This window comes from Engystomops pustulosus, chromosome 1 (genome assembly GCF_040894005.1).
Source record: "Engystomops pustulosus chromosome 1, aEngPut4.maternal, whole genome shotgun sequence".
In the NCBI taxonomy this organism is placed as follows: domain Eukaryota; kingdom Metazoa; phylum Chordata; class Amphibia; order Anura; family Leptodactylidae; genus Engystomops; species Engystomops pustulosus.
In genome coordinates this window covers 21807457-21941984 of record NC_092411.1, presented here as the reverse complement: position 1 = coordinate 21941984, position 134528 = coordinate 21807457, and the positions used below count along the sequence as shown (strand labels likewise).

At 47.2% G+C, this 134528-nt stretch overlaps 3 protein-coding genes across 7 annotated transcripts; 1 reads left to right on the top strand and 2 right to left on the bottom strand.

Moving 5' to 3' along the window:
* The first annotated feature begins 19596 nt into the window (after positions 1-19596).
* RICTOR (RPTOR independent companion of MTOR complex 2) lies at positions 19597-81606 on the top strand. Of its 2 annotated transcripts, XM_072135328.1 has the most exons (38): positions 19597-19715; positions 26634-26681; positions 39638-39735; positions 48341-48405; positions 48866-48997; positions 49556-49619; positions 49765-49891; positions 50272-50441; positions 51327-51394; positions 51766-51833; positions 54427-54509; positions 54859-54946; positions 55767-55857; positions 56656-56722; positions 56801-56881; positions 57100-57200; positions 57313-57478; positions 57798-57899; positions 59466-59512; positions 59714-59849; positions 61271-61470; positions 65917-66043; positions 66472-66636; positions 67642-67718; positions 67795-67873; positions 68269-68378; positions 68742-68829; positions 68982-69074; positions 69273-69379; positions 69843-70072; positions 71190-72201; positions 74489-74666; positions 75917-75998; positions 76440-76658; positions 77054-77212; positions 77500-77623; positions 78527-78665; positions 79711-81606. In XM_072135328.1, exons 1-38 carry the CDS (start codon positions 19667-19669, stop codon positions 79783-79785), a joined length of 5115 nt encoding a protein of 1704 aa, XP_071991429.1. In that variant the 5' UTR covers positions 19597-19666; the 3' UTR covers positions 79786-81606. The 2 variants fall into 2 exon arrangements, with proteins under 2 accessions (XP_071991429.1, XP_071991437.1); XM_072135336.1 differs by lacking the exon at positions 77054-77212.
* A 3208-nt stretch (positions 81607-84814) lies between these two features.
* LOC140118003 (oncostatin-M-specific receptor subunit beta-like) lies at positions 84815-116373 on the bottom strand. Its single transcript, XM_072135314.1, has 18 exons — positions 116154-116373; positions 107074-107165; positions 105425-105591; positions 104744-104918; positions 100303-100584; positions 99904-100033; positions 96508-96653; positions 95528-95658; positions 95108-95273; positions 91729-91811; positions 91248-91467; positions 89947-90132; positions 89693-89794; positions 89440-89619; positions 88237-88398; positions 87326-87419; positions 86730-86802; positions 84815-86117 (listed from the first exon to the last, which is right to left on the bottom strand). Exons 2-18 carry the CDS (start codon positions 107150-107152, stop codon positions 85644-85646), a joined length of 2850 nt encoding a protein of 949 aa, XP_071991415.1. The 5' UTR covers positions 107153-107165; positions 116154-116373; the 3' UTR covers positions 84815-85643.
* Positions 116374-118839: 2466 nt separating this feature from the next.
* Positions 118840-122269, bottom strand: LOC140065748 (uncharacterized). 4 transcript variants are annotated; one of them, XM_072113517.1, is made up of 10 exons: positions 122177-122269; positions 122039-122077; positions 120852-121535; positions 120705-120743; positions 120466-120510; positions 120254-120325; positions 120076-120132; positions 119798-119836; positions 119334-119662; positions 118840-119252 (listed from the first exon to the last, which is right to left on the bottom strand). In XM_072113517.1, the coding sequence occupies exons 3-9, from the start codon at positions 121532-121534 to the stop codon at positions 119617-119619; spliced, it is 981 nt and encodes a 326-aa protein (XP_071969618.1). In that variant the 5' UTR covers position 121535; positions 122039-122077; positions 122177-122269; the 3' UTR covers positions 118840-119252; positions 119334-119616. The 4 variants fall into 4 exon arrangements, with proteins under 4 accessions (XP_071969618.1, XP_071969567.1, XP_071969456.1 ...); XM_072113466.1 differs by lacking the exons at positions 122039-122077; positions 122177-122269 and having other exon boundaries at positions 120852-121297; positions 121334-122028; XM_072113355.1 differs by lacking the exons at positions 122039-122077; positions 122177-122269 and having other exon boundaries at positions 120852-122028.
* Positions 122270-134528: the final 12259 nt, after the last annotated feature.

Sequence of the window (134528 nt, the reverse complement as noted above, 5' to 3'; positions counted from 1 at the left end):
ATACAGCCCCCTCATGGTTATTTTATATACAGCCCCTCATGGTTATTTTATATACAGCCCCCTCATGGTTATTTTATGTACAGCCCCCTCATGGTTATTTTATATACAGCTCCCTCATGGGTATTTATATACATCCCCCTCATGGTTATTTTATATACAGCCCCCTCATGGTTATTTTATATACAGCCCCCTCATGGTTATTTTATATACAGCCCCCTCATGGGTGTTTTATATACAGCCTCCTCATGGTTATTTATATACAGCCCCCTCATGGTTATTTTATATACAGCCCCCTCATGGTTATTTATATACAGCCCTTCATGGTTATTTATATACATCCCCCTCATGGGTATTTTATATACATCCCCCTCATGGTTATTTTATATACCTCCCCCTCATGATTATTTTATATACAGCCTCCTCATGGTTATTTATATACAGCCCCCTCATGGGTATTTTATATACAGCCCCCTCATGGTTATATTATATACAGCCCCCTCATGGTTATATTATATACAGCCCCCTCATGGTTATATTATATACAGCCCCTCATGGTTATTTTATATACAGCCCCGTCATGGTTATTTTATATACAGCCCCCTCATGGTTATTTTATATACAGCCCTCTCATGGGTGTTTTATATACAGCCCCCTCATGGTTATTTTAAATACATCCCCCTCATGGTTATTGTATATACAGCCCCTCATGGTTAGTTTATATACAGCCCCCTCATGGTTAGTTTATATACAGCCCCTCATGGTTATTTTATATACAGCCCCCTCATGGTTAGTTTATATACAGCCCCTCATGCTTATTTTATATACAGCCCCCTCATGGTTATTTTATATACAGCCCCCTCATGGTTATTTTATATACAGCCCCCCTCATGGTTATTTTATATACAGCCCCCTCATGGTTATTTTATATACATCCCCCTCATGGGTATTTTATATACAGCCCCCTCATGGTTATTTTATATACATCCCCCTCATGGGTATTTTATATACAGCCTCCTCATGGGTATTTTATATACAGCCCCTCATGGTTATTTTATATACATCCCCCTCATGGGTATTTTATATACAGCCTCCTCATGGTTATTTTATATACATTCCCCTCATGGGTATTTTATATACAGCCTCCTCATGGTTATTTATATACAGCCCCCTCATGGGTATTTTATATACAGCCCTCTCATGGTTATATTATATACAGCCCTCTCATGGTTATATTATATACAGCCCTCTCATGGTTAAATTATATACAGCCCCCTCATGGTTATTGTATATACAGCCCCCTCATGGTTATTTTATATACAGCCCCCTCATGGTTATATTATATACAGCCCCCTCATGGGTATTTATATAAAGCCTCCTCATGGTTATTTTATATACATCCCCCTCATGGTTATTTTATATACAGCCCCTCATGGTTATTTTATATAAAGCCTCCTCATGGTTATTTTATATACAGCCCCCTCATGGTTATTTTATATACAGCCTCTTCCTGGTTATTTTATATACAGCCCCCTCATGGGTATTTTATATACAGCCTCCTCATGGTTATATTATATACAGCCTCCTCATGGTTATATTATATACAGCCCCCTCATGGTTAGTTTATATACATCCCCCTCATGGTTATTTTATATACAGCCCCCCTCATGGTTATTTTATATACAGCCCCCTCATGGTTATTTTATATACATCCCCCTCATGGGTATTTTATATACAGCCCCCTCATGGTTATTTTATATACATCCCCCTCATGGGTATTTTATATACAGCCTCCTCATGGGTATTTTATATACAGCCCCTCATGGTTATTTTATATACATCCCCCTCATGGGTATTTTATATACAGCCTCCTCATGGTTATTTTATATACATTCCCCTCATGGGTATTTTATATACAGCCTCCTCATGGTTATTTATATACAGCCCCCTCATGGGTATTTTATATACAGCCCTCTCATGGTTATATTATATACAGCCCTCTCATGGTTATATTATATACAGCCCTCTCATGGTTAAATTATATACAGCCCCCTCATGGTTATTGTATATACAGCCCCCTCATGGTTATTTTATATACAGCCCCCTCATGGTTATATTATATACAGCCCCCTCATGGTTATTTTATATAAAGCCTCCTCATGGTTATTTTATATACATCCCCCTCATGGTTATTTTATATACAGCCCCTCATGGTTATTTTATATACAGCCTCTTCCTGGTTATTTTATATACAGCCCCCTCATGGTTATCTTATATACAGCCCCCCTCATTGTTATATTATATACAGCCTCCTCATGGTTATTTTATATACAGCCTCCTCATGGTTATATTATATACAGCCTCCTCATGGTTATTTTATATACAGCCCCTCATGGTTATTTTATATACAGCCCCTCATGGTTATTTTATATACAGCCCCCTCATGGCTATTTTATATACAGCCCCTCATGGTTATTTTATATACATCCCCCTCATAGTTATTTTATATACAGCCCCTCATGCTTATTTTATATACAGCCCCCTCATGGTTATTTTATGTACAGCCCCCTCAAGGTTATTTTATATACATCCCCCTCATGGGTATTTTATATACAGCCTCCTCATGGTTATTTATATACAGCCCCCTCATGGGTATTTTATATACAGCCCTCTCATGATTATATTATATACAGCCCCCTCATGGTTATAGTATATACAGCCCCCTCATGGTTATATTATATACAGCCCCCTCATGGTTATTGTATATACAGCCCCCTCATGGTTATATTATATACAGCCTCCTCATGGTTATTTTATATACAGCCCCCTCATGGTTATTTTATATACAGCCCCCTCATGGTTATTTTATATACAGCCCCCTCATGGTTATTTTATATACATCCCCCTCATGGGTATTTTATATACAGCCCCCTCATGGGTATTTTATAAACAGCCCTCTCATGGTTACATTATATACAGCCTCCTCATGGTTATTTTATTTACAGCCCCGTCATGGTTATTTTATATACATCCCCCTCATGGGTATTTTATATACATCCCCCTCATGGTTATTTTATATACAGCCCCTCATGGTTATTTTATATACAGACGCCCTCATGGTTATTTGATATACAGCCCCCTCATGGGTATTTTATATACAGCCTCCTCATGGTTATTTATATACAGCCCCTCATGGTTATTTTATATACAGCCCTCTCATGGGTGTTTTATATACAGCCCCTCATGGTTATTTATATACAGCCCCTCATGGTTATTTTATATACAGCCCCCTCATGGCTATTTTATATACAGCCCCCTCATGGTTATTTTATATACAGCCCCTCATGGTTATTTTATATACAGCCCCCTCATGGTTATTTTATGTACAGCCCCCTCATGGTTATTTTATATACAGCTCCCTCATAGGTATTTATATACATCCCCCTCATGGTTATTTTATATACAGCCCCTCATGGTTATTTTATATACAGCCCCGTCATGGTTATTTTATATACAGCCCCCTCATGGTTATTTTATATACAGCCCCCTCATGGGTGTTTTATATACAGCCTCCTCATGGTTATTTATATACAGCCCCCTCATGGTTATTTTATATACAGCCCCCTCATGGTTATTTATATACAGCCCCTCATGGTTATTTATATACATCCCCCTCATGGGTATTTTATATACATCCCCCTCATGGTTATTTTATATACCTCCCCCTCATGATTATTTTATATACAGCCTCCTCATGGTTATTTATATACAGCCCCCTCATGGGTATTTTATATACAGCCCCCTCATGGTTATTGTATATACAGCCCCCTCATGGTTATATTATATACAGCCCCCTCATGGTTATATTATATACAGCCCCCTCATGGTTATATTATATACAGCCCCTCATGGTTATTTTATATACAGCCCCGTCATGGTTATTTTATATACAGCCCCCTCATGGTTATTTTATATACAGCCCTCTCATGGGTGTTTTATATACAGCCTCCTCATGGTTATATTATATACAGCCCCCTCATGGTTATTTTATATACAGCCCCTCATGGTTATTTTATATACAGCCCCTCATGGTTATTTTATATACAGCCCCCTCATGGCTACTTTATATACAGCCCCCTCATGGTTATTTTATATACAGCCCCCTCATGGGTGTTTTATATACAGTTCCCTCATGGGTATTTATATACATCCCCCTCATGGTTATTTTATATACAGCCCCTCATGGTTATTTTATATACAGCCCCGTCATGGTTATTTTATATACAGCCCCCTCATGGGTGTTTTATATACAGCCTCCTCATGGTTATTTTATATACAGCCCCCTCATGGGTGTTTTATATACAGCCTCCTCATGGTTATTTTATATACAGCCCCCTCATGGGTATTTTATATACAGCCCTCTCATGGTTATATTATATACAGCCCTCTCATGGTTATATTATATACAGCCCTCTCATGGTTATTTATATACAGCCCCCTCATGGTTATTTTATATACAGCCCCCTCATGGTTAATTATATACAGCCCCCTCATGGTTATTTTATATACAGCCCCCTCATGGTTATTTTATATACAGCCCCCTCATGGTTATTTTATATACAGCCCCCTCATGGTTATTTTATATACAGCCCCCTCATGGTTATTTATATACATCCCCCTCATGGGTATTTTATATACATCCCCCTCATGGTTATTTTATATACACCCCCCCTCATGGTTATTTTATATACAGCCCCCTCATGGTTATTTATATACATCCCCCTCATGATTATTTTATATACAGCCTCCTCATGGTTATTTATATACAGCCCCCTCATGGTTATTTTATATACAGCCCCCTCATGGGTATTATATATACAGCCCCCTCATGGGTATTTTATATACAGCCCCCTCATGGGTATTTTATATACAGCCCCCTCATGGGTATTTTATATACAGCCCCCTCATGGTTATTTATATATAGCCCCCTCATGGTTATTTTATATACAGCCCCTCATGGTTATGTTATATACAGCCCCCTCATGGGTATTTTATATACAGCCCCCTCATGGTTATTTATATACAGCCCCCTCATGGGTATTTTATATACAGCCCCTCATGGTTATGTTATATACATCCCCCTCATGGTTATTTTATATACAGCCTCCTCATGGTTATTTATATACAGCCCCCTCATGGTTAGTTTATATACAGCCCCTCATGGTTATTTTATATACAGCCTCCTCATGGTTATTTTATATACAGCCCCTCATGGTTATTTTATATACAGCCTCCTCATGGTTATTTTATATACAGCCCCCTCATGGTTATTTTATATACAGCCCCTCATGGTTATTTTATATACAGCCCCCTCATGGTTATTTTATGTACAGCCCCCTCATGGTTATTTTATATACAGCTCCCTCATAGGTATTTATATACATCCCCCTCATGGTTATTTTATATACAGCCCCTCATGGTTATTTTATATACAGCCCCGTCATGGTTATTTTATATACAGCCCCCTCATGGTTATTTTATATACAGCCCCCTCATGGGTGTTTTATATACAGCCTCCTCATGGTTATTTATATACAGCCCCCTCATGGTTATTTTATATACAGCCCCCTCATGGTTATTTATATACAGCCCCTCATGGTTATTTATATACATCCCCCTCATGGGTATTTTATATACATCCCCCTCATGGTTATTTTATATACCTCCCCCTCATGATTATTTTATATACAGCCTCCTCATGGTTATTTATATACAGCCCCCTCATGGGTATTTTATATACAGCCCCCTCATGGTTATTGTATATACAGCCCCCTCATGGTTATATTATATACAGCCCCCTCATGGTTATATTATATACAGCCCCCTCATGGTTATATTATATACAGCCCCTCATGGTTATTTTATATACAGCCCCGTCATGGTTATTTTATATACAGCCCCCTCATGGTTATTTTATATACAGCCCTCTCATGGGTGTTTTATATACAGCCTCCTCATGGTTATATTATATACAGCCCCCTCATGGTTATTTTATATACAGCCCCTCATGGTTATTTTATATACAGCCCCTCATGGTTATTTTATATACAGCCCCCTCATGGCTACTTTATATACAGCCCCCTCATGGTTATTTTATATACAGCCCCCTCATGGGTGTTTTATATACAGTTCCCTCATGGGTATTTATATACATCCCCCTCATGGTTATTTTATAAACAGCCCCTCATGGTTATTTTATATACAGCCCCGTCATGGTTATTTTATATACAGCCCCCTCATGGGTGTTTTATATACAGCCTCCTCATGGTTATTTTATATACAGCCCCCTCATGGGTGTTTTATATACAGCCTCCTCATGGTTATTTTATATACAGCCCCCTCATGGGTATTTTATATACAGCCCTCTCATGGTTATATTATATACAGCCCTCTCATGGTTATATTATATACAGCCCTCTCATGGTTATTTATATACAGCCCCCTCATGGTTATTTTATATACAGCCCCCTCATGGTTAATTATATACAGCCCCCTCATGGTTATTTTATATACAGCCCCCTCATGGTTATTTTATATACAGCCCCCTCATGGTTATTTTATATACAGCCCCCTCATGGTTATTTTATATACAGCCCCCTCATGGTTATTTATATACATCCCCCTCATGGGTATTTTATATACATCCCCCTCATGGTTATTTTATATACACCCCCCCTCATGGTTATTTTATATACAGCCCCCTCATGGTTATTTATATACATCCCCCTCATGATTATTTTATATACAGCCTCCTCATGGTTATTTATATACAGCCCCCTCATGGTTATTTTATATACAGCCCCCTCATGGGTATTATATATACAGCCCCCTCATGGGTATTTTATATACAGCCCCCTCATGGGTATTTTATATACAGCCCCCTCATGGGTATTTTATATACAGCCCCCTCATGGTTATTTATATATAGCCCCCTCATGGTTATTTTATATACAGCCCCTCATGGTTATGTTATATACAGCCCCCTCATGGGTATTTTATATACAGCCCCCTCATGGTTATTTATATACAGCCCCCTCATGGGTATTTTATATACAGCCCCTCATGGTTATGTTATATACATCCCCCTCATGGTTATTTTATATACAGCCTCCTCATGGTTATTTATATACAGCCCCCTCATGGTTAGTTTATATACAGCCCCTCATGGTTATTTTATATACAGCCTCCTCATGGTTATTTTATATACAGCCCCTCATGGTTATTTTATATACAGCCTCCTCATGGTTATTTTATATACAGCCCCCTCATGGTTATTTTATATACAGCCCCCTCATGGTTATTTTATGTACAGCCCCCTCATGGTTATTTTATATACAGCCCCTCATGGGTATTTTATATACAGCCCCCTCATGGTTATATTATATACAGCCCCCTCATGGTTACATTATATACAGCCCCCTCATGGTTATTTTATATACAGCCCTCTCATGGTTATTTTATATACAGCCTCCTCATGGTTATTTTATATACATCCCCCTCATGGGTATTTTATATACAGCCCCCTCATGGTTACATTATATACAGCCCCCTCATGGTTATTTTATATAGAGCCCCCTCATGGTTATATTATATACAGCCCCCTCATGGTTACATTATATACAGCCCCCTCATGGTTATTTTATATACATCCCCCTCATGGTTATTTTGTATACATCCCCCTCATGGTTATTTTATGTACAGCCCCCTCATGGTTATTTTATATACAGCCTCCTCATGGTTATTTTATATACAGCCTCCTCATGGTTATTTATATACAGCCCCCTCATGGTCATTTTATATACAGCCCCCTCATGGTTATATTATATACAGCCCCCTCATGGTTACATTATATACAGCCCCCTCATGGTTATTTTATATACAGCCCCCTCATGGTTATTTTATATACAGCTTCCTCATGGTTATTTTATATACAGCCTCCTCATGGGTATTTTATATACAGCCTCCTCATGATTATTTTATATACAGCCCCCTCATGGTTATTTTATATACATCCCCCTCATGGGTATTTTATATACAGCCCCCTCATGGGTATTTTATATACAGCCCCCTCATGGTTATTTTATATACTGCCCCCTTATGGTTATTTTATATACATCCCTCTCATGGGTATTTTATATACAGCCCCCTCATGGTTATTTTATATACATCCCCCTCATGGTTATTGTATATACAGCCCCTCATGGTCATTTTATATACAGCCCCCTCATGGTTATTTTATATACAGCCCCCTCATGGTTATTTTATATACAGCCCCCTCATGGGTGTTTTATATACAGCCCCCTCATGGGTGTTTTATATACAGCCCCCTCATGGGTGTTTTATATACATCCCCCTCATGGGTATTTTATATACAGCCTCCTCATGGTTATTTTATATACAGCCCCCTCATGGTTATTTTATATACAGCCCCCTCATGGGTGTTTTATATACAGCCCCCTCATGGGTGTTTTATATACAGCCCCCTCATGGGTGTTTTATATACAGCCCCCTCATGGGTGTTTTATATACAGCCCCCTCATGGGTGTTTTATATACATCACCCTCATGGGTATTTTATATACAGCCCCTCATGGGTATTTTATATACATCCCCCTCATGGTTATTTTATATACATCCCCCTCATGGGTGTTTTATATACAGCCCCCTCATGGGTGTTTTATATACATCACCCTCATGGGTATTTTATATACAGCCCCTCATGGGTATTTTATATACATCCCCCTCATGGTTATTTTATATACATCCCCTCATGGTTATTTTATATACAGCCCCCTCATGGTTATTTTATATACAGCCCCCTCATGGGTATTTTATATACAGCCCCCTCATGGTTATTTATATACAGCCCCCTCATGGGTATTTTATATACAGCCCCCTCATGGGTATTTTATATACAGCCCCCTCATGGGTATTTTATATACATCCCCCTCATGGTTATATTATATACAGCCCCTCATGGTTATATTATATACAGCCCCCTCATGGTTATTTTATATACAGCCCCCTTATGATTATTTTTTATACAGCCCCCTCATGGTTATTTTATATACAGCCCCCTCATGGTTATTTTATATACAGCCCCTCATGGTTATTTTATATACAGCCCCCTCATGGGTATTTTATATACAGCCCCCTCATGGGTATTTTATATACATCCCCCTCATGGTTATATTATATACAGCCCCCTCATGGTTATTTATATACAGCCCCCTCATGGGTATTTTATATACAGCCCCCTCATGGTTATATTATATACAGCCCCCTCATGGGTATTTTATATGGGGGATGTGTAGATGACACTGTTATGGGGGGATGTGTAGGTGACACTGTTATGGGGGGAGGTGTAGGTGACACTGTTATGGGGGATGTGTAGGTGACACGGTTATGGGGGGATGTGTAGATGACACTGTTATGGGGGGGATGTGTAGGTGACACTGTTATGGGGGGGATGTGTAGGTGACACTGTTATGGGGGATGTGTAGATGACACTGTTATGGGGGGATGTGTAGGTGACACTGTTATGGGGGATGTGTAGATGACACTGTTATGGGGGGATGTGTAGGTGACACTGTTATGGGGGAGGTGTAGGTGACACTGTTATGGGGGGATGTGTAGGTGACGCTGTTATGGGGGGATGTGTAGGTGACACTGTTATGGGGGGATATGTAGATGACACTGTTATGGGGGATGTGTAGATGACACTGTTATGGGGGGATGTGTAGATGACACTGTTATGGGGGATGTGTAGGTGACACTGTTATGGGGGGATGTGTAGGTGACACTGTTATGGAGGGATGTATAGATGACACTGTTATGGGGGATGTGTAGATGACACTGTTATGGGGGGATGTGTAGGTGACACTGTTATGGGGGATGTGTAGATGACACTGTTATGGGGGGATGTGTAGATGACACTGTTATGGGGGGATGTGTAGGTGACACTGTTATGGGGGATGTGTAGGTGACACTGTTATGGGGGGATGTGTAGGTGACACTGTTATGGGGGATGTGTAGATGACACTGTTATGGGGGATGTGTAGGTGACACTGTTATGGGGGGATGTGTAGGTGACACTGTTATGGGGGGATATGTAGATGACACTGTTATGGGGGGATGTGTAGATGACACTGTTATGAGGGATGTGTAGGTGACACTGTTATGGGGGGATGTGTAGGTGACACTGTTATGGGGGGATGTGTAGATGACACTGTTATGGAGAATGTGTAGGTGACATTGTTATGGGGGGATGTGTAGATGACACTGTTATGGAGAATGTGTAGGTGACATTGTTATGGGGGGATGTGTAGATGACACTGTTATGGGGGGATGTGTAGATGACACTGTTATGGGGGGATGTGTAGATGACACTGTTATGGGGGGATGTGTAGATGACACTGTTATGGGGGGATGTGTAGATGACACTGTTATGGGGTGATGTGTAGGTGACACTGTTATGGGGGGATGTGTAGATGACACTGTTATGGGGGATGTGTAGGTGACACTGTTATGGGGGGATGTGTAGATGACACTGTTATGGGGGGATGTGATGGTGACACTGTTATGGGGGGATGTGTAGGTGACACTGTTATGAGGGGATGTGTAGGTGACACTGTTATGGGGGATGTGTAGATGACACTGTTATGGGGGGATGTGTAGGTGACACTGTTATGGGGTGATGTGTAGGTGACGCTGTTATGGGGGGATGTGTAGATGACACTGTTATGGGGGATGTGTAGATGACACTGTTATGGGGGATGTGTAGGTGACACTGTTATGGGGAATGTGTAGATGACACTGTTATGGGGGATGTGTAGGTGACACTGTTATGGGGGGATGTGTAGATGACACTGTTATGGGGGGGATGTGTAGATGACACTGTTATGGGGGATGTGTAGATGACACTGTTATGGGGGATGTGTAGATGACAATGTTATGGGGGGATGTGTAGGTGACAATGTTATGGAGGGATGTATAGGTGACACTGTTATGGAGGGATGTATAGGTGACACTGTTATGGGGGGATGTGTAGGTGACACTGTTATGGGGGGATGTGTAGATGACACTGTTATGGGGGGATGTGTAGGTGACACTGTTATGGAGGGATGTATAGATGACACTGTTATGGGGGATGTGTAGGTGACACTGTTATGGGGGGGATGTGTAGGTGACACTGTTATGGAGGGATGTATAGATGACACTGTTATGGGGGGATGTGTAGATGACACTGTTATGGGGGAATGTGTAGGTGACACTGTTATGGGGATGTGTAGATGACACTGTTATGGGGGGATGTGTAGATGACACTGTTATGGGGGGATGTGTAGATGACACTGTTATGGGGGGATGTGTAGGTGACACTGTTATGGGGGATGTGTAGATGACACTGTTATGGGGGGATGTGTAGATGACACTGTTATGGGGGGATGTGTAGATGACACTGTTATGGGGGATGTGTAGATGACACTGTTATGGGGGGATGTGTAGATGACACTGTTATGGGGGATGTGTAGGTGACACTGTTATGGGGGATGTGTAGGTGACACTGTTATGGGGGGATGTGTAGGTGACACTGTTATGGGGGGATGTGTAGGTGACACTGTTATGGGGGGATATGTAGATGACACTGTTATGGGGGGATGTGTAGATGACACTGTTATGAGGGATGTGTAGGTGACACTGTTATGGGGGGATGTGTAGATGACAATGTTATGGGGGGATGTGTAGATGACACTGTTATGGAGAATGTGTAGGTGACATTGTTATGGGGGGATGTGTAGATGACACTGTTATGGGGGGATGTGTAGATGACACTGTTATGGGGGGATGTGTAGATGACACTGTTATGAGGGATGTGTAGGTAACACTGTTATGGGGGATATGTAGATGACACTGTTATGGGGGGTTGTGTAGGTGACACTGTTATGGGGGGATGTGTAGGTGACACTGTTATGGGGGGGATGTGTAGGTGACACTGTTATGGGGGGATGTGTAGATGACACTGTTATGGGGGATGTGTAGGTGACACTGTTATGGGGGATGTGTAGATGACACTGTTATGGGGGGATGTGTAGGTGACACTGTTATGGGGGGATGTGTAGGTGACACTGTTATGGGGGATGTGTAGGTGACACTGTTATGGGGGGATGTGTAGGTGACACTGTTATAGGGGATGTGTAGATGACACTGTTATGGGGGGATGTGTAGATGACACTGTTATGGGGGATGTGTAGGTGACACTGTTATGGGGGATGTGTAGATGACACTGTTATGGGGGGATGTGTTGGTGACACTGTTATGGGGGGATGTGTAGGTGACACTGTTATGAGGGGATGTGTAGGTGACACTGTTATGGGGGATGTGTAGATGACACTGTTATGGGGGGATGTGTAGGTGACACTGTTATGGGGTGATGTGTAGGTGACACTGTTATGGGGGGATGTGTTGGTGACACTGTTATGGGGGGATGTGTAGGTGACACTGTTATGAGGGGATGTGTAGGTGACACTGTTATGGGGGATGTGTAGATGACACTGTTATGGGGGGATGTGTAGGTGACACTGTTATGGGGTGATGTGTAGGTGACGCTGTTATGGGGGGATGTGTAGATGACACTGTTATGGGGGATGTGTAGATGACACTGTTATGGGGGGATGTGTAGGTGACACTGTTATGGGGGATTTGTAGATGACACTGTTATGGGGGATGTGTAGGTGACACTGTTATGGGGGGGATGTGTAGATGACACTGTTATGGGGGGGATGTGTAGATGACACTGTTATGGGGGATGTGTAGATGATACTGTTATGGGGGATGTGTAGATGACACTGTTATGGGGGGATGTGTAGGTGACACTGTTATGGGGGGATGTGTAGGTGACGCTGTTATGGGGGGATGTGTAGGTGACACTGTTATGGGGGATGTGTAGGTGACACTGTTATGGAGGGATGTATAGGTGACACTGTTATGGGGGATGTGTAGGTGACACTGTTATGGAGGGATGTATAGGTGACACTGTTATGGGGGGATGTGTAGGTGACACTGTTATGGGGGGATGTGTAGGTGACGCTGTTATGGGGGGATGTGTAGGTGACACTGTTATGGGGGATTTGTAGATGACACTGTTATGGGGGATGTGTAGGTGACACTGTTATGGGGGGATGTGTAGATGACACTGTTATGGGGGGGATGTGTAGATGACACTGTTATGGGGGATGTGTAGATGACACTGTTATGGGGGATGTGTAGGTGACACTGTTATGGGGGATGTGTAGGTGACACTCTTATGGGGGATGTGTAGATGACACTGTTATGGGGGGATGTGTAGGTGACACTGTTATGGAGGGATGTGTAGATGACACTGTTATGGAGGGATGTATAGGTGACACTGTTATGGAGGGATGTATAGGTGACACTGTTATGGGGGGATGTGTAGGTGACACTGTTATGGGGGATGTGTAGATGACACTGTTATGGAGGGATGTATAGATGACACTGTTATGGGGGGATGTGTAGATGACACTGTTATGGGGGATGTGTAGGTGACACTGTTATGGGGGATGTGTAGATGACACTGTTATGGGGGGATGTGTAGATGACATTGTTATGGGGGGATATGTAGATGACACTGTTATGGGGGGATGTGTAGATGACACTGTTATGGGGGGATGTGTAGGTGACACTGTTATGGGGGGATGTGTAGATGACACTGTTATGGGGGATGTGTAGGTGACACTGTTATGGGGGATGTGTAGGTGACACTGTTATGGGGGGATGTGTAGATGACACTGTTATGGGGGATGTGTAGATGACACTGTTATGGGGGATGTGTAGGTGACACTGTTATGGGGGGATGTGTAGATGACACTGTTATGGGGGATGTGTAGATGACACTGTTATGGGGGAGGTGTAGGTGACACTGTTATGGGGGATGTGTAGGTAACACTGTTATGGGGAGATATGTAGATGACACTGTTATGAGGGGATGTGTAGATGACACTGTTATGGGGGATGTGTAGGTGACACTGTTATGGGGGATGTGTAGATGACGCTGTTATGGGGGGATGTGTAGATGACACTGTTATGGGGGATGTGTAGATGACACTGTTATAGGGGATGTATAGATGACATTGTTATGGGGGATGTGTAGGTAACACTGTTATGGGGGATGTGTAGATGACACTGTTATGGGGGGATGTGTAGATGACACTGTTATGGGGGGATGTGTAGATGACAATGTTATGGGGGGATGTGTAGATGACACTGTTATGGGGGGATGTGTAGATGACACTGTTATGGGGGGATGTGTAGGTGACACTGTTATGGGGGGGATGTGTAGATGACACTGTTATGGGGGGATGTGTAGGTGACGCTGTTATGGGGGGATGTGTAGGTGACACTGTTATGGGGGATGTGTAGATGACAATGTTATGGGGGGATATGTAGATGACACTGTTATGGGGGGATGTGTAGGTGACACTGTTATGGGGGGATGTGTAGGTGACGCTGTTATGGGGGGATGTGTAGGTGACACTGTTATGGGGGATGTGTAGATGACAATGTTATGGGGGGATGTGTAGATGACACTGTTATGGGGGGATGTGTAGGTGACACTGTTATGGGGGGATGTGTAGGTGACACTGTTATGGGGGGGATGTGTAGATGACACTGTTATGGGGGGATGTGTAGGTGACGCTGTTATGGGGGGATGTGATGGTGACACTGTTATGGGGGGATGTGTAGGTGACACTGTTATGGGGGGATGTGTAGGTGACACTGTTATGGGGGGATGTGTAGATGATACTGTTATGGGGGGATGTGTAGATGATACTGTTATGGGGGATGTGTAGATGACACTGTTATGGGGGGGAGGTGTAGGTGACACTGTTATGGGGGATGTGTAGATGACACTGTTATGGGGGGGATGTGTAGGTGACACTGTTATGGGGGATGTGTAGATGACACTGTTATGGGGGGATGTGTAAATGGCACTGTTATGGGGGGATGTGTAGGTGACACTGTTATGGGGGGATGTGTAGATGACACTGTTATGGGGGATGTGTAGATGACACTGTTATGGGGGATGTGTAGGTAACACTGTTATGGGGGATATGTAGATGACACTGTTATGGGGGGATGTGTAAATGGCACTGTTATGGGGGGATGTGTAGGTGACACTGTTATAGGGGGGATGTGTAGATGACACTGTTATGGGGGATGTGTAGATGACACTGTTATGGGGGGATGTATAGGTGACACTGTTATGGGGGATGTGTAGGTGACACTGTTATGGAGGGATGTATAGGTGACACTGTTATGGGGGGATGTGTAGGTGACACTGTTATGGGGGGATGTGTAGGTGACGCTGTTATGGGGGGATGTGTAGGTGACACTGTTATGGGGGATTTGTAGATGACACTGTTATGGGGGATGTGTAGGTGACACTGTTATGGGGGGATGTGTAGATGACACTGTTATGGGGGGGATGTGTAGATGACACTGTTATGGGGGATGTGTAGATGACACTGTTATGGGGGATGTGTAGGTGACACTGTTATGGGGGATGTGTAGGTGACACTCTTATGGGGGATGTGTAGATGACACTGTTATGGGGGGATGTGTAGGTGACATTGTTATGGAGGGATGTGTAGATGACACTGTTATGGAGGGATGTATAGGTGACACTGTTATGGAGGGATGTATAGGTGACACTGTTATGGGGGGATGTGTAGGTGACACTGTTATGGGGGATGTGTAGATGACACTGTTATGGAGGGATGTATAGATGACACTGTTATGGGGGGATGTGTAGATGACACTGTTATGGGGGATGTGTAGGTGACACTGTTATGGGGGATGTGTAGATGACACTGTTATGGGGGGATGTGTAGATGACATTGTTATGGGGGGATATGTAGATGACACTGTTATGGGGGGATGTGTAGATGACACTGTTATGGGGGGATGTGTAGGTGACACTGTTATGGGGGGATGTGTAGATGACACTGTTATGGGGGATGTGTAGATGACACTGTTATGGGGGATGTGTAGGTGACACTGTTATGGGGGGATGTGTAGATGACACTGTTATGGGGGATGTGTAGATGACACTGTTATGGGGGATGTGTAGGTGACACTGTTATGGGGGGATGTGTAGATGACACTGTTATGGGGGATGTGTAGATGACACTGTTATGGGGGAGGTGTAGGTGACACTGTTATGGGGGATGTGTAGGTAACACTGTTATGGGGAGATATGTAGATGACACTGTTATGAGGGGATGTGTAGATGACACTGTTATGGGGGATGTGTAGGTGACACTGTTATGGGGGATGTGTAGATGACGCTGTTATGGGGGGATGTGTAGATGACACTGTTATGGGGGATGTGTAGATGACACTGTTATAGGGGATGTATAGATGTCATTGTTATGGGGGATGTGTAGGTAACACTGTTATGGGGGATGTGTAGATGACACTGTTATGGGGGGATGTGTAGATGACACTGTTATGGGGGGATGTGTAGATGACAATGTTATGGGGGGATGTGTAGATGACACTGTTATGGGGGGATGTGTAGATGACACTGTTATGGGGGGATGTGTAGGTGACACTGTTATGGGGGGGATGTGTAGATGACACTGTTATGGGGGGATGTGTAGGTGACGCTGTTATGGGGGGATGTGTAGGTGACACTGTTATGGGGGATGTGTAGATGACAATGTTATGGGGGGATGTGTAGATGACACTGTTATGGGGGGATGTGTAGGTGACACTGTTATGGGGGGATGTGTAGATGTTATGGGGGGGATGTGTAGATGACACTGTTATGGGGGGATGTGTAGGTGACACTGTTATGGGGGGATGTGTAGGTGACGCTGTTATGGGGGGATGTGTAGGTGACGCTGTTATGGGGGATGTGTAGATGACAATGTTATGGGGGGATGTGTAGATGACACTGTTATGGGGGGATGTGTAGGTGACACTGTTATGGGGGGATGTGTAGGTGACACTGTTATGGGGGGGATGTGTAGATGACACTGTTATGGGGGGATGTGTAGGTGACGCTGTTATGGGGGGATGTGATGGTGACACTGTTATGGGGGGATGTGTAGGTGACACTGTTATGGGGGGATGTGTAGGTGACACTGTTATGGGGGGATGTGTAGATGATACTGTTATGGGGGGATGTGTAGATGATACTGTTATGGGGGATGTGTAGATGACACTGTTATGGGGGGGAGGTGTAGGTGACACTGTTATGGGGGATGTGTAGATGACACTGTTATGGGGGGATGTGTAGGTGACACTGTTATGGGGGATGTGTAGATGACACTGTTATGGGGGGATGTGTAAATGGCACTGTTATGGGGGGATGTGTAGGTGACACTGTTATGGGGGGATGTGTAGATGACACTGTTATGGGGGATGTGTAGATGACACTGTTATGGGGGATGTGTAGGTAACACTGTTATGGGGGATATGTAGATGACACTGTTATGGGGGGATGTGTAGATGACACTGTTATGGGGGGATGTGTAGGTGACACTGTTATGGGGGATATGTAGATGACATTGTTATGGGGGGATGTGTAGATGACACTGTTATGGGGGGATGTGTAGATGACACTGTTATGGGGGATGTGTAGGTGACACTGTTATGGGGGATATGTAGATGACATTGTTATGGGGGGATGTGTAGATGACACTGTTATGGGGGATGTGTAGGTGACACTGTTATGGGGGATATGTAGATGACATTGTTATGGGGGGATGTGTAGATGACACTGTTATGGGGGATATGTAGATGACACTGTTATGGGGGGATGTGTAGATGACACTGTTATGGGGGAGGTGTAGGTGACACTGTTATGGGGGATGTGTAGATGACACTGTTATGGAGAATGTGTAGATGACACTGTTATGGGGGGATGTGTAGATGATACTGTTATGGGGGATGTGTAGATGACACTGTTATGGGGGATGTGTAGGTAACACTGTTATGGGGGGTATGTAGGTGACACTGTTATGGGGGGATGTGTAGATGACACTGTTATGGGGGGATGTGTAGATGACACTGTTATGGGGGGGATGTGTAGGTGACACTGTTATGGGGGATTTGTAGATGACACCATACTAGGGAGAATGAGTAGAAGATACTGTTGTAGGGAATCTGTAAGGGGTTCCCAGTGTTGGAACACAATGCAATAATGATTATAATGATGATAATTATGACCTAATATATAATACCTCGGGGTGAGTGTGCACAGGAATTACACTATGCAGAGTACATGCGGCCCCCTACTTAAGAACACCCGACTTACAGACGACCTCTAGTTACAAACGGACCTCTGGATATTGGTAATTTATTGTACTTTAGTCCCAGGATAAAATAAACAGCTATAACAGTTATCACAGGTGTCTGCAATTAAGCTTTATTGTTAATCCTGGTTCTTATGGCAACCCAACATTTTTACAACCCAATAGTCATAGCGGCAAAAAAAATTTGCCTGGGGTTACAATTATAAAGTATATAGTTCCGACTTACATACACATTCAACTTAAGAACAAACCTGCAGTACCTATCTTGTACGTAACCCGGGGACTTCCTGTATTTTACATTGTGTGGATCATTATACTGTGTGGGGTTATGTGCAGGGTGTGTATTAAACTAAATTTCCCAGAACTTTTGTTGCTATTTTAGGAGATATTAAAGTTGCACGAGATAGCAACCAATCACAGGACAGCTTTTATATTTTATGAAAAGGATATGGAATAAAAGCTGTGATTCCATTGGTTACTATGGGCAAAAGAGAAAAGCGTCCCATTTTCTGTTTATAAAGAGGAGTCGATGTTTCAGCCAATCAGAGATGAATTTGTTCAACCAGTTTCCAGTGTAATCTCTTCTCGTTGGTCGGGGACGTCAGGTCAGCATCCAGGTTGTGGAAAATTCAGTCTCTTCCTATTGGTTGTGGTAAACGATCCTTCAACCAATCAGAAGGAAGTTCATTCATTCTGCCTCGATTCTAGTTTGAAGCCTCACCATTGGGTAATACGGTTATTTTGGCAGCCAATTACAGTAAGCGAGCTCTGCTTTCATTAGCTTCTGTGTATTCACCTGTCTGGTTTTAGGGGGACTGGCCTTGAGGTGAGGAGTTGACAGTGGGGTGAGGCTTACAAAACACGTCATGGAATCGCCTTCCAGAATGTTATCGCAGGAAATGTCGGGACTTGTAGTTCCTGCCGCTTTTATTTGTCACTGTGGTAAAACTTTATCTATATACAATAAATGTATCAATGGAAAAAAATCCACAATTTCTACACGCAGGCTTGAACTTGCCCATAGTAAAGATGGCGGCCGAGGTCTCACCGAACAAAACATTTCTAATCTTTATATTCAAATTATAATTTTTGGACCCGATGTCGTTTTCTTGTATCAACACCGAGAAGTCGCGGTCATTACACAGTGGAAATAAACTGTCTTTACCCGCCGCCCTTAGACGGCTGCAAGGCACAGGCCCCGCCCTCAGGGCCCCGCTTCTCGCGAGAGGGCGCGATGTTTCCGGTGTTGTGAATGTCTCCCCACCGAGGAACATGGCGGCCAGCATCCGCGCCCGCTCCCTCCGGCACCTCAGGATAAGAGGTAACCGGGATGGGTTGGGTCTGGGAGTCCGGGCCTTGGCTGGAGAGGGAGCTCTGGGGGTGCGGGCCGCTGTATGACCGGGGTGAGGCAGCTCGACCCTCCCTCTGGCCTCAGCGCAGTGGTATGTCCCGGGTGGGGGTTGTATAGGTGTGTGCCCCCTCTGTGCCATGTCCTGACAGCCACCTGTGCCCTTTACCCCCTGATGCCCGGACGGGTTCCCTCCAGGTGCCACATATTGTCTGACAGGGTCATATCCATGATGACCATAGCACCGCCGCACCGTACACACCCTGCCACAATGTATCCAGCCTGCGCCTGCTGCCACTTTTACCTGACGCTATAAAAATCTCAAGATTTTGTGACAATAAGCAGTGACCGTGGCCGTCTGGAACAGAGGGCGGTGGTCAGCATTGTAAGCAAAAGATTTCTCGCGCTAAAGTCGCAGTGCGACGCCAGGAAACCAATTGGTATTTATACCGTGCCGGTGTGCAGCAGCTCAACCTGTAGTGAAGGAGCTGGATATGGATACAACACAATGTCTATTGGTGTGTATATACTGGCGCCGTCCTGCGATTTGGACATTAACTGATCCAGTATCTGGGTGCCCTTAGTTGTTTTGTCTTAGCCGGAGACATAACTCTCACCATAAATGGTCGGACTGTGAGTATTCAGGGTTGGATCCTGCTAAAGTCGCAGAATGGTGCAAGGAGAAAGACTCTGAGGATGCATAAAGGGAATTTATATGATATCACTAGCACTGTGGCTTATGCTGAGCAACTCTGGCTAGTCCCAGCACACACTGATGCTACTGGATCGCAATAAAGTCGCAGTATGGTGCCAGGAGAAAGATCCTGATATAACATAAAGGGAATTTATATCTCTAACACTGTGGCTTCTGCTGAGCATCTCTGGCTAGTCTCAGCACACCCTGATCATATTGGATCGCAATAAAGTAGCAGGAAGGTGCCAGGAAAAATAGTCCAAGTGAGGTGTAAAGGGCATTTACATTACATTACCTGATCTATAGCCTGATCATCTCTGGCTAGTGCAAATAACCAGCTCCCAGCATACCCTGACAGCCTGTAAATACACAGCAAGGGATTATGATAAACTCGCAGTACGGTGTCAGCAGAAGAATATTGACATTTAATGATGTTTAAATTTGTCATAAATTTCTGTTATCTATAGAAATGTGACTGAAGCTCTGCTAAGCTTCAACTCTTAGCATACTTGATGGCCAGGGTTCGTGCTAAAGTCGCAGAATGGCGCAATGTGAAACGTGTTTATTTTCCATGGTTGACACGTGCGCAGGAACCATGTAAAGTGTAGAAGTTTGGTTACCCTGTGCAGGTGGATATGCCATAAACACAATCATTCTCATGCATGAGTCAACCCTGCAGCCTCCCAGGTTGGAAGTATATGTTGGGAGTTGTAGTTATACACATCTCCTGCTTATCTGATATTGATCACTTATAGAGGGTTTGATATGGTAAAATTGCAGTGTGGTGCCATTTGTGAATATCGATTCATGGCTTGTATAGTCTATCCATAGTAGAATTATCTGACATATGGCTGTCCTGGGAGTAGCCATTAGGGCTCATTTACTTACCCGGTTGATGGAGTTTACCAAAAGTGCATTGTCCGACCAGGATGCACATCTGGCGCCTGATATCCTGCATGTGTCTCTTCCCCGCTCAGGTCCCCGGAGTTCACCATCTTCTTCCTGGTGCATGTAAGTGCTTGTAAGGGGTTTTATATCCCTAAAATGTGAAACTTTTACGGTAGACCAGCCTACAGTAACCCTGAACTGCTGGCTCCAATGTCATCTGCTGATCTACAGGGGTCTCGGGAGTTACACCCCCCTATCACATATCAGTTATTCTATGGAGAAGACATTAATATGCTGGAAAAACACTTTGTACCTTAGGCCAACGTGACCCACTTTCTATTCCCCTCTCTGTCAGAGTGGGTCAGTGGGACCCCCGTAAACCTAATAAGCAGAGAATATCAGAAGTGGGACCCCATGAAGTATTATCCTGTAGGAACATCCCATAGATGTCATGTGTAAGTCCTGCAACTTTCCACGGAATATAAGCGTGAACAAGGTTCTGCCCAATTCAAATAAGATGCATCCGTAACATGACAGCAAGCAGAGATCTGAAAAATTGTCAAGGATCTAATAATGCGGCCGACAAGTTCAGGTTTTGGTGCTTTTTTTTAAAATCCGATTTGTGCTGCAGGTTTATACTCCACCGCAGCAGATTCAACCTTTGCAGTGCAAGAAAATCACAGCTGAAAGATGAGGACGGAAGATCCCTGTGTTACATTCTGGGTTGTTGCAGATGTTTTCTCTGAATTTATCTCAGGATTTGTGTATTCCCAGATCTATTCATTGACACCCGTTCTTAATACTCCCTTTCCTTGCCTCTGCTGCTGTACGATGAAATATAACCTGGAAATCCTGCAGCGTTTGTTATGTATGAACCCTCCTCTGGTGATCAGTTTTGCTGCGGATCATCTGCTTTACTGCTGCTGTAAAATGCTGCAGTTTTACTACCAACATACCCATACATGACGGATTTAAAGGGGCTCCCAAGATAGAAAAAAACATTGGTGGCCGCAGGTCTAGAAGGGAGACCCCATCACTCTCTTAAATATTCATGTGATAGACAAACATTAATAGTAGGGTATGACAATGACACCTGGGACCACCCCAGTAATCTGACTCTTATCCCCCATCCTGTGCAATATTAGATTTCTAGATCACCCCCCCCCCCATCTCAGATATTTATAATATTAATCATTATATAGCGACATCATATTCTGTAGCTTTACGTATCATAGGAGACAAATACACATAAAATATCACATTACAGAGAACACATAGTTATATGGAACAATAGGAGTGAGGACCCTGATCACAAGAGCGTACAGTCTATGAGGATGAGGGGGTGACACAAGAGCTTACAGTCTATGAGGATGAGGGGATGACACAAGAGCTTACAGTCTATGAGGATGAGGGGGTGACACAAGAGCTTACAGTCTATGAGGATGAGGGGGTGACACAAGAGCTTACAGTCTATGAGGATGAGGGGGTGACACAAGAGCTTACAGTCTATGAGGATGAGGGGGTGACACAAGAGCTTACAGTCTATGAGGATGAGGGGGTGACACAAGAGCTTACAGTCTATGAGGATGAGGGGGGCACAAGAGCTTACAGTCTATGAGGATGAGGGGGTGACACAAGAGCTTACAGTCTATGAGGATGAGGGGGTGACACAAGAGCTTACAGTCTATGAGGATGAGGGGGTGACACAAGAGCTTACAGTCTATGAGGATGAGAGGGTGACACAAGAGCTTACAGTCTATGAGGATGAGAGGGTGACACAAGAGCTTACAGTCTATGAGGATGAGAGGGTGACACAAGAGCTTACAGTCTATGAGGATGAGAAGGTGACACAAGAGCTTACAGTCTATGAGGATGAGGGGTGACACAAGAGCTTACAGTCTATGAGGATGAGGGGGTGACACAAGAGCTTACAGTCTATGAGGATGAGGGGGTGACACAAGAGCTTACAGTCTATGAGGATGAGGGGGTGACACAAGAGCTTACAGTCTATGAGGATGAGGAGGTGACACAAGAGCTTACAGTCTATGAGGATGAGGGGGTGACACAAGAGCTTACAGTCTATGAGGATGAGGAGGTGACACAAGAGCTTACAGTCTATGAGGATGAAGGGGGTGACACAAGAGCTTACAGTCTATGAGGATGAGGGGGTGACACGAGCTTACAGTCTATGAGGATGAGGGGGTGACACAAGAGCTTACAGTCTATGAGGATGAGGGGGTGACACAAGAGCTTACAGTCTATGAGGATGAGGAGGTGACACAAGAGCTTACAGTCTATGATGATGATGGTTGACACAAGAGCTTACAGTCTATGAAGATGAGGGTTGACACAAGAGCTTACAGTCTAAGAGGATGAGGGGGTGGGCGACATAGGATGCATAAGAGCTTGTATAATGGAATAATGGTATAAAATATATATATATATGAATGAGACAATGTATCTCCTGCTTTCTTTACTCTTCTTCTGCTCTCTGTCTATCACACGGTAGAAGTCTACACTGTTATATACACACACACTGATACAGAAACACATATATTCACAAGGAACACGTTGTCGGCTCGCATCAGTTGTCACTCCACTTTCCAAGGCTCCTGAAAGGCTCAGTGATATAATGCAGAGGCTCTGATCTCGGGGCACATTCACCAGTCAGGAGCAGGGGAGAGGTGGGTGACAACCTCTGTGTGATACCCCCCTGGCAGGACACAATGGGGCCATTGTTTTTGTTCAGGCCCCTGATGGGGGGATGGGATGTGGATCAGCAGCGTCTCATCCTTCCAGTAATGTAATGACTGTGTCAGATCAAAACATGTTTGTGGTGAAAGAGGAGAAGGTTGGAAGTGACACTGACTTCAGAATACTGCCCCCTAGTGACAGCCGTGTGACCGCAGGCAGGCAGATTGGGAGGACGCTCTAATGGAGAGAGATAAACAATGTCAGGGGGTCCTCGCAGGGCATGCAGGGGGATGTCTGCAGGTGATTCGGGGGAGGGGGGGATATTGTCTGATTACAAGGCAGCGTTCTATAATCTCATTGTGTATGAGGCGGTGTCACTCCCCTTATCCTGACAATTAATGGGGGCACAGCTCTGATTTATTGCAGCGTCTTCTAGTATACTCGGCACAGCAGACCCCCGCACTTTGCACTGCTCTTTAGCTCCACTGCCGTGTATGGGGTTTGCTGTAGTTTCCTCGAGGGACAGAAAACTTGGGAGCGCTGTACTGGGGGTAACCTGCAAGCGTATGAGCGCGGTCTACAAGATGGTAAAGTGACTTCATGAATAATCCTGTGATGTCCCATGCTAGTCTTAAGATGGGAGATAACAGAGGATCTATCTTATAGAGAGGACGGGGCGACTGATTCCACTTAGGACAACCCCTTTTACAGCAGATGAAGAATCTCATCTATAGGACAGCACCTCCTGAAAGGGAATTGGGGGTGTTCAAAATTCTGCAACTTCTACAGATCTGGACGGAGGTGTTGGAGTCGTGATAAAATGGACGGACTCCAGAAGTATATAATAAATTGGTGCAGGGAGTTCAGTGCAGTATTTTTTTTTTTATATGAATTTTGAAAAATAATGACATTTCCTTTAAATGTCTAAGGATTTGGGTGAGGGGTCGGTGAAACCCCCAGAGACTCATTTGATTTCTATGGGTCTGTTCAGATGTCCGTTCAGGTGCGTGGACCGTGAGAAAAAACATTGCCGAATGAACAACTTTTTTTTTTTCTCGCACACGGACCCCAGAGCTCCATAAAAACCCAACAGCACACTACTCCGTATGCAGTATCAAATGTTGCTTGGCAACCGGCAGGGCAGGAAGTAGAACCCATCCGTTTATTTTGCAGACGTGAAAAAAATGGATGCGGATACAATACAAATTGCACGTGTACATCACATTTTTCTGTGGACACATAGCGGACACACCCGTATGAATAAGCTGGAGATCCCTGGAGCAGACTATTACCGACTCCTCTTCTCCCAGCGCCACACTGCAGCTTCTTCTGTTCTGTGTCCCACACTGGTTGAATGTACCAGCATCAGAACCCAGAGCAGAAGTGGCAGGACCTGGGAGCAGTACAGTGCAGCTGACACCAATGATCTGCCATCATTTATGGAAGTGCTTATTGGACGCTGTCAGCAGGGTGCGGGGCAGCATGTGCATCCTCTTCTAGGCTTTTAGTTGAGATGAATGTGGCTGCACTTTATGTACATGCTCAGTACTGAAGCTCCTGTGCTTCAGATCAGAAGAATAAGGCATTGGTAGTGATGCCCACTCTCATGGTGGCACTGTGTTAGTGACGTCTGAGTTGTGCTCCTCGCAAAAATGACTTGTTCTCAATTGGGCCAAGATTCCGGCCATAGGATGCAGCTGAGTGGAGACGGGAGGTGTAGTGAGTGCTCCACTCCCTCCTTGGTAGGCAGCAGATCCGTTGCAAATCAGTCGGAAGATAGGACATGCTATATAATTTACAGTGCTGCCGCCCGTCGCGGACATACCCTGCGGTGGGAAATACAGCAGTTTGAATGAATGCCTGTATTTCCGATTACAGTCAATGGGAAATATGGAAAATTATATCAATGGGAAATCATGTTCATGTGGAAGGGGCCTTAGGAAAACTAAGGAGTCGGAAGTTTGGATTTCCGACTTTATAGACCTTTTACAAATTGTGGATTACAAGACTCTGCACTACTGTCACTATATTGATGAGCTTTTCTCTTGCGGGTGACATGTTGCGTGGGGTTGAAAACGCATTTAAGGCCAACATTGCCAAAGTCATTAAAGGGTTGGAACACGTGGCTTCTTTCTTCCGCATTCAGCGCCTCCCCTGACCATGGGTAGTGCGTAGAATCGCAGCCAAGCCCCAAACAGCTCTATCCATCTGAGCGGACATAAACCGGGGTCAGATGTTGCCCTGTTTTTGGAACAAAATCGCCATGTTTTTCAGAACCCCTCTAGAAACTACTATATTGACCTGCGGTTTGCTGAGATCCAATGTCATCAGCGGTATTGCACAAATGGCCCCTGCAGTGGTAGTATTTGCACTGCTCTATATTACCCTGTGGCCCTTTCTATACAGACTCAGCACCCATTTTAAGAGGAGGAAATAATTCTAACAAACGCCGGGGTGTTCCTCATTTATAGAGGTTTTCAGTCCTAGAGGTGTCATATGGCGGCACAGTGTGTCTATAGGTCCATATTACAGGGTGTGCGCTGATGTATTGATGTCAATGTGTGATGTCTGAGCCAGTGATAACCTCTAGTAATTCTTTTTATTCTGTTTTATAGGTCGGAATGACAGTGGGGAGGAGAACGTCCCTATAGATCTCAGCAGAGGTAAGACGACGGGAGCGAGGGCTCCTTGTATGTTATATAGCGCACAGAGATTACGTAGAGCTGCACAGAACTTGCCAAATCTTTTGGGTAGAGCTGCAGATTTCCCAGTCGGGTTCTGTAAGACGTCTTGAGTGTCTGGCAGTTGGATCACTATAATAGGATCCCGCAATCTGTATCATTCATTGAGATGGATCTAGGTATAAGATTGGGTTTCTCTAAATAGACCTCTAAAAGGTGTGATCCTTGCTGATCGTTAGAGGTCCTATTACTGGGATCCCCCATCACCATGAGAACTGGAGTCTTTTCCGACCCCTTTGGATGGAGGGGAGAGATGAGAATAAAACTTGTGGACAACTCATAATGGGCTGCATGTGATAGAGGCCTATAGGTGGCACAATAGGGGAGTTTTCTTCTTTTTGGAGGAGAGCTTATTTGCATGGTCTTTCCCAGGGTGAACTGCCCATAGACTCCATGCACCAGTGGACCCTCCAAAAGGATAACCAGCGGCTGTCTGATATACCTCAGTAAGAAATATAACATGGCGGCCGCTCTGAGACGCTACATATGGCAGAGTCAGCCGGCAGCTAGGCAACAGAGAGCGTGCAATCTGTGCCCGGCTATTCCCGTGTATAATGAGCGTCTGCTCCCCGACTGCTGAGCTGCTCAAGGATTCTCACTTATCGCTGATGTCACTTTAACTCATTGGTTAGTGAGCCTAGAAGATTGCTGGGGTGGGAGGGGGGCTAAGTTTTTAAAAAAGTTTACTCAGGGGCGAATTTATTAAGATTGGAGCCTCTGGTGCCAGTCTTCACTTTCACATTTTCACATTATTAATTGCCGTATTGGAATGGTTGTCTTGTCTAATAAAAGGGGGTTTCCAGGATTTTATAGACGGTGTATCATTATCAGCTGCTTGTGGTTGATATTATCGGGCAGGAGTCTTAGAAAGTCCAGGAAAGCCCCTTTAATGATGTGGCTATTGCACATTCTTCATTTTCGGCCACAGTGACCACTACAGGTGAAGGTTAGAATGACTGTATATACTCGACTATAAGCCGACTTGAGTGTAAGCCAAGGCCCCTAATTTTACACAAAAAACTGGGAAAACGTATTGACTCGAGTATAAGTCTAGGATGGAAATGCATTGGTCGCAGCCTCCTCTCACTAATGAAATGCCCAACGCAGCCCATCTTGGTATACAAAAAAAAACAAAAAAAACGTACCCGCCATGGCTACTCTTCACTCTCGTCTGCACACAGCCGCACAGTCCCGGTGCATGGAGCATGAATAGTAAAGTTACAGAAAACTCTTTTAAAGTGAATAAATGTTTTTGTTTGATTTTTATAGCTTCGTTTTTAAGAAAAACTTTTACATTTATGCACACAAGCCTCAGGGGCGCCTGGCTATGTCACAGAAGCCCCATCTAGCTACCATTTGGCATCATTTTTGCTCGCCTCCTCCCTCCCCAGCCAAAGGGACCAATGGAGGAGCGAATAATTAACGCACCATGGAGCCAGCGGGTGCTGTGACGCAGTCAGGAGCCCCTTAGGCTTATTTGCATAATTTTAAAAGGCATTTTTCTCAACAACTAAGCTGTTAGAAGCAAAAAGAATGGATCCTGTATCAGGAGGCACATGCCAGCACGTACGTGTGTTTTTTTTTTTCCTTTAATGCATGGGGTCCCAGTCAGCATTTTAAAGGGAGACTGTCATCAGGTGTTGCAGTGTAATACTTCAGCCACTTTTAGGTATTGCCCCTGGAAAGATGGGTAATCATACCACTGTGTATATTGTTGGTAGCAGCAGGACTGTGAAACATGGATTTATATTACCCGATTATAGCTTCTCCTATTCCAATGAAGGGGTGTGTCCTCACACTGCTGTGCTCTGTGCAGCCAGTCCAGTATCCCTAGAGAAATGAGTAATCAGACCATTGTGTATGTAGTTATTAATAGCAGGACTATGAAATGTAGGTTCCTAATCCAGGATTGTAGCCTCCAAATTCACTGGGGGTGTATCCTCACTCTGCTGTGCTCTCTGCAACCAGTTTTAGGTATGGTCCCTGGAGAGATGTAATCATACCTTTGTGTATGTGAATAGTAGTAGCAGGATTGGGAAATCTGTGTTATTCTGATAGGATTGTAGAATAAAGAGACTATGTAGCAGTTCATTGCAAGAAACTCAGAGCGCAGCAGTGTGGGAGAACACTTCAGTGCCCTTGGGGGAGCTACAATCCTGGAATATAAACCCAAATATCTCAGTCCTGCTTCTATTAACAATATACACAAAGGTCTGATTGCACATCTCTCCTGGCTGCAGAGAGTCCAGAGCACAGCAGTGTGAGGAGACACCCGCAGTGCACTTGAAGAAGAGACAATCCTGGAATATAAATCCATATATCACAGTCCTGCTGCTACTAACCACATACACAGAGGTCTGTCTTTCCAAGGACAATGTATAACAGTGGCTGCAGTCTGCGGGGTCACACCTGCTGATGGTTTCCTATACAACATTACAAGGTGCTGTATCGTTGTATCATGTCCGGCCTCACTCTACGCATTTATATACTCCTTTGCGTGGCGTTTGTTTCCCGTGCGTCTTGTACGATTCAGTGACTTGTCAGTCTATTGTCGCCTGGAGATGTCTCAGCCTCGCGTCAATCTAAATACTATAGGACATTAGTTTTTCTGTCCACCAGGGTCCTGAGTTGATGGTCGCCATGTGCGACATGTGCAAAACCGCGAATACAATTTACTGCCACGCCTCCTGAGCCTGTGGTTAAAGGGGATGGTGGTGGCCGTAGCTTCTTCTATGCTTATAATGTGTCAGATATTTATTCATTACCTTTATTAAAGTTCAGCGAAGAGAGATTTTTATTCGGTATGTCTGAGATCTCTGAATTCTATCTTGCTAGAACAATGGAAAGAAGCCACTGAGGTTTCAGCATAGTAGTCTATGGAGAGGGGAGCAGGGAGTCACAGCAGCTAGGTCGGCTCCCACTCCACATTCACACAGAGAGAAGTGCAAGGGATACCAGGCACACACTCAGTAATGTATGAGTACTCAAAGGGAACCCGTTACCAGATTTTACCAGATTCTACCAGCCCCCTCTGGTAGAGGATGAAGTGTCCTTTTAAGATTTAACTCTTTTATATAAAATATTACTCGTTCACCTATTAAAAAAAAATAAAAAATTCCAAAATCACGTGACAACAAGCAGAAAAGATCTAAGAGGATGCCGGAGGAGGGTCATTTCGGATGCGCCTAGCTTCAGTTCTATAGCACCTAGAAACATGCTGCTGGTGTCATGCTAAAGTAAATCTACCATTGGAGTCCCTCATGATAAACCAGGGACATTACTCATAGATCCAGGCACCGGGACTGTGGTAATCTTCTTATATTTGTTATCCATGGGCCTCCTTCCTAGAATTCCCTCTTTTATGTGTCATCTCACCTGTTTACCTACTTAAAAAATCTCCTCCAAAGTCCTGTGATAATAAACAGATTTTTCCTGAGCTGAGACAAGCTTGGAGGCTGCGGAGGTAGTGTCACTACAGATGCCACCTATGTTTAGCTCTATAGCACCTAGAAATATGCTGCTGGTGTCATTTTAGAGATATGTGGTCCTGTGATCTACAGAACCAGAATTGCAAACAGAATTAAAACGGGCAGGAAATGGATCTTTACCTGCAGTTTACATTTTCAACAGTTTGTATCTTTGGTTCTGTAGACCATAGAACTGATGTGATCTGAAAGATGATTGTTTAATATGACATTAATATTTTTTAATATTCTTTAATATGACACCAGCAGCATGTTTCTAGGACAGTAGATGGGGGCATATGAAGCGACATTCCAACCTCTAAACTTGGCTCATCTCAGGCAAATATGACTCTTCTCTGCTTATCGTCACATGACCTTGGCGGAGGTAAACAAGGTGAAATTTCACATAGTTCTAGAAAGGACTTTTCACCCCCTATCTGAGGGGCTCGGTAGGTTAGGGGGGTAAAATATGGAGACAGGTTCTCTTTAAGTACTTAGTTTTTGCACACACAATTGTTTGACAACCTCTCGTTTGTATAATTTGGTGCTTTTTTTTTTTTTTTTTTTTTTTTTTTTTCTTGACGCTGTTTGGCACCTTCTTTTTTTTTTTTTTTTTTTTTTTTTTTTTCCTTTTTAAGATGTTATTTTGTTTCATATGTGGTAAAAGGTGCAACAAGTATAACTTTTCAGTTTTGCTTTCAGTTTGTAAAGCTTTAAATATTAGAATCCAATAAAGTGTTAGTGTTACAAGTGGTTGTGATTGTTTTATTACTTTTTCGCTCTTTAGTCATAAAATTCACCTGGGGAAAGTTTACACCTCATTTCTATCTTTCAGTATAAGTAGGGGACGGCCTGTATTTTGTTTTTGCATTGAATGGGCTCGAAGTAGCGCGAAGACGTCGGTGTCCCGGATCTCTGAGCGGTTCTCCTGCCCCGGTCGGCTGTGGCATCTCCACCAGAAGACATAGTGTGAATGATTGGGGGGGATTCCAGCCTTCGAGGACGTCTTGTGACCCGCATGCTTCAGCCGCAAGGATGTTTAGGATATTTCTGACGGCGTTACTAAAGTTAATTCAGTCACTCGATGACTTTGGGGATAAACTATGCCTCGTGTGTAGTAGTAATGGCCTCATTAATAGGCACTTACACCTTGAAGACTCAATAGAAATGCAGTGTTGTGCTGGACCCCCGCAGGGATATTGCTCATTGCTGTTTCCTTTACAATATTATAGTGCCGTTACTTTATGGAGTCATGTAGGGTGAGCCTTTGTCAGAGTCGTTTGCATTGAAGCGCTGATATTAAAGGAAATCTACCATCAATTTCCATCGGGATAAACCAGGGACATTACTCATGGATCCAGGGCCCGGGAATGTGGTAATATACTTGTATGTGTTATCCGTGGCCGCCTACCTTCTAAAAATCAGCTTTTACAATTATGCTAATGAGTCAGGCTCCTAGGGGTGTTACCAGCGCCTCTGTGTTGTAGCTTCACAAGTTGTTAGGCCTTTTAGACAAACGAATGTGAGCGTGACCGATATCCAATATTGTTTTCCCATTGATGCCTATGGGGCCCCTACGTTGCATTGAGCACATGTTGTCACACGTATATTTTGCTGTACTATGGCGCAGCCGCTCGCTTCTAGATGGAGACGCCTATGTGGGGTCGCTTCTACGGCCTGGGTGTATAGTGTGCAAGGAGCCTAAGGCCGCATTCACACAACCGTGGGGGGGATGCAAGTATGGCTTCAAGCTTGCAACCGTGCATACGTCCCCAGTAGACAAAAAATGGCCACACGGAGTGATACGGTGCTGCTCTGTACACGGGGAAAAGATAGGACATGGATGGTTATGAGAGGCGTCACCCCTCCTACTCTCCTTTGCGGCTCACGTATGCCCTCCCTGCCGTAACTGTGCGGGCATATGTCAGTATGTGAATGAAAATATATAGATTTTTTTTTTCTTTTTATCCCTGGCCTCCTTACTTCCATAATTATGCTAATGAGACTGAGAGGCTCTGGAGGGTGTTACCAGAGCCCCTCCATGCTGTAGCTTCATAGGCTTTTGCACTGATCAGAAGTACTTTCTCTTCCCACTGCGTGAAAGCCTCTGCTGCCATGAGATTACATCAGACAGAGGGAAGGGGGGAAGTGCTGAGGGATCGGATGGGGAGACAGTGTAACAGCCTGTTAAGTCAGTGCACGGTGGGGCTCTGATGACGTTCCCTAGAGCCCTTCTGGTTGATTATAATAATTTTAAAAATTGATTTTAGAAGGAAGGAGGCCGTGGATAACAGATATAAGATGAGAAAGTGTCCCTGGTAGATTTCCATTCCGCTTGGGTTATATTTATTTGGCGAGGGGAAAGTCCAGAAGACTCCGAGGGAAGCCCGGGGAAAACGTAATGAGCGTCTTCTGCGGCGGCTGAGGTTTATAGACTTCCTCATTTGTCTTGAGAACGAGTGAGAAAATCTAAAAGTCTGGACGCATGAAAGAGGAAAGGAAATGCTAATTATATGGAACCCCCCTAAATATGGAAGGGGGGGGGGGGGGGGAGTCCGAACCGGTGTCATCATGCGCCGTATGTCTCTGTAGGAAATCTTAGCCTTTGGGAAAGGGCAATTTTGCTCTCCATTGACGTGATGTAACGGCCCAATTGTGTCCGTAGCTGTGGAAGACATAAGTGACGCTCTGCACCCGCTACTTATACAGCTGGGGGCTTCACCAACCACCTGCTTGTCTGCAGAGCTTGCGTTCACCCTGAGGTCAGCCCTCACCTCTGCTTTGCATGCGATCTCACTATTTGGAGGTCAGACTTTCTAGATCTTCCACAGCATTTTTAGCATCTTCCAGCAGCTCCAGTCTTGTCACTTATTGGTACGGGCCTTTGGTGGCTGTATCACGTGGCCTGGGTGCTGGTCCTGGACCCGTAGTGCCTGATATCTATGGCGTCTGGCTGATCAGGAGAGCGTTGGTATTCTCAATCCCATCCCTGGCCAATGTGGTTGGGATAGATCGTCCATCTGGTGTGTGCACTTCTCACTAGCCTCTGTCAGGTGCTAGACTGGGCATGTTGGATTTCGGTATGGCTGATCCATGCTCCGGTAGGAGAAGTGTCTAAATGTAGATTACCGCTCTCTCTTGTCCAGGATGTTACTTATACACATGCATTGTGGGTGTTGGGGGCGTTCATTGAACCCCCTGCATGGGTGGCGGATGTGGACAGAAGAAGGAGCAGCAGTTGTGGGCGGTAAATGGGGACCCCTCCTGCAGCGGAAGCAGCGCTACCCTACAGACAGACTTGTGTGTAAGAGGTGACCTGATGGATTTTGATGACATGATGGGGAGGGATGCAGGGATGTGATTTAGTTTTCTTAGTATTAACTTAAGAACACTCGACTTACATACGACCCCTAGTTACAAACGGACCCCTGGATATTGGTATTTTATTGTACTTTAGTCCTAGGCTACAATAATCAGCTGTAAAAGTTATCACAGGTGTCTGTAATGAAGCTTTAGTCTTAATATTGATTCTTATGACAACCCAACGTTTTTAAAATCCAATTGTCACAGAGACCAAAAAAGTTCTGTCTGGGATTACAATGATAAAATATACAGTTCCGACTTACATACAAATTCAACTTAAGAACAAACCTACAGACCCTATCTTGTATGTAACCCGGGGACTGCCTGTATATAATATTTCTAGTGTTTCATTAACCCCTTTTTTGTATTTTATTGGTTCAGTAATTGTATGTTGAGCCCAGGACTACAGTCACCCCTCCCCGCTGTGTACGCTGTGTCCTTCCAGATAGAAGAGATATATTTGCAGCCACAGGGGAGGTCCTCAGTTCTGTCATCTATTACACATAGCTGGGGGTAGGTTTCCTCTTTAGGAATGGCCGCCTGTACACAGCTCCGAGGTCTTGTATGTGGCTTCTCCTCATTTGCATGAATGACTAATAATGTGAGTTCTTAGAAATGGTTCTGTTTTATTACTTTTTCGCTCTTTAGTCATAAAATTCACCTGGGGAAAGTTTACACCTCATTTCTATCTTTCAGTATAAGTAGGGGACGGCCTGTATTTTGTTTTTGCATTGAATGGGCTCGAAGTAGCGCGAAGACGTCGGTGTCCCGGATCTCTGAGCGGTTCTCCTGCCCCGGTCGGCTGTGGCATCTCCACCAGAAGACATAGTGTGAATGATTGGGGGGGATTCCAGCCTTCGAGGACGTCTTGTGACCCGCATGCTTCAGCCGCAAGGATGTTTAGGATATTTCTGACGGCGTTACTAAAGTTAATTCAGTCACTCGATGACTTTGGGGATAAACTATGCCTCGTGTGTAGTAGTAATGGCCTCATTAATAGGCACTTACACCTTGAAGACTCAATAGAAATGCAGTGTTGTGCTGGACCCCCGCAGGGATATTGCTCATTGCTGTTTCCTTTACAATATTATAGTGCCGTTACTTTATGGAGTCATGTAGGGTGAGCCTTTGTCAGAGTCGTTTGCATTGAAGCGCTGATATTAAAGGAAATCTACCATCAATTTCCATCGGGATAAACCAGGGACATTACTCATGGATCCAGGGCCCGGGAATGTGGTAATATACTTGTATGTGTTATCCGTGTTAACAGTGTAACAGCCTGTTAAGTCAGTGCACGGTGGGGCTCTGATGACGTTCCCTAGAGCCCTTCTGGTTGATTATAATAATTTTAAAAATTGATTTTAGAAGGAAGGAGGCCGTGGATAACAGATATAAGATGAGAAAGTGTCCCTGGTAGATTTCCATTCCGCTTGGGTTATATTTATTTGGCGAGGGGAAAGTCCAGAAGACTCCGAGGGAAGCCCGGGGAAAACGTAATGAGCGTCTTCTGCGGCGGCTGAGGTTTATAGACTTCCTCATTTGTCTTGAGAACGAGTGAGAAAATCTAAAAGTCTGGACGCATGAAAGAGGAAAGGAAATGCTAATTATATGGAACCCCCCTAAATATGGAAGGGGGGGGGGGGGGGGAGTCCGAACCGGTGTCATCATGCGCCGTATGTCTCTGTAGGAAATCTTAGCCTTTGGGAAAGGGCAATTTTGCTCTCCATTGACGTGATGTAACGGCCCAATTGTGTCCGTAGCTGTGGAAGACATAAGTGACGCTCTGCACCCGCTACTTATACAGCTGGGGGCTTCACCAACCACCTGCTTGTCTGCAGAGCTTGCGTTCACCCTGAGGTCAGCCCTCACCTCTGCTTTGCATGCGATCTCACTATTTGGAGGTCAGACTTTCTAGATCTTCCACAGCATTTTTAGCATCTTCCAGCAGCTCCAGTCTTGTCACTTATTGGTACGGGCCTTTGGTGGCTGTATCACGTGGCCTGGGTGCTGGTCCTGGACCCGTAGTGCCTGATATCTATGGCGTCTGGCTGATCAGGAGAGCGTTGGTATTCTCAATCCCATCCCTGGCCAATGTGGTTGGGATAGATCGTCCATCTGGTGTGTGCACTTCTCACTAGCCTCTGTCAGGTGCTAGACTGGGCATGTTGGATTTCGGTATGGCTGATCCATGCTCCGGTAGGAGAAGTGTCTAAATGTAGATTACCGCTCTCTCTTGTCCAGGATGTTACTTATACACATGCATTGTGGGTGTTGGGGGCGTTCATTGAACCCCCTGCATGGGTGGCGGATGTGGACAGAAGAAGGAGCAGCAGTTGTGGGCGGTAAATGGGGACCCCTCCTGCAGCGGAAGCAGCGCTACCCTACAGACAGACTTGTGTGTAAGAGGTGACCTGATGGATTTTGATGACATGATGGGGAGGGATGCAGGGATGTGATTTAGTTTTCTTAGTATTAACTTAAGAACACTCGACTTACATACGACCCCTAGTTACAAACGGACCCCTGGATATTGGTATTTTATTGTACTTTAGTCCTAGGCTACAATAATCAGCTGTAAAAGTTATCACAGGTGTCTGTAATGAAGCTTTAGTCTTAATATTGATTCTTATGACAACCCAACGTTTTTAAAATCCAATTGTCACAGAGACCAAAAAAGTTCTGTCTGGGATTACAATGATAAAATATACAGTTCCGACTTACATACAAATTCAACTTAAGAACAAACCTACAGACCCTATCTTGTATGTAACCCGGGGACTGCCTGTATATAATATTTCTAGTGTTTCATTAACCCCTTTTTTGTATTTTATTGGTTCAGTAATTGTATGTTGAGCCCAGGACTACAGTCACCCCTCCCCGCTGTGTACGCTGTGTCCTTCCAGATAGAAGAGATATATTTGCAGCCACAGGGGAGGTCCTCAGTTCTGTCATCTATTACACATAGCTGGGGGTAGGTTTCCTCTTTAGGAATGGCCGCCTGTACACAGCTCCGAGGTCTTGTATGTGGCTTCTCCTCATTTGCATGAATGACTAATAATGTGAGTTCTTAGAAATGGTTCTGGGTGACACAGCAGCTCTGGGCTATCTGCAGAGCCTGTGATGGAGGCAGCTGCAGGACTTAGGGGTGGGGGCTATGCTTCTGGATGGGGGGACAGAACTATGCTCCTGGAAACAGGGGGGGGGGGACTATGTTCCTGGAAAGGGTGGGGGAACTATGCTCCTGGTAAGGGGAGGGGGGGTATGTTCCTGAAAAGGGTAAGCCGGGGGGCTGGAGTTTGGCTATGCTTCTGGTAAGCAGGGGTGGGATGGCTTTGCTTCTGGTAAGGGCAGGGGGCTATGTTCCTGGAAAGAGGGGAGAACTATGCTCCTGGTAAGCGGGGGGTGGGGTTGCTTTGCTTCTGGGTTGGCTATTCTCCTGTTGAGGAGCGGGGGGGGGGGCTTCTATGCTCCTGGTCTCCTGGTGAGGAGCGGGGGGGGGGGGGCGGCTATGCTCCTGGTCTCCTGGTACGGAGCGACGGGTGGGGCCAGCTATGCTCCTGGTACGGAGCGACAGGTGGGGCCGGCTATGCTCCTGGTCTCCTGGTACGGAGCGACAGGTGGGGTCGGCTATGCTCCTGGTACGGAGTGACAGGTGGGGGCGGCTATGCTCCTGGTTTCCTGGTAAGGAGCGGCGGTTTTGGCCTGCTATGCTCCTGGTCTCCTGGTACGGAGTGACAGGTGGGGGCGGCTATGCTCCTGGTTTCCTGGTAAGGAGCGGCGGTTTTGGCCGGCTATGCTCCTGGTCTCCTGGTACGGAGTGACAGGTGGGGGCGGCTATGCTCCTGGTTTCCTGGTAAGGAGCGGCGGTTGTGGCCGGCTATGCTTTTGAGGGGGTCTAAGGTTAAGGCGTCTCCTAGGCGTTGGCTATTCTCCTGTTGAGGAGCGGGGGGGGGGGCTTCTATGCTCCTGGTCTCCTGGTGAGGAGCGGGGGGGGGGGGCGGCTATGCTCCTGGTCTCCTGGTACGGAGCGACGGGTGGGGCCAGCTATGCTCCTGGTACGGAGCGACAGGTGGGGCCGGCTATGCTCCTGGTCTCCTGGTACGGAGCGACAGGTGGGGCCGGCTATGCTTAGAGTGGGAGCGGCTGTGCTCCTGGTCTCCTGGTACGGAGCGACGGGTGGGGCCAGCTATGCTCCTGGTACGGAGCGACAGGTGGGGCCGGCTATGCTCCTGGTCTCCTGGTACGGAGCGACAGGTGGGGCCGGCTATGCTTAGAGTGGGAGCGGCTGTGCTCCTGGTCTCCTGGTACGGAGCGACGGGTGGGGCCGGCTATGCTCCTGGTCTCCTGGTACGGAGCGACAGGTGGGGTCGGCTATGCTCCTGGTACGGAGTGACAGGTGGGGGCGGCTATGCTCCTGGTTTCCTGGTAAGGAGCGGCGGTTTTGGCCGGCTATGCTCCTGGTCTTCTGGTACGGAGTGACAGGTGGGGGCGGCTATGCTCCTGGTTTCCTGGTAAGGAGCGGCGGTTGTGGCCGGCTATGCTTTTGAGGGGGTCTAAGGTTAAGGCGTCTCCTCTATGGTTCTCTGTCCCTGCAGAGAACCATAGGAAATATAAGAGGTTCACTAGAACCTTCCTCTGGTTCTGATCTGCCGCATGACCTGAATTCTGCTTCTGAAGATAAATCAATGTGACAAATGGCTTCTTATTACTTGCTGAGAATCTCATATGGGGAGGAGGGGGGGATGTCCTCACACTGCTGTGCTCTCTGTATACTGTTAGGTATTGTCCCTGGAGAGATGTGTAATCAGACCTTTGTGTATGTTAGTAGCAGCAGGACTGTGAAATATGGATTTGATATTGTGGGACTGTAACTTCTCCAAGTGCAAATTCCTGATTTTCTATGTTTACCAAAAATTTCCTTCTGGATTCAGCCCCGGCTCCTGCGCTGACCCTCTACTCTTGTGTGCTGTTACCCATAGGGTGCGTTGCTTTTAGTTTTCCTATACCAAATCTCAACATGTGATTGAGGAAGTGATGTGTGCGCTGCTCATACCAGGAGTAGGTGACATGCCTGCTGGGGGGTGGGTCCCTGAAGGGGGACCACGGGTTTCAAAGCTCCTGACTGGTTCGCTTTTAAGACTTAATTCACATTACAGTTTTCTGTTCAGTAGTTTTATGCCAAAATCGGTAGAATATCCTATATATCTTACACAGGTCGGGGGGTACACTAAAATTTTGTTTTATGGTTTGCTCATGAGAAAAAGTTCTCAAATTTGAATCCCCTAGTGATGTTTACAATATAAAGATCATTTTAACCCTTTACTTTACAATTTTCCTCAGTTTTTATTGCTGTTTTAGCTCCTGTCACTCAGTGTGGATGAGGATTCTCTGAGCAGACACTTCATGATTCCTCTAGTTCTGTGAGATGCTGTTGCTGAAATTGTGCTTAGATTATCAGGGTACAGGGTTTATCTACACTTTTATCTTCTGTACATTTTGGTGCAATATCTGACACATAGGAAGAGAGATGAGACCGATCAGAGATGAGATGTATGTAACACACAATGACAACTCTCAGCTCTGCTCCCTCACCTAATCAGTAAAACACAGTCAGCCCTGCTATAAAGACCTTATCTGTCTGTAGCTTGTAGAGTAAGTCTCTGCACACCGCTGCTTGCGGGCAGGAAATGCCTGTGTCTGAGCTGGTCTTATACTGCAGGGGGGAGGGGCAGGAGGCAGAGAGTACTGCAGTGTGCAGAAAGGAGAAGCTATTCATGAGAAGAATCAGACCATAAAAGATTTATGGTCGGATCCAAAGATGACCAAAATTGTGTACATTAGGACTGATGCTGACAAGTTGGAATTATATCTGTGAAATGCTGTATTTTTTAGCCGTGAATACAGCATTTTGTTATCCTGAGTATATTTAAGAATCTGGTCTTCGAGGGAACACCCCTTTAAGTAACTAGTGTACCAACCTTAACTGCGACTCTCTGATGTATTGGAAGAATTAAGAATATTGACTAGATTTCTTTTTTTTTTTCATCCCAGAACCAAGCGACAACCTTAGAGAAATTTTGCAGAATGTGGTCAAACTTCATGGAGTTTCTAATATGCGCAAGCTGGGTCACCTGAACAACTTTATCAAGGTAAGAGGTGTAATACATGTCAGTGGTGGGACTGCGGGCACGTAATATCTGGCTGGGGCTGGAATGTGACCATTATACACACATAATACACACCTCAGCTGCTGCAGAACCTCCTCATGCACACTTCAGCTGCTGCAGAACCTCCTCATGCGCACTATTCGCTGCTGCAGAACCTCCTCATGCGCACTATTCGCTGCTGCAGAACCTCCTCATGCGCACTATTCGCTGCTGCAGAACCTCCTCATGCGCACTATTCGCTGCTGCAGAACCTCCTCATGCGCACTATTCGCTGCTGCAGAACCTCCTCATGCGCACTATTCGCTGCTGCAGAACCTCCTCATGCGCACTATTTGCTGCTGCAGAACCTCCTCATGCGCACTATTCGCTGCTGCAGAACCTCCTCATGCGCACTATTCGCTGCTGCAGAACCTCCTCATGCGCACTATTCGCTGCTGCAGAACCTCCTCATGCGCACTATTCGCTGCTGCAGAACCTCCTCATGCGCACTATTCGCTGCTGCAGAACCTCCTCATGCGCACTATTCGCTGCTGCAGAACCTCCTCATGCGCACTATTCGCTGCTGCAGAACCTCCTCATGCGCACATCAGCTGCTGCAGAACCTCCTCATGCGCACATCAGCTGCTGCAGAACCTCCTCATGCGCACATCAGCTGCTGCAGAACCTCCTCATGCGCACATCAGCTGCTGCAGAACCTCCTCATGCGCACATCAGCTGCTGCAGAACCTCCTCATGCGCACTATTCGCTGCTGCAGAACCTCCTCATGCGCACTATTCGCTGCTGCAGAACCTCCTCATGCGCACTATTCGCTGCTGCAGAACCTCCTCATGCGCACTATTCGCTGCTGCAGAACCTCCTCATGCGCACTATTCGCTGCTGCAGAACCTCCTCATGCGCACTATTCGCTGCTGCAGAACCTCCTCATGCGCACTATTCGCTGCTGCAGAACCTCCTCATGCGCACTATTCGCTGCTGCAGAACCTCCTCATGCGCACTATTCGCTGCTGCAGAACCTCCTCATGCGCACTATTCGCTGCTGCAGAACCTCCTCATGCGCACTATTCGCTGCTGCAGAACCTCCTCATGCGCACTATTCGCTGCTGCAGAACCTCCTCATGCGCACTATTCGCTGCTGCAGAACCTCCTCATGCGCACTATTCGCTGCTGCAGAACCTCCTCATGCGCACTATTCGCTGCTGCAGAACCTCCTCATGCGCACTATTCGCTGCTGCAGAACCTCCTCATGCGCACTATTCGCTGCTGCAGAACCTCCTCATGCGCACTATTCGCTGCTGCAGAACCTCCTCATGCGCACTATTCGCTGCTGCAGAACCTCCTCATGCGCACTATTCGCTGCTGCAGAACCTCCTCATGCGCACTATTCGCTGCTGCAGAACCTTATAGTACACAACTCTGGCTGTTTTTTTTTGTTTTTGTTTTTTTACTTATTCTGCATTGTTTCTCTTAACAATGTGTATGTTATTCACATGTCACAGTGTTGTTTCCTACAAATGAGGTTCTGCAGCAGCTGTTAGTGATAACTGATTGCACTCTGCAGCACTTGTTTATATGACCTGCAGTTTCCAGGAGCTGCTCCCTCTCCATACATATCATTGCTTTCAGTTTGTTTCGGTCTGGTCTGTGGTTTCCGTGGGCTTGTTGTGGCTCGGTCCCTGCTGTGTGGGACCTGTTCATGTGACACCTGCCTTGTAATAGCTCCTTGTATCTCATGTTGTATCCGCACAGTTATTAGTACAAGAGTCCTTGCAAAATATGAAGAATAATCAGGTATTTGTGTACATTTTACATGTTGCCATAATGGGAAAAATCTAGTATAGGTTCTGCATTGGGGCCCAGTGTCTCTGTGGCTCCTGTAAATATGAATGAATGATCTAGTTATAGTCCATAGTACAGTTATTATATACATCTTCAGCCTGGGCTCCTGATCACTCCTGAACATTGTTTTTTATGTCTTTCTAATACTGTAAAAATGATCCAAATTGGTTGTATCCCATTTCCATTTGGGTTAGGACCCGAACACTCATTATCCACAGAACTCTTTCCCTTGTGTACCTCTGGGTAGTGGTGGTGGGGGATGCTCTTCCTTGGGCATCTTGCTGGGCTAGTTTGCTCTCTCCCCTGGGCATCTTGGGGGAGGGGGCCCGCTCTCTCTCTCTCCCCTGGGTGTCTAGGAGTGGGTGGCCCTGTGCTCGCTCCCCTGGGCAGTATAGGGGGGCAGGGTCTGCACTCTCCCCTCTTTGTCTTGGTGGGGGGGAGGGCTGCTATCTACTCTTGGCATATAATGTGTAGAAGATGCTCAATTCCCTTGGTGTCTCGTGTGGATGGGGCCTGCCTTACTTTTTGGGGCGTCTTGGTGTTTGGGATTGAGGAATGGGGCTTTTGCTCTCTTTCGCATCTTAGGGAGGAGCGTTTGTCCGAGAGGTGTTTCTTTCCCCTGGGCGTTACAGTGCAGGGGTTACCATGGCCTACTCTTCCCTGGGCTCCTCGGGGTGGGGAGGTTATTGGGGTTGAGCAATGAATCCCTCACCCTGCTCACTCAGGGGGGTTCTCAAACTCTGCCCTGGGTGGCCTTCAGGGTGCTTTGTGGGCGTGTCTGTTTCGGGTCGGGGGGCTCTCTCGCCTGGGTTCTTGTTAGGGCCGCTTTCTACCTTCGGATCCTTGGTAGGGGTCCGCTTTCTCCCCTGGGCGTCCCGCTAAAATCTATTAGGGTGACGTGTTGTCCATAGGTCGTTAGCTTGGATCACAATACGCTGTACTACTGGTATAAAACAGGATTTGAGGAAGTTGCCAAAAAGTGGACTTGAGTTTTTGTTGTTTCTTTTTCTTGAATGCGGGGTACAGCAGATAGCCGCCGTGCGGGGTACAGCAGATAGCCGCCGTGCGGGGTACAGCAGATAGCCGCCGTGCGGGGTACAGCAGATGGCCGCCGTGCGGGGTACAGCAGATGGCCGCCGTGCGGGGTACAGCAGATGGCCGCCGTGCGGGGTACAGCAGATAGCCGCCGTGCGGGGTACAGCAGATAGCCGCCGTGCCCGGGCAGCACTGGCTGTTTCCTAGTATCGTACATGTCACTGCGATGACCTAGCAGTGGCCGCAGCGTCCTTGTCATTGTGTCAGGTCTCTCCCCCAGGCTGAATGTAAGAGGTCGCTCACAAGATGCTAAGAATTTTCTCGTCTCATTAGCTCGGTGCCGGGGGCTCATTTACTTACTATTTGCGTGCACTTTAGCTATTGTGGTGACATTGCGGATCCTCGGGGCGGCACAATCCTGGACACAGTGCGATGTTATCACTTCAGGTTTTCATTTGTCAGCTTCTTGCATTTCAGGGAAAATAATTCTCAAGAATAAAGCTATAAAATGTATTTGCTCCCAGATTATAAAATGCATCAAGAATTTGTAGGGAATCTAGTGATCGGTGATGCACTAGGGGAAAATTGACTACCCTAATCCTGCAGCACAGCCCACCTTGGGCCAGAGGTGTGGGTGGTAATGTGGCCAATCATGTGTGTTAGAGTGGTGCCAGCACTGTCCTCCCACAAGGGATTTTCTGGTAAACAAGGGTTGTCAGAGATCTTGAACAGGTTATTGGCCATTATGTAGATGATGTGACCGCACTCATCTACACTCTGGATATAAATGAGTAAACCCGAGCCACACTTACACCCGTGCACCATGTGGATGAGAGCCGGACCCCGGCAGCCGGCTCGTGTATGTCTCATGCCGGCTGATTAGTTTAGCAGGTTTTCTTGGCTTCCTGTTTGTCGCTGTTGTTTTTAGCTGCACATCACAGGTCCACAGGCACAAGACTGAACCATCACTTGTAAGAAATGCCCTTACACGCGGGAAATAACCCCAGAGCTTATTCTGTCTTCTCCGTAATGTTACGTATATGCCTATAGAGCTCGGACGCGTCTTATAGGGACGTAAGAAAATACAGAGGTGCAGGAGCTCTTCTTTATGGCTGTTTTTAGTCCTTTTTTTGATGGGAACCTGTCAGTAAACGGCCGACATGACAGACTACATAGGACTTTTAGCATTTTATGTTGGTTTTTGAGGTACATGCTCAAAAATGGTAGTTCTTGTATTCTGTGTGCATGAGATCCATCTTATGAGCTACACCTTTCGGTGCAACCATAATGTGTTACAGCCACAAACCCTGTCCCATCCATGTGTCCAGTTATCCAAGATATCATTATCGTAGTCCCTATGATGTTACTAGTTCCTGTCATTAGGCTGCAGCCTCCTCCTCGCTGTCCTGTGCCTGGCTGTAATACAACTGGCTGCAGTCGCCTCCTCACTGTCCTGTGCCTGGCTGTAAGGTAACTGGCTGCAGCCTCCTCCTCACTGTCCTGTGCCTGGCTGTAAGGTAACTGGCTGCAGCCTCCTCCTCGCTGTCCTTTGTATGGCTGTAAGACAACTGGCTGCAGGCTCCTCCTCACTGTCCTGTGCCTCGCTGTAAGACAACTGGCTGCAGCCTCCTCCTCGCTGTCCTGTGTATGGCTGTAAGACAGCTGGCTGCAGCCTCCTCCTCACTGTCCTGTGTCTGGCTGTAATACAACTGGCTGCAGCCTCCTCCTCGCTGTCCTGTGTATGGCTGTAAGACAACTGGCTGCAGCCTCCTCCTCACTTACCTGTGCCTCGCTGTAAGAAAACTGGCTGCAGCCTCCTCCTCGCTGTCCTGTGTCTGGCTGCAGGCTCCTCCTCGCTGTCCTGTGTCTGGCTGTAAGACAACTGGCTGCAGCCTCCTCCTCGCTGTCCTGTGTCTGGCTGTAAGACAACTGGCTGCAGCCTCCTCCTCACTGTCCTGTGTCTGGCTGTAAGACAACTGGCTGCAGCCTCCTCCTCGCTGTCCTATGTCTGGCTGTAAGACAACTGGCTGCAGCCTCCTCCTCACTGTCCTGTGTCTGGCTGTAAGACAACTGGCTGCAGCACCTGCCTTCCTTTCTTCCTCCTCACTGTCCTGTTTCTGGCTGTAAGGCAACTGGCTGCAGCCTCCTCCTCACTGTCCTGTGTCTGGCTGTAAGGCATCTGGCTGCAGCCTCCTCCTCGCTGTCCTGTGTCTGGCTGTAAGACAACTGGCTGCAGCCTCCTCCTCACTGTCCTGTGTCTGGCTGTAAGACAACTGGCTGCAGCACCTGCCTTCCTTTCTTCCTCCTCACTGTCCTGTGTCTGGCTGTAAGGCAACTGGCTGCAGCCTCCTCCACACTGTCCTGTGTCTGGCTGTAAGGCATCTGGCTGCAGCCTCCTCCTCGCTGTCCTGTGTCTGGCTGTAAGGCATCTGGCTGCAGCCTCCTCCACACTGTCCTGTGTCTGGCTGTAAGGCATCTGGCTGCAGCCTCCTCCTCGCTGTCCTGTGTCTGGCTGTAAGACAACTGGCTGCAGCCTCCTCCTCACTGTCCTGTGTCTGGCTGTAATACAACTGGCTGCAGGCTCCTCCTCGCTGTCCTGTGTCTGGCTGTAAGACAACTGGCTGCAGCCTCCTCCTCGCTGTCCTGTGTTTGGCTGTAATACAACTGGCTGCAGCCTCCTCCTCGCTATCCTGTGTCTGGCTGTAAGACAACTGGCTGCAGCCTCCTCCACACTGTCCTGTGTCTGGCTGTAAGACAACTGGCTGCAGCCTCCTCCACACTGTCCTGTGTCTGGCTGTAAGACAACTGGCTGCAGCCTCCTCCACACAGTCCTGTGTCTGGCTGTAAGACAACTGGCTGCAGCACCTGCCTTCCTTTCTTCCTCCTCACTGTCCTGTGTCTAGCTGTAAGGCAACTGGCTGCAGCCTCCTCACTGTCCTGTGTCTGGCTGTAAGGCATCTGGCTGCAGCCTCCTCCACACTGTCCTGTGTCTGGCTGTAAGGCATCTGGCTGCAGCCTCCTCCACACTGTCCTGTGTCTGGCTGAAAGGCATCTGGCTGCAGCCTCCTCCTCGCTGTCCTGTGCCTGGCTGTAATACAACTGGCTGCAGCCTCCTCCTCGCTGTCCTGTGTATGGCTGTAAGACAACTGGCTGCAGCCTCCTCCTCGCTGTCCTGTGTATGGCTGTAAGACAACTGGCTGCAGCCTCCTCCTCACTTACCTGTGCCTCGCTGTAAGAAAACTGGCTGCAGCCTCCTCCTCACTGTCCTGTGTCTAGCTGCAGCCTCCTCCTCGCTGTCCTTTGTATGGCTGTAAGACAACTGGCTGCAGGCTCCTCCTCACTGTCCTGTGCCTCGCTGTAAGAAAACTGGCTGCAGGCTCCTCCTCGCTGTCCTGTGTCTGGCTGTAAGACAACTGGCTGCAGCCTCCTCCTCGCTGTCCTGTGTATGGCTGTAAGACAGCTGGCTGCAGCCTCCTCCTCACTGTCTTGTGTCTGGCTGTAAGACAACTGGCTGCAGCCTCCTCCTCACTTACCTGTGCCTCGCTGTAAGAAAACTGGCTGCAGCCTCCTCCTCACTGTCCTGTGTCTAGCTGCAGCCTCCTCCTCGCTGTCCTTTGTATGGCTGTAAGACAACTGGCTGCAGGCTCCTCCTCACTGTCCTGTGCCTCGCTGTAAGAAAACTGGCTGCAGGCTCCTCCTCACTGTCTTGTGTCTGGCTGTAATACAACTGGCTGCAGCCTCCTCCTCGCTGTCCTGTGTATGGCTGTAAGACAACTGGCTGCAGCCTCCTCCTCACTTACCTGTGCCTCGCTGTAAGAAAACTGGCTGCAGCCTCCTCCTCACTGTCCTGTGTGTAGCTGCAGGCTCCTCCTCGCTGTCCTGTGTCTGGCTGTAAGACAACTGGCTGCAGCCTCCTCCTCACTGTCCTGTGTCTGGCTGTAAGACAACTGGCTGCAGCCTCCTCCTCGCTGTCCTGTGTATGGCTGTAAGACAACTGGCTGCAGCCTCCTCCTCACTTACCTGTGCCTCGCTGTAAGAAAACTGGCTGCAGCCTCCTCCTCACTGTCCTGTGTCTGGCTGCAGGCTCCTCCTCGCTGTCCTGTGTCTGGCTGTAAGACAACTGGCTGCAGCCTCCTCCTCGCTGTCCTGTGTATGGCTGTAAGACAACTGGCTGCAGCCTCCTCCTCACTTACCTGTGCCTCGCTGTAAGAAAACTGGCTGCAGCCTCCTCCTCGCTGTCCTGTGTCTGGCTGCAGGCTCCTCCTCGCTGTCCTGTGTCTGGCTGTAAGACAACTGGCTGCAGCCTCCTCCTCACTGTCCTGTGTCTGGCTGTAAGACAACTGGCTGCAGCACCTGCCTTCCTTTCTTCCTCCTCACTGTCCTGTGTCTGGCTGTAAGGCAACTGGCTGCAGCCTCCTCCTCACTGTCCTGTGTCTGGCTGTAAGGCATCTGGCTGCAGCCTCCTCCTCGCTGTCCTGTGTCTGGCTGTAAGACAACTGGCTGCAGCCTCCTCCTCACTGTCCTGTGTCTGGCTGTAAGACAACTGGCTGCAGCACCTGCCTTCCTTTCTTCCTCCTCACTGTCCTGTGTCTGGCTGTAAGACAACTGGCTGCAGCCTCCTCCTCACTGTCCTGTGTCTGGCTGTAATACAACTGGCTGCAGGCTCCTCCTCGCTGTCCTGTGTCTGGCTGTAAGACAACTGGCTGCAGCCTCCTCCTCGCTGTCCTGTGTTTGGCTGTAATACAACTGGCTGCAGCCTCCTCCTCGCTATCCTGTGTCTGGCTGTAAGACAACTGGCTGCAGCCTCCTCCACACTGTCCTGTGTCTGGCTGTAAGACAACTGGCTGCAGCCTCCTCCACACTGTCCTGTGTCTGGCTGTAAGACAACTGGCTGCAGCACCTGCCTTCCTTTCTTCCTCCTCACTGTCCTGTGTCTGGCTGTAAGGCAACTGGCTGCAGCCTCCTCCACACTGTCCTGTGTCTGGCTGAAAGGCATCTGGCTGCAGCCTCCTCCACACTGTCCTGTGTCTGGCTGAAAGGCATCTGGCTGCAGCCTCCTCCTCGCTGCCCTGTGCCTGGCTGTAAGACAACTGGCTGCAGCCTCCTCCACACTGTCCTGTGTCTGGCTGTAAGGCAACTGGCTGCAGCCTCCTCCTCACTGTCCTGTGTCTGGCTGTAAGGCATCTGGCTGCAGCCTCCTCCTCGCTGTCCTGTGTTTGGCTGTAAGACAACTGGCTGCAGCCTCCTCCTCGCTGTCCTGTGTTTGGCTGTAAGACAACTGGCTGCAGCCTCCTCCTCGCTATCCTGTGTCTGGCTGTAATACAACTGGCTGCAGCCTCCTCCTCGCTATCCTGTGTCTGGCTGTAAGACAACTTGCCCCAGATTTCTAACAGCTGGCTATGAACACTTGTTTTTCTTAGAAACATTGATTTGTAGATTGTGTTCCTGTAATAGGGTAATTGTATTGTAGGACAACTAATGTCATCCGGAAACTGTCAGCAAGCAGCTGCTAGAGGATCATTTCTTGCATTGATTGTAATTTCTGTGTGATTAAAGTTATGTTGTGTTCGGGTTGTAAGATTGTGTTAACCAAGCTCACGGAAACAGCGCCACCCTCTTAATAGGCCGTGTTTGGTATTGCAGCTCATTTGGCCATAGACAGCGGTGGCTCCTACATACATGACGCGCTCACTACTTTTTCCTCTTTCCCTGCAGCTTCTATGCAACGTCGGCCACAATGAAGAAAAATTAGGTTTTACGTATGAAGACATAATTATTTGGTAAGTGGGGCGTCGTTTATGTCCCTGCCGCCCTAGCAGGATTAACTCTTACTCTGCTGCATATCTTGGGGAGGGAGGTCAGCCTTATTCAATATAACAGGCCGACTGATATCCCTAGCAATGTCATCCAATATCCGGTCGTAATGTTACATCGGACCAGGAGATGGGCTTTCCGAGGGGCTCAGGGAGGGTCAGACATCCAGATGTGATGAGAATTGGGTGGGTTTGGGAGCGATGCGAATCCTTCCTGCAGTGTCATGCACTGTATATATGTATAGTAATAGATGCTCCACAAACCTTACTGGGTACGCTGGGAGTTGTGGTTTCGGGTCCGTTAGAGAGCATTGGTCTGGGGGACACTCTATATATCCCAGTAAATACCTGCTGTACATGTTATTGGGAATGTATATGTTCATTGAGTTCATGTAAATGATCTTTTTTTTTTTTTTTTCTTCGCAAGTTTGCGATTAGCCTTGTTAAATGAAGCGAAAGAAGTGCGAGCGGCGGGGCTGCGGGCTCTCCGATACCTCATCAGAGATTCCAGTATTTTACAGAAGGTGCTAACGTTAAAAGTAGATTACTTAATAGCCAGGTAAGTGTTTCCATAGAAGTGTATATACGAATATTTTAGGCTTCTGAATGCCCATGTAAGAGTTTATTAACACCTTTTTGGCATGCGGGTAGGAAATCTACCATTTGTTTTCATGCTTTGTGAACCAAACATACCCTGAGAATGCTGTAACGACACTGATGCAGAAACATATCTTGTTTAATCCCTGAACTGAGTGGTTTTGCTGAAATTTTTTTTTAATCAAATTATGATAATGAGGCTTTGTCATTCCTGTGGCTGCCCCTGACGCTTCCCCTCACCCTAATTATGCACTGCTCCAGCCTTGTCCTGATCAGCATAAGCTAAGAATTACAGGATCATGGTATTTATGCAAATTTTTTTGCACTTGTTGATAGCCAAGTCACGACGACCTCTAGTTGCACAAAGCAGAGAAGATCCTCATCATCTTTATGGTCAGAGCTGCTCCTCAGTTCAGTGTGAACTGTAACCAAAATTTAGAGTTGGACCAATGTTAATTGATTTGCTAGACTTGTCCTGGGTCTGTCTTGGATTAATCAGAAATCTTTCACTTCTCTTCAGGTGCATAGATATTCAGCAAAGTAATGAAGTAGAAAGGACGCAGGCGCTGAGACTAGTCAGAAAGGTAAGATGGCGCTTTATAAGGAATTAGGGCAACTTTTGCTCATCGACCTGACGGTGTAGTCACATCTGACCATTACAGGATGCAGTGGTATTGCGTTGTGTGTCGTATCGGCTGCACTCATGTATCATTCTCTTGTGTCTTTCAGATGATTACTGTGAACGCTTCCTTATTCCCTAGTTCTATAACTAATTCACTGATAGCAGTTGGAAACGATGGCCTCCAGGAGCGGGACAGGATGGTGCGGGCGTGCATAGCCATTATCTGTGAACTAGGTATCCTTCACAAATATTACACATGAGTAAAGCATTTGTTTTTTTGTTTTTGACTGGTAGATTTCCTTTAACCTATGTCTTTGGTGATAATAGTAACGCTACTGTAGGTTTATCATAGTGATTCTGGGGTAGCAGAGACACTGATTGTGTAGCCCCGACTTCATTGCAGCAAAATGAATGTGATCCTGTTTTGGGACTCTACAACGTGATGGACGCAGAACTCCTTTAGAGTTGGATTTTGTATCAGTTTTGTGGCTGTGGTTTCCCTCTGTGTAACTATATGTCATCTTGATGTCTTGCTATCAAAATGTGACTGATTTGATGTGTTGCTTATGTGTTTTTTTTTTTCCTTTTCTTCTCTTTCCTCTATGTTGCTGCAGCACTTCAGAACCCAGAAGTGGTGGCGCTCAGAGGCGGGCTCAGTACCATCCTGAAAAATGTGATTGATTGCCAATTAAGTAGAATAAACGAAGCTCTCATCACCACGATCCTGCACCTCCTCAATCACCCAAAGACGCGGAAATACGTGCGAGCGGATGTAGGATTAGAGGTACGTGCTGCACTGATATTTGGCGGAAAGTGAGGGTGTGAATGGAACTGGTTCATCCTATCCCCCTAAAATGTCATAGATGTATATATTTTTAGCAGAACCCCTTTAAGCCACCATTCACATGGGACGTATATCCGGCACTCATCCCTCCTCCTATCCAGACGTGTGCTCCATGTTAGTGTTAATATATCCTAAGACTAGTGGCAGACAATGGGGCAGATTTACTTACCCGGTCCAGTCGCGATCCCGCGGTGCGTTGTCTGATGAGGATTCGGAGCTGCCACGATTCACAAAGATCGCGCGCCCGAGTTCCTGCATCGGTCGCTTCCCCGTCGAGGTCCGCCGGAGTTCACCTGCTTCTTCCCAGTGCTTGTAAGTGCGTGTCTTGCGACACAATTCTAAATGTTAAATCTTGCACGTTGTCCGGCGGGTTGTCCAACGGCCACGCCCCACAATTTCTGTTGCATGCAAGCGCCAATGCGCCAAAATCCGGTCGCGTGCGCCAAAATCCCGGGGCAGGTCGGCGCTAAATGGAAACCGCTGGGAAACCCGACAAAAATGCACTCCGCGAACCCTTAGTAAATGAGCCCCAATGGCTTTTTATAGAATACGCTAACAGGACTGTATTGGATCCCTGTGCCGTGCACCAGGGCCTTGTGACTGGCCCTGAGGGCTGTAGCCAGGCCCCGTGGCAGCTGCCTAGGACTGTAGCCTCCTAGGGCTGTGGCGGGTTCCTGCAGCGGGCGCAGAGGACTGTGGCTCATCACAGGACATTAAAGTGCAGAACACAAGTCCAGGCAGTTTGGGACACAGAGCTTTAGGTTGCAGGGTAGAATTATGTTTTATGAAATCTGAGAAGTGTCCCTTTTTTTTGTCTCCTTACAGCAAATTTTAGCGCCATACACTGATTTTCACTACAGGCACAATCCTGATACAGCAGAAGGGCAGCTAAAGTAAGTTATTACACTGCATGGCACATTCATTCCAAGCCCTGATTATAGTCTGATAATTCGCTGGTTAGAGGAAATCTACCATTAATATCCATCACGGTGCCTGGATCTATAAGTAATGTCCCTGGTTTATCAGGATGGGTTGTGATGGTAGTTTTCCTTTAAACCAAAAATGTCTCTGACCTACAAAATAACAAGGATATGTAAATTAGGCTACAAAGTGGAATTGTATATTTTTAGATTTGTCGAGAATTTAGAGTTTCTGATCTTTGTTCTTCTCACCTCCATATTTGCTAGAATATAATGTGAGCCCAGTCATTCTGCAGTCTAAACCTATATCACAGGATTAACTCTTTCCTCTTCTTCCTTTCCAGAGAAGACAGGGAGACCAGATTCCAGGCGAGCAAACTGGGGATTGTATCTGCGTTCCGCTCCTGGGCAGGTTGGTGCTGGTCGCGATGACCTTCGCTCTGATGCTTTTACATCTCTGCAGCCAAATTCTGCTAATTATATATAGGTTGACGTCTGTCCTGTTAAAGGGGTGCTTCACGTTTTACTGTTAAGGGAGAACACTTTTTATGCAGATTATAAGGTGACCCCTGCCATCTATTGTAACAAGGGCTCAATATCCTTCTGTCTGTCCTAATTGTGGACCCTGCTCTTAAAATGGTTTTCCCACGAATACAAGTTAGGCCATATCCACAGGTGGTACATGGGTTCCCTTTGGACTCTTTGTTTTTTTGTGATCTGGGAGGGTCCCATTACTGATCAGCAAGTTAGGCCCTATCCTTGTATTCATGTGAAAATCCCTTTAAAGGAAATCTACCATTAAATCCATGATAAACCGGTGACACTTACTCATAGATCCAGGCACCGTGACGGTGGAAATCTTCTTATATTTGTTATCTTTCTTATTTGTTTCATTCTAAAATCACCTTTTGAAATTAAGCCAATTAACCTGGAGGGCCCAGAGCCCCTCCATGCAGTAGGTTTGCAGGCTTTCACTATGCAGGAGTACTTCCCTCTCTTACTGTGTACTGAAACTTCCTCTGCTACCATGACATCACATCAGGTAGAGGGGTGGGGGGGGGGGGGCTGCTGTGGGAGACAGTGTAACGGCCTGTGGAGCTGCAGCATGGAGGGTCTCTGGTAACAATCCAAGGAACCATTCAGGCTCATTAGCATAATTGTAAAACTTGATATTTAGAAGGAAGTAGGCCATGGATAAGAAATATAAGAAGATTATTGCAGTCACAGTGCCTGGATCTATGAGTAATGTCCCTGATTTATCATGATGGACGCTGATGGTAGATTTCCTTTTAAAGTTCTATTGATAGAGGATAACGATGTGATTGGTGGAGGTCTGCCTGTTCTCCATCTGCCGTCTACCATCGATGTCAGCCTCTCTACAAGCTGCACCATACAGTGAGCTGAGAAGCCACACCAGACGGGATTGTGGTTGAGCGCTCGCCTCTTGTCTCCTCCATTACTGTAACGTGGGAAAACAAATGCAACCACAGCGGTGGAAATGGAAAATAATTGTGTGATAGCGAAAGAGAAATCTTCTGTATCACCGCCACCCTGTGCACACCTCGTAGGAGGAGACTGTGTGCAAAACTGAGAGCTCAGCACCAGTCTGCTGCAGGGAAAGCCCAGACCTGCGATGGTGAGACTGTGTCAGCAGACTGTAACCTGCAGACCCATCTGTATTTCCCCTGCACACCCCCGCAGTAGATATGAATTTTCCCTGCATAATAATTTGCATATTTAAAGTGACACTGTCACCAGGATATACCCTCTTTATACTACTAATCCCCTCAGGTAGGGTAGAACATGTCCCTCTTTTATGTAAAATCTCAACTGTTTACCTATAAAAAAAAATAAAATCTCCTGCAAAGTTATGTAAAAATGAGCAGAGAAGAGTCAGCTTTTGCCTGAGATGAGACAAGTTTAGAGGCTGCAGGGGAAAAGGCTTTGATGTGTAAAGATTATTTCAGATGTCCTTATCGGTGGTTCTATAGCACCTACAACCATGAAGCTGGTGTCTTATTAAAGAAAATAAGGTTCTGATCTAAGGAAGCAGATATACAGGTATTTGGACATACGAAACAATGGATTTTTTTATTTTTTTTTTTTGTTATCAGCAGCTTACATTTCCAACTGTATCAGATTGTAGTCTGTAGAGGAAATCTACCATGAAAATCCGTCCTGATAAACCAGGGACACTTACTCTTAGATCCAGGCACCGTGACACTGGGAATCCTATATTTGTTATCCATCGCCTCCTTCCTTCTAAAAACAACTTATATAATTATGCTAATGTCACCAGAGCCGCCCTGTGCTGCAGCTTCATGGGCTGTTACACTGTCTCGCCTACACCCTGCTGCCTCAACACTTCCCCTCACACAGTGGGAGAAGTAACAGGGGAAAGGGAGAAGTGCCCCTGCACAATGTAACAGCATGTGAAGCTACAGCCCGAAGGAACTCTGGTAACGCCCCACATAGCCCTTCTTGGCTATTAGCATCTTTACAGAGAGGCCTTGGATAAAAAAAATAGATTACCACAGTCACTGTGTCCGGATCTATGAGTAAGTGTCCCTGGTCTATCATGCTGGATTTTGTTTTTAAATTTCCTTTAATATGACACCAGCAGCATCTTTCTAGGTGCTATAGACCTGAATATGGGGGCATCTGATGTGAAGCTCCCCGGCAGTCTCTAAACTTGACTCTTCTCTGCTCGTTTTCACATGTCTTTGGAGGAGATAATTGTTAGGTAAACAGGGGAGAGGACAAAAAAGAGGGAATTCTAGAATGGACATTTCATCCTCCACCTGAGGGGCTGTTAGTATCAAGGGGTAAAATCCAGTGACTGATTCCCATTAAATTTGGAGCTCTGAAGGAAATTCCTTCATAAGTTATTACCAGTAGAAGTGATATAGGGACAACTTGGGACATCGATGAGGATCAACGTGGGGTTTAGTGTCCCACTAGTATCTGTCTCATGGATGTCTCATCTGTCATCCCTCCCTCGGCAGGTATCATCACCCTGTGTAAGCCTGGGAACTCCGGCATCCAGTCCCTGATCGGGGTCCTTTGTATACGAAACATGGAAATACGGGTAAGTGAAAGAACAGGGGCCCTGAAGTTTTCGTAAATGTGTAATGCATCATTACACCTCTGGGGGCGCTGCAGGGAAATATGCCCTTAGCTTTGCAGGTAGATAACAGAGATCAGGGGGTCTCGGCAGCTCAACATCTTGTGATCAACAAAAAACCTTCCAACCCGGCATTGTTGTCTTTTTTTTTTTTTTTTTCACATTTAATTGTAGCTTTGCTTCCCCTTTAATAATGATGAGTGTTGTGGAAATAGAGATAATTGAACCTTGCTGTGAATGGCCGCATTCATCGGGGTTGGTAGCTTGGCACACGTCCGCTGATCTGTGTTTTGTCTTGTATTGTTTTGCACAGCGAGGTCTTCTCGAGGTACTGTACGAAATATTTCGCCTCCCTCTTCCTGTTGTGACAAAGGACTTTATTGAAGCTCTGCTGAGTGTCGGTAAGTGGGGAGGGTCTCCCGTCACCCCTCAGGTCCTACCCATTGATATGAAAGGGAGAGATAAGCTGATGCCAGGGTCATCTAACAGAGCAGTTTTTCTCCTATGAAAGAAAAAGGATTGAAATCAGTTTGGTCCAACTTTTGGCACAGGATATAATCATGAAACATGTAGATGTATTTTTGAAAATGAGCTGCATATGCAGAATATTGTTGAAGATCTTAATAAACAAAAGTTAAAGGGGTTATCCCAAGTTTATAAGTTATTCCCAAACGCAGTCATTAATGAGCAAAGCTTCATTGGGGGTCCCGTTCTCATGATTATTGGGGTTCCCAGCAGTCTGACCCTCTTCTGGGAGTATGGGACAGCTTGGGACAACCCCTATCACATCAATCCGCTGGCATTAGACTGGTGCAGTAGTCTGGTATCTCCAGTCATCCAATAGAGATTCGAGGTTTGCGTTGTTTTCAATAGGATACTCTCTAAATAAATAGGCGTCCCTTTTCGGACGGTGTCCATTGGAAATAAGTGGCACAGGGTGGGCAGGAATAGAAACCATCCCCATTTTGCGGCGCTGCCACTCGGCACAGTAAAGGTTTGGTGGTGCACAGTGCATGCACCTTGCCTCACCGTAGTGTGCCGCACACTAATGGGGCGCACCGTGTGCCGTGGCCTGTGAGCTAGTAGAAATTAGTGTGACGCCCCCATCCATTAACTATTGATGGCCTACCTTCAGCTTATAGACTACTTCCTGTCCAACAGCTTAAAAAAAAATCATATTTAATTAGAAAATCTTTGATTATTTTTCTTGCTTATTTCCAGATCCAAGCCGCTTTCAGGAATCTTGGAGACTGTCCGACGGATTTGTAGCCGCCGAAGCGAAGACGATTCTTCCCCACAGAGCCCGCTCCAGGTATGTGATGTGGAATGATGAAAATGTAACTTCCATGCCAGGTTTCTGCAGTCTCGGCTATGGGCTTGTAGTTTATAAGTGGGGTTGGTGCTGCTCCGGTGTAACAGATTATTAGTGCAGAGATTTATGGTCACAATCTGCAGCGTCAGTGTGTGAATTGGTTGGTTTGTCCATGAGTGACTGTAAATCAGCAAGTGGAGATCTGTGATGTATGGCTACTCACCCCCAGCACCCCCTCCAAGGAATAGGTCTGACGCATACAGATGTGTAGCCTCCCTAGTTCTGAAAGTCAGATAAAACAAATAACTGATACCATTGAAGGGATATTCCAGGAGTTAAGAGTTGTTCAGTCACAACAAATTATCCCCATCAATCAGGTAACTTGCTGATTGATGGGGATCCCGGAGGTGGATCACGAGAACGGGTTTCTGTTATACCCGGAATGAATGAAACGGCAGGTTTTGCTTTGTTCATTTGGGGTGCAATGGACCCTCCATTCTTGTGATCCATATGGTGCCCACCACTGAGACCCTCACTGATCAGCATGTTATCCTCATCTTATGTATAAGGGGAAACATTGCTTTTTTTTGCAGGACAATCCCTTTAAATATTGATCATTTATGCCTATGGTATAAATATATGCCCAGGAGTCCAACACTCGTGACCGAACCCAAGATCAGGCGGTCACTGCCGTCTCTTCTTAGGAAACACAATGACATACACTGTGTAGTGGCTGTGCTTGCTACTGCAGCGCCACATACAGGCCATTTAATGAATGTACATGTATTTCTCTTACAGGCCGGACCTTATTGACAACTATCTGTCTCTAGTCCTGTCAACTTTTATTAATAATGGAATCCTGGAGGTAAGTATCATACAAGATTCAAATGCTGCCTAGGTAAATGTGGTCCAGCAGATAACACTACTGTGTGACTGTACCCAGGGCCTGGTGGAAGTGATCACAAGCAGCGACGACGACGTGTCCATCAGGGCGACCATCATCCTTGGAGAGCTCCTGCACATGGTACGTTCTCTTCCGACTTTAGATGATTCTCGCCAAAACCAATAGGGTCTTCAATTTATTTCTATGGGACCTGTGGTTATGCCAGGCCAAGGAGGGGTACAGTAGGAGCCTTGGGGTAACACATGTAGTTTTTGGTGCATTTTGTTTGGTGGCTACTGTTATAAAGGATGAAAAATGAATGTAAATAAAACACTTCTACTTTTCTTCTTTTTCCCCAGGCAAACACAATCCTGCCCCATTCCCACAGTCACCACCTGCACTGCTTACCCACCTTGATGAACGTGGCAGCGTCTTTTGACATTTCCAGGGAGAAGAGGCTGTAAGTACTAGTGATATCCTTGGGGACTCCTGAGTTATCTGGGGGCACACGGTCTGGAGAGTCCTGGAGGATATCCTCTTAGTAAATGGCAATATGTTGTATGTGATCACAGCCGCGCCAGCGCCTCCCTGAACTGCCTGAAAAGATACCACGAGATGAAGAAGCGAGGACCCAAACCCTTCAGCCTGTACCTGGATCACATCGTCCAGAAGGCAAACGCCACTCATCAGAAAAGGGATCAGCACATGCGGGTCCAAAAAGATATATTTATTCTTAAGGTGGGTCCATAGATAAGATAGAACTGATGCTCTGATCTTTTGTGCCATCATTGGAATATAATGTGCACCTTATACAGATCTCCTAACCATGATATACCAGGCACTATACAGTGCACAAAGTACGGGGGTCCCTGCCTGTGTTTACATTCATAAGTTAAGGCGTGCTGCACACAGCAGTAGTCCTAAAGGGCTATGCAAGGTGATCTCTATTTGGTGCGGCTGGGGAGGTAATATCGGCGCTGCAGAGTACTTCTTTTTTTACCTAATTTTTTTCTTGAACCTTTTCCCTAATGTGTATTATTTTTATCTATGTATTTAGGACACAGAAGATGCTTTGGTAATGAATCTACGGGATTGCCAGGTCCTCAATCATAAAGAAAACCTAGAGTGGAACTGGAATCTTATAGGGACTATACTGAAGGTACTAGTGTTTTACTTCCAACATTTTATGAGCAGGCTTTCTCTATGAGTAGTTTGGAAGGTAGGACTCACAGGCTTCCTCTATGAGTGGGTGAGGAAGCAGGACTCACAGGCTTCCTCTATGAGTGGGTGAGGAAGCAGGACTCACAGGCTTCCTCTATGAGTGGGTGAGGAAGCAGGACTCACAGGCTTCCTCTATGAGTGGGTGAGGAAGCAGGACTCGCAGGCTTCCTCTATGAGTGGGTGAGGAAGCAGGACTCACAGGCTTCCTCTATGAGTGGGTGAGGAAGCAGGACTCACAGGCTTCCGCTATGAGTGGGTGAGGGAGCAGGACTCACAGGCTTCCTCTGAGTGGGTGTGGGAGCAGGACTCACAGGCTTCCTCTGAGTGGGTGTGGGAGCAGGACTCACAGGCTTCCTTTATGAGTGGGTGTGGGAGCAGGACTCACAGGCTTCCTTTATGAGTGGGTGAGGGAACAGGACTCACAGGCTTCCTCTGAGTGGGTGTGGGAGCAGGACTCACAGGCTTCCTCTGAGTGGGTGTGGGAGCAGGACTCACAGGCTTCCTTTATGAGTGGGTGTGGGAGCAGGACTCACAGGCTTCCTTTATGAGTGGGTGTGAGAGCAGGACTCACAGGCTTCCTCTATGAGTGGGTGTGGGAGCAGGACTCACAGGCTTCCTCTATGAGTGGGTGTGGGAGCAGGACTCACAGGCTTCCTCTATGAGTGGGTGTGGGAGCAGGACTCACAGGCTTCCTCTATGAGTGGGTGTGGGAGCAGGACTCACAGGCTTCCTCTATGAGTGGGTGTGGGAGCAGGACTCACAGGCTTCCTCTATGAGTGGGTGTGGGAGCAGGACTCACAGGCTTCCTCTATGAGTGGGTGAGGAAGCAGGACTCACAGGTTTCCTCTATGAGTGGGTGAGGAAGCAGGACTCACAGGCTTCCTCTATGAGTGGGTGAGGAAGCAGGACTCACAGGCTTCCTCTATGAGTGGGTGAGGAAGCAGGACTCACAGGCTTCCTCTATGAGTGGGTGAGGAAGCAGGACTCACAGGCTTCCTCTATGAGTGGGTGAGGAAGCAGGACTCACAGGCTTCCTCTATGAGTGGGTGAGGAAGCAGGACTCACAGGCTTCCGCTATGAGTGGGTGTGGGAGCAGGACTCACAGGCTTCCTCTATGAGTGGGTGAGGAAGCAGGACTCACAGGCTTCCGCTATGAGTGGGTGAGGAAGCAGGACTCACAGGCTTCCGCTATGAGTGGGTGAGGAAGCAGGACTCACAGGCTTCCGCTATGAGTGGGTATGGGAGCAGGACTCACAGGCTTCCTCTATGAGTGGGTGTGGGAGCAGGACTCACAGGCTTCCTCTATGAGTGGGTGTGGGAGCAGGACTCACAGGCTTCCTCTATGAGTGGGTGGGGGGAGCGGGACGCACAGGCTTTCTACTTTTTCTACTAATACAGAGATACATAATGGAAGGTCCATTGAAGTCCATACCTGTTATTCCTCCAGTGTTGTTGTTCTTTTGTGGTACTTTTAGGTCTAATTGCATAAATTCTACTTTTTTAGTGGCCAAATGTGAATCTGAAAAACTATAAAGATGAACAGCTGCACAGGTAGGTGATATAAGTGCATGCCCTGTACTAATGACTCCCCCCGTGTTATTGTGTCTGGCCCTGTGCTATCACACCATGCCCTGTACTAATGACTCCCCCCGTGTTATTGTGTCTGGCCCTGTGCTATCACACCGTGCCCTGTACTAGGTACTTGCCCTGTGTTTTCCATCTCTGATTCATTCATTCTTTCCTGCGCTCCAGGTTTGTTCGTCGGCTGCTGTTTTTCTACAAGCCCAGCAGTGCACTTTATGCCAATTTGGAATTAGATCACAGTAAAGCGAAGCAGCTGACGGTGGTGGGCTGCCAGTTCACAGAGTTCCTGCTGGAGTCGGAGGAGGTGAGTCACATATTACTTCGGATGTTGTAATGCACCTCAATTACAAATTAAATGTATCCGAATTGTCTGCAGAGGGCCGGATGCCTTGCTCTGATACCAGTTGAAGATGAGGCATCAGTCTGACCCTCCTTAAAGGGGTTTTCCGCGGGTATTAAAAAAAACCCCTTGGGTGGCCGGGATGTACTAACCTCCGCAGTCCCTCCTGGCGTCCAGCACTGTTATGTAAACAAAACGGCGGCGCGGGCCGTCTAGGGACCTCGGAGGTAAGTACATATTTATTTATTTTAAACCCGCCCCTTTATGCCGACAACCCAAGGGGTTTTTTATACCCTCGGACAACCCCTTTAAAGGAAATCTACCATCAAAATCCATTGTGATAAACCAGGTAACTTCCTCATAGATCCAGGCACCGTGACTGTGGTGATGTTCTTATTTGCCCTGTGGTAGATCCAAAAGCATCATACAGTAGCAGTGTAGTCTATGGGATTTACAAAAAAAATGCCATGCACACATTGTAAAACCTTTTACCGCTACAGATGACGATTCTGCAATCCACAGTGCAATGCAAACACACAGCAGCATAGCATAAAACGCATTATAAACACGGCGATTTCATACATTTTTTGATGGCTGTGAAATGGGTGCAAAGAGCAAAGTAGCGAAGGAATAGGAACAAAGGAAATATAGAGGTCGCAAAGGAGGTGCCTTACTAGTCATCTGTATACAGGCTTTGTATATACCAGTAACACAAACTCATTTCCTATGTCTGTTAGTGCTTTTGCACATGAACGTGTGCAGTCCGTGTATGGTGGCCCTATCCCACGGGTGTACACGGAGCAGAGGAGGGAGTTACTGCTTAGTATAGAAATATAATGCAGGGACTTTCCATCTGCCGGCCGAACAGCCACGCCAGAACTGTAATAGTGAATACATTCCCGGCACGGCTGTTCGGCCGGCAGAGAGGACGTCCTCGTATTTTATTTCTATATAAAACAGTAACTCCCTCCTCTGCTCTGTGTGTAGCCTGTGGGATCAGCCACCCCTGGCAGGTTTACATGGGTTGTGTGCAAGAGACCTTATACCTCCAATCCGACAAAGGTCAAAGTGGTGGGGGGATGGGAGGATATGATGTGTAGCCACAGTCCTCACTTATCTTCCCTTCATGGTGGCTTTGGACCTTGAAGGTACAATAGGTCCGTGAATTGCATCTAATGTTAACAAGTTGAGGCTGTTTATCCAGTCGATGGTTATAAGGCATTTATGGCCCAATACACAAAATGTTGGGCTTTCAACATATTACACAACAACTTGAGACACATTTTTACGTGAAGAAGGATCATATCTGCAGCAGACTGTGTATGACCCTGGTCAGTAAAGCTATAGCATTAAGTTGCTTATTTCATCATTTTTTTAAATCCCAGGATGGGCAGGGTTACCTGGAGGAGCTGGTGAAGGACATTGTGCAGTGGCTGGGGTCTATATCGGGGATGAAGCAGGAGCGCAGTCTCCAGAACAATGGATTACTGACCACACTCAGCCAGTACTACTTCCTCTTCATCGGTACTCTCTCCTGTCATCCACATGGGGTCAAGATGCTGGAGAAGTGCAATGTGTTCCAGTGGTAGGTAGTGAAATCAGTCACTAGATGTACCAGCAGTCACTATCCGGTGTGTGATTTCTCACATTGTCAATTGGTCAACCAAAATTTAAAATCATCAAGCCCCTCTTCTCTGTGCAATGTTAATTTTACTACTCCACTTGTTTCTCTAGTGGCTTTAATCTCCAGCCCGTACCCTGTCCCCTCCATACATCTCTCCTAATCTCCAGCCCATACCCTGTTCCCTCCATACATCTCTCCTAATCTCCAGCCCACACCCTGTCCCCTCCATACATCTCTCCTAATCTCCAGCCCATACCCTGTTCCCTCCATACATCTCTCCTAATCTCCAGCCCACACCCTGTCCCCTCCATACATCTCTCCTAATCTCCAGCCCACACCCTGTCCCCTCCATACATCTCCCCTAATCTCCAGCCCACACCCTGTTCCCTCCATACATCTATCCTAATCTCCAGCCCACACCCTGTCCCCTCCATACATCTCCCCTAATCTCCAGCCCTCCATACATCTATCCTAATCTCCAGCCCACACCCTGTCCCCTCCATACATCTCTCCTTATCTCCCGCCCATACCCTGTTCCCTCCATACATGTCTCCTAATCTCCAGCCCACACCCTGTCCCCTCCATACATCTCCCCTAATCTCCAGCCCTCCATACATCTCTCCTAATCTCCAGCCCACACCCTGTCCCCTCCATACATCTCCCCTAATCTCCAGCCCTCCATACATGTCTCCTAATCTCCAGCCCACACCCTGTCCCCTCCATACATCTCTCCTAATCTCCCGCCCACACCCTGCCCCCTCCATACATCTCCCCTAATCTCCAGCCCACACCCTGTCCCCTCCATACATCTCCCCTAATCTTCAGCCCACACCCTGTCCCCTCCATACATCTCCCCTAATCTCCAGACCACACCCTGTCCTCTCTATACATCTCTCCTAATCTCCAGCCCACACCCTGTCCCCTCTATACATCTCTCCTAATCTCCAGCCCACACCCTGTCCCCTCCATACATCTCCCCTAATCTCCAGCCCATACCCTGTCCCCTCCATACATCTCCCCTAATCTCCAGCCCTCCATACATCTCTCCTAATCTCCAGCCCACACCCTGTCCCCTCCATACATCTCCCCTAATCTCCAGCCCTCCATACATCTCTCCTAATCTCCAGCCCACACCCTGTCCCCTCTATACATCTCTCCTAATCTCCAGCCCACACCCTGTCCCCTCCATACATCTCTCCTAATCTCCAGCCCACACCCTGTCCCCTCCATACATCTCCCCTAATCTCCAGCCCACACCCTGTCCCCTCCATACATCTCCCCTAATCTCCAGCCCACACCCTGTCCCCTCCATACATCTCCCCTAATCTCCAGCCCACACCCTGTCCCCTCCATACATCTCCCCTAATCTCCAGCCCACACCCTGTCCCCTCCATACATCTCCCCTAATCTCCAGCCCACACCCTGTCCCCTCCATACATCTCCCCTAATCTCCAGCCCACACCCTGTCCCCTCCATACATCTCCCCTAATCTCCAGCCCACACCCTGTCCCCTCCATACATCTCCCCTAATCTCCAGCCCACACCCTGTACCCTCCATACATCTCCCCTAAAATCCAGCCCACACCCTGTACCCTCCATACATCTCCCCTAATCTCCAGCCCACACCCTGTCCCCTCCATACATCTCCCCTAATCTCCAGCCCACACCCTGTCCCCTCCATACATCTCCCCTAATCTCCAGCCCACACCCTGTCCCCTCCATACATCTCCCCTAATCTCCAGCCCACACCCTGTCCCCTCCATACATCTCCCCTAATCTCCAGCCCACACCCTGTACCCTCCATACATCTCCCCTAATCTCCAGCCCACACCCTGTCCCCTCCATACATCTCCCCTAATCTCCAGCCCACACCCTGTCCCCTCTATACATCTCTCCTAATCTCCAGCCCACACCCTGTCCCCTCCATACATCTCTCCTAATCTCCAGCCCACACCCTGTCCCCTCTATACATCTCCCCTAATCTCCAGCCCACACCCTGTCCCCTCCATACATCTCCCCTAATCTCCAGCCCACACCCTGTCCCCTCCATACATCTCCCCTAATCTCCAGCCCACACCCTGTCCCCTCCATACATCTCCCCTAATCTCCAGCCCACACCCTGTCCCCTCCATACATCTCCCCTAATCTCCAGCCCACACCCTGTCCCCTCCATACATCTCCCCTAATCTCCAGCCCACACCCTGTCCCCTCCATACATCTCCCCTAATCTCCAGCCCACACCCTGTACCCTCCATACATCTCCCCTAATCTCCAGCCCACACCCTGTACCCTCCATACATCTCCCCTAATCTCCAGCCCACACCCTGTACCCTCCATACATCTCTCCTAATCTCCAGCCCACACCCTGTCCCCTCCATACATCTCTCCTAATCTCCAGCCCACACCCTGTCCCCTCCATACATCTCTCCTAATCTCCAGCCCACACCCTGTCCCCTCCATACATCTCCCCTAATCTCCAGCCCTCCATACATCTCTCCTAATCTCCAGCCCACACCCTGTCCCCTCTATACATCTCTCCTAATCTCCAGCCCACACCCTGTCCCCTCCATACATCTCTCCTAATCTCCAGCCCACACCCTGTCCCCTCTATACATCTCCCCTAATCTCCAGCCCACACCCTGTCCCCTCCATACATCTCCCCTAATCTCCAGCCCACACCCTGTCCCCTCCATACATCTCCCCTAATCTCCAGCCCACACCCTGTCCCCTCCATACATCTCCCCTAATCTCCAGCCCATACCCTGTCCCCTCTATACATCTCCCCTAATCTCCAGCCCACACCCTGTCCCCTCCATACATCTCTCCTAATCTCCAGCCCACACCCTGTCCCCTCCATACATCTCCCCTAATCTCCAGCCCACACCCTGTCCCCTCCATACATCTCTCCTAATCTCCAGCCCACACCCTGTCCCCTCCATACATCTCTCCTAATCTCCAGCCCACACCCTGTCCCCTCCATACATCTCCCCTAATCTCCAGCCCTCCATACATCTCTCCTAATCTCCAGCCCACACCCTGTCCCCTCTATACATCTCTCCTAATCTCCAGCCCACACCCTGTCCCCTCTATACATCTCTCCTAATCTCCAGCCCACACCCTGTCCCCTCCATACATCTCTCCTAATCTCCAGCCCACACCCTGTCCCCTCCATACATCTCCCCTAATCTCCAGCCCACACCCTGTCCCCTCCATACATCTCCCCTAATCTCCAGCCCACACCCTGTCCCCTCCATACATCTCCCCTAATCTCCAGCCCACACCCTGTCCCCTCCATACATCTCCCCTAATCTCCAGCCCATACCCTGTCCCCTCTATACATCTCCCCTAATCTCCAGCCCACACCCTGTCCCCTCCATACATCTCTCCTAATCTCCAGCCCACACCCTGTCCCCTCCATACATCTCCCCTAATCTCCAGCCCACACCCTGTCCCCTCCATACATCTCTCCTAATCTCCAGCCCACACCCTGTCCCCTCCATACATCTCTCCTAATCTCCAGCCCACACCCTGTCCCCTCCATACATCTCCCCTAATCTCCAGCCCTCCATACATCTCTCCTAATCTCCAGCCCACACCCTGTCCCCTCTATACATCTCTCCTAATCTCCAGCCCACACCCTGTCCCCTCTATACATCTCTCCTAATCTCCAGCCCACACCCTGTCCCCTCCATACATCTCTCCTAATCTCCAGCCCACACCCTGTCCCCTCCATACATCTCCCCTAATCTCCAGCCCTCCATACATCTCTCCTAATCTCCAGCCCACACCCTGTCCCCTCCATACATCTCTCCTAATCTCCAGCCCACACCCTGTCCCCTCTATACATCTCTCCTAATCTCCAGCCCACACCCTGTCCCCTCCATACATCTCTCCTAATCTCCAGCCCACACCCTGTCCCCTCTATACATCTCCCCTAATCTCCAGCCCACACCCTGTCCCCTCCATACATCTCCCCTAATCTCCAGCCCACACCCTGTCCCCTCCATACATCTCCCCTAATCTCCAGCCCACACCCTGTCCCCTCCATACATCTCCCCTAATCTCCAGCCCACACCCTGTCCCCTCCATACATCTCCCCTAATCTCCAGCCCACACCCTGTCCCCTCCATACATCTCCCCTAATCTCCAGCCCACACCCTGTCCCCTCCATACATCTCTCCTAATCTCCAGCCCACACCCTGTCCCCTCCATACATCTCCCCTAATCTCCAGCCCACACCCTGTCCCCTCCATACATCTCCCCTAATCTCCAGCCCACACCCTGTACCCTCCATACATCTCTGAGAGACCCTCCCCTACTATCTGTAATCTGACGCACTTGTTTCCCTGGCTTTTCCAAGAAATTCCTGAAACATCCTTAGTGCTTTGTCTTTCTTTATACTTACAGTCTCCTAAATCTTTGCTCGCTGAAAAGCCAGGACCACTTGTTGAAGTTGGCGGTCTCCAGTTTGGACTACAGCCGGGACGGACTCGCCAGGGTCATCCTGTCCAAAACCTTAACCGCGTCTCCGGATGTAAGTCTGATCGAGGGCGCACAGAGGCCGCGCCAAATAACTGAGGTTTCTTAGTGTCTTCTGTGCAGCTCAGGATTAGTTAGATTTTCTTACATGGTTTGTGGTGTTTTGTTCTGATTCATCTTAAAGGGATTTACCAGGAATTATTACTGATGTCCTCATGAGGATTGATAGTAAATGGACTTGGAGTCTGCTACTTCCGGGTCTGTTCTCTGTGTTACAACAACAATCGTCCCTCTATAAGTGACTGAGCGCTGAGTAGCCGACCACTGGGACCCCATAGTACTCATCATCTTTGCACTGGACTTTGATCACTATAGAAAGCTTTGGTTATGGGTGACAGGAGGGGGGGCAAGACCTTGGGGTAAAGATTGAGATGTCTTGATGATTAAATGTCTGACACTATTATTTTTTGTATCTTTGGACAGAGTTGTCGTCTGTACGCCACTAAGCACCTTCGGGTTCTCCTCCGAGCAAACGTGGAGTTCTTCAGTAACTGGGGGATTGAATTATTGGTGACGCAGCTTCATGACAAAAACAAAAATATTTCTACAGAAGCCCTGGACATTTTGGATGAAGCTTGTGAAGATAAGGTAAGTGTGTGCCTCCAATATGTCCTCCCCTATACAGACAATACAGGAAGGAAGTGTGTGTCTCCAATATGTCCTCCCCTATACAGGCAATACAGGAAGGAAGTGTGTGTCTCCAATATGTCCTCCCCTATACAGACAGTACAGGAAGGAAGTGTGTGTCTCCAATATGTCCTCCCCTATACAGACAATACAGGAAGGAAGTGTGTGTCTCCAATATGTCCTCCCCTATACAGACAATACAGGAAGGAAGTGTGTGTCTCCAATATGTCCTCCCCTATACAGACAATACAGGAAGGAAGTGTGTGTCTCCAATATGTCCTCCCCTATACAGACAATACGGGAAAGAAGTGTGTGTCTCCAATATATCCTCCCCCTATACAGACAATACAGGAAGGAAGTGTGTGTCTCCAATATGTCCTCCCCTATACAGACAATACAGGAAGGAAGTGTGTACCTCCAATATGTCCTCCCCTATACAGACAATACAGGAAGGAAGTGTGTGTCTCCAATATGTCCTCCCCTATACAGACAATACAGGAAGGAAGTGTGTGTCTCCAATATGTCCTCCCCTATACAGACAATACAGGAAGGTAGTGTGTGTCTCCAATATGTCCTCCCCCTCTACAGACAATACAGGAAGGAAGTGTGTGTCTCCAATATGTCCCTCCCCTATACAGACAGTACAGGAAGGAAGTGTGTGTCTCCAATATGTCCTCCCCTATACAGACAGTACAGGAAGGAAGTGTGTGTCTCCAATATGTCCTCCCCTATAAAGACAATACAGGAAGGAAGTGTGTGTCTCCAATATGTCCTCCCCTATACAGACAATACAGGGAGGAAGTGTGTGTCTCCAATATGTCCTCCCCTATACAGACAATACAGGAAGGAAGTGTGTGTCTCCAATATGTCCTCCCCTATACAGACAATACAGGAAGGAAGTGTGTGTCTCCAATATGTCCTCCCCCTATACGGACAAAACATTGACATTGTCTTCTCCTGCTCTAGGCTAATCTCCATGCTCTCATCCAGATGAAGCCGGCTCTTTCTCATCTTGGAGATAAGGGGCTGCTCCTTCTCCTGAGGTAACTCTGTCTGTCATTTATTAGATCATCCTCCTTGTTACCACTTTCTTTATTCATCTGCCATTTTTTCTTTCAGGTTTCTCTCTATTCCAAAGGGGTTTTCCTACTTAAATGAAAGGGGATATGTCACAAAGCAGCTGGAATATTGGCAGAAGGTAAGAGTGTGTGACGCTAGTTTGAGATGTCAATGTTAGAGTAAGAGGTGAAGGTTAAAATGTGGTCCTGCTGCAGACAGTTGTCTTGCACCTGGACTCATGACAGTGCGGAGGCGGCCCCTGCTGCAGACAGTTGTCTCGCACCTGGACACATGACAGTGCGGAGGCGGCCCCTGCTGCAGACAGTTGTCTCGCACCTGGACACATGACAGTGCGGAGGCGGCCCCTGTTGCAGACAGTTGTCTTGCACCTGGACTCATGACAGTGCGGAGGCGGCCCCTGCTGCAGACAGTTGTCTTGCACCTGGACTCATGAATTTTTGCTTTCATGACAAATGCCTTAATAAAGTGTTACTTTTATGTATTTAGCATGTTATTATTTGTCTACCCTTTTAGGAATTTAATTTAAAATATGTGGAGCTAGTGGAAGAACAACTCAACGAGGCTCTGACAACCTACCGCAAGCCTGTCGATGGTGACAACTATGTGCGACGCAGTAATCAAAGGTAATACAACTCTGCATAGGCCAAAGATTTTTCTGATATTTACCAGTATAAAAGTTCTGAAAAAAAAATATTATATTTTGGGATATATACAGGTTTGTGCACATATACCCAATTCAAAGGGGTGTTTCAGGTCATAGAGGTTAATATTGCATCTGTATCAGAATGGTAGTTGTCTGTATAAGACAAACATTGTGCTAGCTTATTTACTTCTTGCCCAGCACAGTGCCTTACATTGTGTAGTGGCTGCGCTTGGTATTACAGCTAGCAGGCCATGTGATTGATGTAATGTCACATGCGGATTGGTGGGGGTATTGGACTCGCACCAATTAATTATTCTTTAGCAACATGTCGTCTTATTTACAGGGTGCAGCGCCCGTATGTGTATTTACCAGTTCACCTGTATGGCCAGTTGGTACATCACAAAACCGGCTGCCATCTTTTGGAAGTCCAGGTAAGAATAATCCTCGGCTGCTCATTTTATATGGCCTATTATATCCTTATAATACAACTTATTTTGTGAACTTCGATATAAGTTTTAATACACTTTAGTATTCTGCCATATTTGTGCATGTGCGTTGTCTGACTGCTATGCTTTTCTTCCAGAACGTGGTCCCAGACCTCAGTTACACGGTGCGCTCTCCATCCTTGGATACTTGGGAAGGAATTAAACAGCTGAAGGCGGCTCTATGGTCATTGGTAAGAGTCACTGAAATTTAAAAAAAAAAAAGACTTTCTAGGTTTTCTACATGTGCAGTTCAATAGGGAACCGAGTGTAAATTGGGTACACGCTATGTAATGAGAGATCTTACTGTAGAGAAATAATTTTTTTTTTTTTTTAACATGGGCCATAACATCATTTGACATGACAGATCCTTGGGATGTTTTTGTTTTCAGGGCAACATTGGTTCTTCAAACTGGGGCATCAACTTGCTGCAAGAAGAAAATGTGATACCGGATATCACGGCGCTGGCTCAGCACTGTGAGGTGCTCTCTATTCGAGGGTAAGTCTAGAATAAGATCCGCCAATTGGCGAGTAAAAAGATCAAGCTGCTGCAAAACTCTCAGGATAAAGCCATCAGTAGGGGGAGCCCTGGAGCTTATTGCTTACATTGAACCGAAGCTGCAAAATAAAACTCCCTCTAGTGGTGGCTGCAGTTAGCATGTTGGTTTTTTTGGTTTAAAGGGACCTTCAGAGTTTTTAGATGCATCACACCCCCTTTCCCCAATAGAGCATTTCTTCCTTTTCACAAAGCAGCAACGTTGCATAGCTTGTACAATGTAAGTGATTGCGTATGAGCTGCCATAGTATATATACGTTGCTATACTAGGTGAGCAGTGAAGATGAACTGGTCTCGGAATACCCCTTTAAGCGAGACGATTATATGTATGTTTCTGTATTGGACTACTCTGCAGGTTCCTGTTTGCTGTATTCTCATATCGCACCTTCACATGTTTTGTCCCTAGGACCTGTGTGTACGTCCTGGGCCTACTGTCCAAGACAAAACAAGGATGTGACATCTTAAAGCAACACAACTGGGACACCGTACGACACAGCAGACGACACCCCTGGCCCGTGGTCCCCGATGACATGGAGCAGCTGTGTAATGAGCTGTCATCTATCCCCAGCACCCTCAGCCTGAACTCCGAGTCCACCAGCTCCCGACATAACAGCGAGAGCGAGTCCGCACTCCCCAGTAAGTTATAGCCATTCACTTTACCGCTGTTTGTGAGGATTAGCTGCATGTTCAGATGTAGCGGTGTTGTACTGGACCTGTGGTACCCGGCATTGTACTATCATGGTGTGTACTGCATCAAAGGATTATATCCCTGTATATTATATGCTCTCAACCTTTTGGTCCGGTCATTCAGGATCTAAAAAATAAATGGTGAAACAGCACCACCCATACTGACAGGTAGAGTGTGGTATTGCAGCTCAGATTACTTATTTAGAATCATGCAGAATGCAGACCTCTACCTGGGGAGATGTGTAATCATACCTGTATGTGTTGTAAGTAGCACTGTGGTATACAGATTTATATTCTAGTAAAGTGGCATCTCCAAGTGCACTAGAGCCATTGTCCTTACACTGCTTTGTTCTGTTCTCTCTGCAGGCAGTGTTATGTATTGTCCCTGGATACATGTGTAAATCCTACCTTGGTGTTTGTTGTTAGTAGCAACAAGACTGTGATCTATGGATTTATATTCCAGGGTTGTAGTTTCTCTAAGTGCACTCCGGATATGTCCTCACACTGCTTTGCACTGTGTTCTCTGCAAGAAGTATTAATCACTGTCCCTGCAGAGTTGTGTAATCATTCCTTTTGTGTGTATTGTTACCAGCAGGACGGTGAAATAAAAAAAATTTTATATACCAGGGCTGTAGCTTCTTTAAGTGCACTAGGGCTGTGTCCTCACACTGCTGTGCTATCCGCAATCAGCTGCGCTATCCGCAATCAGCTGCTCTACAACTCCTCCTTCAGTAAGAATCTACCATAAAGCCTGTTTCGGCTTTTATGTAGGGGAAAAGGAGCTGTAGAATGGGTAAAACTTATAGATCGCACAACAGTGTGAGCCGTCAGCCAGTGTTTTTTGTTTTTTTTGGATGTGGGCTTCTCTGCATCTGTGTGTTACCCTTGGGTGCATGCACATGGTCAGAATCTGTGACCAAATCTGCATCAAATTCTGCAAGTTCTCTGAGCTCAGTTCAACCTTCGCTTGATTTCACCGGCAGCCATTGTCCGATCCTCAGAAGCGAATAGACACGTGATCAGGCCGTGTGACTCTGTATTAACTCTGTGTCCTTCCTCTGCACAGGCATGTACATCAACGAGGACGACCGCTGTGGTAACTCCTCCTTGAGCCCCTTCTTCTTGTACGATGACCCCGAGCAGACGTTCTTCGACAAACCTTTAAAGGACAAGGATCGCAGCCCCTTCACTATCCTCGCACAAAGCAAATTTGTGAAAAACAGATTCCTCAATTCTTTGACTCTCCCCAGTAAAAAGTTCCGGAGCAGCAGCAGCAGCGACCCCAAGACCAATAAACTTCTAGAAAATAAGCCGGAAATGAGGCGGAACCGGACGGTGACAGAGCCTTGGTCCGATTCGGATTTCCCCTCCACGGACAGTTTAGGCTCAGTGTTCAAAGTCCCCAAAATTAGCACCCACCGCTTAGACACGTCCATCAGCCGACACGTGGACGACAACGGCAGCACTCCCAGTATTACCGAGAACGACCTCAAGCTTCCAAAAAGTCTGGGAAACGAAAACCACCGCGACCACGCCAGCAGAGAGCGGCTGATAGGAGACGGCACCACCACCACCCACTTCAAGAGCCGCAGCCTCAGCTTCAACACGGACACCACGACCAGCGGCATCAGCTCCATGAGCTCCAGCCCCTCGCGGGAGACGGTGGGGATAGACGCTACAAACATGGACACGGACTGCGGCAGCCTCAGCACCGTCGTCAGCACCAGGACGGTGAAAACCAGCCTGCCCGCCATGCTGCACCCCAACCACCTGCCCCTCTCCAAGTCCAACTCTGTGTCTCTGGTCCCTCCAGGCTCTTCCCACACGCTTCCTCGGAGGGCGCAGTCGCTGAAGGCGCCGTCTATCGCCGCCATTAAGAGCTTGGCGGATTATCACTTCACCTACACCAGTTCTCGGGACGCTTTTGGCTACGCTACACTGAGACGGCTACAGCAGCAGCGCATGCACCCGTCACTGTCGCATTCAGAAGCTTTGGCTTCTCCGGCCAAAGACGTTCTCTTCACAGATACCATAACCATGAAAACGGGAAGCCTAGACTCTAGACTCACCTCAAGCAGGTAGATTTCCAAAACGTATAAGGGTGCAAATTGCCCCAGAAAGAATGTTCTAGGCTGCTCCGATTTTAGTGTACATGGAGTTACATTCTTGTACACAGGGTTTAAATCATCATCTTTTCATCACATAAAAGAGGAATTTTGCTTTCCTTCAGCCCCCACTAGGGGGAGCTCACTGCATTTATAATTTATACAGCTAGTCCAGACCGTAGTGGTAGATGTTTATTGGGATCCTGTTAGAAGGTGCGACCGTACAGACAGTGTTTGGTATTGTCCCTGGAGAGATGTGTTATCAGACCTTTGTTTACATTGTTATTAGCAGGACTGTCATATATGGATTTATATTCCCAAATTGTAGCTTCTCCAAATGCTCTGCAGGCATGTCCTCACACTTCTGTACTTTATGCAGCCATGGTCAGGTATTGTCCCTGGAGAGACGTGTAACCATATCTTGTTGTATGTTGTTAGTAGCAGCGGAGCTGATATATGGATTTATGTTCTAGGATTGTAGCTGGTCCCAATTGCACTGGATGTGTGTCCTCACACTGCTGTGCTCTAAGGGCTCTGCTGCATTTATATTTTCCATGGAGAGATGTGTAATCATATTTAGTTCATATTGACAGAAAAATGGATAAATATTCCAGGATTGTACCATGGACCTGCACTAGTGGTAGAAGCAAGTAGATGTCATTTTATCAAGGAGAAAGTTTTATTTATTTTTTCCCCAAGAGTTTTTCCCAAATTTTCCATTTAAAGGGATCTTGTACATGGAAATTTCCCCTTGTATTCTTCCGCCCTCAGTGCAATGAAGAATATTATTTGTGGCACAGTAAGACGGTGCAGTTATACTACACCAGATTAAGGCTATATTCACACTGCCGTGAGCCCGCTGCACCGTAGCACGGAAGGCACATGGCAGCGCAGGGAGAGGAGGAGGAGGAGGAGGTGAGCGCAGCTCACCCCCGCCCCTCTCCATAGCAAGTTATGGCGCACGGCGCCGTAATACTGGTAAAGATAGGACATGCCCTATGTTTTTCCCGGGCTACGGAGCGGTACGGTACAGGGCCGTGAGCCCATAGAAGTGTATGGGGGACGTATATCGGCCGTATATACGCCGCCCCATACGTGTGTGTGAATGCAGCCTTACTCAGCGTGTGATGCTCGACGATAAATCCAGCCTAGTAGAACACCATCTTGTTATACAGGACAGGGGTAGGAGTAGTTCTAACATACTACATCCTCTGCTTAAGGACACCCAACTTACAGACGACCCCTAGTTACAGACGGACCCCTCTGCCCACTGTGACTTATGGTGACCTCTCCGGATGTTACTATAGTCCCAGGCTGCAATGATCAGCTGTAAGGTGTCTGTAATGAAGCTTTATTCTTAATCCTTGGTACAATTACAGCAAAAAATTTAGAAAAATTTGTCTGGATCTACAATTATAGAATATACAGTTCTTACTTACATACAAATTGAACTTAAGAACAAACCTATGGACCCTATTTTGTATGTAACCCGGGGGCTGCCTGTATATCAGTGTCTTATTACTACATCTGCAGAGGAAGAAGGTTCTTTTCATTTGCTCTGTTGTTGGCTCCATGATATAACACAAGTCAAGGGATTGTATGAGCAGATGTGGCCTCCATAGACTGCAGCCAGTGTTATGTATTGTCCCTGGAGAGCTGATTAATATTCCAAGATCGTAGCTTCAAGTGCACTGAACACATGTCCTCACACTGCTGTGCTCTGGTCTCTCTGCAGCCAGTGTTAGGCTTTGTCCCTGTAACTATGTGTAATCATAATTTTGTGTAAGTTGTTATTAGCAGCAGGACTGTGATATATGGATCTATGTTCCGGGATTGCATCTGCTTCTTCTTCTTCAATTTCACTTCAATGTCCTCACACTGCTGTGCTCTTTGCAACGAGCTGCTCCATATTCTCTGCTCTGAGAAGATGTTATGGCAGGATTCTGGTTGAATACTAAAGCAGTTATGAAAAGGACTGTGGAGCAATTCATTTTGGGGAGCGCAGCAGTGTGAGGACCCTGGTGCTTCAGTTGATGCGACAATCCTGGAATATAAATGTCACAGTCCTGCTGCTACTAGCACACAAAGGCAGGCCTCCCCACCAATCTAACACTGATGATGTATATTATGGTAAAGCCTTTGAAGTAACACATGTTGTGTATATGCAGAATCCGTGTCTCCGGATCATTGTATACACTGGGGCAGTACACACCGGGGGGTCCGCAGCTTCTTCCTAACGTGTGACCTTTCTTCCCTCCAGGTTCATGAAGGCGCTGAGTTACGCCTCTCTAGATAAAGAAGATTTATTAAGTCCGATAAACCAGAACACGCTGCAGCGCTCGTCCTCTGTCCGCTCCATGGTGTCCAATGCCACCTACGGCAGCTCGGATGATTACATCGGCCTGGCTCTACCCGTGGATATCAATGATATGTTTCACGTATGTCCCCGACTGCACAGAATAATAGATTTCTCATTCTGAAAATGAATGGTCAATCCTTTGGCTGTGTTCACACATTTAGGTTTTCTGATGCAGGTGTGGCTTATAATGGTGAGAACCTGAGCATAGAAACACTTTGAGATAGGGGATCAGCATCAGCCATGCATCAATCAGCAAGTACCAACTCTTAAAGGGGTTGTCCACTTTAATCAAATAATTGGTATGCTTTGTGTAATCCAAAGTAATACAATTTTCCAATATACTTTCTGTATCAGGTTTTTTAGATCTCTGCTTGCTGTCATTCTATTGGAAGCAAAATTTTTTACTTCCTGAGGGTAGAAACTAATCGATGGTTACGTGATGTCACACAGGTGCACGGCTCGTTATATCCCTGGGCATGTGATGTCACACAGGTGCACGGTTCGTTATATCCCTGGGCATGTGATGTCACACAGGTGCTCGGCTCGTTATATCCCTGGGCATGTGATGTCACACAGCTGCACGGCTCGTTATATCCCTGGGCATGTGACGTCACACAGGTGCACGGCTCGTTATATCCCTGGGCATGTGACGTCACACAGGTGCACGGCTCGTTATATCCCTGGGCATGTGATGTCACACAGGTGCACGGCTCGTTATATCCCTGGGCATGTGATGTCACACAGGTGCACGGCTCGTTATATCCCTGGGCATGTGATGTCACACAGGTGCACAGCTCGTTATATCCCTGGTAATGTGATGTCACACAGGTGCACGACTTGTTATACTTTGATTACTCTCTGATATAACAAGATAACAGAAGTAAACAATGAGACTTCCTATAAAAAGCACACCGAGACATAGAAGACCATTAGAAATAAAGTATATTGGAAAATTGGATAACTTTTCATTACACAAGCAATATCAATTATTTGCTGATGGGACAACCCCTTTAAGCAGATGGCACAATACAACTGTGTGAATGGGGGATAAGTTGTAGAACGTCCACTGCAAAAGAGTGGGGAAGTTGCATGTTTCTAGATGAGGTGGTGATGATGGTACCTGACCCCCTTTAGAGCTGGTGATTGCATGATGCCAGCCTTCTGTGCCCACAACATGTGTATAGACATCAGAGGGGGTGGGGAGAGGGACAGAAAAGCTCTGAGAATTCCTAAAGGTAGGTCAGGTTCCTGTGGGAATGGGGGATATTGTTGCTTTATTCAGATGTTGCCTAATTAAGGAAGAATTTGGATTCTCTTCTGATTTTTCAGGTGAAGGAGACGCCTTATTTTCAGAAGACTGTGCTGTCAAACGATGATCGTGCTGCTAAAGTGTTTGCTCCTGAAATAGGAGGTACGGGAAGACTTTTGTACCATGGGGTGTATCCCAAAAGAGTTCATTTATGCAAAAAATAATAAATTAAATAGAGTGGATAATAAAAGGACATCAAAAGATCAAAAATAACGTATCCCCTACAAAAAAGGGTTTCTGGCTCCTATATTGCTACTATATGGTTTTATAATTGATCATGGACTGTGGGGCCACCCCTGCCAATCGTATGCTACACTTTATAGTTGATCGGGGGTTTTGGTCCACCCTCGCCAATCAGACGCAACACCTTATAGTTGATCAGGGGTTTGGGCAACCAATGCCAATCAGACGCTACATCTTATAGCTGGAAGAAAACTGAAGTTTGGTCCTCTTGTCTTGTCCATAGTGTAGTGGTATATAAGGGGTTATTCTTTCCTATAATTATTCTTATATCTGACTAGTGCCCCCATCTGTCTGCTGCAGGTATCACAGGCTCTGGGGTTAGGAGCCCTTACCAAGCGCTGCGGCAGCAATTCAGTATTACCGAAATCATGAACTCCAGCCGCTCGGACGCCTCGCAGTTCCTGGAAAACATGGAAGACACGGGCCTGCAGGAGCACACGGATGACAACTGCCTGCACTGCGTGGGCATCCAGATCATAGGCTACAATAACAGCCTGGGGAACGAGTACAGCCGCCTAGGTAGGTGTCACCCCTGGCCTCAGACTACCCAGGGACACCACCATAAGGGATGAATGTGCCATTGCCCCCATCATACATTATATCACTGCTCTGCAACCTGCAAAACAGCAACTCCCAGCATGTCCAGGCGTGTTGGGAGTTGTTGTCTTGCCACAGTTTGCAGAGTTCCCTACACTATGCACTTATCCTGCATTTTTTTTTTCTTATTAACCAGTTTAGACCTGGTTTTCCATTTACAGCCTGCAGGGTAAAGCATGGGGGACAGAATAATGTTTGTCCCTGATATTGTGAAAATGTAGCAATCGTCCAAACACCGAAATTCTATCTTATTACCTTTCTGCGCCTTCACAATTGTGTTTGCTCATTGTCCATTTCACTCCGATGTTTATTCCCAGACTTTCCCGACATCCCATACTCTGACTGGTGTGCACATAGCATCCCCAATCATTTAGAGGTGGTGTCCCATTCTTCCAAGTTTTCTGGGATTTCAGGGTGTAGTGATGGTGCGTCCCAGGGCTCCGCAAGCAGCACCAAAAGTACGGAGTTAGTCCTAGGTAAGTGGCCGCAGCCATTGTTACTGTGCGTCCTTTGTCTGCTGAGGGGAACCTTACACATATACAGCGGGGGCGGTCGCTGACTAAGGCCTTGTGCACAAACGGGGGGATTAGTGCCGTGTTTCGGCTGGGTGGATGTGGTGTGACCATGCACAAAAGACCTAGATGGGAGGCATGAGTTAACCCCAATTTGCGAGGCTAACACCACCCAGGAGTCGTCCTGGATAGATCTATGCCGTGTATAGTCGTTGTCCAGGGGTCCGGATTAATACCAATTGTCTCCACAGGAGGGAAATCGATCCCTGAAGATACGCCGGTGTGCCGAATCCTGCTGCGGAAAGAAGTCTTAAGGCTCGTCATAAATTTGAGCAGTTCTGTAGGAACAAAGGGTCACGAAACTGGACTTCTAACGTAAGTACTGATATTATTATATTCACTATGGGTTGTGTCTGTAGACTCAGTCCCCTTATAGGGCCTCACTACCGATTAGATGGTTTAGCGAGGTCCCCGGATCAACCCCGTGGGGGGGGCTCCTCGGAGAAGACGACCAAACTACTATCTAGAGGAAGTAAGTCGTAACAAGGTCTCACTGCAAAGTCCCTTGGATCCGCTCCATATTAATGGTACCCCTGATAGTTCTATAGAAGGGTCCAGCTTATTTACAGCCTGCACAACAACTGTAACTCTAAGGTCCTGCTGTCATGGAATAGGTCGGAGGTCCTGCAGCTCTTGGCTCTCCGGACACCCCATAGTTATATATTTATTCCCTATCCATCCCCTTCTGAGCCTGCAGGGGTCTAGGTCATGCTGGGACGTGTAGTTTTACAATAGTAGTTTTCATCTTCCTGCTGCTGCAGAACCTCTTGGAGTGCTAAACATTAAGGATGGCAGCGACCTTCTCATCTTCCTCTAAGACTAATGAGGAAGATGGGATGTGAAGCTGGTGGTGGTTATTCTATGCTCTGCACATTTTTTGGTTAGATATTTCTAGAATTTTCCGGCACAGCCTCCCTCCCCCTCCTCAGCAGCCACAGATTTGCCGCAGTGAAGTAAACGCTACAGACAGCGAGTTTGCAGGCATCGCCATGGGCGCCGTCACCTTTAGTCACCTCGTGTGTAAGAGACGAGGACGGGCGCAGGCGGGAGACTGGACAGCTATATATAGTCGTAGGAATGTGTGAGAAGGATCTCTAGGACCTCTCTGGTCTGTCGGAACATATCCCCGGACCTCGTCATCCTCTGTCATCTGCAGATCCCCCCCGGGACCCCTGACATCACAGAGATATTAATGTTTGGTTTATTCTTTTCTTCCAGAATTAAGGAGAAGTTCCCCCAAGCGTTTGATGACATCTGCCTCTACTCCGAGGTCTCCCACTTATTAGCACATTGCACGTTCCGGCTCCCGTCCCGGAGGTTTATTCAGGAGCTGTTCCAAGATGTGCAATTTCAGATTGTAAGTATCACAGGGTGTCAGTGCTGGGTCCTGCACGTACTACATGGAGTCCCGAGACCGGACGTTATCTAGAAGGATTGCCGTACATAGAGATGAGCATCAAATTGCTAGAAATGTGATATTCGGTCTTGCTGGAAGCATCAAGACCATTTGTTGGAATTGTACAAACCTGTGATGTCTACCCTATGGCACCAGGCGTATTACTGGCTTAATATACCCTCTAGAGGAAATCTACCATCACTATCCATCCTGATAACCCAGGGACAATGACTCATAGATCCAGACACTATGACTGCGGTGATCTCATTATATGTTATCTGCGGCCTCCTTCCTTCTAACATCAACTTTTCAAAATATGCTAATGAGCCTGAAGGGCTGCGGGGGATGTTCACACCTAAAGAACAAGTCTCCAGCATCCAAAGTAAAAGACAAAATCCATAGTTTATTCCTTTCTATTAAAACCAAAATGCTTTGAGCTACAGGTGAAAAAATAGCAGTACAATGACAGCTTCCCACCTGTGGGGGGATGTTACCAAAGCTCCTCCGTGCTGTAGCTTTACAGGTTGTTACACTGTAGAGGAGCACTTCCTCCTTCTCCACTGTAGGAGGGTGAGACAACATGACAGTGTGTGCAGCTACAGCACAGAGGGGCTTTAACAACTCCCAAGCCCTTTAGGCTCATTAACATAATTTTTAATGTTGATATTAGAAGGAAGGAGGCCATGGATAAGTAATATTAGAAGGTTATCACAGCCACAGTGCCTGGATCTATGAGTAATGTCCTTGGTTTATCATGATGGATTTCCATGGTAGATTTCCTTTAAATACGGACATGAGGAAGTAGAATTTGTCCCGCAGAAAACAAGCCCTCATATGATGTTATACACAAGGAAAAAATAAGTTATTGATGTCTGAAGCAGGGGAGCAAAAAGCGAAAAAGGGTCCGGTCTCTGATGGGTGCGAAATGCCATTTTGTTGGGAGGTCAGCACTGATTAACCCTCTGTCGCCCTCATGATTTTGTTCTCTTTCCCCCTCCCCTGACAGATGCATGAAGAAGCCGAGGGTCTCCTCGCTGTCCCACCAAAGCAAGCAGTACTTTGCACGGATGCAGAATCCTGACCACCGATGATGGTTTCTGTCTTGTTCTGGACATTGCCCGGCTGAGCAGCGGACCCCCGCACGGGAATAGAAGAACCCTCACAACTTGTGGGTTAGTTTTTTTTTTGTTTGTTTTTTTAAACCTGGGCAACGTTGGACAATTTTACCTTCTCACGTTCCACGTTTTCGGACTCCTCTGTATGCAACGGCCCAGCACTGAGCCTCCCCCCACAGATTGTACATTACCCCCCGCCTTGTACATGGACTTTTGTTACAGATTTCCCTCGCATGGGCTCCTCCACATCTACCAACCTCCTCAGGGGGAGAGACCCTGTTGTTGTACATTTTGAAAACACTAAGTGGTTGGGAGTGTAAACTTTATTATTATTATTATTTTTTTTTTTACACAATATGGACACAAACAACTTACCCAAAAAGTTATTACTGCGTTGGGGGGAGTGTGGGTTCACTTACTTTAATGACTTTCTACATCATTAAGATGCTTGTTGTGAATGGTCACTTTCATCCTGGTCGTTGTAATTCCAATATTGGCCACAAGGGGGTTTGGCCTGATTGCAGATGATTTAGTCACGTGATTAAGTTTTTTTGGGGGGTTTTTTGGACTTGGACGTTGGGTGACGTAATAGTGCGGTGAAATTCCCTTCGCGTAGGATCGCAATCGTCACGCGGACGGCCAGCAGGGTTGGATTTCTTCTGCCATTTGGGGGGGGAAGGGGCGCAATGATTAGGCCCGACATTGAGATCCTGTGTCGTTCATCTACATGTCATCTTCTCAGAATCCTCCAGCGACTTCAGGATTTTGAATTTGCGTCCAAAAACATCCAAAAATCCTAAAAAAAATTGGAGATATTTTGACCACATGATAAAAAATCGGGCTGATGCCGACACTTGATTGCTGCTCACTGATACCCGATTCCCGTCTCAGAAGATTTTGCAAGTGTCTTACGGCCGATCCCTCTGACCCAATGCATCCCCCCACCCCCGTTACCGCCGCCCCCTGGTACATTTCACTGCGACATTACCGGAAGCAACACAAGGAAATCCCTCATTTTTTTGCACATTCCGCCAGAAGGCAAAGAGGAAAAAAAAAGACAATCTATGATTTATAATTTTTTTTTCCTTTTCCTAATTTATCACGTCATGGATCCCGCAGAATATTTCTCGCACCAAACCCGCGTCTCGTCACGTCACGTTTTTTATTTTTTGTTCTTCATTATTTAATGCCAGTGTTCCTTGGATAATAGATTTGCACACGATTCACACAACGCGGTCAGTCATCGGAGGAGGCTGACGGCTGCGGGCACCTTTTTTTTTTTTTTTTTTCTAGGTTTATTTAGGTTTTATTTTTTAATTTGTTTTTCCTCGTTGATACATATCCGGGGGGAGAAGAAAAAAAAAAAACGACGGAAAATAGAAACTTTTTGCTGCCAGATCCCTTTAACCATTTGCAGCGCAAAGCGTTGAGCGTCGTCTGGCAGCGAAAGGGTGAAGATATGCAAATATGTATATAAATCGCATGGATACCGTCACTACATTGCGTGGATGTACCTCACGTGTTATCATGTCATGAATGGCTTGAGTGTGTCTGTATGTATATATATATATCCTCCTCTTCATCCAGCTGGACTGTTAGAATCCGTGCAAATGCTGAATTACGCGTGAGATGAACAGTGTAAATCCTAATCACAGGAGACATCCCCCTATTTGCTTACCCAGGAATCAGAGGTCGGCATTCAACGGCGAATACTGAAAAACTTTTGTTTCCTTCCGCGAAACAAAATGTATAAAATGCAATTAAAATTGTATAATAATTGAAGACGATCTGGTGTCTGGTTTTCTTTCAACTCTGGGGCAGAATCTTCAATCGGATCAATGATTTTCTTCTAAATTATTGCACTTTTCACCGCTGCCACTAGGTGGGTACTTCTCGCTTCCTACGGCTCACTATTCAGCTCTGCTGTATAGACTGGGACAGGGTAAGCAGAGTCATCTCATTAGTGTAAGGCCCCTTTCACACTAACCAATGATTTCCCTTGTCCTGCATTTCTGTGCCGCTTGAATCTGTGTATACGTTTTTCATCCATGTCTGTGCGTCACTGTATCCATATTTTAATCCTTATGGCACTGGATACAGCATATATATATATATATATATATATATATATATATATTTTGACGTATGGTACACAATGGTGTGCGCCACAAATGTTATACGTTCCCATAGACTTCTATGTGTAATACGGAGTGGAAATACTGGAGAAAATAGGACACGCTCAATGTAAAGATCCGTTTTTTTGCTAAACATAGACAGAAATTTTATTCATGATATGAAAGCAATCCAATCATGCAACGTTTCGATCCACTAAGGGATCTTCATCAGACACAGATTGCGAGGAGAGAGGTTGTCTGGAGGTGAGCGGAAGTACCGCTATGGCGCATGGAGGACACACGTGGTTTGTCCGTGTTTCTCCACCCTGCGCCATAGTGGTGACATGTATTATTTTCCACTATATTTTTTTTTTAACTTTTCGCTCACACTACGGTGGACAATATAGCCATGTAAATGGATGGTGCGGCTGTATGCTACCCGTATAAAGACCGGACGGGTAGCATACGGCCATTTTCATCCGATCCTGTGAAAGAGGCCTAAGGGGGATAAACGGGTCGGACCACCACTGATTAGAGGATCGGAGGCTGGAGAGAGGAGTTATGGAACCTATGGTGAAGGCTAAGCTGAATGGGGAGGTGATTGAAGGGCTGATGGGAAGTGGGAGAGCCCTTCTTCTACCTATAAGATACAAGACCCTCCTGATGAAGATAATATTTGGTTATACGCCTGTGTTCTGAGCCTCTTACTTACTAAAAGGTTAGGTTATTGCCATTCTCTCAGTAGAGTGTTCAACTTGCCTGCTTTGCTGTGTTAGACTGGGGCAGTATGTGCAGAGTCATCTCGAGGTCATTAGAGGGCAAAGGAGGTTTGTCATCTGCAGCCTATGGGATGAACGATTGCTGGGAGTCTGGCTGTAGGTCGCATCACCTAGACCTATCCCACAAGCCCCCTCACTATGACGTGTTACTGCGTCCACCCAGTGCTGGGCCCAGCCCCAGTCCTCTCGTTGGGTCATCAGTCGATGAACTCCGTATAAACATTGAGCAGATGCAAACTAGAATTTTTTTTTATTGTACATAAAATAGATTTACATTTTGGTAAAAAGAGTAATTTTCAAGACAAATTTACAAAAACCTCTGTATTAGTGTTCAGTCCATATTTAAAAAAAAAAAAATTATAAAAAATTTGTTCATACCTATAGTTTGTAGGTGCTTGTAGGGTGGGGGGTTAAGAGGATCTGAGGCTGCCCAATGTAATGGGTTCAGTAATATGGTTTCCTCCACTGTACATTGCTGGTGATTTATGTAACTAGAATTGCAGAGGAAGGGGCTCTAATGGCAGTTGAATGCACAGAGCACAGCAGTGTGAGGAGATCTCTCATTACAATCCTGGAATATAAATCCATATATCAGAGTCCTGCTATTACACAAAGGTATGATTGCACAGCTCTCGGGGGAAAATACATAACACTGGCTGCAGGGAGCACAGAGAAACAGCAGTGTGAGGATACAACCCCATTGTACTTGGGGAATCTGTAATCTTGGAATATATATCTTTATATCACAGTCCTGCTGTTACTACACAAATGTATAAATAGAAATCTCTCAAGGGACTATACAGAACATTGGTTGCAGGGAGGACAGCAGTGTGAGGACATGTGACCAGTGCACTTGGAGAAGCTACAATCCTGGAACATAAATTCATATTACACAGTCCTGCTGCTACCAACAACATACACAGAGGTCTGATTACACTGGCTGCAGTCTGTATGTCACTCCTGCTGACAGATTCCCTGATCATTCACTTTTCATCTAACTTCATAAATCTGTAGTACAATGGGATATAAGAACTTTCCTAAAACGTGTCATCTTTCTCTGTAAAGCTGTTTTCCTCCTCCCCTTCAGAGGCCGCTGAAGTTGTTAGTAAGTGCTTTATTCCCAACAGTACAGGTCAGTTTTTCTTTATAATATCCTATATGATCCTGCTGATGTTTCTGAATGAGAGAGGCTGCTGGAGATAATACTGTAGTAAGTTTCTATCCCACCCCAAGAGCTTTATTCACATCAGTCGGAATCCATCCTCTATATTGTCCTGTGTGGTCCTACAAATTCTCTTGTAGGAAGCAGTTTAGTGCCTACAATCTCTTGTATTGTGTGATCCATTCAGACACATTGTATCCAAATTGTAAAGTGTCTCTGGTTGTGGCCCCGGGTCCTTCTTTCTCACACCCTTGTAAACATGGCCAGGGGTGTAGATCACCTCAAAGGCTTATGGTACTATGCTCCATGACAAGCTTCCATCCACAAGCTGTCCTCTGTGTACATGACCGGAAGATGTGAGATATATGGAGTATATAGAGGAGACAAGTTGTGGCTGATTGGTAGATGGTGAAGGTTCTGGCCAGAGGAGGAGATATACTCAATGGACAACAGAGTTGAGGACAACTTGAAGGGATCTGATTTTGGAGAACACTGGTGATGCTGTTGATATCTGCCTGTGTAAGCTTTAGGTTGATGTGAGAGTCATATTTGTGGTATCAAAAGCCATGGAATCTTGTAGCCGTAACTCATTCCAAAAATCTGGAGTCCAGGGACACCAGTGCCCGACAGCAAATCTAAACAAAAGACTGTGTAGTGTAATGTTAAGAAAAGATCTAGTAGATTAGTTGTGGGATTAGAGCCTAGTGGAGAATGAAGAAGAGATCCAGTAGAGCGATCGGAGCCTAGTGGAGAGTATAGAGAAGATCCAGTAGAAGAGTGATGGGATTAGGAGCCTAGTGGAGAGTATAGAGAAGATCCAGTAGAGTAGCGGTGGGATTGAAGCCTAGTGGAGAGTAAAGAGAAGGTCCAGTAGAGGAGCGGTGGGATCGGAGCCTAGCGTAGAGTATAGAGAAGATCCAGTAGAGCAGTGGAGGGATCGGAGCCTAGTGGAGAGTAAAGAGAAGATCCAGTAGAGCAGCGGTGGGATTGGAGCCTAGTGGAGAGTAAAGAGAAGGTCCAGTAGAGGAGCGGTGGGATTGGAGTCTAGTGGACAGTATAGAGAAGATCCAGTAGAGTAGCGGTGGGATTGAAGCCTAGTGGAGAGTAAAGAGAAGATCCAGTAGAGGAGCGGTGGGATTGGAGCCTAGTGGAGAGTAAAGAGAAGGTCCAGTAGAGTAGCGGTGGGATTGAAGCCTAGTGGAGAGTAAAGAGAAGGTCCAGTAGAGGAGCGGTGGGATTGGAGTCTAGTGGAGAGTATAGAGAAGATCCAGTAGAGTAGCGGTGGGATTGAAGCCTAGTGGAGAGTAAAGAGAAGGTCCAGTAGAGGAGCGGTGGGATTGGAGCCTAGTGGAGAGTAAAGAGAAGGTCCAGTAGCGGAGCGGTGGGATTGGAGCTTAGTGGAGAGTATAGAGAAGGTCCGGTAGCGGAGCGGTGGGATTGAAGCCGAGATGCATTCTGTACGCAGTAGCGCTGAAGGGCTGTCTCTGTTTTTCAGGCTGGGATCAAAAGTTATTCTTAGTCTGGTGAACGTCTGACGCCAATACACTGAAATAATAGCTCTGGTAGGGGGATTTCTCAGATCAGGAAAGATGATGAATTTGGTCTTGTCCAATATTTAGAAGGTCCTCAAGATTCACATCCCAAAAATACCCCTTTAAGACTTCCTATCAATGTTCAGTTTTGATCCCGTCCCGTTTGACCTATAGTCTACCTTTTAATGCCTGGGTGTCTCATTGAAGTCCAGAAATCCAATGCCGATAAAGTTCTCATCAGCCTACAAGGATGAATGTATTTGACCCCACGGAGGTCGGACTCATTGGTTCACTGGGACTATTGAGGCTGATGGCTCTATCCTCGTCAGACCCTAATTCAGGATCCACAGACTGTATGAGATAGGTCGGACTATGTACTGTGGCAGTGTTCATCTGAGGCTTATATCCTTGTGCACCATCACTCCCATCATCCACTGTGCTGGTGTAGCTCTGGTTGAAGAACTCCAGGTAGAGCGGTAACTGGGATTGGTTCATCGGAGGATACAGAGAATTCTCATTGTCACAAGGGATGTAACATTCATTGACTTCCTCTTCACCATCGCTTGTGGTGTAAATCTCGTGTAGTTGTAATTCGGGGGAAACATTCACCTCTTTGTGCGTTTTGTGGGGTCTATTCTCTTGAAGGGTGACCACGTCCACTTTTTGGGGTTCACCGTATGTAGTCGGTACAGAATTTCTAATCAGTGGACCCTGGTGATGAGAACAATGTATGATCTACATGTTAGACTATTGGATAGAAGACTTCTGATATATTATGCTACTGGCAAAGACATTTTGAAAATATTCTTTGTATACTGTCTCCATGGTAACAGACTACAAACAACCTTTGTGTAGTCAGATCCTGCAGCAATGCATCCTCCTAGCTCCTGTATGGTACAGATGTAAGGATTAATAACTAAAGGAAACCTTTATATTTTTGGATTCAATATCCCCTAAAATCCTAAAGGTTCACACCAGAGAAGCCCCTTTATCTCTCCCAAAACTAAATTTGCAGCAAAATTTTCTTGATTTTTCCCACCACTTACTCAAAAGTCTAAACCTAAAACATTCCTATAACGAAAATACACGCAACACGTTGCAGCAAAGTGAGATCATCTTCTACTCTGGAGAAAAGTGGGAGGAGCATTGCTGAGGGTGGGCGTGGCCAGATAATTTGTTCTTCAGATTTCACTAAGACGGCTGGGAGCTTAGATCAAGGTTTGGTTCTGGGGCACGTCACAACTCGAAGAGACCTAGAACAATGGAGTTTTCCATGGAAAATAGATGAAAGGAGGAAAAAACTGAAAACATTTCATATTTTACCTTTGTTCCATTGAAGAACAAGATTTTGCTCTTGTTCGGGTCGGGAATATCCGGTAGAAATATTCTCTTGAGCCTATAAAGAAAGAAGATGGATGATGTAACGTCCACATGCGCCATGCCTGGGCCTGAGGGCTTACAATCTAAATTCCCTCTAATCTCATACACAAATAATTTTTTTTTATAGAATATCTAGAAGTTTTTAATGTGTAGTATCTGAAGGAAAATCTTGTGGGTGCGGTCACATGTTCTGCAAGCGTTGGGGCCGGATCGCATATGAGTTTCTAGAGAGGCCCCGCCCCATGTGGGTTAGCGTTGAGTTCATGGAACGTGTGACCACAGCCTTAGGAAACGCAACGCTAACCCACATGGGGCGAGGCCTCTCTCTGAAAACGCATATGCGATCGGGCCGCAACGCTAGCGGAACATGTGACTGTGACCTAACACAAGTCCAGCTCCCAGGGAGCAGGACTTGGTCTGATCCATATGCATTGCATTTATGATGATGATCCAGAAGATGAGGGAGCACTGCCCGGGATCTAGACTCCTGGATGTACAGTCACTAGGAGTCTGGTTGTCTGTGTAGTGTGAACACTCACCAGGCTCTCTTCCAGCATCCTATGATCAGTAGCAGAAGCCCCAGCGCAGACAATGTAATGACCGGCACAAGCATGGAGTGCAGCGCTGCTGCGGCTACAAGAGGGAGACAAGGACAGATTTAGCAGGGGGGCAGCGCTGGGGGAGCAGGGGGCAGTGCTGGGGGAGCAGGGGGGGTGATCATCAGTGCAGGTTCTCTAGTCCTTCGCAATTTCTGGATACAAAGTGTTATGTGCACATGAGCTCATAGCATAGAGACAGTACCACATCCAAAGCTGCATTCATAGGTCCAAACTTAGAATTTAGGTACAGTACCAGATCAATAACCTAGAACATAGATCACCTGCACAATCCAAATATCCAAACTTTGGAAATAAAGACGCCAATGGATCCAAACTGCAAAGAGAGGTCCGTACCTGCTGTATTATCATGCGCTAGTTGCAGCAGTCACCAGCTATGTGTTATACATCCGCTGCATGTTAGGAGGAGTAGTAGTGCAAGAGCAGAGCTATGTGTTATACATCCGCTGCATGTTAGGAGGAGTAGTAGTGCAAGAGCACAGCTATGTGTTATACACCCGGTGCATGCTAGGAGTAGTAGTTCCAGAGCACAGCTATGTGTTATACATCTGCTGCATGCTAGGAGTAGTAGTTCCAGAGCACAGCTATGTGTTATACATCCGCTGCATGCTAGGAGTAGTAGTTCCAGAGCACAGCTATGTGTTATACACCCGCTGCATGCTAGGAGTAGTAGTGCTAGAGCACAGCTATGTTATACACCTACTACATGCTGGGAGTAGTAGTTCTAGAGCACAGCTATGTTATACACCTACTACATGCTGGGAGTAGTAGTTCTAGAGCACAGCTATGTGTTATACCCTTTACACATTCAACGCATTATAATAGTCACTCACCGTCAGCGGGGGTGTGCGCCTCTATAAATTCTGCCATTGTTTCCCCTCCCCCGGTAATGGCCGTCACTGCTACTTTATATTTTCCATTTGGTTTCAGTTTATTTATTGTAATCTGCATTTTATTTGGGTCTTCGATATAGAATCTGCACAACCGAGAGCCACCTGCAAAATATCATGAGATGGAGATGAGATGGATGGGTAGGGGTGAGATATGGGGAAATGTGCATACATTGTGGTGATGATGTGGATAGGGATGAGATCTGAGGATACATTGTGGTGATGATGTGGATAGGGATGAGATCTGAGGATACATTGTGGTGATGATGTGGATAGGGATGAGATCTGAGGATACATTGTGGTGATGATGTGGATAGGGATGAGATCTGAGGATACATTGTGGTGATGATGTGGATAGGGATGAGATCTGAGGATACATTGTGGTGATGATGTGGATAGGGATGAGATCTGAGGATACATTGTGGTGATGATGTGGATAGGGATGAGATCTGAGGATACATTGTGGTGATGATGTGGATAGGGATGAGATCTGAGGATACATTGTGGTGATGATGTGGATAGGGATGAGATCTGAGGATACATTGTGGTGATGATGTGGATAGGGATGAGATCTGAGGATACATTGTGGTGATGATGTGGATAGGGATGAGATCTGAGGATACATTGTGGTGATGATGTGGATAGGGATGAGATCTGAGGATACATTGTGGTGATGATGTGGATAGGGATGAGATCTGAGGATACATTGTGGTGATGATGTGGACAGGGATGAGATCTGAGGATACATTGTGGTGATGATGTGGATAGGGATGAGATCTGAGGATACATTGTGGTGATGATGTGGACAGGGATGAGATATGTGGACACATTGTGGTGATGATGTGGATAGGGATGAGATATGTGGATAGATTGTGGTGATGATGTGGACAGGGATGAGATACGTGGACACATTGTGGTGATGATGTGGATAGGGATGAGATACGTGGACACATTGTGGTGATGATGTGGACAGGGATGAGATACGTGGACACATTGTGGTGATGATGTGGACAGGGATGAGATCCGTGGACACATTGTGGTGATGATGTGGATAGGGATGAGATATGTGGACACATTGTGGTGATGATGTGGACAGGGATGAGATCCGTGGACACATTGTGGTGATGATGTGGAGATCCTTCTTACCCCACTGTATAATGTCATCAGATTTCTCCAGGTCGCAGTCGTCTTTGGTGTCGTTCACGTAGACATTGTACCCGATTATAAATCCTTCCTGGGATCCGTCAGTCGGATACGGGGACCAGTCCAAGATTATGGATCTGGGCTCGATGTCACTTATTTTCACATTTGGCGTCACAGAAGACACTACAGGAATAGAGAGATCACCCACCAGTGCTATATAGCGGACCCCCCGGAGCAGCCAAGGGTCCGTACTCACCCAGCTCCTGCGTGTACCCCTCCATCTCCTCCAGGACCTGCTCCCCATCTCTCATACACCCCAATATTCTGAAGTTGTATCTGACTCCTGGCCTGAAGCCTCCTGAGAGGGAAAGGTTATTAGAGGTGGATTATAGGGGGAGCAAAACTTTGCAACCAATTTGAGTTTTTTTTTTTTTTTTTTTTTTTGAAACTTTATTTGCTGATAATTTCATGTGACAGGAAGTTTTGGTGAATTCTCTGTCCGGCTCTCACCTGATTGGATGATGACGTCCCCCTGGATGGTGGAGTTGTACTTCATCCACTGCAGGTCACAGTGAGGGGTCCGGGGGGCCGTGCACCACTCCACCACATAACCCTGTATACTAGGCCTCTGCTCCCACCTCATCAGTATTCCTCCATCTCTGCCGTACGTCCTACCAGGAATTATCTGCTCCGTACCTGAAGGAGACAATCACAGGATACAGACGCATAAAACACATCTCCAGGAATCTGTGACCTCCCGGATTATCTGTCTATCCATCTCATATCCAGAGAAAAGGGCAGAACAATAGTAAGAAGGAAATCACTGAGCAGAGGAGCCTTATTACAGGTAGAAACATTGTATATCAACTCAAAGAAGCTTTATTAGCAGAACCAAATACAAATAAGCATTGCCAAAGTATCTATCTACCTCATAACTATCTCGTATCTATCATATTTATCATGTATGTATGGCACATGTATCAGTATCTCTTCTCTCTATCTCATATCAATTCAATTCAGTGAAGCTTCATTGGCAGGACCAAATACAAATGAGCATTTTAAAGTATCTATCTAGCTATCTATCTCCTATCTATCTCCTATCTATCTATCTCATATCTATCCATCTCATATCATATCTATTCCTGTCTTCGTGTCCACAGAGGCAATTCCTCTTAGCATTATAGGATACATTGGGGGATTTATCACCAGCTTAGTGCACAAGCTCTGGAATAGGTTTAGTTCCCATTGTGCGGCCTATTTCTCCCCCTATGCCACTTTCATGCCAAATGGGCACGGAGGTGTGTGAATGCGGGGCATGGGGCATAACTGGCCTGCGCAGGGGTGTAACTAGGAGAGGCAGGGCCTTATAGCAAACTTCCTTATGGGGCCTCCCTTCCTGCTTAAAAATATACATACTACACCCCTATATACGCTCATATTTATACACCTATATACATAAACATACAGTTCTTGACTATTAACACAAATGTATATACGCATACATATACAGCATATATACAGCACATGTGTTATATACATATTATGCCATACAATGTGCAGCATAATATGTGTATAATGGTGCGCATCCTCCATTCAGATCAGACGACAGACACTGGGGGCCCCATAGCAACTGCTATGGCTGCTCCCCCTGTAGTTATGCCTCTGGCCCTGGCACAGGCTAAGTCGCTTTTGCTCTCTGTGCATCAATGTATAATAATTACCACCTATTGAATACATACATTTCATATACTGCACACTATTACACACCCTGGTATCCAGACTGACTATGGATAGACACGTGGAGAACGTACCACTCCTGGGATATGCAGGGATTCTCAGCTCGGCAGGTTGTGAGCCTCCAACCTTATTATGGGCGGAGATGCTGATGGTATATGCCCGTCTTCCGATAGATATTTGGGTGCTGTTCACACCTGAGACTGTGATTTCTCTATGCACAGGGGCGCCCTCCAGTGGCCAGAAACGTATGTTATAGTGAGTGATGAGTCCGTTGGCTCTGAATAATGAAGAGGGCTGAGGAGTAATGGTGGAGAGAATGGGTTAAAAAGAATTACACTAACTTTAGGCTATTATACAGATATAATATATATATATATTTTTACACAAGGCAATCCCTATTTACTGCCATGAGGGTTCTGCTGGTTTGAGGCTTTCTCTCTTTTCCTAAATCATTTCAAGTCAATGCAATACCCGGAGCAGCCTGCTGCCATGGGTGGCGCTGTTCTATATTATTCTATTATAGTCCCCTAGGCATACATATAATGAGCCTCTTACCCTCCAGTACAGGGTCACATGCCGTCCTTCACCATCCTCATCCTCATCAATATGCCTCCAGACATCCAAAACTCCGGTTGGCTCTGAAATGCATCAAAAAGAAATAGTAGAAATCTGTCATATCGGAGTAAATAACATAATTTTTTACAGTGACAAGAATGTTCCTGCCCCAGGGTCTGTAGGACCCCAATAGGAATAGACATCGAGGTATGTGATGACATTTTTGGTCCCTGTACCTACCACTAGGGGGAGGAACCAAAAAGAAAAGATCCCCCGACACAGACTGTGGATTTTATTTGCCCCAAATAAAGAACTGACTTTTATTCAAGAAGAAACACTGTGCCCGGGATCTTTTAGGTTCCTGTGTGTACTCCTCTCTGTGTTTCCTTCTCTGCTCAGAGATTTAACCGGTTTGGAATTTTCCAATTAGTTTTTACCACTAGGGAGAGCTCTGCAGACACAGATCCTTACACAGTTAATATGGGATATATACAGTATTGCATTTAGAAGTTCTATAGGTTTCTAATTGCTTCTGCTTGCTGTCAGTGAACTGATATTTTATGTAAAGAACCCTGTACTATTTGTGTCCTGGGGAGCATAGCTCGTTACATAGCATAATCGTTCAGAAGTCAGCAGAGTCATCTCCTTATCATTGATAGGTAGGGTCAGCAGAGTCATCTCCTTATCATTGATAGGTAGGGTCAGCAGAGTCAGCTCCTTATCATTGATAGGTTGGGTCAGCAGAGTCAGCTGCTTATCATTGATAGGTTGGGTCAGCAGAGTCAGCTCATTATCATTAATATGTAGGGTCAGCAGAGTCAGCTCCTTATCATTAATATGTAGGGTCAGCAGAGTCAGCTCCTTATCATTAGTAGGTAGGGTCAGCAGAGTCATCTCCTTATTATTGATAGGTAGGGTCAGCAGAGTCCTCTCCTTATCATTAATACGTAGGGTCAGCAGAGTCATCTCCTTATCATTAGTAGGTAGGGTCAGCAGGGTCATCTCCTTATCATTAGTAGGTAGGGTCAGCAGGGTCATCTCCTTATCATTAGTAGGTAGGGTCAGCAGAGTCATCTCCTTATCATTAATAGGTTGAGTCAACAGAGTCATCTCCTTATCATTGATATGTAGGGTCAGCAGAGTCATCTCCTTATCATTAATAGGTTGAGTCAACAGAGTCATCTCCTTATCATTGATAGGTTGGGTCAGCAGAGTCATCTCCTTATTATTGATAGGTAGGGTCAGCAGAGTCATCTCCTTATCATTAGTAGGTAGGGTCAGCAGGGTCATCTCCTTATCATTAGTAGGTAGGGTCAGCAGGGTCATCTCCTTATCATTAGTAGGTAGGGTCAGCAGGGTCATCTCCTTATCATTAGTAGGTAGGGTCAGCAGAGTCATCTCCTTATCATTAATAGGTAGGGTCAGCAGAGTCATCTCCTTATCATTGATATGTAGGGTCAGCAGAGTCAGCTCCTTATCATTGATAGGTTGGGTCAGCAGAGTCAGCTCCTTATCATTGATATGTAGGGTCAGCAGAGTCAGCTCCTTATCATTGATAGGTTGGGTCAGCAGAGTCAGCTCCTTATCATTGATATGTAGGGTCAGCAGAGTCAGCTCCTTATCATTGATAGGTTGGGTCAGCAGAGTCAGCTCCTTATCATTGATAGGTTGGGTCAGCAGAGTCATCTCCTTATCATTGATAGGTTGGGTCAGCAGATTCAGCTCCTTATCATTGATAGGTTGGGTCAGCAGAGTCAGCTCCTTATCATTGATAGGTTGGGTAAGCAGAGTCATCTCCTTATCACTGATATGTAGGGTCAGCAGAGTCAGCTCCTTATCATTGATAGGTTGGGTCAGCAGAGTCAGCTCCTTATCATTGATATGTAGGGTCAGCAGAGTCAGCTCCTTATCATTGATAGGTTGGGTCAGCAGAATCAGCTCCTTATCATTGATAGGTTGGGTCAGCAGAGTCAGCTCCTTATCACTGATAGGTTGGGTCAGCAGAGTCAGCTCCTTATCACTGATAGGTTGGGTCAGCAGAGTCAGCTCCTTATCACTGATAGGTTGGGTCAGCAGAGTCAGCTCCTTATCATTGATAGGTTGGGTCAGCAGAGTCAGCTCCTTATCATTGATAGGTTGGGTCAGCAGAGTCAGCTCCTTATCATTGATAGGTTGGGTCAGCAGAGTCAGCTCCTTATCATTGATAGGTTGGGTCAGCAGAGTCAGCTCCTTATCATTAATAGGTTGAGTCAACAGAGTCATCTCCTTATCATTGATATGTAGGGTCAGCAGAGTCAGCTCCTTATCATTGATAGGTTGGGTCAGCAGAGTCAGCTCCTTATCATTGATATGTAGGGTCAGCAGAGACAGCTCCTTATCATTGATAGGTTGGGTCAGCAGAGTCAGCTCCTTATCACTGATAGGTTGGGTCAGCAGAGTCAGCTCCTTATCATTGATATGTAGGGTCAGCAGAGTCAGCTCCTTATCATTGATAGGTTGGGTCAGCAGAGTCAGCTCCTTATCATTGATAGGTTGGGTCAGCAGAGTCAGCTCCTTATCATTGATAGGTTGGGTCAGCAGAGTCAGCTCCTTATCATTGATAGGTTGGGTCAGCAGAGTCAGCTCCTTATCATTGATAGGTTGGGTCAGCAGAGTCAGCTCCTTATCATTGATAGGTTGGGTCAGCAGAGTCAGCTCCTTATCATTGATAGGTTGGGTCAGCAGAGTCAGCTCCTTATCATTGATAGGTTGGGTCAGCAGAGTCAGCTCCTTATCATTGATAGGTTGGGTCAGCAGAGTCAGCTCCTTATCATTGATAGGTTGGGTCAGCAGAGTCAGCTCCTTATCATTGATAGGTTGGGTCAGCAGAGTCAGCTCCTTATCATTGATAGGTTGGGTCAGCAGAGTCAGCTCCTTATCATTGATAGGTTGGGTCAGCAGAGTCAGCTCCTTATCATTGATAGGTTGGGTCAGCAGAGTCAGCTCCTTATCATTGATAGGTTGGGTCAGCAGAGTCAGCTCCTTATCATTGATAGGTTGGGTCAGCAGAGTCAGCTCCTTATCATTGATAGGTTGGGTCAGCAGAGTCAGCTCCTTATCATTGATAGGTTGGGTCAGCAGAGTCATCTCCTTATCATTGATAGGTTGGGTCAGCAGAGTCAGCTCCTTATCATTAATATGTAGGGTCAGCAGTGTCATCTCAGTATGCAGTTCCCTGCCATGTTCTGCTCTTGGGGGAGTGGTAGTATTTATCACTTCCTATAAACTGTATTCGTATATGGACATTTTTCTGGCCATTGACTTCCATTCATTGCAGCTGGCATATAGTGCTGCACTGTGTGGATAGGGGTGTATAATGTACTATATATACTGTACTAACCGTCCTCCCGTGTCCAGACTGGGAGATGAGTCCAGCTGCTCCACCCGGCCAGGGATGACTCCGCCATACAGCGCACCCCCAGGTCATAGCGGGTGTGGGGGTGTAATCCGCTGAGGTCCACCTGGTAGATGTCGGTGGGAAGTTTCCCTGCAGTCATCAGGTTCACCTGAATGGAGTAAAGATATAAGGGACATAGTGTATAACTGTCCCACAGCCTCCTGCTTCTCCATTGTCCCCTAGACATCAGGGCTGTATCACTGCTTCCAGGACCAACACATGTACCTACTACTAGGACCTTACAACCAGCGGGGCAATAAGCTCTAGGACCCCCACAAATCAGCGGATGAAGCGCCCCTATACTAAGAAAGGGACCCCCCCCCCTTCTAAGAAGAGACACAAGTATCTCAGAAGGTCACATACCTGGTTCTCCTGGACCGGCACCTGGCAGTGGATGCGGAGGGACGTGTAGTTCGCTCTCAGGGACCAGATTAACGAGATGTCGGAGGCGTTCACGTAACTCGCTGTCAAACTGGAAGGAGCCAGGAGCAGAACTGGTGAGCGGGAAAAAGATGTATAACTGGGGTGACACATTGTAATAAAAACAAAACGAGGAGGAGGAAGGTAAAACATTGTTTACAGGATCAAGGACACCCCCCCAACAGGTAACACCCAGCTGTTAGACAAATGGGCGGAGTCAGTATATAACCCCCCAGCATGTAATATTCAGGAAAAAGAATGATCATATGTGTAGATAAAGATGAAGGAGCCCTCACTGTCCTCTCCATTATTCACTGTATTACAGGAATATATCAGTGTTGTCTAAGGCACTTCATTAGCTTTCAGGACAAACCTTTCCCATTTCCTAAATATCTGTCATTGTAGAAACAATTCCACTTTTATCTTTATGCAAAAGAGACCCTCAGTGCTCTAGGGGCGGGGCCTTTCCTTTTAGTGCACCCATTTATGTCCTTCTCTGCTGCCTATCATTACACATCATCCCCTGATTACACAATGTTTGACACCCCACAAAGAAAGAAGGTGTAGAAAGAAAGAAATGGGTGCACCAGTAGCCATGACCACACCCCTAGTGCACTGAAAACTCAATTTGTATAAAGGTAAAAGTGCTGGTCTTACTTGTGGGGGGATTTGGACATTCCTTTTAACTCAATGTAAACCACCACCAAATTGATTTCTTTAAGTAATTCTTTCTTTCTCCTGTGGGGGCGCCGCAGGGAAAGTGAACGGCTGGTGCCATGTTCTTGTTGATAGACACTGCAGGACCCATGAGGTTCTATGTAAATTGCTCCTTAATACATGATTAATGCCAGTAGGGTGCAGGTAAAGCACTAATAATATTATTCTTATGACTTTTTCTAGATTTATTTAGCGGTAGCACTTACCTCTCTGCTTCAGATTCACAATGGAGTTGATGCTCCGTTCCCCCAGTACGTGTTTGGCGATCAGTGTGAAGTTATAGATCTGCTGTTTCTCTTTGATCGGCCAATCACAATTGTTTCTATGGCAGGGAATGGATTTCATGGAGAACCTTCAGAAGACAGGGACTTATAATCAGATACAGAAAGATAATAAGAGGTAGGTAGACAATGAGCTGTAAAATATGTTACTAATATACTAGAGAGACAGTGAGAAGGGAGAGGAGGAAGATGCAGCTGCAGGATCAGTGTGCATGTGCTGTGAGAAGGGAGAGGAGGAGGATGCAGCTGCAGGATCAGTGTGTATGTGCTGTGAGAAGGGAGAGGAGGAGGATGCAGCTGCAGGATCAGTGTGTGTGTGCTGTGAGAAGGGAGAGGAGGAGGATGCAGCTGCAGGATCAGTGTGTATGTGCTGTGAGAAGGGAGAGGAGGAGGATGCAGCTGCAGGATCAGTGTGTATGTGCTGTGAGAAGGGAGAGGAGGAGGATGCAGCTGCAGGATCAGTGTGTATGTGCTGTGAGAAGAGGAGGATGCAGCTGCAGGATCAGTGTGTATGTGCTGTGAGAAGGGAGAGGAGGAGGATGCAGCTGCAGGATCAGTGTGTATGTGCTGTGAGAAGGGAGAGGAGGAGGATGCAGCTGCAGGATCAGTGTGTATGTGCTGTGAGAAGGGAGAGGCGGAGGATGCAGCTGCAGGATCAGTGTGCATGTGCTGTGAGAGGGGAGAGGAGGAGGATGCAGCTGCACGATCAGTGTGCATGTGCTGTGAGAAGGGAGAGAAGGAAGATGCAGCTGCAGGATCAGTGTGTATGTGCTGTGAGAAGGGAGAGGCGGAGGATGCAGCTGCAGGATCAGTGTGTATGTGCTGTGAGAAGGGAGAGGAGGAGGATGCAGCTGCAGGATCAGTGTGTATGTGCAGTGAGAAGGGAGAGGAGGAGGATGCAGCTGCAGGATCAGTGTGTATGTGCTGTGAGAAGGGAGAGGATGAGGATGCAGCTGCAGGATCAGTGTGTATGTGCTGTGAGAAGGGAGAGGAGGAGGATGCAGCTGCAGGATCAGTGTGTATGTGCTGTGAGAAGGGAGAGGAGGAGGATGAAGCTGCAGGATCAGTGTGTATGTGCTGTGAGAAGGGAGAGGCGGAGGATGCAGCTGCAGGATCAGTGTGTATGTGCTGTGAGAAGGGAGAGGCGGAGGATGCAGCTGCAGGATCAGTGTGTATGTGCTGCGAGAAGGGAGAGGAGGAGGATGCAGCTGCAGGATCAGTGAGTATGTACTGTGAGAAGGGAGAGGCGGAGGATGCAGCTGCAGGATCAGTGTGTGTGTGCTTTGAGAAGGGAGAGGAGGAGGATGCAGCTGCAGGATCAGTGTGTGTGTGCTTTGAGAAGGGAGAGGAGGAGGATGCAGCTGCAGGATCAGTGTGTGTGTGCTTTGAGAAGGGAGAGGAGGAGGATGCAGCTGCAGGCTCAGTGTGTATGTGCTGTGAGAAGGGAGAGGAGGAGGATGCAGCTGCAGGCTCAGTGAGTATGTGCTGTGAGAAGGGAGAGGAGGAGGATGCAGCTGCAGGATCAGTGTGTGTGTGCTTTGAGAAGGGAGAGGAGGAGGATGCAGCTGCAGGCTCAGTGTGTATGTGCTGTGAGAAGGGAGAGGAGGAGGATGCAGCTGCAGGATCAGTGTGTATGTGCTGTGAGAAGAGGAGGATGCAGCTGCAGGATCAGTGTGTATGTGCTGTGAGAAGGGAGAGGAGGAGGATGCAGCTGCAGGATCAGTGTGTATGTGCTGTGAGAAGAGGAGGATGCAGCTGCAGGATCAGTGTGTATGTGCTGTGAGAAGGGAGAGGAGGAGGATGCAGCTGCAGCATCAGTGTGTATGTGCTGTGAGCGGGAGGATCATGTTACAGTCTGTCTGTAGTAGGAGGCGTGGAACAGGGAAGATCAATGGAGGGAGACCTCATGCATTCACAGATGTTATCCAGAGGCGGATATTATTTCTGACTGTGCTACATCCTATACACAACTGCAGGAGGTAGGAAGGGGATTATTATTTTATAGCATGGAAACTTATTACATTTTAACTTAAAGGAAATCTACCACTTGTTTTGATGCATTATGAACCAAACATAGCTTGAGAATGCTGTAGCTACACTGATGCAGAAACATATCTTGTTTAATCCCTGAACCGAGTAGTTTGGCTCAAAAAACAATTATAAAATTCAGGACCTTGGGAAAGCTGGGTGCCCTGTCTGCATACATAAACACATTACACAGAGCTTCCTGAACTGTCCAGGCAGGACTAATAAACCTGAGCTGGATGACTTGTACACAGCAGCGGGGGAATGGTGCATCGATTGATTACTTCTGCCTGTCAGGGACAACACAGTGATGACATATTCTCGGCTTATGCTGAGCAGGATAAGGCTGGAGCAATGTATAATTAGGGTGAGAAGAAGCCACAGGAGCGACAATATGATAACTTTATAATAGTTTTTTCAGCAAAGCCACTTGGCTCAGGAATTAAACAAGATATGTTCCTGCATCAGCATTCTCAGGGCATGTTTAGTACATAATGTAACAAATGGTAGATTTCTTTTAAAAGCGTTGTGATACCTGACAATGGAAATTACAGCGGATTTGACTTTTCAAACATCTACTAAGCAGCTCTATACCAGCAACCCCGGTTCTGCCCCCTAAATAATGTGGATCCCCTCAAAGTGCAGGATTGACCATATAATAATCTTGTTGGAAACCAGTGACTGAAGAAGCAGAAATTCTACTACTTGATGGTAGAACCTTTTAAATAGGAATTTATCAAAAGAGTAAATTCTTCCCCATAAATGTCCCAGCATTCTGCGTGATTTTAGTATAGGTCAGAGGGGTATTTAGTGCATAGTCTTTGTATGACAAAAATACTTCAGTTACAATATAATATTAATATATATGTATGTATGTATATATACAGAGAGAAAGAGCAATACAATATTATATCATTTAAAACAATGTAATAATCTAAAATAATGCAATATAGAATAACATTATGTGATAAGTAATACAATGTATAATGTAATATCCTAGTATAATACATTGTAATATAATACATTACTTTCTAATTTACTACACTGTGATATTATACCATCACATAAATCATAAAATACAATATAACGTTGTGCAATATGATATACATTGGCTATTGGACGATCGATCATGACATTCCACATTCAGTCACTAGGTGGCAGCATAAAGCCAGGATCACTGATCGCCCCCTGATCCAAGAAGAAAAAACTTGCTGGAAAGTGAGACTGCTGTAAATAAAGATGGAGGATCCATAATGGAGGAGGGAAGGCATTGGACAGTTTATAGAATCTACTCACCATTCTTGTAGGGTGTAATTCACACTCAGAGACCTAAAATAGTTGTGCCTTGCTCCGGGGTCCCAGCGGCAGCTCAGTGATTGCAGATCTTGGGTGCTACAGGAAAAGTGTTTGGGCTCATCTGGTAATTCTGTGAGATGAGAGGGACCCAGAGGTGAGGGGATAGAGACCTCCAATAACCCCCCCATGTATATAGCTTTATACTGGCCTGCTCAAGCCCCACCCACTTGTCTATGTGTTCCTTTCTTAGACATCACATACAGTACCATATAGCAGCCATATAGCACTTACATAACATCATATCCATATATAAGATGATAGCACAGGGGGTAAGATGTTTCGGACTTGGTGCACTATATGGGGGTTGGAGATGACCACGGATCTGGGGGTGACACTTACTGGTGACGAGGAGCACGGTCCCAGGATTCGCCATGTTTCCGTTTTTGTCCAGCACACAGATGACGTTACTTCCTTCTGATTTTGTCATTTTCACATTTTTTACCGAAATTACAAAACTGTCCGTTCCCAAGTCCTGAGATGGTTTCACCTTCACACCGCCATATGTCATTTCTCGTACCGTCCGACCCGGAACGGGCAAGCAGCAAAATGTGACGTCAGACCCCACCAGGACCACCCGCTCATGGGGGAAGATTGTAGTGCGATTTCTTTCCTTGTTCTGCCCTGTGGGCAAAAGAATGTAAAGGAATAAGGGGTTAATTCATTCTTATTTTTTTCCTAGATCTCTGCTTGCAGTCAGTGAATGGAAACTCTCCTGTCTCCATTCAGAGGTAGCAACCCTGTACATAGCTAGTCCTGCTCTCACCAGTCTAGACAATGCTCTGTGAGCTAAACACATCAGCACAGATCTCTCTGCTGGTTTGTTACAATGTATCAGTATGGGGTCCAGGCTGTTAAGCTCACAGAGCACTGTCTAGGCACTGCCTGTACACAGATAGTCCTGCCCTCAGCTGAGAAGTGAAGACAATTGTATCCAGTCTAGACAATGCTCTGTGAGCTAAACTGTGTGGACTCCAGACTGATGCAATGTAACAAATTAGCAGATATCTGTGCAGCAGCTGCTGGTGTCCTTAGCTCACAGAGCATTGTCTAGAGTGGATACAATTGTCTCCACTTCTCAGTTGAGAGCCGGACTAGCTACGCAGAGGGTCAGTGCCTCTGAATGGAAGCATTAAGGTTTTCATTCACTGACAGCAAGCATTGCAATAGGATTAGGATTCCTAACATTAAATAGTGTGCAGTCACCACTGGGGGGAGCTCACACCATGGACATTTTTACAGTTGTGCAATAAACCATATTGGTGTAGGAAGAAAGTTGTTACAAAACTTTGCAGGTCATGTTTGGGGGGTTTCTGGGTTTAAAGATCCCCCATGTTCCCCCCTATAGGTAGCACTTTATATAGGACTAGAGGGCAGATTACAATGTATTTGTACCCAGTGTTCCATGCTGGAGACACTATACTATTACTACTAATGGAGATGATTTCTCCTGCGGTCACACGGACAGGGATTTCCCTTCTCATATTTCATTTTCCCAGCAAAAAACATTACTAAGCACAAATTTACTCCGAAACCTCAAACAGTGAAAACAAGATTCCAAATAAGCGACCACATACAGCTCCTGCCCCCCATCCCTGCCCCTGTGTCCTATCCCCCAGATCCCGCCGTATCCCTGCCCCCTGAATCTTTCATGTTATCTGCCCCTTCCATCCTCCCTGTAAATCCTGCCCCTGCTCTTCTCCCTGCATCCTGCCCACTAGACCCCAACTTATATCCCCCCTGTATCCTGATTCTGCCCCTGCACCTTGTAAACTGCCCTTTCATCCTGTCTCCTGCCCCCATTGTGCCGCTGCATCCTGCGCTTATATCCTGTGTAATGTGGGGGCAGCTGGGTTCTCAGGTCGGAGGGGCTGGGTGTACCTGCGGCCTGGCGCCAGTGTTATGTCACGGTGGGTACATGAGTAAAACATGACGTCACGCGGGCCGGAAGACGAGTAGACAGAGCCACGGGGAGAAGAAGCCGCTATAGAGTTTTTCTATCTACTGCCAAAACCACCTATATTATAATCCATTACTCCACTTGGTGAAGTCTGCTATATGTCCTGGAGAGGTGGGGGGAGTCTGCTATGTGTCCTGGAGAGGTGGGGGGAGTCTGCTATGTGTCCTGGAGAGGTGGGGGGAGTCTGCTATGTATCCTGGAGAGGTGGGGGGAGTCTGCTATGTGTCCTGGAGAGGTGGGGGGAGTCTGCTATGTGTCCTGGAGAGGTGGGGGGAGTCTGCTATGTGTCCTGGGGAGGTGGGGGGAGTCTGCTATGTGTCCTGGAGAGGTGAGGGGAGCCTGCTATGTGTCCTGGAGAGGTGGGGGGAGTCTTCTATATGTCCTGGAGAGGTGGGGGGAGTCTGCTATGTGTCCTGGGGAGGTGGGGGGAGTCTGCTATATGTCCTGGAGAGGTGGGGGGGGGTCTACTATGTGTCCTGGAGAGGTGGGGGGAGTCTGCTATGTGTCCTGGGGAGGTGGGGGGAGTCTGCTATATGTCCTGGAGAGGTGGGGGGAGTCTGCTATGTGTCCTGGGGAGGTGGGGGGAGTCTACTATGTGTCCTGGAGAGGTGGGGGGAGTCTGCTATATGTCCTGGAGAGGTGGGGGGAGTCTGCTATATGTCCTGGAGAGGTGGGGGGAGTCTGCTATGTGTCCTGGGGAGGTGGGGGGAGTCTGCTATATGTCCTGGAGAGGTGGGGGGAGTCTACTATGTGTCCTGGAGAGGTGGGGGGAGTCTGCTATGTGTCCTGGGGAGGTGGGGGGAGTCTACTATGTGTCCTGGAGAGGTGGGGGGAGTCTGCTATATGTCCTGGAGAGGTGGGGGGAGTCTGCTATATGTCCTGGAGAGGTGGGGGGAGTCTGCTATGTGTCCTGGAGAGGTGAGGGGAGCCTGCTATGTGTCCTGGAGAGGTGAGGGGAGTCTGCTATATGTCCCGGAGACGTGGGGGGGGGGGGAGTCTGCTATATGTCCTGGAGAGGTGGGGGGAGTCTGCTATGTGTCCTGGAGAGGTGGGGGAGCTCTGCTATATGTCCTGGAGAGGTGGGGGGAGTCTACTATGTGTCCTGGAGAGATGGGGGAGCCTGCTATGTGTCCTGGGGAGGTGGGGGGAGTCTGCTATGTGTCCTGGAGAGGTGAAGGAGTCTGCTGTGTGTCCTGGAGAGGTGGGGGGAGTCTGCTATGTGTCCTGGAGAGGTGAGGGGAGTCTGCTATGTGTCCTGGAGAGGTGGGGGGAGTCTGCTATATGTCCTGGAGAGGTGAAGGAGTCTGCTGTGTGTCCTGGAGAGGTGGGGGGAGTCTGCTATATGTCCTGGAGAGGTGGGGGGAGTCTGCTATGTGTCCTGGAGAGGTGAGGGGAGCCTGCTATGTGTCCTGGAGAGGTGAGGGGAGTCTGCTATATGTCCCGGAGACGTGGGGGGGGGGGGAGTCTGCTATATGTCCTGGAGAGGTGAGGGCAGTCTGCTATGTGTCCTGGAGAGGTGGGGGGAGTCTGCTATGTGTCCTGGAGAGGTGGGGGGAGTCTGCTATGTGTCCTGGAGAGGTGGGGGGAGTCTGCTATGTGTCCTGGAGAGGTGAGGGGAGTCTGCTATGTGTCCTGGAGAGGTGAGGGGAGCCTGCTATGTGTCCTGGAGAGGTGAGGGGAGCCTGCTATGTGTCCTGGAGAGGTGGAGGGAGTTTGCTATGTGTCCTAGGGAGGTGGGGGGAGTCTGCTATATGTCCTGGAGAGGTGGGGGGGGGGCTGCTATGTGTCCTGGAGAGGTGGGGGGAGTCTGCTATGTGTCCTGGAGAGGTGGGGGGGGAGTCTGCTATGTGTCCTGGAGAGGTGCGGCGAGTCTGCTATGTGTCCTGGAGAGGTGAGGGGAGTCTGCTATGTGTCCTGGAGAGGTGAGGGGAGTCTGCTATGTGTCCTGGGGAGGTGGGGGGGTCCGCTATGTGTCCTGGGGAGGTGGAGGGAGTCTGCTATGTGTCCTAGGGAGGTGGGGGGAGTCTACTATGTGTCCTGGAGAGGTGAAGGAGTCTGCTATGTGTCCTGGAGAGGTGGGGGGAGTCTACTATGTGTCCTGGAGAGGTGAAGGAGTCTGCTATGTGTCCTGGGGAGGTGGAGGGAGTCTGCTATGTGTCCTAGGGAGGTGGGGGGAGTCTGCTATGTGTCCTGGAGAGGTGGGGGAGCTCTGCTATGTGTCCTGGAGAGGTGGGGGGGGGAGTCTGCTATGTGTCCTGGAGAGGTGGGGGGGGAGTCTGCTATGTGTCCTGGAGAGGTGAGGGGAGTCTGCTATGTGTCCTGGGGAGGTGGGGGAGCTCTGCTATGTGTCCTAGGGAGGTGGGGGGAGTCTGCTATGTGTCCTGGAGAGGTGGGGGAGCTCTGCTATGTGTCCTGGAGAGGTGGGGGGGGAGTCTGCTATGTGTCCTGGAGAGGTGGGGGGGGAGTCTGCTATGTGTCCTGGAGAGGTGGGGGGAGTCTGCTATGTGTCCTGGAGAGGTGGGGGGGGGCTGCTATGTGTCCTGGAGAGGTGGGGGGGGAGTCTGCTATGTGTCCTGGAGAGGTGAGGGGAGTCTGCTACGTGTCCTGGAGAGGTGAGGGGAGTCTGCTATATCTCCTGGAGAGGTGGGGGGGGGGGGGAGTCTGCTATGTGTCCTGGAGAGGTGAAGGAGTCTGCTATGTGTCCTGGAGAGGTGAAGGAGTCTGCTGGAGTCTGGATAGGTGGGGGGGTCTTATGTGTCTACTGAAGAAGTAGAACTGTTTGCTGTGAATACTGGGGAAAAGGAAGTGTCAGCATCATCTCACCATGATGGGTGGTCCATGGACCCCACTCGCTCCAGTTTATTTCCACTTTTGGACCCCTTCCTACAACTGCGGCCCGAATACGTACAGAATGAGAGTCACATTCCAGGGGAAGCGATGAATCCCAGCTCCAGTGGAAAGTTGTGTGACTTGTGGAAAGATCCGGCTGCAAATATTCCTAGAATACAACAAATGTCAGAAAAATTCAGAGGAAAATTAGGAATGAAATTAGTGAATAGCCGCTGTTGACTTGGGCCCTGTAGTCAGGGGGGAGGGGGCTTCTGGCAGGTAGGTCTCAACTAGATACCTTAATTTTACTCTAAAATGGGTGTGATTGGTGCCCACCCAGTAAATATTTCTATAATGGAAACCATCAGTAATTATGATGCTGCTACATAATCTATGACGTGACAGATTTATCATCTTTTACACTAAAAAACTACAAATGTATGAGATAGATAGATATGAGATAGATAGATAGATAGATAGATAGGAGATAGATAGATAGATAGATAGGAGATAGATAGATAGATAGATAGATAGATAGATAGATAGATAGGAGATAGATAGATAGATAGGAGATAGATAGATAGATAGATATTAGATAGATATGAGATAGATAGATAAGAGATAGATAGATATGAGATAGATAAGAGATAGATAGGAGATGGATAATAGACTTACATTTTCTATGATATTCATCTTTTCAGACCGGGCCACCTGGATGTGGAACCTCATGTCAGTATCGGTCTCCTCCATCTTTCTGGTGACCGTCCCCTCTAGCAGTAATCTGTGGTGCAGGGAGTCAGCGCTGATCTCCAGGGTCACTGGTGGGGGAGACACTTCTACTTCTAAAACATAAAAAGCATCAAAGCAAAAATAAGTAATATGCAGGCGTAAACTTTCTATAAGTACAGCCAGATCCTAGAACGTAGACACCAGATCCTCAGCCCATCCCACCTGAGCTGGAGGAAGGAGAAGCCAGAGGAGGATCTCATCAAGTTCCTTCATTGTGCTGGGATCTGGGACTTTTTGGCACAATGATCCCTGATCCATACAGTCACCCAAGGTCCTCACCTGTATCCCTCCATCCAATGTAGAGGTCCAAACCTCCAACCCCTCCTGCCAAGACCTCTATCCATCTATCCATGCAAGAAAGAGGTCCTCACCTCCATTCCCAGATCTAAGCTAGTGCTGCTCACCTCCAACCCTATTCAATGACATTGTTTTTATGGAGCTAAACCAAGAGTGGCTCCTCTTAGGTGGTAGGACCTCTCTACAGCGCTGTGGTTAGACTTTGGGGCAGATTTACTTACGTGGTCCATTCGCGATCCAGCGGCGCGTTCTCTGCGGTGGATTCGGGTCTTCCGGCGATTCACTAAGGCAGTTCCTCCGACATCCACCAGGTGTCGCTGCTCCGCTGAAGTTCCCCGGCCTATTCCTAGTGAAGGTAAGTGCAAGTTTCGCAACACTTTTTTTTTTAAATGCAGCAATTTTTCCGAATCCGTCGGGTTTTCGTTCTGCCACGCCCCCCAATTTCCGTTGCGTGCATGCCGGCGCCGATGCACCACAATCCTATCGCGTGCGCCAAAATCCCGGGGCACTTCAGGGGAAATCGGCGCAAATATTCGGGTAACACGTCGGGAAAACGGGAATCGGCCCTTAGTAAATGACCCCCAATGTCTTCTTTGCTCAAAGGACATCTACTATCACATATACTGATGGTAGACTCCTATAACTTACCTGTATGTCGTCTGCTCTTCTTACTAAACCTTTTTATTACTTTCTAGCACAGCAGGATTATGGAAATATGGAGTTATATTAAATATGCCAATGCGCATATCCCCCTGAATCCGGAGCCGGAGAAGACTGCTGCAGCTCTACAGTGATGGTCTGCAGTCTCCTCTCTACTAATCCACGCTATACCAGAACCCAGAGAGGAACCTTTTTATCAACTTTTGATTTTCTTTTCCTGGAAGATTCTGGGTCAGCAGCCAAAAAGAAAGCCGAAAGCCCCCCTTCATCATGTAACAGGAATAGATTATAAAACAATAAACTTACTTAATAAAACATTATAACACTAACAATGATCATTATGTGTTATTCCACCTGGATTGGTGCCACCATGAAAGGACAGGAAGCGGTGGCCTGTCCCTACTCTCCAACACCACAGGGCTTATCCATAATCATTAGTAGGGATCCTTGACTAGGTCACTACACAGTCATTTCCAGATTTGATTTATCTGGGGTCTCATACAAGGGTGAGATAGTAACCTAGGTGTAAATGGAGAACTTCTGCCAGATTAGAGATGACATCAGTGATTAGCACTTACCTTGACAATTCCACAGTCCAAGCCTCAGTGTCAAGAAGAGGGCGACCATGACTCCATGCCGGCCACCACAAGAGTCCATGGATGGAAGATACCTGGAGCAGAGAGGAAACCAGACACTATAGTAGACACTGAGTATGGGGTCATTATGGTAGACACTGAGTATGGGGATCACTATGGTAGACACTGGTTATGGGGGACACTATGCTAGACACTGATTATGGGGGACACTATGGTAGACACTGTGTATGTGGGACACTAGGGTAGACACTGGTTATGGGGGACACTATGGTAGACACTGTATATGGGGGACACTATAGTAGACACTGAGTATGGGGGACACTATGCTAGACACTGATTATGGGGGACACTATGGTAGACACTGTGTATGGGGGACACTATGGGAGACACTGTGTATGGGGGACACTATGGTAGACACTGTATATGGGGTACACTATGGTAGACACTGAGTATGGGGATCACTATGGTAGACACTGGTTATGGGGGACACTATGGTAGACACTGTGTATGGGGGACACTATGGTAGACACAGAGTATGGGGGACACAATGGTAGACACAGAGTATGGGGGACACTATAGTAGACACTGAGTATGGGGGACACTATGGTAGACACTGTATATGGGGGACACTATGGTAGACACTGATTATGGGGATCACTATTGTAGACACTGAGTATGGGGATCACTATGGTAGACACTGAGTATCAGGAACACTATGGTAGACACTGAGTATGGGGGACACTATGGTAGACACTGAGTATGGGGATCACTATGGTAGACACTGAGTATGGGGATCACTATGATAGATACTGAGTATCAGGAACACTATGGTAGACACTGAGTATGGGGGACACTATGGTAGACACTGAATATGGGGGACACAATGGTAGACACTGAGTATGGGGGACACTATGGTAGACACTGAGTATGGGGATCACTATGGTAGATACTGAGTATCAGGAACACTATGGTAGACACTGAGTATGGGGATCACTACGATAGATACTGAGTATCAGGAACACTATGGTAGACACTGAGTATGGGGGACACTATAGTAGACACTGAGTATGGGGATCACTATGGTAGACACTGAATATGGGGGACACAATGGTAGACACTGAGTATGGGGGACACTATGATAGATACTGAGTATCAGGAACACTATGGTAGACACTGAGTATGGGGGACACTATGGTAGACACTGAGTATGGGGATCACTATGGTAGACACTGAGTATGGGGATCACTATGGTAGATACTGAGTATCAGGAACACTATGGTAGACACTGAGTATGGGGGGCACTATGGTAGACACTGTATATGGGGGACACTATGGTATACACTGAGTATGGGGATCACTATGGTAGACACTGGTTATGGGGGACACTATGGTAGACACTGTGTATGGGGGACACTATGGTAGACACAGAGTATGGGGGACACAATGGTAGACACAGAGTATGGGGGACACTATGGTAGACACTGTATATGGGGGACACTATAGTAGACACTGAGTATGGGGGACACTATGGTAGACACTGTATATGGGGGACACTATGGTAGACACTGATTATGGGGTCACTATGGTAGACACTGAGTATGGGGATCACTATGGTAGACACTGAGTATCAGGAACACTATGGTAGACACTGAGTATGGGGGACACTATGGTAGACACTGAGTATGGGGATCACTATGGTAGACACTGAGTATGGGGATCACTATGATAGATACTGAGTATCAGGAACACTATGGTAGACACTGAGTATGGGGGACACTATGGTAGACACTGAATATGGGGGACACAATGGTAGACACTGTGTATGGGGGACACTATGGTAGACACAGAGTATGGGGGACACAATGGTAGACACAGAGTATGGGGGACACTATGGTAGACACTGTATATGGGGGACACTATAGTAGACACTGAGTATGGGGGACACTATGGTAGACACTGTATATGGGGGACACTATGGTAGACACTGATTATGGGGTCACTATGGTAGACACTGAGTATGGGGATCACTATGGTAGACACTGAGTATCAGGAACACTATGGTAGACACTGAGTATGGGGGACACTATGGTAGACACTGAGTATGGGGATCACTATGGTAGACACTGAGTATGGGGATCACTATGATAGATACTGAGTATCAGGAACACTATGGTAGACACTGAGTATGGGGGACACTATGGTAGACACTGAATATGGGGGACACAATGGTAGACACTGAGTATGGGGGACACTATGGTAGACACTGAGTATGGGGATCACTATGGTAGACACTGAGTATGGGGATCACTATGGTAGACACTGAATATGGGGGACACAATGGTAGACACTGAGTATGGGGATCACTATGGTAGACACTGAATATGGGGGACACAATGGTAGACACTGAGTATGGGGGACACTATGATAGATACTGAGTATCAGGAACACTATGGTAGACACTGAGTATGGGGATCACTATGGTAGACACTGAGTATCAGGAACACTATGGTAGACACTGAGTATGGGGGACACTATAGTAGACACTGGGTATGGGGGACACTATGGTAGACACTGAGTATGGGGATCACTATGGTAGACACTGAGTATGGGGGACACTATGGTAGACACTGAGTATGGGGGACACTATGGGAGACACTGAGTATGGAGGATACTAAGGTAGACACTGAGTGTGGGGGACTCTATGGTAGACACTGAGTATGGAGGACACTATGGTAGACACTGAGTATGGAGGACACTATGGTAGACACTGTATATGGGGATACTTTGGTAGACAGAGTAGACAGGCAATTGGTTTAATTACTTTACTCCCTCTAGGGTCAGGTGGGCGGTCCTGGTCTGGAGCAGACAGCCTGGCACTGCCCACCTGACTGTATTGTTCCTAATTAGCCAATTTAGCAAAAAACTAATAGCACTGATTTATCGGGAATGATGGGGGCTTAGAGTTGGTGAAGGTGGAGAGATGTCCAGTTTAAGATACTAAAACAGGTTAAAATAGAATTTTCCATTTTCCATTTTGAGTCCACAATTGACTGACTGTCTTTGGGGGAAGCTGCAGCATTAAGCACGGCCTCAGGGAGATGACGCTGGAGAGGGGTTAATTTTAGAATGTTTTAGTAATGACGAAGCAATTTGGAAATATTTCCGTGGAAGTTTCTGTATTCTATATAGAGGAATTCTGCTTCCATCTGTCAGAGCTTCCTCCGGGTCACAGGCTTGGAGCGTTTCACTTTAACCACTTTTTGGGCACCATCACAACCTGCTTATCATATGTGGGGCACAGACACAAAAAAAACTTAAAAAATGTAAGAAAAGAATAGGCAACCCAGTTCTATCCGTTTGACTATAGCGGCAAATCATACAAGCTTCCTATGGCTATTGGTGGACAAGGGAGCGCCAATCTAAGCAATGGAGCTCAATGCCAGGCAGCAGCTGGAAAAGCCATTATAGTTTAGAACCTGCAGAAAAACCCAAAATACAAAGGGTTGGGTATTTATGCAGCTTACATAGAAGGTAAAAGAAAAAGTTGGGGACTCCCAACATGTCTGATGTATCTGGCACACACTGTGCATGTCCCAGGTGTAAGATTCCATAGAAGTCTATGGAGAGGAGAGGGGGATAGTGAGTTATAGCAGCTAGGTCTTCTGACATGGCTGCAGCAGGAGCAGCCTGATCTACCATGGCTGCTGCAGGAGCAGCCTCATCAGCCATGACTGCATCAGGAGCTGCCTCATCTAGCATGGCTGCAGCAGGAGCCGCCTCATCTACCATGGCTGCAGCAGGAGCCGCCTCATCTACCATGGCTGCAGCAGGAGCCGCCTCATCTACCATGGCTGCAGCAGGAGCAGCCTCATCTAGCATGGCTGCAGCAGGAGCCGCCTCATCTAGCATGGCTGCAGCAGGAGCCGCCTCATCTACCATGGCTGCAGCAGGAGCCGCCTCATCTACCATGGCTGCAGCAGGAGCCACCTCATCTACCATGGCTGCAGCAGGAGCCGCCTCATCTACCATGGCTGCAGCAGGAGCCGCCTCATCTACCATGGCTGCAGCAGGAGCCACCTGATCTACCATGGCTGCAGCAGGAGCCGCTTCATGTACCTTGGCTGCAGCAGGAGCCGCCTCATCTACCATGGCTGCAGCAGGAGCCGCCTCATCTACCATGGCTGCAGCAGGAGCCGCCTCATCTACCATGGCTGCAGCAGTATCCTCCTCATCTACCATGGCTGCAGCAGGAGCCGCCTCATCTACCATGGCTGCAGCAGGAGCCGCCTCATCTACCATGGCTGCAGCAGGAGCTTCTTCTTCCTCTCTTCTGCACCACTTGGAGCTGGAGATCTAAGATAGGACACTTCTATCCTCCCTATGAGATAAGTCTTTGCCATAAACTTCTATAATTACAGCAGCCATAAAGCAGCGCTGCGATAAATTATATGTTGTGTAGAATAACTGCAGGGCAGCGGAGATGCGGTCAATGAGGCCTCTCATTTTCGGGTTATTTTGGGGTCTGCAATGCTTTAGCAGATATTTGCTTTGCTTCTTTGGGATTGTACCCTGCGAGTTGCTGCGGCATTAAGGGGCTTTCCATTTAACACTTGGTGTGCCTCAGGGCTTCCTTGGGCTCTTTCACTATTACTAGTTTTCTATGGAGAAGGACGGTCGGTGCATAAAGCACAACATACAGGTAGGTGGGAGTGATATGTGTAGGTGCTCACCCCTTCTCCCATGAGTAGCCCCCATAGTATGTAATGTCTCCTCCTATTCCCAGGAAATTCTAAGTTCATGCACAGCACAGACATGTTCAGGCTGAAGAATAGAGATAACACTGCAAATTCAAGAAGATCCGCTCCAGGCGATGGAAGTAAACAAAATATTTTTTACTCCCTTAACCCTTTAAGGACAACTTAAAATAAACATTTCCCTTTTTGTCACTGCTCCTGCTACCCACACTGCGCTGACCACATGGGACCCTGGACTCTACAGGAGTCTCCTATAATACTTTTCTGATCTGTGACCTGCCATATCCTGACACCTTTCTATCATAGCCAGCAGTGGTCAGGGGTCAGCATGGGTGCTCTGACCGCTCTGTGACTACACCCCCCATACACAGCGAGCTGCCATGTCCTGTGTGTCCTGACACCTTTCTATCATAGCCAGCAGTGGTCAGGGGTCAGCATGGGTGCTCTGACCCCTCTGTGACTACACCCCCCATACACAGCGAGCTGCCATGTCCTGTGTGTCCTGACACCTTTCTATCATAGCCAGCAGTGGTCATGGGTCAGCATGGGTGCTCTGACCCCTCTGTGACTACACCCCCCATACACAGCGAGCTGCCATGTCCTGTGTGTCCTGACACCTTTCTATCATAGCCAGCAGTGGTCAGGGGTCAGCATGGGTGCTCTGACCCCTCTGTGACTACACCCCCCATACACAGCGAGCTGCCATGTCCTGTGTGTCCTGACACCTTTCTATCATAGCCAGCAGTGGTCAGGGGTCAGCATGGGCGCTCTGACCCCTCTGTGACTACACCCCCCATACACAGCGAGCTGCCATGTCCTGTGTGTCCTGACACCTCTCTATCATAGCCAGCAGTGGTCAGGGGTCAGCATGGACGCTCTGACCCCTCTGTGACTACACCCTCCATACACAGGGAGCTGCCATGTCCTGTGTGTCCTGACACCTTTCTGTCATAGCCAGCAGTGGTCAGGGGTCAGCATGGGCGCTCTGACCCCTCTGTGACTACACCACCCATACACAGCGAGCTGCCATGTCCTGTGTGTCCTGACACCTTTCTGTCATAGCCAGCAGTGGTCAGGGGTCAGCATGGGCGCTCTGACCCCTCTGTGACTACACGCCCCATACACAGCGAGCTGCCATGTCCTGTGTGTCCTGACACCTTTCTATCATAGCCAGCAGTGGTCAGGGGTCAGCATGGGCGCTCTGACCCCTCTGTGACTACACCCCCATACACAGTGAGCTGCCATGTCCTGTGTGTCCTGACACCTTTCTATCATAGCCAGCAGTGGTCAGGGGTCAGCATGGGCGCTCTGACCCCTCTGTGACTACACCCCCCATACACAGCAAGCTGCCATGTCCTGTGTGTCCTGACACCTTTCTATCATAGCCAGCAGTGGTCAGGGGTCAGCTTGGGTGCTCTGACCGCTCTGAGACCCCCATACACAGCGAGCTGCCATGTCCTGTGTGTCCTGACACCTTTCTATCATAGCCAGCAGTGGTCAGGGGTCAGCATGGGCGCTCTGACCCCTCTGTGACTAATCCCCCTATACACAGCGAGCTGCCATGTCCTGTGTGTCCTGACACCTTTCTATCATAGCCAGCAGTGGTCAGGGGTCAGCATGGGTGCTCTGACCCCTCTGTGACTACACCCCCCATACACAGCAAGCTGCCATGTCCTGTGTCCTGACACCTTTCTATCATAGCCAGCAGTGATCAGGGGTCAGCATGGGCGCTCTGACACCTCTGTGACTACATCCCCCATACACAGCGAGCTGCCATGTCCTGTGTCCTGACACCTTTCTATCATAGCCAGCAGTGGTCAGGGGTCAGCATGGGCGCTCTGACCCCTCTGTGACTACACCACCCATACACAGTGAGCTGCCATGTCCTGTGTGTACTGACACCTTTCTATCATAGCCAGCAGTGGTCAGGGGTCAGCATGGGCGCTCTGACACCTCTGTGACTACACCCCCCATACACAGCAAGCTGCCATGTCCTGTGTGTCCTGACACCTTTCTATCATAGCCAGCAGTGGTCAGGGGTCAGCATGGGCACTCTGACCCCTCTGTGACTACACGCCCCATACACAGCGAGCTGCCATGTCCTGTGTGTCCTGACACCTTTCTATCATAGCCAGCAGTGGGCAGGGGTCAGCATGGGCGCTCTGACCCCTCTGTGACTACACCCCCCATACACAGCGAGCTGCCATGTCTTGTGTCCTGACACCTTTCTGTCATAGCCAGCAGTGGTCAGGGGTCAGCATGGGCGCTCTGACCCCTCTGTGACTACACGCCCCATACAGAGCGAGCTGCCATGTCCTGTGTGTCCTGACACCTTTCTATCATAGCCAGCAGTGGTCAGGGGTCAGCATGGGCGCTCTGACCCCTCTGTGAGTACACCCACCATACAAAGCGAGCTGCCATGTCCTGTGTATCCTGACACCTTTCTATCATAGCCAGCAGTGGTCAGTGGTCAGCATGGGCGCTCTGACAGTCGGACTACACCCCTCAATAGGATAGGTGAAGTAGTCTTTGCCCACATAGTACAAGGCTGTGACCATACTATATATACATGATAGAAGTAGTAAGTCTCTGCTCTGCCCATATATACAGGATAGGAGTAGTAGTACTGTGCTGTGTCCACATATACAGGATAGGAGTAGTGGTACTGTGCTGTGCTTATATATACAAGATAGGAGTATAGTATTGTACTGTGTCCATATATACAGGATGGGAGTAGTAATACTGTGCTGCACTCATATATACAGGATAGGAGTATAGTATTGTACTGTGTCCATATATACAGGATAGGAGTAGTAATACTGTGCTGCACTCATATATACAGGATAGGAGTATAGTATTGTACTGTGTCCATATATACAGGATAGGAGTAGTAGTACTGTGCTGCACTCATATATACAAGATAGGAGTATAGTATTGTACTGTGTCCATATATACAGGATAGGAGTAGTAGTACTGTGCTGCGCTCATATATACAAGATAGGAGTATAGTATTGTACTGTGTCCATATATACAGGATAGGAGTAGTAGTACTGTGCTGCGCTCATATATACAAGATAGGAGTAGTAGTACTGTGCTGTGCCCATATATACAAGATAGGAGTAGTAGTACTGTGCTGCGCTCATATATACAAGATAGGAGTATAGTATTGTACTGTGTCCATATATACAGGATAGGAGTAGTAATACTGTGCTGCACTCATATATACAAGATAGGAGTATAGTATTGTACTGTGTCCATATATACAGGATAGGAGTAGTAGTACTGTGCTGCGCTCATATATACAAGATAGGAGTAGTAGTACTGTGCTGCACTCATATATACAAGATAGGAGTATAGTATTGTACTGTGTCCATATATACAGGATAGGAGTAGTAGTACTGTGCTGCGCTCATATATACAAGATAGGAGTAGTAGTACTGTGCTGTGTCCATATATACAGGATAGGAGTAGTAGGACTGAGCTGTGTCCACATATACAGGATAAGAGTATTAGTACCGTGCTGTACATATATAAGATAGGAGTAGAAGACAGAACTGAATTTGTCCCCCAGTCTTCCTATTTTTCAGGCTGATAAGTGTATGTATATAGCCGGGTTCAGACTGGGGCACAGGTGAACAGGTGGATCCATCGGTGATTCCGGAGCTAGGTGGACTCCAATCCCCTTTTCAGCATCCCAATTGTCCTATTCTTTCATGTAAGGAGAGATTATATAACAAACTGTACATGTAGCTGTACGGTGGTGGCATCGAGAAGGTGTTTTATCGCTGGGCCTTAGGCATCTCAATCCCACATTGTAACAGATAAGTATCAACAATGTATCCACATAGTAGGTGGAGCTCCGCACCCTGCAGTGGCCACCCTCATACACAAGTGATATGTATACAGAGTATGGTTTGGGCTGAGGCTATAAATAGATTACTACGTGGGCAGATCCACAAGGACGCATCCAATGACAAGTGTGATCCCACAAGGTAAAGCTCCCTTTACATTCCCGAATAGCATCTAGAAACAGTATGACAAACTCAGCTCAGCTTCAGCACTGCTACATCTGTATTCATAGAAACTTCAGAACTTTTAGGAAGTTTCATTGCTTTCACTTTGCTCCACTCACCCCTTACACTTCTACCATGTGATAATCAGTGAAAACAAGGCCCTGGCTGATACCTGCGAGCTACTAGCTCCACAAACAAGTTCACAATACCCATGTAGTAACACCTGTTATCAGTCTATACGCTGGGGCTGAGGTGTCGTCACAATGTATATGCGGGTGAGGACAGATCTACTCACTGCGTCTTTGTCCCGGAGAATTCCTGAGCGAGATCCAAGAAATTCCAGCACAATTAAAGGTCACATGAAAGAAGAAGACGACAGCGGCGGAAAGTGAGAAGAAGGGACAGCGACGGAGAGGAAACTTTCTCTTATTAATTTTTTCCGGCCCCTTTTCTTCATAATCCTCTTCTGTGTCCTGAAATCCCAGCAGCTCCACGAGAGTGGGCGGCATTACAGGAAGAGGCGGTGAATCACACCATGGCTGACACCAGAGGGAATACATATTTCTATACACTGTGTATGAAAAGTATTCAGACCCCTTTACATTTTTATTGCAGCCAATTGTACGATTTATAAATTTTTTTTTTTTTGCTCATTAATGTGCACTCTGCCCCCTATCTTGACAAAAAACAGATATATAGATATTTTTTTCTAAGTAATTAAACAAGAAAAACCGAAGCATCAAATGGTCAAAAGTATTCAGACCCTTTGCTGTGACACTCATATTTAACTCTCATGCTGTCCATTTCCGTCTGATCCTTCTTGAGATGGTTCTACTCCTTCATTGGAGTCCAGCTGTATTTAATTCAACTGATTGGACTTGATTAGGAAAGGCTCACACCTGTCTATATAAGACCTCACAGTGCATGTCAGAGCATATGGGAATCATGAGGTCTAAGGAACTGGGCAAGGAACTAAGAGACAGAATTGTGGCAAGGCACAGATCTGGCCAAGGTTACAAAAGAATTTCTGCAACACTTAAGGTTCCTAAGAGCACAGTGGCCTCCATATCTCTAAAATGGAAGAAGTTTGGGACGACCACATCTCTTTTTCGACCTGTGCATCCAGCCAAACTATGCAATCTTGGAAGAAGAGCCTTGGTGAGAGAGGTAAAGAAGATCCCCAAGATCAATGTGGCTGAGCTCTAGGGATGCAGTAGGGGGATGGGAGTCACCTATCACTGCAGCCTCCAGCAGTCCGGGCTTTATGGCCTCTCCTCAGTGCAAGACATATGAAAGCCGCATACAGGGGCACATTTACTTACCCGGTCCGGAGGATTTCCCGAAAATGCATTGTCCGACGACAATTCACTAAGATCGTGTGCCCAATTTTCTGAATCTGCCGCTTCCCCGCTCAAGTCCGTCGGAGTTCACCATCTTCCTCCTGGTGTATGTAAGTGTTTGTCCGTATCAGTCGGATCGTCTAACGGCCCCCGATTTGTGTCAGCCGGCGCCGCTGCGCCAAAATCCCCTTCTAAATGCCTGTCCCAGCAGCGCAAATCTGAAAATGTCGGGATGTCCGACTAAAGTGCGGTCCGCGGGACCCTTAGTAAATAAGCCCCATTGTGTTGTTGGAAGGTGAACCTTCAGCCCAGTCTGCGGTTTAGAGCATCTGGAAGAGATTTTCATCCAGGATATCTCTGTACTCTGTGCTATGACTTCTCCCAAGTTCTGGATTTAATACCAGGTAGGAGGGTCCTATGAGCCCTCCTGCGGTGTGTGTCTGCACCTATTCAGAACATCCCTGATGCTGATAATTAATTGACCTTTAGTACCCCTCAAGGGGTCCAAAACGTCGTGGTTTCCTTCACACTAAGTTTCCTCATTTATGTTTTACCAAGTCATATACGTATATATACTCCTGTATAATCCGAGTTTTTCAGCAAAAAAATGTGCTGAAAAACCCCACCTCGGATTATACAGGAGTCATAGGGGGTCATTTACTAAGGGCCCGATTCGCGTTTTCCCGACGTGTTACCCGAATATTTCCGATTTGCGCCGATTGTACCTTAATTGCCCCGGGATTGCCGAACGAAAACCCGACGTATTCGGAAAAACCGCCGCATTTAAAAACGGAAAATGTGTCGCTCGGGAAGCGCTTACCTGCACTCAGCCGGCCTCGGTGAATTCCGGTGCGTTCAGATGCTTTTCAGCGCAGCAGCGCCACCTGGTGGACGGTGGAGGAACTACCTTAGTGAATCCCGGCCGGACCCGAATCCAGCACAGAGAACGCGCCGCTGGATCGCGAATGGACCGGGTAAGTAAATCTGCCCCATAGTGTATAAGCCGAGGTGATGACGTCATAGTGCGCCAGCCGGCAGATCACGTGGACGCGTCCCTGACGGCTGTTACGGCAGAGAGAAGAAAAAAGAAGAGCCACGGGGACAGGAACATCGGGGAACTGCCGGAAGGTAAGTATGTAAGTTTATTTTTTATGTGCTGAGCAAACTGGGGGCTGTCTTGTTATATACTACAATGGGCTGTCTATATATTACAGGGGGCTGGTAGGCTATATACTACACTGGGCTGTCTGGCTGGCTATATACTAAAGGGGGCTTGCTACATAAATTCTCTAACTCTGTGACCAATTTCCCACCCTCGTTTCCCACCTTCAGCTTATATTCGAGTCAATAGGTTTTCCCAGTTTAGGTGGTAAAATTAGGGGCCTCGGCCAATACTCGGGTTGGCTTATACTCGGGTATATACTGTACCTCTTTCCATGGCTTCGGAAGGAATCTTTTTATGGCTATATAAAACTAATATGGGGTTTTTCTTACACTGAGTTTCGGTGAAACACCTCCCCCAGCTATGATGTCATCCTTGGTTTGGTGCTACACAGGATGATTTTATCATAGGTCACTCTGTATGTTCTGAAAAAACGGTCTAAGACCCAAAACATGTGAACAGAGAAGAACGGACTCATGTTTTTAAGAATAAATATGGTTTTTATTGCAGAATATTGCAGAATATTTTGCCATTTATTGCAGAAGTCTGTGTGTTCTGGATGCGCAGTTCCAGCATTTTCTTTCTCTTCCCCTGTAAACTATACAAGCCGAGGTTCTCCGCCCTGTCCACGGGAGTTCTTGGAGAGCTGTGGTCATGCATGTCGGAACCACATTAGTGCACCCCAGGTGAAAGTCCATTCGATCGGGTTCCACTCACTGTTCCTTTTGCTGTTGTGATATGTCACAAGGCTTCGCCCTCTGCCTTTCTTTTACGCATAAAGGGCTGCAGCCTCTTCTCTTTTTGGAGACTTCTCCAAAGTTATCTTCAAATTAGTACTTGTATTTTCACTGGCGAGGTCATTCAAGGCAGAAATACACGCGGTACCCCTATCCTGGTACAAAAAATAAATAAATATATTAAAAGGAATTTTATGTGATTGCGATCTGTACTTTCACTAAAGAGTTAATTGTACCTTGTGTCCAAATGTCCATGTGATCGATTATCCGAGGACTGCTTGAGATCCCATCCAAGATTCCTTACATTATAGGTCCAAGTGGGGGCCACAGGATCCTCCTAGGTTGATGTAGCCCTGGCCGGTGGATTGTATCTGGCCGCTCTAACAGACGTGTAGCGTTCACTTTGGTGACATCAGCCGCAGCTTTGGCAAGCGGTAGGGAACAAGTAAGCTCCTACACATTTCGGAAGATATTCCTTCTTTCTTCATCAGAAATCTTCAAATTAGAGGAGCGATCCCTCTACTCTTTGGGGTCAGCAGCGCAGCACAGGAAAAATCTGAAGAACCTGCAGAAGACAAGACCAAAGGAGATTGTGGTGACATTAGTGACTGGTGGGTCCTGATATGGAGACCCTCAACCATCCTCTCTACTCGGTCTAGGGGAAGGGTAAAGAGGATTTAGCATAGAGTCATGGACTTACCTTGCAATTCTCTGACTTCCTCTGCTGCTGCTTCTGCTGCTGCAGAAAAAGAAAGATGAAACATCAGTAATGTCACTGCACGGATACAGATAAGGGAGGAAGTGAGTGCCCAGAACAACTACCACCATCATCTCCCATTACCCATAAATTGCATAAAAGCTCAATGCCACCACTAGGGGGAGCTCATTGCCTCTATTAGAGTAGTGATACACAACCCTATGCAGTGAGCGCCCCCTAGTGTCCTCCAGAGGTAGAGAGAAAATAAGCCGATTACTCACGTCTGCTTCCTGCTGCCTCGGCTGAAGCACTTTGGTGTCCACCACCGGCGTCTTGGCCTAAAGGAAAAATGAAGTAGATAAAGTATGTAATGAGTTACCATTATAAGGTGGTAGACAATAAGATGATTCTGGGTCATGTCCTGTGGAACATTTAGTTCTCCTTGCAGCACACACTTACTGGGTAGACGGGTGGCTTGGCCCAGCGACGGCCTCCTCATCATCCTCATCCTCCGGTTCATCCTCCTCCTCGCTGTAAGACAAAGAACATAAATAAAGTATAAATCTAGTTCCATCGTCTTCTCTCTATCTGAATGGGGTAGTGGTCATGTGAAATGAAGTTTGTGACCCCCCCCCTGTTATTCAGCAGTGTGGCCCGGGCTATAGACTTACACAGTTTCCATTATATAAAACGGAGGTATCTTTAGTCTCCTCATCCTAAAATAGAAAACACAACAATGGTTACTGGTGATGCCAAAGCCAAAAACCCCAAAACAACCTCATATAAGCCCCCTGTGCCCTCATATACCTCTTGTGCCCTCCAATATTATCTTATTAAACAAAAAAGGGACCTACAGAATGAGCCCCTTCTATTTGGAGCCCTAAACAGAATAGAAGTATCAGGTAATTACCGTGTCGGGGGTTCCGATTCCATCACCCGGCACCGCCACCTGTTTGGGGAATGCGATAAGATACATGATATATACACATATACAATGCGCCCAGTCATAATAAATCCACCCCAATAACTTTTCTCATGATATAGATCATATACTTACTCCCACATATCTTCATCCTCCTCCTCTTCCTCCTCCTCCATCTCTCTGATGTTCCTTCTCCTCTCCTCCATCTGCCACAACTGCTCCTCGTCCATCTCCCTGATGTTAAACTCCTCCACCGCCAACTCCTCCACCTCTCTGATGTTATCTCCCTGCGCCATCTGCCACAACTCCTCCTCATCCAACTCCCTGCTGTTAAATGCCTCCACCGCCGTCTCCTCCACCGCTCCGATGTAATCTCCCTGCCCCATCCTCCACAACTCCTCCTCCAACTCATCCAACTCCCTGTTGTTAAACGCCTCCATCTCCTCCACCTCTCCGATGTTCCTCCTCTCCGCCATCTGCCACAACTCCTCCTCCAACTCATCCAACTCCCTGTTGTTAAACGCCTCCACCTCCATCTCCTCCACCACTCCGATGTTATCTCCCTGCGCCATCTCCTCCACCTCTCCGATGTTCCTCCTCTCCGCCATCTCCTCAACCTCTCCGATGTTCCTCCTCTCTGCCATATTCCACAACTCGTCCTCCAAATCATCCAACTCCCTGCTGTTAAACTCCTCCACCTCCGTCTCCTCCACCTCTACGATGTTCTTCCACTCCGCCTCTCCCCACAACTCATCCTCCAACTCCCTGATGTTAAACTCCTCCACCAACGTCTCCTCCACCACCTCGTCGTCCTCCATCCTATAAATAAATAAGACAGTCAGTTTTTCATGGGCGTACATGATGATCTCTACGGACAAGAAATGAGACATCAAGCATTTGTGAACTAGGGTATAAAATTCTTATTTGCCAAAACCAGCGTCAATGCAACTTAAGTCGAGAGGCTACAACCTAGTAAGTTAATAATACGCCAGCTCCCAATATACGGCTGGCAGCCATTACTAGAGGGCACTGACTGTATGTGGATTTACTTACATCTATGGAATAACTCGATGAAAAGTGTATACAGTGAGCTCCCCCTAGTGGTGACTGCAGGAAAACACTTTGACATTGTGTAATGACACAAACCAGGACTAGCCCCCCCATCCAACCAAACCCCCCCATCCAGTGACATTATCCTCTTCCTCTTTAGTGGATACACCCCCGTCTGCCTAATCCATCTACAGGGCCCCATCTATCTATAGATCCCCTCCAAAAGGAGCATTATCACACATATTGTACATAAATTGCAAGGATGGACTTACCGCAAAAATCACAAAAAAATTCACCAACCAGCACCAACTCTGTAAAAGATGAAAGAAGAAGTGGCCGTTACTGAAGAGAAGGAGCCATAATAGCAAAAAAATAAGGTATAACCAGAGCTGAGGACACAGTGGACTTACCTCAAACGCCTACAAAAAACCCTCAGAGGTGTGAAAGTTCCGCCGCTCCTTATATACCCGTGTGATGTCATAACGTAGGGAGGAGCCAACGGAACATTCCATGACATGACAAGCAGTTCAAGCCGATTCCTGGGTCCTGATTGCAGTTTATGCAGCTAATTGATATGCGTGATGTCATATTGTGTAGGGGAGGAGCCAACAACACCACAGCCAATCCAATCCCTTATAGATTAAATGAATACAATCTAAGGAATATGCCGTGTCATTTTAGTGTTGTCATTGTCTGGGTCTTTGGGGCTTCTACTGACACCTCTGTAGGACCCTCATAGTGATTATCATTAGAGATGAGCGAACATACTCGTCCGAGCTTGATGCTCGATCGAGCATTAGCGTACTCGAAACTGCTCGTTGCTCGGACGAATACTTCGCCTGCTCGAGAAAATGGCATCTCCCGCCGTTTTGCTTTTTGGCGGCCAGAAACAGAGCCAATCACAAGCCAAGAGACTCTACACTCCACCCAGCATGACGTGGTACCCTTACACGTCGATAGCAGTGGTTGGCTGGCCTGATCAGGTGACCCTGGAATAGACTAGCCCCTGCCTGCGCTGCTCGGATCATTCTGTATCTGGATGCCGCTAGGGAGAGAGCTGCTGCTGGTCAGGGAAAGCGTTAGGGTGTTCTATTAGCTTACTGTTAGGCAGGAGTGAGTCTACAAGAACCCAACAGCCCTTCTTAGGGCTACAATAACGTTATACTTTTTTTTTTGGTTTGCCTGTGGCTGGGCTTGCTGGCATTAGTAGTGCAGCTAGTACCATACTGTGAGGAATTTGCAGGGAGACTTGCTACCGTTGTGTTTAGCTCTTAGTGACACACATATCCACCTCAAACACCGAAGTGGGACAATTTATTAGGGGTTTGAGTAGAATTAGGCAGAGTCTGCTGATTTATTTTTTTTTTTACCTTTATTTCATTTTATAGCTCAAACTCATCTTGCAAAGCAGTGTGCTTTCAGTGTCGGCTACAAAATAGCCATAGAAGAACCCCAACGGCTTACTTAGGCCTACAATAGCGTTATATTTTCCTTTTTTTGTTTGCTTGTGGCTGGGCTTGCTGGCATTAGTAGTGCAGCCAATACCATATTGTGAGGAATTTGCTGGGAGACCTGCGACCGTTGTGTTTAGCTCTTAGTGACACGCATATCCACCTCAAACACCGAAGTGGGACAATTTATTAGGGGTTTGATTAGAATTAGGCACAGTCTGCTGATTTATTTATTTTTTTTACCTTTATTTCATTTTATAGCTCAAACTCATCAGGCACAGCACAGTTGTGTGCTGTCAGTGTAGGTTAGAAACTAGCCATAGCAATAGGATAGCATCGTTTTGTTAAAAAAAAAATGAAAATAAAAAAATAAACACAAAAAAATGTATTTGGAAAATGTTTAACCCGAGGGCTAGGGGTAGAGGATGAGGGCGTGGACGTGGGCGTCCAACTACTGCAGGGGTCAGAGGCCTTGGTCCTGGGCGGGGTGAGACACCACCTGCTGATGAGGGAGCAGGGGAACGCCGCAGAGCTACACTCCCTAGGTTCATCATGTCTCAAGTTATTGGGACTCGTGGTAGAGCACTGTTGAGGCCAGAACAGTGCGAAGAGGTGATGTCGTGGATTGCGGACAATGCTTTTAGCCATTTGTCCACCAGTCAGTCTTCCACGCAGTCCACCCATGTCACCGAAATCAGCACTCCTCCGGCTCCTCCACCTCAGCCTCCTTCCCCCCAGTCTGCCCCCTCCCAGCAAAATTTGGCATTTGAACCGGAATACTCTGAGGAACTGTTTTCTGGACCCTTCCCACAGTCACAAACCCCTTGTCCGGTTGCTGCTGAGCAATTTTCCGATGCCCAGGTTTTCCACCAGTCGCAGTCTGTGGGTGATGATGACATTATTGACGTAGTGGAAGAAGTGTGTAAAGAGGTGTCGGACGATGAGGAGACACGGTTGTCAGACAGTGGTGAAGTTGTTGTCAGGGCAGGAAGTCCGAGGGGGGAGCAGACTGAGGGATCGGAGGATGATGAGGTGACAGACCCAAGCTGGGTTGATAGGCAGGGTGAACACAGTGCTTCTGAGACGGAGGAGAGTCCTCGACCAGAACAGGTTGGAAGAGGCAGTGGTGGGGCCAGACGGAGAGGCAGGGCCAGAGCAGGTGCATCAGCGCCAAATGTTGCCCATAGTCAAGCTCCCGTGGCGAGGGCTAGATTTTCAGAAGTCTGGAGGTTCTTTAAAGAAACACCGGATGACCGACGGACTGTGGTGTGCAACCTTTGCCAAACCAGGATCAGCAGGGGTTCCACCACTACTAGCTTAACTACCACCAGTATGCGCAGGCATATGAATGCTAAACACCCCACTCAATGGCACCAAGCCCGTTCACCTCCGGCCGGGCACACCACTGCTCCTTCCCCTGTGTCATCTGCTAGTCAGCCCCCTGCCCAGGACCCTTACCCAAACACCTCCCGTGCGAAAACCCCATCTTCGCCTCCACGATCCTCCACAGCATCCACCAGCGTTCAGCTCTCCATACCCCAGACGCTGGAGCGCAAAAGGGAGTATAGCGCAACCCACCCACACGCCCAAGCCCTCAACGTCCACATCTCCAAGTTGCTTAGCCTGGAGATGCTGCCCTATAGGCTGGTAGAGACCGAGGCCTTTCGAAACCTTATGGCGGCGGCCGCCCCTCGGTATTCGGTCCCCAGCCGCCACTACTTTTCCCGATGTGCCGTCCCAGCCCTGCACAAGCACGTGTCAGAGAACATCATCCGTGCCCTGACCAACGCTGTTTCTGACAAGGTCCAACTGACCACGGACACGTGCTGCCGGGCAGGGCCACTATATATCGCTGACGGCACATTGAGTTAACTTGGTGGAGGCTGGGACCAAGTCTGACCCTGGGGCTGCTCATATACTGCCGACGCCGAGGATTGCGGGTCCTACCTCGGTCCAAGTCTCAAAGGCCTACTATGCCTCCTCCTCCTCCCACCCCTCCTCCACCTCCTCCTCCTCCGAATTACCATCCGTGGGCATGGCGCCATCAGTCGGTAGCTCTAGGCACAGCAGCAGTGCCATCGCTAAGCGACAGCAGGCGGTGCCTATACTGCTGAGCCTAGGCGATAAAAGGCACACCGCCCAAGAACTATTACAGGGCATCACGGCGCAGACTGATCTGTGGCTGGCACCGCTGAACCTGAAGCCAGGCATGGTTGTGTGTGACAACGGCAGTAACCTGGTGGCGGCTCTGCAACTCGGCAGACTGACACATGTGCCATGCCTGGCCCATGTGTTAAATCTCATAGTTCAGCGTTTCCTCAAGACATCATACCCCAATCTGTCTGATTTGCTCACGAAGGTGCGCCGCATCTGTGCGCTTTTCAGGAAGTCCAGCACAGATGCTGCCACTCTCAGGGCAGCGCAGCGCCGCCTCCAACTGCCCGCTCACTGACTGTTGTGCGACGTGCCCACGAGGTGGAATTCAACATTAACCATGTTATCCAGAGTTTACCAGCAGCGCAGAGCGATTGTAGACTGCCAGATGTCAACTTCCACCAGAACTGGTAGTCAGGTCAGTCAGCTTCCTCAAGGCTACAATGAGAAGTGGACGTGGATGTCTGATATCTGTCAGGTGCTGAGTAACTTTGAGGAGTCAACACAGATGGTCAGTGGCGATGCCGCCATCATCAGCCTCACCATCCCGCTGCTTGGCCTGTTGAAAAACTCTCTGGTCAGCATGAAGTCGGAAGCTTTGCGCTCGTCACAAGAGACGGGGGAAGAAGATTCCCTTGTTGATAGCCAAAGCACCCTTAGGTCTGTTTCTCAGCGCATATCAGAAGAGGTGGAGGAGGATGAGGAGGAAGAGGAGGAGAATGTTGGCGAGACAGAAGAGGGGACCATTGTTCAGTCCTTCACTGTTCAGCGTGTATGGGCAGAAGAAGAGGAGTTGGTGGAGTTGGAGGAGGAGGAAATGGGCAGTCAGGCCAGTTAGTGGAGTGAATTCTTGCGCGTTGGGACTCTGGCACATATGGCAGATTTCATGCTAGGCTGCCTATCCCGTGACCCTCGCGTTCAAAGAATTTATTCCAGCACCGATTACTGGGTGTTCACTCTCCTGGACCCACGGTACAAGCAAAATCTTTCCACTCTCATCCCTGGAGAGGAAAGGAGTGTGAGAATGCATGAATACCAGCAGGCCCTGGTGCACAAGCTGAAACAGTATTTCCCTTCTGACAGCGCTAGCGGCAGAGTGCGTAGTTCTGCGGGACAAGTAGCGAGGGAGAGTAGGCGAGCAGGCAGCTTGTCCAGCACTGGCAGGGGTACGCTTTACAAGGCCTTTGCCAGCTTTATGTCACCCCAGCAAGACACTGTCACCTGTCCCCAGTCTCGGCAGAGTAGGGCTGATCTTTACAGAAAGATGGTGATGGAGTACGTAGCTGACCATACCATCATCCTAAATGATCACACAGCTCCCTACAACTACTGGGTTTCAAAGCTGGACATGTGGCACGAACTGGCGCTGTACGCCTTGGAGGTTCTTGCCTGCCCTGCCGCTAGCGTGTTGTCCGAGCGGGTTTTCAGTGCAGCTGGTGGCATCATCACCGATAAGCGTACACGCCTGTCGACTGACAGCGCTGACAGGCTGACGCTTATCAAGATGAATAAAGCCTGGATTTCTCCGGATTTTCATTCTCCAACAGGTGAAAGAAGCTCAACCTGAATAATGTATGCACTCCTCCTCCTCATTGTCTTCCGTCTCCTCCTCTTTGTACACTAAAGCAGAGGAAACTGGCTATTTTTTGCCAGGGCCAACTGGCTCTAGCTATAGTACTCTATGGGCCACATTTATCACTTGTTTTTTCTGTTGTTTTTGCGCCTTTTCGTTTAGGTGCACCGTTTTTGCGCCCATTTTGCGATTAAACGTCAAATTAGCCGCGCAGCTAAAATAACCACCTTTCCCTCATCTATCATTCAATTCCAGATGTTTAGCTGCGCCTAATGATATTCATCACGTGCGACTTTTGCATTTAGGCGCAAAAACGGGCGCAAAAACACTCCAGCTCGAAGGTGTCGTTATCTGAGAAGAAAGCACTGAGCCCCTTTGCAGAACAGCTCATTTCTAGCAGCAGAGCTCAGCCAGACGCTAGAACATATAGTAGATACATTGCAGACAGGAGCTGCAGACTCTATTTACAGTTCATCACCTTCTATTTACAAAATATTCTGCAAAACGCTGAGCTCACAGCAAGAGCAAGAGAAGTTTGCACAAGTTTGCAGAAGTTTGCAGATACGACATAAAAGTGTCCCCATGTAATTCTGCACGGTATCTGAGGGGAATACTGGCCAGAATTACAGGGGTGCAGCAGGAGATCAGCACTGAGGGATCCCCTCCAGGAGAAGCCACTGCTGAGGAGGTCACTGGGTGCAGGGTGTCACACACCTGGGTGCTGCTGTGAGTGTTATTCTCATTCTGGGCTGTGGGAGAAGCAGAGAGGAGCTTGTAGCAGGATGACATGTAACTGCCCGAATCTAACATTGCGCCTAAACAGTTTTAAAGTAAAGTGATTAATAAGAGGCAGAAAATTAACTTATCACAGATGGTTGTAGCTTGTGATAAATCTGGCAAAACAGTGCGCCAGAATTTAGGCGCAACTACTACACTTAGGCGCACAAAAGTGATAAATGTGGCCCATCGTATTTAATTTTTCTGGAGGGCCACCTACCCGGCCCTCTGTTTTAAGCAATTTTTGGGAGTGCCACATACAGGCACTAAATCTATTTAACTTTTCTGGAGGACCACCTACCTGCTCCTCTGGTTTGAAAACTTTTTTGGACTGCCACATACAGGCACTCAATTTATTAAATTTTTCTAGAGGACCACCTACCTGCTCCTCTGGTTTGAAAACTTTTTTGGACTGCCACATACAGGCACTATCCAAATTAAATTGTCTCCACATGTCGTCTTTTTAGCTGGCTCCACACGTTGTCTCCATTGCTACCTCCACACGTCATCGCCATAGCTGCCTCCAAAAGTCGTCCATATAGCTGCCTCCATACATGGTCTCCTTATCAAACGAACTGTGTCAGGCAGAATTTTGGGTTGTTTTCATGGATTCCACATCAAACTTGTTAACTTTGTCGCCACCCTGCTGTGTTATCCACAAAATATACTGGCAAACTTTTATCATTTACCAATATTATTTCAGCGCTTCTTGCGCATGTGTTTACATTCCCCTCACCCGCCATATCCCAAACTTATAAGAACGCTACTACACTTGATCTTATACAAAAGGTTCTTAGAAGTGCTGTTTGGGGAGTAGCCTAGAGACACGGGCTTGGATTGGCGAAAGCTCGCCTGGAAGCGGAGCGCCGGCTCCATGCCAAGATCCAACTAACATAGTTTTAACTGCAGCACCTTTAATCTACTACTAGTTCACTGCCTCCATACATGGTCCCCTTATCAAACGAGCTGTCAGGCAGAATTTTCAGGTGTTTCACCAGATACATACTGGAACTCGGCCCATCTGTCGCCGCCATGCTGGAGACCTGAAGTTGCAATCATAGCAGCGCAATATGAATGCCCCATACTGTCGCTCTTAATCATGGAAGTTGTCTCCATGGCTGCCTCCACATGTCGTCCCCTTATCAAAAGAGCTGTGTCAGGCTCATTTTTCGGGTGTTTCACCAGATACGTTATGGAACTTGGTCACTATGTCGACACCATGCTGTGTTATCGACTAAATATACCGTCAACCTTTTGTTCACATAGGAAATCATTTCACCTCCTTTGGTGAAGCCTGAGTCCATTTAGGGTATGTCGCCATGACACTCTCTAGCCTGCCGCTGCTGCTGCTGCCTCTGCATGCCGTCCCCTATAGTGTCAGGGTCAATTATTGGATGTTTTAGATGCTATCTAGCCTCATTCTGTCACTCTGTCATGGCCATGCTGTTGCCCATAATTTCGGCATAATGGTGCGATTAAGCAGCCTCAGAGGCATCCATGCATGCTGCCCCTGCTGTTTCCTGTCCATTTCCGTGGTGTTTCCATCCTTTTCTGAGGTTCCCAGGTGTTTGGCCAAGCTTCCCTGTGCAGAGCCTTGGTCCCCTTGAAAAATGCTCGAGTCTCCCATTGATTTCAATGGGGCTCGTTATTCGAGACGAGCACTCGAGCATCGGGAAAAGTTCGTCTCGAATAACGAGTACCCGAGCATTTTAGTGCTCGCTCATCTCTAGTTATCATCCATTTTCGTTTTATATTGAGCCTATTGAAACCCTTTTAGAAGCCATGACCCCTCCAATACTGCCCCCTGTAGACCCACACTAGAATACATCACCAGAACTTTAAAGCGCTTGGCCAGAAATTTCTTTCCATGGTCAGCCCCCGGTGATAAGTACTCAGCCCCCGGTGATAAGTATTCAGCCCCCGGTGATAAGTACTCAGCCCCCGGTGATAAGTATTCAGCCCCCGGTGATGAGTATTCGCCCCCCGGTGATGAGTATTCAGTTCCGGTGATAAGTATTCAGCCCCCGGTGATAAGTACTCAGCCCCCGGTGATAAGTATTCAGCCCCCCGTGATAAGTATTCAGCCCCCCGTGATAAGTATTCAGCCCCCGGTGAGAAGTATTCAGCCCCCGGTGAGAAGTATTCAGCCCCCGGTGATAAGTACTCAGCCCCCGGTGATAAGTATTCAGCCCCCGGTGATAAGTATTCAGCCCCCCGTGATAAGTATTCAGCCCCCCGTGATAAGTATTCAGCCCCTGGTGATAAGTATTCAGCCCCCGGTGATAAGTATTCAGCCCCCGGTGATAAGTATTCAGCCCCCGGTGATAAGTACTCAGCCCCCGGTGATAAGTATTCAGCCCCCGGTGATAAGTATTCAGCCCCCCGTGATAAGTATTCAGCCCCCCGTGATAAGTATTCAGCCCCCGGTGAGAAGTATTCAGCCCCCGGTGATAAGTATTCAGCCCCCGGTGATAAGTACTCAGCCCCCGGGGATAAGTATTCAGCCCCCGGTGATAAGTATTCAGCCCCCGGTGATAAGTATTCAGCCCCCGGTGATAAGTACTCAGCCCCCGGTGATAAGTATTCAGCCCCCCGTGATAAGTATTCAGCCCCCGGTGAGAAGTATTCAGCCCCCGGTGATAAGTATTCAGCCCCCGGTGATAAGTATTCAGCCCCTAGTGATAAGTATTCAGCCCCCGGTGATAAGTACTTAGCCCCCGGTGATAAGTATTCAGCCCCTGGTGATAAGTATTCAGCCCCCCGTGATAAGTATTCAGCCCCCCGTGATAAGTATTCAGCCCCCGGTGAGAAGTATTCAGCCCCCGGTGAGAAGTATTCAGCCCCCGGGGATAAGTATTCAGCCCCCGGTGATAAGTATTCAGCCCCTGGTGATAAGTACTCAGCCCCCGGTGATAAGTATTCAGCCCCCGGTGATAAGTATTCAGCCCCCCGTGATAAGTATTCAGCCCCCCGTGATAAGTATTCAGCCCCTGGTGATAAGTATTCAGCCCCCGGTGATGAGTATTCAGCTCCCGGTGATAAGTATTCAGCCCCTGGTGATAAGTATTCAGCCCCCGGTGATAAGTATTCAGCCCCCGTTGATAAGTATTCAGCCCCTGGTGATAAGTATTCAGTCCCTGGTGATAAGTATTCAGTCCCTGGTGATAAGTATTCAGCCCCTGGTGATAAGTATTCACCCCCCGGTGATAAGTATTCAGCCCCTGGTGATAAGTATTCAGCCCCCGGTGATAAGTATTCAGCCCCCGGTGATGAGTATTCAGCCCCTGGTGATAAGTATTCAGCCCCCGGTAATAAGTATTCAGCCCCTGTTGATAAGTATTCTTGCCCTGGTGATAAGTATTCAGCCCCCGGTGATAAGTATTCAGCCCCCGGTGATAAGTATTCAGCCCCCGGTGATAAGTATTCAGCCCCAGGTGATAAGTATTCAGCCCCAGGTGATAAGTATTCAGCCCCCCGGTGATAAGTATTCAGCCCCAGGTGATAAGTATTCAGCTTCCGGTGATAAGTATTCAGCTTCCGGTGATAAGTATTCAGCTTCCGGTGATAAGTATTCAGCCCCAGGTGATAAGTATTCAGCCCCTGGTGATAAGTATTCAGCCCCCAGTGATAAGTATTCAGCCCCCGGTGATAAATATTCAGCCCCCGGTGATAAGTATTCAGCCCCAGGTGATAAGAATTCAGCCCCAGGTGATAAGTATTCAGCCCCCGGTGATAAGTATTCAGCCCCCGGTGATGAGTATTCGCCCCCCGGTGATGAGTATTCAGTTCCGGTGATAAGTATTCAGCCCCCGGTGATAAGTACTCAGCCCCCGGTGATAAGTATTCAGCCCCCCGTGATAAGTATTCAGCCCCCCGTGATAACTATTCAGCCCCCGGTGAGAAGTATTCAGCCCCCGGTGATAAGTATTCAGCCCCTGGTGATAAGTATTCAGCCCCCGGTGATAAGTACTCAGCCCCCGGTGATAAGTATTCAGCCCCCGGTGATAAGTATTCAGCCCCCCGTGATAAGTATTCAGCCCCCCGTGATAAGTATTCAGCCCCTGGTGATAAGTATTCAGCCCCCGGTGATAAGTATTCAGCCCCCGGTGATAAGTATTCAGCCCCCGGTTATAAGTACTCAGCCCCCGGTGATAAGTATTCAGCCCCCGGTGATAAGTATTCAGCCCCCCGTGATAAGTATTCAGCCCCCCGTGATAAGTATTCAGCCCCCGGTGAGAAGTATTCAGCCCCCGGTGATAAGTATTCAGCCCCCGGTGATAAGTACTCAGCCCCCGGGGATAAGTATTCAGCCCCCGGTGATAAGTATTCAGCCCCCGGTGATAAGTATTCAGCCCCCGGTGATAAGTACTCAGCCCCCGGTGATAAGTATTCAGCCCCCCGTGATAAGTATTCAGCCCCCGGTGAGAAGTATTCAGCCCCCGGTGAGAAGTATTCAGCCCCCGGTGATAAGTATTCAGCCCCTAGTGATAAGTATTCAGCCCCCGGTGATAAGTACTTAGCCCCCGGTGATAAGTATTCAGCCCCTGGTGATAAGTATTCAGCCCCCCGTGATAAGTATTCAGCCCCCCGTGATAAGTATTCAGCCCCCGGTGAGAAGTATTCAGCCCCCGGTGAGAAGTATTCAGCCCCCGGGGATAAGTATTCAGCCCCCAGTGATAAGTATTCAGCCCCCGGTGATAAGTATTCAGCCCCTGGTGATAAGTACTCAGCCCCCGGTGATAAGTATTCAGCCCCCGGTGATAAGTATTCAGCCCCCCGTGATAAGTATTCAGCCCCCCGTGATAAGTATTCAGCCCCCGGTGAGAAGTATTCAGCCCCCGGTGATAAGTATTCAGCCCCCGGTGATAAGTATTCAGCCCCTAGTGATAAGTATTCAGCCCCCGGTGATAAGTACTCAGCCCCCGGTGATAAGTATTCAGCCCCTGGTGATAAGTATTCAGCCCCCCGTGATAAGTATTCAGCCCCCCGTGATAAGTATTCAGCCCCCGGTGAGAAGTATTCAGCCCCCGGTGATAAGTATTCAGCCCCCCGTGATAAGTATTCAGCCCCCGGTGAGCCCCCGGTGATAAGTATTCAGCACCTGGTGATAAGTATTCAGCCCCCGGTGATAAGTATTCAGCCCCCGGTGATGAGTATTCAGCTCCCGGTGATAAGTATTCAGCCCCTGGTGATAAGTATTCAGCCCCTAGTGATAAGTATTCAGCCCCTGGTGATAAGTATTCAGCCCCCGGTGATAAGTATTCAGCCCCCGGTGATAAGTATTCAGCCCTCGGTGATAAGTATTCAGCCCCCGGTGATAAGTATTCAGCCCCCGGTGATAAGTATTCAGCCCCAGTTGATGAGTATTCAGCCCCTGGTGATAAGTATTCAGCCCCCGTTGATGAGTATTCAGCCCCCGGTGATAAGTATTCAGTCCCCGGTGATAAGTATTCAGCAACTGGTGATAAGCATTCAGCCCCCGGTGATAAGTATTCAGCCCCTGGTGATAAGTATTCAGCCCCCGGTGATGAGTATTCAGCTCCCGGTGATAAGTATTCAGCCCCTGGTGATAAGTATTCAGCCCCCGGTGATAAGTATTCAGCCCCCGTTGATAAGTATTCAGCCCCTGGTGATAAGTATTCAGCCCCCGGTAATAAGTATTCAGCCCCTGTTGATAAGTATTCAGCCCCTGGTGATAAGTATTCAGTCCCTGGTGATAAGTATTCAGTCCCTGGTGATAAGTATTCAGCCCCTGGTGATAAGTATTCACCCCCCGGTGATAAGTATTCAGCCCCTGGTGATAAGTATTCAGCCCCCGGTGATAAGTATTCAGCCCCCGGTGATGAGTATTCAGCCCCTGGTGATAAGTATTCAGCCCCCGGTAATAAGTATTCAGCCCCTGTTGATAAGTATTCAGCCCCTGGTGATAAGTATTCAGCCCCCGGTAATAAGTATTCAGCCCCTGTTGATAAGTATTCTTGCCCTGGTGATAAGTATTCAGCCCCCGGTGATAAGTATTCAGCCCCCGGTGATAAGTATTCAGCCCCCGGTGATAAGTATTCAGCCCCAGGTGATAAGTATTCAGCCCCAGGTGATAAGTATTCAGCCCCCCGGTGATAAGTATTCAGCCCCAGGTGATAAGTATTCAGCTTCCGGTGATAAGTATTCAGCTTCCGGTGATAAGTATTCAGCTTCCGGTGATAAGTATTCAGCCCCAGGTGATAAGTATTCAGCCCCTGGTGATAAGTATTCAGCCCCCAGTGATAAGTATTCAGCCCCCGGTGATAAATATTCAGCCCCCAGTGATAAGTATTCAGCCCCAGGTGATAAGAATTCAGCCCCAGGTGATAAGTATTCAGCCCCCGGTGATAAGTATTCAGCCCCTGGTGATAAGTATTCAGTCCCCGGTGATAAGTATTCAGCCCCCGGTGATAAGTATTCAGCCCCCGGTGATAAGTATTCAGCCCCTGGTGATAAGTATTCAGCCCCCGGTGATAAGTATTCAGTCCCCGGTGATAAGTATTCAGCCCCCGGTGATAAGTATTCAGCCCCCGGTGATAAGTATTCAGCCCCCGGTGATAAGTATTCAGCCCCTGGTGATAAGTATTCAGCCCCTGGTGATAAGTATTCAGTCCCCGGTGATAAGTATTCAGCCCCCGGTGATAAGTATTCAGCCCCCGGTGATAAGTATTCAGCCCCCGGTGATAAGTATTCAGCCCCTGGTGATAAGTATTCAGCCCCCGGTGATAAGTATTCAGTCCCCGGTGATAAGTATTCAGCCCCTGGTGATAAGTATTCAGCCCCTGG

Bases quoted from the DNA above. Each gene is read 5' to 3' on its own strand.
- LOC140118003 (XM_072135314.1), bottom strand. From the start codon at position 107,152: ATGGACTCTTGTGGTGGCCGGCATGGAGTCATGGTCGCCCTCTTCTTG. The intron at 96,654-99,903 runs GTGAGTAGATTC...TGTCTTCTGAAG, and splicing joins AATTACACCCTACAAGAATG to GTTCTCCATGAAATCCATTC. The intron at 95,659-96,507 runs GTAAGTGCTACC...CCCGCTCACCAG, and splicing joins TGTGAATCTGAAGCAGAGAG to TTCTGCTCCTGGCTCCTTCC.
- LOC140065748 (XM_072113355.1), bottom strand. From the start codon at position 121,606: ATGTCTCATTTCTTGTCCGTAGAGATCATCATGTACGCCCATGAAAAA. The intron at 119,837-120,075 runs GTGAGTAATCGG...CTTTTTCTGCAG, and splicing joins CGAGGCAGCAGGAAGCAGAC to CAGCAGAAGCAGCAGCAGAG. The intron at 119,663-119,797 runs GTAAGTCCATGA...TGTCTTCTGCAG, and splicing joins GGAAGTCAGAGAATTGCAAG to GTTCTTCAGATTTTTCCTGT.
- RICTOR (XM_072135328.1), top strand. From the start codon at position 19,667: ATGGCGGCCAGCATCCGCGCCCGCTCCCTCCGGCACCTCAGGATAAGA. The intron at 48,406-48,865 runs GTAAGTGGGGCG...TTTCTTCGCAAG, and splicing joins TATGAAGACATAATTATTTG to TTTGCGATTAGCCTTGTTAA. The intron at 48,998-49,555 runs GTAAGTGTTTCC...ACTTCTCTTCAG, and splicing joins GTAGATTACTTAATAGCCAG to GTGCATAGATATTCAGCAAA.